Source organism: Myotis yumanensis, unplaced genomic scaffold (genome assembly GCF_028538775.1).
Source record: "Myotis yumanensis isolate MYYU_CA2020_CCGP unplaced genomic scaffold, mMyoYum1.0.hap1 SCAF_3, whole genome shotgun sequence".
Taxonomy (NCBI): Eukaryota; Metazoa; Chordata; class Mammalia; order Chiroptera; family Vespertilionidae; genus Myotis; species Myotis yumanensis.
In genome coordinates, this window is record NW_027223754.1 from 113,453,511 (window position 1) to 113,597,689 (window position 144,179).

Below are 144,179 nucleotides of genomic sequence, written 5' to 3' on the forward strand. Positions count from 1 at the left end.
AAAGAATTCCAGGATTGGGAAGGCCCTCCAGAGTGGCTCGTTTCTTCTTAGAAGGGAACATGGGATCCCAGCCGGCTGCCTCTTTTTTTCATTCAGACTTTAAATGTTTTGTGGTTGAGGTTCCTTGGCACAATACTGCTTTCTACGAATAGGAAACCTGATCACAAGCTGTTTTTCCTTTGCGATGTGCCACCTACATTGTAACATGCTTTAGTGGCTAAATCACAAAGTGATGTGCTTTTCAATTCTGCATGTCACAAGTGGAGCAACTCCTGCCAGCATTTCCCTGAGTAATTCACATTGGTCACATATTCCTCCATTAAATGTAAGATCCTAAAACAGTTAAGAGAAAGACATGTTGCTAATGTATTAGCATCTTGCAGAGTATATACACTGACTTACTGCGTGACACTGAAAACGCTGACTCCTGCTGTCACTGATGACTCATCATTGAGTTACATACATACAATGCCCCAGCGTACAAATACACTTAACAGCTTTGAATCCCGGTTTTTCTCTTCATATTTCTAAATCAGCATCAAGAAATACAAAATCATAAGCAAGGCGAATCCCCATAGGCTATTGCCAAGAGGTTTTGTGTTTATTTTAGCATACACAAGAAATGCTTTGAATTTCTAAAATGTGGAACAGTTCTTTTCATTAAGACTATGTATGTGGTTAGGAGAGGCTGGCCTCATAGTTCTTGTCTTTAAGGAAAGTCTTTCTTCTAGTGGGAGCACTGAAGCTAAACAGTAGTCCATAAATACAACAGAGTACAAGTCTCATTTTTACTGAATAAGGCATTAAGTATAAGGCTTTTCATTTTCTTCTCTTTTCTATTATCTTCTCATATTACCTGTAAGGAAAGGCAGCATCAGAGAAACAAAAATTCCACCATTGAAAATTTATCGTTAAAAAAATTTTTTCCCCCCATTGATTTCAGAGAGGAAGGGAGAGGGAGAGAGAGATAGAAACATCAATGATGAAAGAGAATCATTGATCTGCTGCCTCCTGCACACCCCACACTGGGGTTCGAGCCTGCAACCCAGGCATTTGCCCGGACTGGGAATCGAACCATGACCTCCTGGTTTATAGGTTGATGCTCAACCACTGAGCCACACTGGCCAAGCAAAAATTTATCTTTCTAATTCTTTCCTTCCACTTAATTTTATGAGGTCACTGGTACCACTTCCTGGCTTTTGTCATCTTTTATCTTTTTTTCCTCCCACTTTCCAATAAGGGGTGGACTGATGGTAAATTAAGGAGCTGAGTTTCACCTCTCTGAAAGAGGTCAGGTTGCAGATGCAGCTTAAGGTTTTGGCCATGCTCTGGGAGAACATGGAAGTCTCATGGGCAGTGATCCATACAGGCAAGGTTAGGCCTGGGGTCCATAGAGACAGGGCTGTCATGGAATTGGGCCCCCACTCTTCACAGACCTGAAATGCAGAGCCCCTCTACATGCTAGCACTGGGCTCTGGCACGGAGGGCATCTGCCTGTTTGCTGAAGAACTCCCCCACTTCTCTCAGGTAGTGTTTCTTAAACCTTCTGACTGACATGCATGGTGGGAAACATATTTTACTTCATAATTCATCTTGGTCAGGGTCCACTAGTCAGGGAAAAAGAAACCAGAGAATGTCAACAGAGAGAATTTGGCAAAGGAAACTGATGAGACAGATGTTGGAGGACTGAAATTTTTAAAAAGAAACACTGGAGGAACATGTAAATACTAATTCCAAGAAGCAGCTACTGGGCCTGAGGTCAAAAAGAGGAGGTTCGGTTATCAGAACCCAGGGCTTCCAGGAGTGGTGCCATGGAGCTGGCACCCAGATGTCTGAAGAGGGGCACGGCCTAGCTGACACTGGTGGTCTGGTGGTTCTGGAAGTGCAGTAAAAAGTGGAGACAGGAAATACTGCTACCAGGCTGTGGCGTAGAGACTCTCCCAGATCCACAAGCTAGATCCTGGCCAGAACAGAGATTGCTTCCTGTATACCCTCAGAGACTGTCTGATCGATCCCTCCTATGCTCAGGCATGCTGGTTACCATGCTCTGGACAAGCATGGAAAGAGTTTCCCCATTTTCTAGGGTGGGTTACATGCCAGTATCCCCATCTATCCTGCCTGTTCTATGTAATTCTGTAGCACCTGTCATACAGCCTGGAAGATATCCACTTATCTTGCCCCTGCCCAAGGCATGCTTCTGTTAAAAACCTCTTGATCAGGGCTCAGACAGCGTGGTTCTGTGGTTGGAGGTCAACCTATGAACCAGGAGGTCACGGTTCGATTCTCGGTCAGGGCACATGCCCAGGCTATGGGCCTGATCCCTAATAGGGGGCATCAATGATTCTCTCTCATCATTGATGTTTTTATCCCTCTCTCCCTCTCCCTTCCTCTCTGAAATCAATAAAAATATATTAAAAACAAAATAAAACTCTTGATTGGGGAAATTTTATGAACACAGGCTAAAGAGGACATTGCTGAGGTGATGTTGATAGGCAGAGTACACCAAGAGGGAGCAACCACGTGAGCAAGCTGCTTTCCCTCCTCCAGCCTTGTGCTCTTCCTGTAGGTCCCCTTGCAGCCAGGTGACAATGGAGAAACATGCTTTGCATAGTTCCAGCTCCACCAATACAAAGCAGTAAATAGAGGGTAGGTCTGAAACTGAAAGACAATAGACCAATAACTACTGTGGAGGAAAAGAGGGATTCTATAGAAAGTAACCTCATAGGGTGATCTGATCATAAATTCCTAACTGGGCAGGTCATGGTGGGTAGTCATGTTCCAGGCATATACCTTCTTAGTAAAAGGTTTATCTTTGCCTTAAGCAAGCCTTGTCCACTGTTTCTGTCTTTGAAATAAACTTAACACCCCTCAAGCGAGCCCATAATCTTAATTATCCTGTAATCTGACCCCCCTCGCTTTCTCCCACCTCCATGTAATCTTCTGATCCCCACTTGATTTCAAATGCATAAAAGCAGCTGCAATACTGTTATCCTCTGGAGTATTTGAGATCTTGCTCCTCAGCATATGTTGCCAGTTTGGCTCAAATAAACTCTTACAAACATTCTCTACATTGACACTGCCATACATTACTTTACCAGAACTATGAGCACACACTCTGCATTTAACTTTCTTTTGCTTTGTGTTCTAAGTTACTTTACCCTACTCTATCTTACCCTATCCCATTTTAAATATTAAACAGCTGGGTGGGATCCATCAAATTGATTTCATAAACCACTAAATGTCATTCTAGAACATTTTCAAGGATAGTGGTGACTTTAAGTATTGGAATTCAGTGCCATTTACCTCTAAACCTCCGTCCATACAAAAAAACGACTTAAAGGAATTGCCTCCCAAGGTAGCCATCCACTGAATACATATGGGGGCTCACACTCTTCCACAGGCTTAAAAATATTTCTATTAACAGGCTGAAACAGCATGGATGGAACTGAAGAGCATTATGCTAAGTTAAATAAGCCAGTCAGAGAAAGATAAAAATCACATGATCTCACTCATTTGTGGATTATAATGAACATAAACTGATGAACAAAAACAGATCCAGAGACAGAGAAGCATCAATCAGACCGTCAAACTCAGAGGGAAGGTAGGGGAGGGTGGGGGTAAGGGGGAGAGATCAACCCAAGGACTTGTATGCATGCATATAAGCTTGACCAATGGACACAGACACCAGGGGGATGAGGGCATGAGTGTGTGTGGGGTGGGGGGAATGGAGAGATAAGGACACATATGTAATACCTTAATCAATAAAGAAAAAAAAAAAGAGGCTGCAAATGTCCTGTATTGCACCAGAAGGGGAGAGCTCCCAGAGCCAGGGCCTTCCTTCATTCCACGCTGCCCCCTGGTGATCAGCACCCATCATTGCGAGCGGTGGGACTCCTGAGGGGACAATTTGCATATTAGCCTTTTATTATATAGGATTATAAAGATGTTTTGGGGAATACCCAGAAATCTACATCAGAGGAGCTTGAAATACAGTGAGAAGACAAAAGCCAACGAGTAAACAACACATGAACTTTCATTAAGCAGCATGGTTAGTTGTCAAGTGGGTAACATCAGCAGGAAACACTGAGTACTGAGCAGGGTGATATGGTTGTGAGCAAGAACAATCTGGAAGTTTTCATGTAAAGGCCTGGATTAGTCCTTACAGAATAGGTAGGATTTAGTGTAGATGGTAGCATTCCCAGTGAAGAAAACACCAAGAACAGTAGAACAAGCAAGGAGCACATGGAATGCTCAGTGTAGTGCTGAAACTTAGGCATCAGAACTAGCAAGAAAATCTGAGCACCAACTGGAGCTGAGATATGGGATCTTGGATATGGAGAGGGTGTATAGACTGAACATAGGGAACTAGTCCCACATTTAAGGAGCAGGTCGAAGAGCTGGTGAACAACACAATGAAGTACGCTTTGACAAAGACCAAAGTCATGGACCATTAAGGAGGGTGGTCAACAAAGTTGAATGCTACAGAAGCCCACACAACTAAGCAGTGAGGAAAACCTCTGGCTTTGAACCAGATGTGCTGTCTCTTTACCGAGGGTGGCTCTTGACCATATTGTCTATCTGTGTGGATCAATCTGTTATCACTTTCAGCTCTATCTTTTGGGTTTGCACACTGTGTTTAACTATCATAGGAACTGGTCCAAAGTATCCAGTGATAACAATAAAGTTCATAGTCAGTCCTCATTATTTTCCATCTGTCCAGAGCCATGTGAGGTTTTTAAGGTCTTCCTGCCATGACTGCCCTCCTTCTGCTCACTGCAAAGCAGCTATTTCCTTTCACTGCTGCCATCCATTCTCCTTAAGTGGCTTGTCTAGCTGCACTGATTCGTTGGGATCCCAGTTTCAAAACACAAGGAGGGTGATGTGTCGGGACCTTGCATTGGGAAACTACACTGTAACCGTGGCCAGCTGCCTTGCAAATGCAAGTGACTGGTCACAAGGGAAACCAGATGAGGGATGGATAGATCAGGTGAACCAATCACCCCAACTACAAAACATGTGTTCAGCTGATAGCAGATTAGTATCATCTTCTCCAGGAGTAAAGGAGAATCTATTTAAATGCTTATTATATATACAGAGCTGTCACCAAAGTGTTAGAAGTGACAGGTCTGGGTGTTGCTTCTGTAAGGATGTCATTATTGCTTAATACTCAGATTTTGTTTTGGATTTTATTACTTGAATATTGTCATTTCTTCTGCACAATATAAGCTATGATCACGTAGACTTTGGCTTCTTTTCTTTCTTTTAGACATCAGATTCCAGCTAGTATCAACTGCTTCCTCATTTATACTGAATATGTAGGTAGCTGCTTAATATTTATTTATTTATTTATTTATTTATTTATTTATTTATTTATATTTTTTAAAGAGAGAGAGGAAGGAAGAGCAACATTGATGTGAAAAGTAGAACACTGCTCGGCTGCCTCCTGCATGCACTTTATTGGGGATCAGGCCCCAACCGCAGCATGTGCCCTGACCTGGAATCCAACCATGACCTCCTGGTTCATGGGTCACACTCAATCACTGAGCCACACTGGCTGGGCTGCTTAATATTTATTAACTATTCTGTGGGATGAATCAGATAGAATATATATATATATATATATATATATATATATATATATATATATTGGCCCGAGGAATATTATTTTAATAGCTGGCAGGTATTTTCTTTGCACAGAAAAATACTTTGATAAACAGTTTAGGAATGGGAGGTGGCCCTGAAGCTAGGATTAGGAGACAGAGAAAACTAAAAGTACTGTTAGAGAATGGGAGGAGGATGGGACCAGAAAGATGGTGGAGAGTGGGAAGTTCCAGTTTATATTGAAACTAGAGGCCCAGTGCATTTGTGCACCGGTGGGGTCCCTCAGCCTGGCCTGCAGGGATCGGACCGAAACCGGCTCTCTGACATCCCCTGAGAGGTCCCAGATTGTGAGAGGGTGCAGGCCAGGCTGAGGGACCCCACTGGTGCACAACTGGGGCCGGGGATGGATTGCGGGAGGGCTCCAGGGCGTGTCCGGCCCCATCTTACCCAGTTCTGATCAGCTGGACCCCAGCAGAAAGCTAACCTACTGGTCAGGGCGTCTGCCCCCTGGTGCTCAGTGCATGTCATAGTGACTGGTTGAATGGTAGAACAGTCAGACACTTAGCATATTAGGCTTTTATTATATAGGAAAAGATGGGGTCAATGGATACCAATGCTGTTAGGATACAGAAGATCTTTAAGAGTGGGAATTATAATTTTAGGTTATTTGCGTCCTTCATTTAAAACCTCAGTTGCTCCACAACTTCAGAAGAGTCTGTTATACAAAAAAACAAAGAAAAGGGTTTGATTTCTAAATTGTGTGTCATCAGGAGAGAAGAATTGCAGGAGGTAAGATGTGAGGGAGTCTACCTGTTCAGAGAAAGCATAACTTGGAGCCTGAGAATGTTAAGCCCCAGGGGATGTGTGATCTCGGAGATCACACAGAAGGTGAAAAAGGGACTTGAATCGATCTTAAGGAAACCTCTGTGGACAAGGTGACCTTGACTAGAATGGGATGACATACACATTAGCTTGCTATTTTCAATCATACTTTCTCAAGAGATTTATTACTAGAAAATGACAGGGTCAGTAACCCCACCTCCCTTACCCATTTATTAAATCTCAGGCCTCATTTTCCTCAAAATCTGAAATTAAACCTAAAATAACGCTATAGTTTTTATGAGAGTCTACAGCTCTAATAATAATCTTGGAGATACAATACAAAGAACAGATTGGTGGTTGCTAGAGGTGGGAATAGAGGGTGGCTGAAATGGGTGAAGGGGGTCAAAAGTACAAACTTCAAGTTATAAGGTAAATAAATCCTAGGATGTAAGTACAGCATGGTGACTATAGTTAATATTATCTACTTATATAAAAACCCTGGGTGTAACATCACGGCCAGAAGCGCAACCAACCAGAAGGAAGTCAGTCCTGCAGGGGTTGTCTTGGAAATGGCTGTGCCCTCCCCCAGCTATTTCCTGGAGGGCAAGGTTTCAGGCAGGAACCCGCCCTTGGAACGGAGTGTGGAAGTGAAATGATTTGTAATGGATCTATTATTGAAGCTACCTTTGGAAATACTATATCTATAGATCAGTGGTTCTCAACCTTGGCTGCACATTAGAACCACCTGGGAATCTTTTTAAAATCCTGATTTCTGGGCCTCATCCTCTGGAAATTCTGTTTATTTGTTACTAATATGGTGGCCCCACCCCATAACAAAGAAACAATTTCTGGAGGATGAGGCCCAGAAATCAGGATTTTAAAAAGATTCCCAGGTGATTCTAATGTGCAGCCAAGGTTGAGAACCACTGCTATAGATATTAAAAATATATCTAAACATGAAATTCTTTGTCCAAAAAATTAGCATGTTCAAAAATTAAATGAAGAAAATTTGGATATACTCGATGGAGATTTTCACACATATTTGAGTGATGATTCCATTAATTCCACAGATGATTCTGAAAAGGAAAATTTTTCCCATCGAATTTCTTAATAGTATTACTCCTTCGGGAATGCCGTGTCATAAATTAAAATTGAAAGTGGGTGCAATCATCATGCTATTGAGAAATCTCAATAGTAAATGGGGGTCTCTGTAATGGTACCAGATTTATTATCAAAAGATTATGACCTAACATTATCGAAGCTGAAGTATTAATAGGATCTGCAGAGGGAGAGGTTGTTCTGATTCCAAGAATTAATTTGTCCCCATCTGACACTGGTTTCCCATGATGCCAGCATTTGTGACGACTATTAATAAATCACAAGGACAAATTCTAGACAGAGTAGGCATATTCCTACCTGAACCCGTTTTCGCACATGGTCAGTTATATGTTGCTTTCTCTCGAGTTTGAAGAGCATGTGATGTTACAGTTAAAGTTCTAAATACTTCATGACAAGGGAAATTAGTCAAGCACTCTGAAAGTGTTTTCACTCTTAATGTGGTGTACAGGGAGATATTAGAATAAGTTTAATCACTTTATCAGTCATTGTTTGCATCACTGTTGTTTTTATATCACGTTTTTTTTGTTTTCATATCATGTTTTTGTCGTTTTTATATCATGCCTCTGTTGTTATATCCTTTTGTTACTATTTATTTATTTATAAATTTATATATTGTTTTCATATACATTTTACTAATTTCCTTTCATCTCTCACACTTCTATTATAGAGAAAGGGCAAATAGCAATATTAAAATATCTCCGCTAATTAATTCCCTTTTTAAAAAAATATATTTTATTGATTTTTTACAGATAGGAAGGGAGAGGGAGAGTTAGAAACATTGATGAGAGAGAAACATTGATCAGCTGCCTCCTGCACACTCCCCACTGGGGATGTGCCCGCAACCAAGGTTCATGCCCTTGACCGGAATCGAACCTGGGACCCTTGAGTCCACAGGCCGATGCTCTATCTACTGAGCCAAACCAGTTAGGGCAATTAATTCCCTTTTAATGTGCACGAATTTCATGCACCGGGCTACTAGTCTATATATATATATATATATATATATATATATATATATATATATATATAGTGTCCCAAAATTCACGCAAGATTTGCAATTGAATTGAATTACAAATCTTGCGTGAATTTTGGGACACCGTATATATAAAAGGTTAATATGCTAAGTGTCAGTCCATCTGGTAGCTAGGATGTGCACTTACCACCAGGGGGCAGATGCTCAAGCAGGAGCTGCTGAGCTGCAGTGACTTGGCAGCTGCAGTTCTCAGGTGATGCACAGGAAACCAGAGAGGAGGGAGCCTGATTTCTCTCAGGGCCACACAATTCCACCTTTGGCCATGGGTTATGTTGTTGCTGGGGCACTGCCGGCCCCAAATCTCATTTACTGCACACTTATATTTGTGGTCCACACCCTGTACCACAGCAACTTTGCAGAGTGCTCTCTGGCACTCTGGGATCCCTGGGGGGATGTCGGAGAGTCAGTTTCAGCCAGAGGGACCCTGCTCACTCTGCAGACCCTCTTTGAGTCATGGGGGTGCCACCCCAGGTGCAGCTGGCCAGGGAGAGACCAAGGGAGGTTGGCTTCAGTGCATGTCAGGCCCGTCTTGCCCAGTCCCACCCTGCTGGCCATCTTCTAGTTAATTTCTTTTCTATGTGCACGAATCTGTGCACTGAGTCGCTAGTATTATATATTTGAAAGTTGCTGAGAGTAGATCTTTAAAAAAAATCAACTAACATTTTTGTTTTTTATGTAAATTTACATAGTGAAATGTACACATCTTACCATATGATGAGTTTTGACAAATGCTTATACCTCTGTAACCCAAACTCTAAGTGAGTTAGAGAGCTTTCCCCAAACTACAGAAAATTCCCTCTTAAGTCAAATCCACCGTGGTCTCCAGGTTACCTCTTTCTGACTCTTACCATGATGGATTAAATAACTAATAATTAAAAGTTATTGTTAAATCCAGGCTTTGTTTCATAATGCTTCATCGGCATCAATGCTTTTATTTCTCACAAGCACTGGGAGATGGATATTATTAAGGATTAAAAGGTGAGCAGTGGCCCTCTCTCTGCCACTTGCTGTTGTGTCAGTAAGGAGGGTAGGGGAGCCAAGCCCGGGTTTGAATAAAAGACTCTTTGCTTGAAGAACCAAGATGGCGGCATAGGGAGCGGACCTGTGTGTGCTGCTCTCTCACAGCATCATTGAAACTATCAACTATGAAGTAAACAACCGCCACTCAGAACCATGGGGAAGTTGGCCCAGTGGGAGATCTACAACTGGAGGAAAAGAAAGAAGCGCAGTGAGACTGAGTGGGAGCTACGGAGGCACCAAAACCAGAGGTACTCAGTCACACGCCACGCGGGCTGCAAATGGATTCTCGGTTTTTTAAGAACCCTCGAATCCTCTGGGCTTTCTCGGGGCGGGTCTCTGAGGCCCAGGATCCCACAGGGAGAGGCGGCCACGGCCTTGCAGTGGTCGGAGAGCGAGGGAAGCTCTGACACGCGGCTGCTCGCCGGCACTGAGGGACAAGAGGTCCTGGTGTCCCGGGGAGGCGAGGGGCGCGGAGACACCGCCATCGCTGTTTCCTCCGCGCTGGCGACTCCCTGTGACCCCGCCCTACCCTCAGGGCTGTGCCAGAGGCACAAGAGGGAATGACTGTGCTTTTACCAACTCTCAAATCCACTGAGCTGGTTTGGGCGGGTCTCTGAGGCCCCAGGCCCCAAGGCGAGAGACGGCATGGCCTTCCAGCGGTCAGAAAGCGAGGGAGGCTCTGGCGCTCGGCTGCTCGCCGGCACTGGGGGACACAAAGTCCTGGAGTCCTGGATAGGCAAGGGGCCGCTGAGTCTCCACCCCGGCGACTCCCTGTGACCCCGCCCTATGCAATTTACAATCCCATCTGGGCTGTGCCAGACTCACAAGTAGAAACGCCTTTGCTTCTGCAAACTTTCAAATCCACTGAGCTGGTTCAGGCGGGATCATGAGGCACCAGACCCTACGGGGAGAGGCAGCACGGCCTTGCAGCCATCAGAAAGCGAGGGAGACTCTGTTGCACAGCTGCTCGCCGGCACTGGGGGACACAAAGCCCTGGCAGAGATTCAAGGGGCCGCGGAGACTCAGCCAGTGCTATTTGCTCCGCCATGGCGACTCCTTGAGTCTCAGCCCTAATCAATTTACATCCCCATCCAAGCTGTGCCAGGTGCACAAAAAGACCCACCTGCGCTTTTGCAGCCTATCCCAACAAATTGCAGACTTCAACTGCTCGCAGCCATGGGAGACACACTCAAGAAGCAGACCCAGGAGAACCAGGATGGCAGCATAAGGAAGAGACCTGTGCGTGCTACCTCACACAACAACATCGAAACTACCAAATATCAGACAAACACCTATCATACAGAACCATGGGAAAGTTGGCCCAGTGGAAGCTCTACAACTGGAAGGAGAGAAAGAACATTGAGACTGAGTAGGATGTGACACCAAGTACAGAGCCCAACCCAACAAACTGCAGATTTCAACTCCTCGCATAGAAAGAAGCGCATTGAGACTGAGTAGGATGTGCAGAGGCACCAAGTACAGAGCCCATCCCAGCAGGCTGCAGATTTCAGCTCCTTGCATCTGGGAGGGTCGCAATCGGGGGGCAGAGTCGGGTCCGGGGCCGGCCAGGGCTGGGCCTGACTCGGCTGACACTGTGGAACTGCTGTACCAGCAAGCGCACAAACATGCCCACTGGTCCCAGTCTCTTGTGGGGCGTGGGGGACAGCAGACAGGCAGTCTGTGCACTTGGTGAAGGGCAGGAGTGCTGGATGTTCAACCACCAGGAATGCCTGGAGATTTAGTCAGGTGGGGAGCCGCCGGCAGGGGACAGAGGGCCAAACTTCCTGTTTCCCCGGTAAGGCTGGGATGGCCCCGGTGAGGTAGGGACGACCCCGGTGAGGTTGAAACGGCCCCGGTGTGGTAGGGACGACCCTGGTCGGGTGAAAACGGCCCCGGTGTGGTAGGGACAACCCCGGTCAGGTTGAAACAGCCCCGGTGTGGTAGGGACAACCCCGGTCAGGTTGAAACGGCCCCCGTGAGGTAGGGACGACCCTGGTCAGGTCGAAACAGCCCCGGTGTGGTAGGGACAACCCCGGTCAGGTCGAAACGGCCCCGGTGTGGTAGGGACAACCCCGGTCAGGTTGAAACGACCCCGGTGTGGTAGGGACAACCCCGGACAGGTTGAAACGGCCCCCGTGAGGTAGGGACGACCCCGGTGAGGTTGAAACGGCCCCCGTGAGGTAGGGACGACCCCGGTGAGGTTGAAACGGCCCCCGTGAGGTAGGGACGACCCCGGTGAGGTTGAAACGGCCCCCGTGAGGTAGGAACGACCCCGGTGTGGTAGGGACAACCCCGGTCAGGTCGAAACGGCCCCGGTGTGCAGGGACAACCCCCGTCAGGTCGAAACAGCCCCGGTGTGGTAGGGACAACCCCGGTCAGGTTGAAACGGCCCCCGTGAGGTAGGGACGACCCCGGTGAGGTTGAAACGGCCCCCGTGAGGTAGGGACGACCCCAGTCAGGTTGAAACGACCCCGGTGTGGTAGGGACAACCCCGGACAGGTTGAAACGGCCCCTGTGAGGTAGGGACGACCCCGGTGAGGTTGAAACGGCCCCCGTGAGGTAGGGACGACCCCGGTGAGGTTGAAACGGCCCCCGTGAGGTAGGGACGACCCTGGTCAGGTCGAAACGGCCCCGGTGTGATAGGGACGATCCCGGTCAGGTGGAAACGGCCCCGGTGTGGTAGGGACAACCCGGGTCAGGTTGAAACGGCCCCGGTGTGATAGGGACGACCCCGGTGAGGTTGAAACGGCCCCCATGAGGTAGGGACGACCCCGGTCAGGTCGAAACGGCCCCGGTGTGGTAGGGACAACCCCGGTCAGGTTGAAACGGCCCCCGTGAGGTAGGGACGACCCCGGTGAGGTTGAAACGGCCCCCGTGAGGTAGGGACGACCGCAGTCAGGTCGAAACGGCCCCGGTGTGGTAGGGACAACCCCAGTCAGGTTGAAACAGCCCCGGTGTGGTAGGGACAACCCCGGTCAGGTTGAAACGGCCCCCGTGAGGTAGGGACGACCCTGGTCAGGTCGAAACAGCCCCGGTGTGGTAGGGACAACCCAGGTCAGGTTGAAACGGCCCCCGTGAGGTAGGGACGACCCCGGTGAGGTTGAAACGGCCCCCGTGAGGTAGGGACGACCCCAGTCAGGTCGAAACGGCCCCGGTGTGCAGGGACAACCCCGGTCATGTTGAAACGGCCCCGGTGTGGTAGGGACAACCCCGGTCAGGTCGAAACAGCCACGGTGTGGTAGGGACAACCCTGGTCAGGTTGAAACGGCCCCCGTGAGGTAGGGACGACCCCGGTGAGGTTGAAACGGCCCCCGTGAGGTAGGGACGACCCCAGTCAGGTCGAAACGGCCCCGGTGTGGTAGGGACAACCCCGGTCAGGTTGAAACGGCCCCGGTGTGGTAGGGACAACCCCGGACAGGTTGAAACGGCCCCCGTGAGGTAGGGACGACCCCGGTGAGGTTGAAACGGCCCCCGTGAGGTAGGGACGACCCCGGTGAGGTTGAAACGGCCCCCGTGAGGTAGGGACGACCCCGGTGAGGTTGAAACGGCCCCCGTGAGGTAGGAACGACCCCGGTGTGGTAGGGACAACCCCGGTCAGGTCGAAACGGCCCCGGTGTGCAGGGACAACCCCCGTCAGGTCGAAACAGCCCCGGTGTGGTAGGGACAACCCCGGTCAGGTTGAAACGGCCCCCGTGAGGTAGGGACGACCCCGGTGAGGTTGAAATGGCCCCCGTGAGGTAGGGACGACCCCAGTCAGGTTGAAACGACCCCGGTGTGGTAGGGACAACCCCGGACAGGTTGAAACGGCCCCTGTGAGGTAGGGACGACCCCGGTGAGGTTGAAACGGCCCCCGTGAGGTAGGGACGACCCCAGTAAGGTCGAAACGGCCCCAGTGTGGTAGGGACAACCCCAGTCAGGTTGAAACAGCCCCGGTGTGGTAGGGACAACCCCGGTCAGGTTGAAACAGCCCCCGTGAGGTAGGGACGACCCCGGTGAGGTTGAAACGGCCCCCGTGAGGTAGGGACGACCCTGGTCAGGTCGAAACGGCCCCGGTGTGGTAGGGACAACCCCGGACAGGTTGAAACGGCCCCTGTGAGGTAGGGACGACCCCGGTGAGGTTGAAACGGCCCCCGTGAGGTAGGGACGACCCCGGTGAGGTTGAAACGGCCCCCGTGAGGTAGGGACGACCCTGGTCAGGTCGAAACGGCCCCGGTGTGATAGGGACGATCCCGGTCAGGTGGAAACGGCCCCGGTGTGGTAGGGACAACCCGGGTCAGGTTGAAACGGCCCCGGTGTGATAGGGACGACCCCGGTGAGGTTGAAACGGCCCCCATGAGGTAGGGACGACCCCGGTCAGGTCGAAACGGCCCCGGTGTGGTAGGGACAACCCCGGTCAGGTTGAAACGGCCCCCGTGAGGTAGGGACGACCCCGGTGAGGTTGAAACGGCCCCCGTGAGGTAGGGACGACCGCAGTCAGGTCGAAACGGCCCCGGTGTGGTAGGGACAACCCCAGTCAGGTTGAAACAGCCCCGGTGTGGTAGGGACAACCCCGGTCAGGTTGAAACGGCCCCCGTGAGGTAGGGACGACCCTGGTCAGGTCGAAACAGCCCCGGTGTGGTAGGGACAACCCAGGTCAGGTTGAAACGGCCCCCGTGAGGTAGGGACGACCCCGGTGAGGTTGAAACGGCCCCCGTGAGGTAGGGACGACCCCAGTCAGGTCGAAACGGCCCCGGTGTGCAGGGACAACCCCGGTCATGTTGAAACGGCCCCGGTGTGGTAGGGACAACCCCGGTCAGGTCGAAACAGCCACGGTGTGGTAGGGACAACCCTGGTCAGGTTGAAACGGCCCCCGTGAGGTAGGGACGACCCCGGTGAGGTTGAAACGGCCCCGGTGTGGTAGGGACAACCCCGGTCAGGTTGAAACGGCCCCGGTGTGGTAGGGAGTACCCCGGTGAGGTTGAAACGGCCCCCGTGAGGTAGGGACGACCCCGGTGAGGTTGAAACGGCCCCCGTGAGGTAGGGACGACCCCGGTGAGGTTGAAACGGCCCCCGTGAGGTAGGAACGACCCCGGTGTGGTAGGGACAACCCCGGTCAGGTCGAAACGGCCCCGGTGTGGTAGGGACAACCCCGGTCAGGTCGAAACGGCCCCGGTGTGGTAGGGACAACCCCGGTCAGGTCGAAACGGCCCCGGTGTGGTAGGGACAACCCAGGTCAGGTCGAAACGGCCCCGGTGTGGTAGGGACGACCCCGGTGAGGTTGAAACAGCCCCTGTGAGGTAGGTACGACCCTGGTCAGGTCGAAACGGCCCCGGTGTGGTAGGGACGACCCCGGTCAGGTCGAAACGGTCCCGGTGTCGTAGGGACAACCCCCGTCAGGTCGAAACGGCCCGGTGTGCTAGGGACAACCCCGGTGAGGTTGAAACGGCCCCCGTGAGGTAGGGACGACCCTGGTCAGGTCGAAACGGCCCCGGTGGTAGGGACTACCCCGGTCAGGTCGAAACGGCCCCGGTGTGGTAGGGACAACCCCGGTCAGGTTGAAACGGCCCCGGTGTGGTAGGGACAACCCCGGTCAGGTTGAAACGGCCCCGGTGTGGTAGGGACAACCCCGGTGAGGTTGAAACGGCCCCCGTGAGGTAGGGACGACCCTGGTCAGGTCGAAACGGCCCCGGTGTGGTAGGGACAACCCTGGTCAGGTTGAAATGGCCCCCGCGAGGTAGGGACGACCCCGGTGAGGTTGAAACGGCCCCCGTGAGGTAGGGACGACCCCAGTCAGGTCGAAACGGCCCCGGTGTGGTAGGGACAACCCCAGTCAGGTCGAAACAGCCCCGGTGTGGTAGGGACAACCCCAGTGAGGTTGAAACGGCCCCTGTGAGGTAGGGTCGACCCCGGTGAGGTTGAAACGGCCCCCGTGAGGTAGGGACGACCCCGGTGAGGTTGAAACAGCCCCCGTGAGGTAGGAACGACCCTGGTCTGGTAGGGACAACCCTGGTCAGGTCGAAACGGCCCCGGTGTGGTAGGGACAACCCCGGTCAGGTCGAAACGGCCCCGGTGTGGTAGGGACAACCCCGGTCAGGTTGAAACGGCCCCGGTGTGGTAGGGACGACCCCGGTCAGGCCGAAACGGCCCCGGTGTGGTAGGGACGACCCCGGTCAGGCCGAAACGGCCCCGGTGTGGTAGGGACAACCCCCGTCAGGTCGAAACGGCCCCCGTGTGCTAGGGACGACCCCGGTGAGGTTGAAACGGCCCCCGTGAGGTAGGGACGACCCCGGTCAGGTCGAAACGGCCCCGGTGTGGTACGGACAACCCCGGTGAGGTTGAAACGGCCCCGGTGTGGTAGGGACCACCCCGGTGAGGTTGAAACGGCCTCCGTGAGGTTGGGACGACCCCGGTGAGGTTGAAACGGCCCCCGTGAGGTAGGGACGACCCCGGTGAGGTTGAAACTGCCCCCCGTGAGGTAGGAACGACCCCGGTCTGGTAGGGACAACCCCGGTCAGGTCGAAACGGCCCCGGTGTGGTAGGGACAACCCCGGTCAGGTCGAAACGGCCCCGGTGTGGTAGGGACAACTTCGGTCAGGTCGAAACGGCCCCGGTGTGGTAGGGACAACCCCGGTCAGGTCGAAATGGCCCCGGTGTGGTAGGGACAACCCCGGTCAGGTTGAAACGGCCCCGGTGTGGTAGGGACAACCCTGGTGAGGTTGAAACGGCCCCCGTGAGGTAGGGACGACCCTGGTCAGGTCGAAACCGCCCCGGTGTGGTAGGGACAACCCCGGTCAGGTTGAAACGGCCCCGGTGTGGTAGGGACAACCCCGGTGAGGTTGAAACGGCCCCCGTGAGGTAGGGACGACCCTGGTCAGGTCGAAACGGCCCCGGTGTGGTAGGGACAACCCCGGTCAGGTTGAAACGGCCCCCGTGAGGTAGGGACGACCCCGGTGCGGTTGAAACGGCCCCCGTGAGGTAGCGACAACCCCGGTCAGGTCGAAACGGCGCCGGTGTGGTAGGGACGACCCCGGTCAGGTCGAAACGGCCCCGGTGTGGTAGGGATGACCCCGGTGAGGTTGAAACGGCCCCCGTGAGGTAGGGACGACCCCGGTGAGGTTGAAACAGCCCCCGTGAGGTAGGGACGACTCCGGTGAGGTTGAAACGGCCCCCGTGAGGTAGGGACGGCCCCGGTGAGGTTGAAACCGCTGTGGTGAGGCTCAGACGGCCCTGGTGAGGTTGAGACTACTCCAGTGAGGTTGGGACAAATAAAGGGGACCAGTATGGACTGATGAACAGGGTTAGATACAGAAGCAGAGCAACATTGAACAGAATGTTAAACTACAGTGGGAAGCCTGGGGAGGGTTGGGGGGGGGGATTAAGAGACCAACTGAAGGACTTATATGCTTGCGTATAAGATTAACCAATGGACACAAAACACGGGGCGGGGGGGGCGGGGGGTAAGGGCCGGGGGAATGTCAAGGGGGGGAAAAAAGGAGACATATGTAATACTCTTTGTAATACTTTAAGAAATAAAAATTATTAAAATATTAAAAAAAAAATTAAAAATAAAAGGTGAGCATCAGCCCTGGTTGCTTATCAGCTACCCAGTGTAGCATCAGGATGGGAAGGAGGAAGTGGTAGAAGCTTGGGCTCCTAATTTCAGTTTGTACCACACTGCATTGTGGGGGTTCAGAACAAGTCACCCCAAAATGTGCCTCTGGTATGCAGATTTTGAGCTAAAGGTAACTTTAGCCACTAGCTCAAGAGAAACTTCTGCCCCTCCTTTAACTATCTAGAAGAATTTATAGGCCTTGCCTATAATAAGAGATTACCTTATCACTTTTGACCTATCTATAGGGTAGGGTAACTTTTATTTACTGAACATATGCTTTTCTTATCCTCTTGCAATGACCCTTTGAAACTAGCTCAGGATGTTTTATACATCCATTTTCCCCTTTCTGTCTCTGAACCTCTCCAGCAGGTGGGGTCTCTGATTCTTAGGTATTAAATTTGGTCACTTTCTCTTGCTAATCTTCTCATGTCTTATTAGACCAGTGGAAAGCACCTTGAGGGCAAAGTTTGTTCCTCCCCCACAGCATCTCTGAGGTGGTACCAGGAATCAACAAACAGTATTACAGATCAAAATGCAAGGGAAGCGGCAGGTGTGGCTCAGCATCGAGCCATACATAAAGAGGGCACCTGTGTTACCGTAAAAACATTCAAACTTGTAAAGAATTTTTGTGAGTTTATTTGAGCCAAACTGTCGACAATTGCCGGGAAGAAGTATCTCAATGGATTGGGATAATGCTCCAGAGAATGGCAGTTTTTTCATCTATTTTTATACAATGTAATCAAAGGAGGGGACTTTGGTGGGTTACATGAAATCCATTGGTGTAGAGAGGAGGGAGAAAGCAAAGGGGCGGGGAGGGGAGAACGTCTGGGATTGGCTAAAAAGTAAAATGATAGACACATACTCAGGTGGGTGAGGATAGTTAACAGTCAACAATTAACATGATAACAATGACAATGAAGGAATTTGTAGTATGTCCTGGCGCCCAAGCACATTAGGTTGTGCCCCAAGGGGTCTGGAAAAATGGAAGTTACAAGTTACCCAGAGATTTCAAGGATATGTTATCATAGATGCAAAAAGACAGATAGGCACAGTTAAGGTAAAGGGTGACCTTGTCAGTGAAGATACTGGCCTAGGACGTAACTACCCACCATAACTGCTTTTAGTTAAAGTTTATTTTTTTATTTAAAAAATATTTTTGTTCACTTCAGAGAGGAAGGGAGAGGAGGGAGACAGAAACATCAGTGATGAGAGAGAATCGATTTGCTGCCTCCTGCACATCCCCCACTGGGGATCAAGCCCACAACCTGGGCGTGTGCCCTTGACAGGAATCGACAGGAATCTTCAGTCCACAGGCTGGTGCTCTATCCACTGAGCCAAACCAGCCAGGGCATATTTCAGACTATCCTTTGTGATTACTTTAGGTCTATTTTTGCAAGACCGCCTTGCAGCTTGTCAGGTTAGCATGTGGCCCCTTTGGTCCACACCTGTTTGATTCCCCCTCAGGGCACACACCTGGGTTGCTGGCTGGATCCCTAGTTGGGGGTATGCAGGAGGCAGCCAATTGAAATTTCTCTCTTATTGATGTTTCTATCTCTGTCTCCCTTCTTCTCTCTCTAAAATCAACAACATATTTTTTTTTAAAATGCAAGGGAAACCCATGCTACTTGCAAGTTCTTAAAACTCCTGAATCAGCCTAAAAGCAGTATGTATTACATCTTTCTAAAAGAGTCCCTTCTCTCCCACTGCTCAGAAAATGGCAGGAAGGAGGTGTGAAAGGTTGCAAATGTGATTTCATTCTTGAGAGCCCAGAGGTGGTTCAGACTGCAAAGCGGCGGAAGGGATCAGCCCGCCGGGTGCCCTCCTCTGATGACACAGGTGTCCTCTTAGGATCCAGCCGCATTCACCAGCTCAGCCTCGGAACAGGGCACGCTGCCACCGGGATGGCTGCTGGCAGGGCTCATCAAGCAGCCCTAGAACGCAATTAGTCACCCGTCCTCCTCAATGTCACCGTCTCCCTCTCTCAAACACGCACCTTTGCACCTCGTTTCCACCGCATGCGGCCGAATTCCCAGGCTCCTCCCTGGAGCTGACTCCGAGAACCCCCTCACTGACACCACCGCGCAGCCCGCGCTGTCATGGCAACCGTACGCCGCACCACCGCCTCTTCACGCACGTCGTGAACTAACGGACTCCACAGCGGCGGAGCGGTGGCCGGGGCTCCACCTCCACCCCACCAGACCTGGACCGCATAACCAACAGTCGGCCAGCCTGCGGCACCGGGGTAATGGGTCCAAGAGAGACCGGCGCGAGCGGGAGAGCTGGCAGTGGGGCGCCCAGGGTGACAGCCATACTCCGTCCCCTGTTGCTGGCCCTTGGGCGCCAGCCTTCGCGGCGGGAGCGGGAGAGGCGCGGGTCATTGTGGGGATTGTAGTTCCGTGGCTTCTCGGGCTCATGGTCTTGGATGGGCGCCCTGGACGGGTGACTACAAAGCCCAGCGGCCCCGACGGCTGGGAGAGACCGATAAACCTTAAGCGGACCGTGGGAGTGAATAATCTCTCTTTGTGGTGAGGGGTTCTTGGATGGTCGCGGAACGTGACTCTGTGAACTAGGAAAGGGAAGTGGAGGTGAGACTTGACTTGACTTCCCGCCTGGCCGTGGGGCCCGCCCCGGTTGCCGGGCTTGGCCCTCCCCGGCGGGGCCAGCGCCTTGCGTTGTCTCGGGGAGGAGCCGCCAGCCACCCCGCTGCGGGCCGTGGGCCGGCGGAGCCTCTGACCCCCCAGGGTGCTGCCTCTCGGTGCAGAACCGTATGTATGGCACACGTTTGATGTGAGACCCGAGGAGCTCAATTTTATCAGGCTCTCCTTTCCCTGATAGGTTTATTTCTACATATTTAATTATGTTTATTCTGCAGTAGCCCAGAGGTGTTTGCATATTAAACCCATTGATTGATAATTCATTGATGTTTAAAGGTTAAGTGTAGAGTGGTAAAAGATACCATGCTATTATATCTTAGTACCTGGAGTTTTTACCGTTTTGCATTTTTGAATTTTACTTACTGAGGGTCAGGATTGAAAAGTGAGTTATCCTCCTCCCCCAGGTTGAACAGTGCCTGCACATATTTCGATTCTATTTTGAAGATTAGGTCAACTCTAAAAATCACAGACTTTTTTTTTTTAGCAGTGAGTAGTAATATTTTCTTTGATTAGTCAGTTGTTTTTTAGAATTTCTCAGGAGCATGTTTTTAGGATGAAAAATGCTGTATTCTATTACTACTACTACTACTATTATTATTATTATTATTAATCAATGCTCTGGAGTACACCTTAGTCCCCAGAGTTGGCTTAGGCTTTGGTGGTAAGGAATCTGACACAGACTTAGGCAACCTGCCTTGATGACCCTTAGAATTTTTTCTTTAATAGATAACCATCCTAGAAATTTCGTATTTTATATAGAATGTTGGAAAATTGTTTGTAGTATGGTGTGCTTTTTTTGTGTGTGTTTAAACAATAAAATAATACAAGGCCAGTATCAAATTCCTTTTGTCAATTAAAATGAAGCTAGCCTCTGGAAATTTTACTTAAAGTAGCAATTTAATGGAAAGTAGGTTTGGTAAGACCATTAGAAAAAAAAATCGAAGCCTTCTGTTACATAGTACTAGAAGCCTGGTGCATGAATTTGTGCGGGGGAGGGGGGGGGGGTCCAGCCAGCCCTGCCCCAATGGGGTGGATTGGGGGCTGGGCCTGTCGGGAGGAGGAAACAGCGGGAGGTTGGTTGGCCGGCCCGCCCCCATTGGGACCCAGTTGGAGCCTGGCTGGCTGGGGGGAGGGGCTGTGGGTGATTGGCTGCTGGACCCGCCCCCGAATGGTGTCGGGGAGCTGGCTGGGGGAGGGGACATGGGCTGATCAGGGTAGTGGGGGCTGATCGGGAGTGGGCCAGCAGGGGGAAGGGGCTGCAGGAGGTTGGCTGGCTAGCCCCGCCCTTATTGGGGTGGGGGTGTGTGATCAGGGGCGGGGCTGGCCAGGGGGAGGGGCTGCGGGAGATTGGCCAGCCGGCCCCATCCCTGATCTGGTCAGTTCGCTGGCCGCAGTGGCATTCGTTCTGGTCGTTATGGCATTTCATATATATATATTTTTAGGGATTTGAAGCATTTTATTTATTCATTCAGGATTTATTAAGAATATATTATGTGCTAGGCATTATGCCAGGTGGTGGGAATATAGAGATGATAGAAGATGGTGTGTATCCTGCATGGGGAAGCATCATGTCATCACAATAGTGGGCTGGAGATGGGTACAAGTTGCTATAGGAGGCCAGAGTAGGAATAAATAGTAATATAACACTAACATTTATTGACTACTTACTCTCTAGCCTCTTATAGAATCCTCACATTTTGTGAAGTTGCAACTGTCATTTAGAAGTGAGAAAACAGACTTAGAGATCTTGCCCAAAGTTGTAGGTGATAAAGGTGTGAACCTGGGATTTCAGTCCACATGTGTCTAACTCATCTGAGTCAAGATCTCATCCAGTAGTGCTGTTCTCTGTACACATTTATAGAAAGATCCTGACTCTGTCTAAGGAGATCAGGGTAAGTCTCCAGAATGATGTGACATTTCACTTGTACTAAGAAAGTTGAGTAAACTTTCACTGGAGAGAGGATGAGAAAAGTCATTCTAGGTAAATGGAACAACATGCTTTTGAGATATATTTGAGTGCTTTGTATTTGGGGGAACTCTAGGTCATTCTGATGACTGAATCCCAGAATACATGCAGTGTAGTGGGTGAGGCCAGATCTAAAAGTGCTTGAGTACCATGATAAAGAGTTTAGAATTTTCTTCAACCTGGAGTGACCATTGAAGAATTTCAAGTGGAGTAGTGTTACTGAATTTGTGTTTTAGAAAGAAAACTCCAGCTTCATCGTGGAGAATGAACCTTGGGGAGGATAGATTTAGAGTCGTGGTATGGAAACCAATTTTACTATAGAACAACAATAACAACAACATCCAGTAGAGAAATGAAGAGAATCTGAACTAAGCAGTTGGAGTTATAAAAAGAGATGCATTGTAGAAATAGCTATATATATAAAAGCCTAATATGCAAATTGTCCCCTCTGGAATTTGACCGGGAGACTGGGAGTTCAATCGCTTGCTATGATGTGCGCTGACCACCAGGGGGCAGCGTGGAACGAAGGAAGGCCCCAGCCGGTAGCCAGCAGCCGGGGAAGGGAAGCCCCGGCCGGCAACCGGAAGGCCCCGATGGGCCCTGATTGCTGACCAGGCGTAGGGACCCTACCTGTGCACAAATTTTGTGCACCACCCTCTAGTTCAGTGGTTCTCAACCTTCATAATGCCGCGACCCTTTAATACAATTCCTCATCTTGTGGTGACCCTCAACCGTAAAGTTATTTTCGTTGCTACTTCATATCTAATTTTGCTACTGTTATGAATGGTAATGTAAATATCTGATATGCAGGATGTATTTTCATTGTTACAAATTGAACATAATTAAAGCATAGTGATTAATCACAAAAACAATATGTAATTATATATGTGTTTTCTGATGGTCTTAGGTGACCCCTGTGAAAGGGTCATTCGACCTCCAAAGGGGTCTCGACCCACAGGTTGAGAACCGCTGCTCTGGTTTAAGAGATAAAATTGATCTGACTTAAGAGTCTGGGTGTTGGGGCTAGAACGATTTGGAATTGTAAGACAACTGATTCCTAGTTTTCTGGCTAGAATGACTGACAGGATCATTAAACCATTGGTTGAGGTGAGAAGGAGTAGGTTTTTGTGGAGATGAAAGATAAAGATAAATCAGTTCAGTTTTGACTGTTCAAGGTTCCTGTGGGGTATTCAGGTAAGGATGCATTTGGATCTGGAGTTCAGGAGAGAGCTCAGGGCTAGAGGTTGAGGTTTGCATGCTCGTAGTGAAGTTATAGAAGGGAATGGACCAGTTCACGGAGGAGGAATGTGTAGAAACGAAGAAGGGAGAAGTTTGAATATGGAACTCTTGCAAAGCGGCAGCATTTACGGTGTGTGTGTGTGTGTGTGTGTGTGTGTGTACGTGTGTACGTATGTATGTGTGTGTGTTGGACATTTTTGAGAGGAAGTGGGAGGAAAGCTGACACAGTATACTGAGGTTAGAAGGCAGAGAGGAAGAACCCCAGAGAGCATGCATAACAAATGACATAGGAGAAGGAAAGTAAGCACAGAGTGGGCCAGAGTATCAGGTGCCTTGGAGAGTGCAAGTAAGATTAAAGATAAAATGTGTCCAATGAATTTGGTGGCTTCAAATAATTTCTAAATTTTGCAAAAATTAAGAAAAGGGATCTGAGCATAGGTTACTTGGAAAAAAAAGTTTAAAATTTCGCATAATAATACATATCAAAAGGAAAAGGAAATAGATGAGTCCCCATGTGTCCATAACCTATCTTGAAGAATGAACACATAATCAATTTTGTTTCATCTATAACTCCTGTCCCCCAACTGGATTATTTTATAGCTAAACTCAGATATCATATCCTTTTATCTGTAATTATTTAAATACATATCTTTAAAAGTTAAGGATTACTTAAGAATATGTAACTATAATATCCTACTCAAAAAAATTGACAGTACTTCCTTAATATAATTATCAGGCACACTTTATTTGATTTTGAGAGTACATTTATTACAGCTCGGGACAGTGAAACAGGAAGGGCTTAGAATAGAGGAAGCAACAGGTGAGAGCCAAGGTAGGACTCCTGTTAGCTCACTGAGAAAAGGGGGCCTTGGAGACAGGTTCAGGGGCTTAGCCCAGGATGAGTTGCTGCTGCCTATTGCTCCCCTGGTTGCAAGTCTCCAGGGGACCCTTAAAGTTTAGGAGATCCCTGCTGGAGAGGGAAGAAAGGCGTGGGTGTGCTCCACCCAAACTTTTTATTTTAATGAAGCATGACTACACAGAAAAGAAAGAGATGAGGCAGTAACAAAAAAGGTTTGTAGGTTGTTTTATTTTGTTTAAGATTGATAACATGCTATTAGGGAAAAAAACCATGAAAAGGAAATGCTGGAAGATGAAGGGGATGAAAAAAGAGGAGAGAGCTGATAGAGGTCCCCCAAAATGTAGGAAAGGACAGGATGAGCAGGGTGAAGGAATTAATTTGTTGCATTTTATAAGCACCAACTAAGTGCTAGCTGTGTTCCTAGGCAGAGTGCTGGTGTCACTAGGAGGAGAGTTGCACTGAACAGGAAGAAGAGAGGTGAGAATAGATAGGATAGTTATAGGTTGGGCTGTGAAAGGTGAGCAAGTTCAAAGCTATGGTTTCTAAGAGGTGGGTGGGAATAAAGGTTAATTGGTGAAGGAAGCGATTGGGCTTAGGAAAGGATAATGGTGGGGATTTGGCATAAGCATGGTGGAAAGGGGACTGCGTTAGCACAAGTAAGAATTGTTTCACTGAGCCGAGATTAGAAGTCAGTAATTTTCAATGACAGCAAAACACGAGGTTGTGTGATTGTTTTCTTTAAGATTTAATTGATTGATTTACTAAAGGAGAACTTAACATATCGAATAAACCAGTAGCCTGTTGTGCTATTGAGAAGAGAATCCAGACCAAGAACTTATGATTGGACCATTCCTCAACAATTTTGGATTTATTAATTTAACATCATTATTATCTATTTTGTGTAAATATCATAGTAAAACTAGATAGGCCTTTGCAGATAGTTTGGATGAATAATTTGCACTATTTTCTCAGCATGTGTAATTGTATTCTTTTATAGAGAATATTCTCCAGGGTGCAGTGGAAGGGGTCAAGTAGATCTGTTGTCTAGTTCTGGGACTACAGCTTATTTTCTGTGATCATGGGCAAGTTTCCAAACCTGTACCCATACTCAAAAAGATGTAAATACTTTATATTTCACAAGATTGTTGGGAAGACTAGACAGTTTCATGAAGGTAAACCCTCAGTGCTCAATAACTGAAGATCTTTCTCTTCCCCATCTCCCCCTCCTTATCAACAACATGGCAGGATTGTCATTTCTGTTGGACAAAAGACCACGTTCTAGGACTTTACCTTACTATATAAGTCAGGCAGAACAGGTAGTAGTTACATTACAAAATGATCTATAAAAGGATTTATGAATCATTCTTTTTAGTGAGGCTTCCTTAAACACTATAAAATGTTATTTTATAGTCCATTGATAGTAGTAATGTCTTTGACTTGGTTTATCTTCAAAGAAACAGAGTTCCACTATGTGATTTGAGATCCCAATAGCTCTAAAATTATTCAATTCTCTGACTACATCTCATTTCTGGGCTGATTTATATTATGATTTCACTAATATTTAAGCATCTATTTATAAATTAAAATACATGTATATTTTAATGTACTCAGCATTATTTTATTTTATTTATTTTTTTCCTCTAGTGTTAAATTCCAAGGCAGTGCCTGGACTAAGTGGAAAAGAATGTCGTGATTGATCAGGGACATCTTGGCTGTGGAAGGGGTGATTAGTAGTATCTTTGCTACCTGTTTCTAGCCTCGCTTAGAATATGTGTTACCCTCAAAATAGGTTTCTTCATTAAATCTCTCCTACTCTTGATTACCGTTATAGAATGTCAGATTAATTCTTTTAAATATTACTTTTACTACATCATTCTCTTACTTAACTCTCTAAAGGTCTGTCTCCATTTCCCACTTAGTAAATATACTTCCTTAGTCTAATAATCAAGGTCCTCCACAATTTGTCACCATTTAATGTTCTCATCAACCATACACAAAATCACCTCCCTCACCTATTTCTTTAAAAAAATATTTTTATTGATTTCAGAGAGGAAGGGACTCAGCATTATTTTAAATACTTTCCTGGATAACCATAGTTATATATGGTAGCTCTAGTGAAAGTTTGAAAGGAAACCATCAACAAAATGAAAAGACAACTTACTGAATGGGAGAAGATCCTTTCCAATGATACATCCAATAAAGGGCTAATATCCAAAATTTGTAAAGAACTCATACAGCTCAACCTTCTCCCCCCACAAAAAAAGAGTCTCTTCAGGCAAAGAACCTGAAGACTCTTCTCCAAAAAGGACAGATAGCCAGTAGACATGAGGGGATTCTCAATGTGACTTATCATCAGAGAATTTCAAATTGAGACTGCAGTGAGATACCATCTCACACCGGTCAGAATGGCTATCAGTAAATCAACAAACAAGTGTTGGTGAGGATGTGGAGAGCAGGGAACCCTCATGAACTGTTGGTGGGAATGTAGATTGGTGCAATCACTATGGGAAACAGTATGGAGGGTCCTCAAAAAATTAAAAAGGGAACCTGCCTTGTGACCCAGCAGTTCCACTTCTGGGTATGTATCGAGGAAACAGAAACACTAATTCGGAGGAATATGTGCACTCCTATGTTCTTTGCAGTGTTGTTTACAGTGGCCTGGATATAGAGGTAACCCAAGTGCCCATAGACAAAGGGCTAAAAAAGTGGTGGTGCATATATACAATGAATATTACTTGGCTATAAAAAAGAATGAAATCTTACCATTTGCGATAGCTTGGATGGACTGGGAGTGTATTGTGCTGGGTGGAATGGATCAGTTAGAGAAAGACAAATACCCTATGATTTCACTTATACGTGGAATCTAAAGAACAACATAAGTGAACAAACAATAAATAGACTCATGGATACAGAGAACCGACTGATGGTTGCTGTTGGGGGATTGTTGTGGGGACAGGGTGAAAAAGGTGAAGGGATTGAGAAGTATAAATTGGTAGTTACAAAATAATCATGGGGATGTAAAGTACAGCATAGTGAATATAGTCAATAATATTGTAATAACTATCTGTGGTGCCAGGTGGGTACCGGAAATACCACTTTATAAAGTATATGATTGTCTCATCACTATGCTCTATTCCTGAAATAAATACAAAAGTAATAGTGAATGTAAACTGTAATTAAAAATTTTAAAAAATTATATGATTGGTTTTAAATATAAAACACCTTACATTTTTGGTATAAACTCCAGTTGGGCATAATGCATTATCTTTTATTTATATTACTGGATTTGATTAGCTAAAATTTAAAGATTTTTGTATCTATGTTTCCGAAGGATATTGGTATATCAATTTCTTATAATGTCTGGTTTTGTATCAAGGTAAGGTTGGTTTTAAAGTATGAGTTGGATGTTTTTCCACTTCTTCTTTTTTGAGAGAGTTTGTGTAGAATTGGTTTTATTTTTCCCTTAAATGCTTGGGAGAATTCACTAATGAAGCATTTGGGTCTGGAGTTGTTTTGTGTTTTTTTTTTTTTAGATAGATCTTATATTACAAATTGAATTTATTTGATTGCTATAGGACTACTAGTATTCTGATTAATTACTGTATTTTTTCTTGAGTAAGTTTGGTATGTTGTGACCTTCATAGAATTTGTTAATTTCATTAAGTCCTCTTTTGCCTTTTAATACTGCTGAAGTTTGTAGTAGTAGCCCCTCCTTTATTCTGATTTAGGTAACTTGTTTTCTTTCTCCTTTTCCTGGTCAATGTCACTAGAGCATTATCAATTTTAATGATTTTTCCAAAGAACCAGCTTTTGGCTGTGTTGAAATTTTCTGTTGTTTGTTTCTGTTTTATTGATTTCTGCTCTTAATTATATTATGTTCTTTCGTCTACTCCTTTTGGGTTTTAATTTACTTTTGTTTTCCTAGATTCTTATGAGAAGCTGAAAGCAGGAGTTGGCAAACTACAATTTGGGGCCAAATCCAGCCTGCCACTTGTTTTTGAATTACCCATGTATTTTTTTAATGGTTAAAAAAGTCAAAAGAAGAATACTGTTTTGTGATATGTAAAAATTAAGTGAAATTCAGTAATCAATGTCCATAAATAAAGTTTTATCGCAACACGACCACATTCATTTGTTTACATATTCTCCATAGGTACTTTTGTGCTAGAATGACAGAATTCAGTAGTTGCGACAAAGATTTCTGTTATACTCTCACTAGAGGCCTGGTGCATGAAATCCGTGTGTTCATGGCGGGAGGGGTGTCCCTTAGCCTGGCCATTTCAGTGCCAACTAATGTTGTTTGACTGAAGTGATACGAAACTGTTTTATGTAGCTTTCCGTGCAGTCAAAAGTTAAAACAAACAAGTGAGATCTTCATTCATTACCTCCCCCCTCCCCCCGCCCCACTGGATTTGCAGTACATGTATTTTCTGTGCTCAAATTACAGTCTTAGATCATTTTTCAGACTTTAGTGCAAGTGCAAAGAATATTTTCATATTACAAATTACATTTTACTGTGCAGATGAGACATTTCCTCCTGACTGGGTTGAAAGAGGTTAATCTGCAATGTAATGACATGCAAAAGACAATATCAAAAGAATAGATTCTTTAAATGCCTTCCAAACAATGATTATGCTGAATGAAATGTATGCTTATGATTTGATATCAGTATGTAACAGTATCTATCTGGGTGAAAAGACATCTTCTAACATGAAATACATAAAATTTCATTAAAATCATTATTAATGTATGAACATTTGAATTTGATTTTTTTTTAAACATCCTCATCTGAGAATATGTTTACTGATTTTAGAGAGTAAGAGAAAAAGGGAAACATGGATTGGTTGTCTCCCGTATGTACCCTGACTGGGGATCAAACCCAAAACCTAGGTATGTACCCCCGACTGGGAATTGAATCCACAGCCTTTTGGTGTACAGGCTACACTGCAAACAACTGAGCCATACTGGCCAGGGCTGCATTTGATTTTGATGTTAGGGAACAGTAACTTTGAATCCCAACTAAGTGAAATATTCATCTTCCCCCAAAGAGTTTAATTTTTATTAGAAGACCTGTATTACAAAAAGTTGTGCTCAACTATTATCAATAAAAATTGTGGAAATTTTGTCTCATTGTGTCACTACTTAAATGATGTCCTCAGTATTGCCCGTTAGTCTTTAAAACCTAAAATATTTGTTCTTTGATCCTTTACAAAGTTGCTAACTGCTGCTTTACATCAAGGCATTTTTATTCTGCACAGTTGTGTACCTGCACATAATAGCAGAATTAATGCTTAGTCTCACAGTGAATTTAAAAGAAAATATGTAGAACGGTTTTGTTTCTATTGTATTTATTAATTGCAGGTTGTTTACTGTAAAAAGACCTTCCTGCTTTGTGATAATATTTAACTTGAGGAGAGGCTTTCTACGGTTCTATATTATTGATCTACAGAATATTGGAATTTCTTACCATGTAAAAATAGTGTACAATTAGCTGCAGTGTAATTCTCAAGTAACATGGATGATGCCTTCAGTGAACCTTTGCTTGGCGAAGGGGCAAATATAACGTGCCAAAACCCATAAAGAAAACAGCTTTATTTTCAAGAAAGTACTGTAGTCACTTAAAGAGCCTAGAACTAGATGTGGTTAATTTTGAGGCAGAGTGTTAGAGCCCCTTAAGAATAGATAAGAGACAGAGAGGAAGAGCCAAGCTACCCACACCAAACTCTAATTCCCTCAGGAAGGCATGGAAAAATACTATGATTTTCTCTTCTAAGGTTATTCATTGGTCTACTGTTCCAGGAAATAAGAATAGGGCAATTTGGACTTCTTCCCGGGATGTCATTCTTCTGTATCTCTGTAGTTCCTACTCTTTGTAGTCTTGAGTGGAAAGTATCTGCATGGAAGTCTGGAATGATTCTGGGAGATGTTTGGGAAGCCTGGAAGAAAAGCTGGAATGATGGGCTGGGAAGCTTTGGTGGAAACCAGAGTTTCAGATGATGGTCTTCTAGCATCTTGTAGAATGGAAAAGATTAGTGATAGTTATTTGCACAGACAAAAAAGAAAAAGCGATAGAGAATGGTAGGATCATGGGTGATTACAGTTAAACAAAAAGAGCTCAGGTAGTTTAATTCATAGGATTTTGCTTAGGTTTAAGTTGTATGGCACATTAAATGCACATAAATGATGTGTGGACAACTATAGGCTGTTCTGTTAAAATGTGTTCCTTCAGTATGACATTTTGTTTTTAGGCCAAAAAGTTTTAGTGAGAATTTCTGTGGTTTTAATTGACATAATTGGAAAATATGTGATATTCATACATTTCTACATTTTCAAGAATAGATTGAAAGAAATTAAGCAATACCATTTTTACTATTATTGCAGTTTGTTGTCATTACAAATGAGCAAGGAAAACCAGTACCTGTAACATGAATCAGTAATTCAGAGCTGTGTAATTTCTCATTATTGTCTTTGGTGTTCTTTTCTGAACTCTTTTGTGCTGCCAAAGTTAGAAATTTTGTTCAATATTATAAGATGCATTCAGATAACCTCAAACAAAGAAAAAAACATTTTGACTTTTCATGTAGTTTTAAGCTGATATTTTAAAGAATAATAAAAAATATTTTGAAGTCAGTACTGAAAACTTAATAAAAAGTCATTATATTTAATGTTTAGGTCTCTGAAAGAAGATGAACTTGGCTGAGATTTGTGACAATGCAAAGAAAGGAAGAGAATATGCACTTCTTGGAAATTATGACTCATCAATGGTATATTACCAAGGGGTGATCCAGCAGATTCAGAGACATTGCCAGTCAGTTAGAGACCCAGCTATCAGAGGCAAATGGCAACAGGTAAGGTCACATTATTCAGTGAGTCGGGGCAGCAGTCTATTGTTCTTGAAAGACTAGAGGCCTGGTGCAGGACATTCGTGCACTTAGGGGAGGGGTCCCTCAGCCCGCCTGCGCCCTCTCGCAGTCCTGGAGCTAATGGGGGATGTCTGACTGACAGCTTAAGCTGTGAGCCCAGCTTCTGGCTGAGCGGTGCTCCCTGCTGTGAGAGCACATTGACTACCAGGAGGCAGCTCCGGCATTGAGTGTCTGCTCCCTGGTAGTCAGCGTGCATCATAACAACTGGTTGTTCTGCTGTCAGGCCGAAACCGGCTCTCCAACATTCCCCGAGGTGTCCTGGATTGTGAGAGGGCGTAGGCCAGGCCAAGGGACCCCACTGGTGCATGATTGGGGCCGGGGAGAGATGTGGGAGGTTGGCCAGCGGGGGTGGGGGGGGGTGGGGGGGTGGGGGGTCCGTGGGAGGGCTCCAGGGCGTGTCTGGCCTGTCTTACTCAATCCCAATCAGCTGGACCCCAGCAGCAACTAACCTGCAGGTTAGAGCGTCTGCCCCCTGGTGGTCAGTGCACGTCATAGTGAGGGGTTGAGTAGCCTTAGCATATCATTAGCATATTGCTCTTTGATTAGTTGAATAGCCAACCAGACAATCAGGCACTTAACATATTAGTCTTTTATTATATAGGATTAGAACTTGAGATGTAAATAGTTCTTACTTGTCTGAATACTGAGGTATATTTAAAATGCACTCTGAATAGTTTTCTCTCTTGCCCAGATAATATTTTACATATTTTTTATTATTTCATGAGACATACTTCAAAGATGCTTAATCCTAATTGAACCTATTTTATTTTTTTTTTTAAATTTCATGATCAGTTGCCTAATTGTGAGTACAAATTTTTGAAATAAATTATTGCTACTTGCCCTTTCCCCTTTCAATTCTACATGTAGTTTGACCCATTTCATAAAACTTTTCCTTTAAGAAAGTTTATTCTTTTGAAAGATTCCTTACGAATACAAAGGAGTCAGTAATCTAATAAAAAACACTAATATGTTTGCTGTCTCTTGACTATACAACTTGATTTTATAATAGTACAGTTAATAAAACCTTGAATTATAATTTTCCACTTATTCTTAAAACTTAAAATCCTTTTAAAATTATAAGTACAAAGTCAAGTATTTCTTTGAAGTTTCCATTTTACGTACTAATGCCTTTTAAGTGTTTCTTCTAATTTTTCCACTAGTCAGAAATTGATGTTTTACTAAATTTGTAGGGTAAATTTGGCTTATTTTCTGACTTAAGTGTTACCAGATTATGTTGAGTGAGAACAATATACTTGCTCTATGTCAAGTTGAAAATTTTAGTTGTTTTCCTCTATCCTGCATACTAGCCACAGATAAGAGTGGTTTATTAATCTAGCATGGAAATATTCTTGATACGTTATTAATTGTATTTAATAGTTGCCATTTTTATTCAGATATTTCTATTGTTTCTTTCCATTAGGTTCTGAAGTTTCATTGCTCCAAGTATATCATGTAATTGCATATATGAGCAGTTGAACTTTACCTAGGTTTTTCTTTGATTCTGCATCTCCTTAATATGTTCCTTTCTATATCTATTAAATTGATGATTTAATATAAAGTGATGATTCTCTCTTCCTTCCTCTCTCTCTTCTTGAACAATATTACCTATTATTCAAGGTAAAGTTCAAGGCACATTTCTTATGCTCTACTTTACAGTAAAGTGTGCGTTCTGATTAAAAAAATTAGAATTGTTAAACTGATTATAAATGTAATTTTCAATCAATTATCTATTTGCCTTTGAAAATTAGTTTTGGCTCAGAGTTTCAAAACACAAGAATTTCCATATACTCGGTGCTCGGTGAGATTTTTGAAATACAGGAAAAATCTGGCCTTTGAGCCCAAAATAAACTTTGCCCAGGACTTGAAAGAATTTAACAAGTCCCAAAGAATTCAGATTTTAGATGGAGGAGAATTTAAATAAAAATTAGAAGTGTGTTATTCATATAGTATTTGACAACTTCAGGCTTTCATATGCCCATGACAAGCAGGCATTTCATATTTAGTGAGATTGGGGACAGCAAATGCTGGTCAAAAATTTGGCTGGTAAGTTTTTGGAAGCTAGCTCTGGTCGGGTAGCTCAGTTGGTTAGAGCATCGTCCCAATATGCAAGGCTGCGGGTTTTATCCCTAGTCAGGGCACCTACAAGAATTAACTAATGAATGCATAAATAAGTGGAATAATAAATTGATGATTCTCTCTTTCTCTAAGATTAATAAATAAAAAATTTAAAAACTTTTTTGGAAGTTATTTCTAAGTATATTAAAATGATTTAGCATTAATATTATAGTTCTCTGGGACTGGCTAACTTGTTACTGAATTAGTTGCTTATTTTAAATTATGTTTATGGTCATTACATTCCTTGGTAGAAATAAAGTTCCATTATGAAGGTATATTACTAGTTCCCCTGTGAAAAGGTATTTAATTATATCTTTTTTCAAACTGATTCCTGCCCTTCTATCTATATCACTTTAAATAGTTCTTTGTTTTTGAATATGTTTTTTTTAATGACTCATGTTGCATACTTTGAAAAACATTAAGGAAACTTGCATTCTATAGCAATTTATATAAACTTGAAACAATTTCTGGCATAAAGGCTATATATATGTATTTGTTTATTTATTTAAGGTTCGGCAGGAATTATTGGAAGAATATGAACAAGTTAAAAGTATTGTCAACACTTTGGAAAGTTTTAAAATTGACAAGCCTCCAGATTTCCCTGTGTCCTGTCAAGATGAACCATTTAGAGATCCTGCTGTTTGGCCGCCCCCTGTACCTGCAGAACACAGGTAAACGGGACTTCATGTTCTCTTTAGGTACTTTTGTAGCTAATTAATATTCAGAGTGAAGAGAGTGAAGCTTTATTTGAACAAAGGATGAAAAGTCTCTTGGGGGGCATGTAAATATAATACCTGTGTATACTTTTTACACCTATGGGTTTACAGAGTTTGTATTTGATAAAGAACAGAAGTCGTATATCTTGCTTTTAGAATGTTTTTGCTACTGTACTTATAACAATAGAAATCTAGTCCTAAAATTTTTCAGTTAAATGAAATATTTTAGATTTCATAATAGCAGCATCAAAACTTGGATGGCTTTTTTCCTTTAAAACATTTAAAAAATATATATTTTATTGATTTTTTACAGAGAGGAAGGGAGAGGGATAGAGAGTTAGAAACATCCATAAGAGAGAAACATCCATCAACTGCCTCCTGCACACCCCCTACTTGGGATGTGCCCGCAACCAAGGTACATGCCCCTGACCGGAATCGAACCCGGGACTCTTCAGTCCACAAGCCGATGCTCTAGCCACTGAACCAAACTGGTCAGGGCAAAACATTTTTGCTTTGAAAGACTCTTAATTTTAGATGAAATGATAGACAAATTGGATTTATCTGGTTGGGCTTACAGCCAATTTCTAGAATCTTAGTGTTTACTGTTTCCTAAAGGTTAAAGGTCAGATTCCCTACTGTGGCATATAAAGCTCTTAAGTTTATTTTCCTTATGCCCAGTCTGCGCATCATCTACATAAACCTTTCTCTTCTCATTCTTTCCTGTCATCTTGTCTTTGAACAGTTCTTTAATGAATACCCATAGCCCCATCTAAGCAACTTATATTCATTAAGTCTCAGCTGAACTGTATTTCCTCCTCTCTGTAGCCTTTTTTAATTTGCCCAGGCATGACGGCTTGTCATAGAGTTAGGTTGCATTTTTTGGAATATTCACAAGATTAGAAGCTTTGCAAAGTCAGGACTATGCTTTTTATTTACTCAAAACAAAAATAACAGACTTCCATTGTCAACACAGGATTTGGTACATAGGCATTCAACCAACATTGAATGAATAACTCCATTAATTCCACAAATGAGAAAGTGAGGCCTGAGAGACCCTGACCAGTAAGTTAGGCTAGATTAGGACCTGAGTTTAGGTTGTGAAGTGGTATTGTGGCCAGTGTTGTAAGTAAGTTTCCCTTTGGTCAGTAGCTGTGATCCTGTGTTTAACTTGCTGAAGTTTCCTAAAAGCATTTAAAAAACTGTGAAAAGTGGTTAATTTATTCCTTCAGGTTTTTACCCACTGAGTTATGGGTAGATATATGATTTCCACTATAAAAACATTAGATGATGATCCTGTTCTAAGGTCTACAACAATATAGTGCTTCCCTCAGATGTAACTACCTTCAGGTGTTTTGGATTAAGGTAACCATTACCCCTCATGGGTTATGTGTATATGCATATAGGTTCTTTGGTTAATCTCTCCCTACTTCCACTCCCCCCCCACCCCCCACCTTCCTTCTGAGATTCGTCAATCTGTTCCATTCTTCTATGTCTCTGGATCTATTTTGTTTGTTTGTTTATTTTGTTCATTAGATTCCACAAATGAGTGAGATCATGTAATATTTGTCTTTCTCTGACTAGCATATTTCACTTAGCATAATACTCTTCCAGGTCATGCTGTCTCAAAGGGTAAGAGGTCCTTTTTTTTTTTTTTTTTAACTGCTGCATAGTATTCCATTGTGTAGATGTACCACGGCTTTTTTACCCACACATCTGCTGATGGGCACTTGGGCTGTTTCCAGATCTTAGCTGTTGTAAATAGCGCTGCTATGAACACAGGGGTGCATTTATTCTTTCTAATTGGTGTTTCGGGACCTTAGGATATATTCCTAAAAGTGGGATCACTGGGTCAAATGGCTGTTCCATATTTAATTTTTCGAGGAAAATCCATACTGCTTTTCATAATGGCTTCACCCAGTCTGCATTACCACCAGCAGTGACCTAGGGTTCCCATTTCTCCACATCCTCACCAGCACTTGTCATTTGTTGATTTGTTGATGGTAACCATTCTGACAGGTATGAGGTGATACCTCATTGTTGTTTTAATTTGCATCTCTCAGATGATCAGTGACTTTGAGCATTTTTTCATGTGTCTCTTGGCCATCTGTATGTCCACTTTGGAGAAGTATCTATTTAGGTCCTTTGCCCATTTTTTATTTGGATTGTCTTCCTTTTGTTAAAGATGCTACAAAGAAAGAGAATTACAGGCCAATATCCCTGATTAACATAGATGCTAAAACCCTCAACAAAACATTAGCAAATCTGATCCATTAGCAATATATTAAAAAGATCATACACCATGACCGAGTGGGATTTACTCCAGGGATGCAAGGCTGGTACAATATTCAGAAGTCAATAAATCAGTTAATACATTGTAAGCAAATTGAAAGATAAAAATCACATTATCATATAAAAGAGTTTGGCTTTTTTAGATTCCACATATAAGTGACATCATACAGAATTTGTCTTTCTCTCACTGATCTCACTTAGCATAATGCCCTCAAGGTTTATCCATAGTGCTGCAGATGGCAGGATTTTCTTCTTTCTCATGGCTGAGTAATATTCTATTGTATATGTGTACCGCATCTTCTTTATTCATTCATCTGCTCATGGATGCTTAGGTTGTTTCCATATCTTGGCTATTGTGAATTATGTTGCAGTAAACATGAGCTCTTCAATATCTTTTCATTTCCTTCGGATATAGACCCAAGAGCAAAATTTCTGGATCATATGGTAGTTCTCTCTTTAATTTTTTTGAGGAATTTCCACACTGTTTTCCATAGTAGTAGAACTAGTTTGCATTCCCACCAACAGTGCACTAGGGTTCCCTTTTTTCCACATCCTTGCCAACACTTATCTCCTGTTCTTGATGATAGCCCTTGTAACAAGTGTGAGGTGATATCTCATTGTGGTTTTAATTTACATGTCCCCAATGACTAGTGATATTGAATATCTTTTCATGTATCTCTTCTTTGGAAAAATCTGTTTTTAGTTCCTCTGCCTATTTTTTAGACAGATCATTTTTCTTTTTTAAAAAATGAGTTGTATGAATTTTTATTTATTTTAGTTTTTGTTAATCCTCACCCAAGAATATATTTTCCATTGATTTTTGGAGTAAAAGGGAGGGAGGGAGGGAGAGAGGGAGAGAGAGGAGGAGAGGGAGAAAAAGCATCTATATGAGAGAGACACAGATTGGTTGCCTCCCTCGCACTCCCTAACGGGGTGGGAATTGAACATGCAACCCTGGTACATGCCCTTGAAGGGAATTGAACTCGTGAGCCTTGTGTGCGAGGGTCAGCACTCTCAACACTTAGCTACTTTGGCCAGGGCTGTTTGAATTTTGTATGTATTTTGGACATCAACCTCTTATCTGATACATGGTTTGCAAATATTTTCTCCCATTTGGTAGGTTGTCTTTTCATTTTTTGGGTTTTTTTGCTGTGATGAAGTTTTTTTTAGTTAGATGTAGTCCCATTTGTGGATTTGTACTTTTTTTGCTTTTGCTTTTGGTGTCATAAACAAAAAAACCATTGCCTAGTCAAGGAACTTCTTTTTTTTTTTTTTAACTCTCAGAGGAACATTGCACATGGCAGGCTGGCTCTCAAGCAGTCATGCTTCAGCTTCCTCCGGGGTTTGCTTTTCCTGCAAGTCTGGTGTGCTCTCGGGTACCGCCAACCCAGCGCGGCTCCAAGACTTGCAGGCCAAGGAACTTCTTTACTAGGTTTTCTTCTAGAAGTTTCAAAGTATCAGGTCTTTTGTGTAAATCTTTTAAATCCATTTCAAGTTTATTTTTTGTGAGTGGTTAAGGGGTCCAGTTTTATTTTTCTGCTGGTAATTACTCAGTTTTCTCAGCATCATTTGTTGAAGAGACTGTTCTTTCCTCATTGAATGTTCTTGGCTCATTTGTCAATTAATTAACTACAAACGCAGAAGTTTATTTCCTGGATCTCTATTTTGTTCCAGTAGTCTATGAGTTTACTTTTATGTCAGTACTATACTGTTTTAATTACTATAGCTTTGTAGTATAGTTTGATATCAGGAATATGATGTGAGCCCTCTGGCATTGTTCTTTTTTGTCATGATTGCTTTGGTTATTTAGGGTCTTTTGTGGTACCATACAAATTTTAGGATTTTTTCCTATTTCTGTGAAAAATGCCATTGGAATTTTATAGGGATTGTATTGATTCTGTAGATGGCTTTGGGTAGAATGGACATTTTAACGAATTAATCTTTGATCCAGGAACACAGGATATATTTCTATTTGTTTGTGTTTTTTTTAGTTCCTTTCATTAAAGTTTTGTAGTTTTCATTGTACATATCTTTCACTTCCTGTTTTATTGTTTTGATACTATTGTGAATGAGAAGTTTTCTTTGCTTCTTTTTCAGCTGTTTCATTATTAGTGTATAGAAACACATTGATTTCTGTTTGTTGATTTTATATCCACAACTTTATTGAATTCATTGATTAATTTCAACATTTTTTGGTTTAGTCTTTTCTGTTTTTAAGATCAGCCCTTTCCAGTTTGGCTCAGTGGATAGAGTGTTGGCCTGCAGACTGAAGGGTCCTGGGTTCAATTCTTGTCAAGGGCACATGCCCGGGTTGCGGGTTCAGTCCCCAGTGAGGGGTGTGCAGGAGGCAGCCGATCAATGATTCTCTGTCATCATTGATGTTTCTATCTCTCTCTCCCTCTCCCTTCCTCTCTGAAATCAATAAAAATATATTTTAAAAAATCATATCACCAGTATATAATACTAATTTTTGTTTTTCCTTTTTGATGTGGATGCCTATTAGTTCTTTTTCTTGCCTAATTGCTCAGCTAGGACTTCCAGTACAATCCTATATAATAAAAGGCTAATATGCAAATAGACCGAATGGTGGAATGACTGGTCGTTATGATGTACACTGACCACCAGGGGCAGATGCTCAATGTAGGAGCTGCCCCCTGGTGGTCAGTGCAGCTCAGCCAGAAGCTGGGCTCATAGCTGCCAAGTGCAGCGGTGGTGGCAGAAGCCTCTCCTGCTTCCATGACAGCGCTAAGGATGTCCTAAGCCGTCTGTCAGACATCACTAGAGTGCTTCCAGACTGCGAGAAGGCACAGGCCGGGCTGAGGGACTCCCCTCCCCCCTGCCGAGTGCACGAATTTCATGCACTGGGCCTCTAGTATTGAATAAAAGGTGAGAGAGAGCACCTTTGTGCTGTTCCTGATATTAGAGGAAGAAGCTTTTAGTTTTTCACTGTTGAATATGTTAGCTGTGGGCTTGTCATACATAGTCTTTATTATGTTCTTTCTGTATCCAGTTTGTTGAGGGTTTTTAATCATGAAAGAATGTTGTATTTTATCAACTGCTTTTCCTGCATCTAGTGAGAGGATCATATAATTTGTATCTTTCATACTATTAATGTGGTTGGATACACTTATTGATTTGTATATGTTGAACCACCCTGGCATGCCAGGGATTAATCTCACTTGGTAATTTTTAATACATTGTTGAATTTGGTTTGCTAATATTTTGTTGAGAGTTTTTGCCTCTGTGCTCATTGGGGATATTGGTCTATAGTTTTCTTCTATTGTGGTGTCCTTATCTGGGTTGGTGCCAGGGTAATGCTGGCCTCATAAAATGAGTTTGGAAGTGTTCCCTCTTCTTCGTTTGTTTTTGAAGAGTTTAAGAAGGATTGGTGTTAACTATTCTTCAAGTGTTTGGTAGGATTCACCAGAGCAACCATCTGGTCCTGGGAATAACTTTTAGTATAGGAAATACCTGCTCTGAATTGCTAGAGCATCATGATGTATATCAAAGAGCAGTGGCCACAGATAATAACACTAATATTCATGGCTCAAACTGAATAAAAAGTGTGCGGGCATTTTCCCATTGATGAACACTTACCTGAAACTTCTCTTTTGAGAAATACTAGCCTCGGTATTTCCTTTTTGTTGTATTCTCCCTAAACTGCTCATAATACAGATCTGATTTATGTTTATACTTTTGCTTTAATCTTTACTCCTACTGAAAGTGAAAGATGAATGGACCAGAATATATTTCTCTGAACCTCCATTCTCCATGCTAAATTTTAAAACGTTTTCTTTGTATGTAGCCATTGTGTGTATTTTTTTCCTCTGTGGATCAGAAATCCTTAATAAAAACAAATCTAAGACTAAATATTGCCCAGGGGAAATTTTTTAATTCCCACTTATATCATCAACAACAATAGAAAAGTACCCACCAACTCCACAAGGTTCTCTTAGCGAAGAAATTCTGTTTAATAATACCTTGAGGATTAGCATAGGATAAACTTTATGAATAAAATCTTTATATAAGCAAAACCACATGGTGACATATATGTAAGTCATATGTTAATGAAGTAAAATTTACACAGGTTTGTAGCACAGAATGTGTTCATGGCTGAAAAAATAAGTAAATATTAAGATTGTAAATGTAGGGTTAAAAGTTATGGGAAGTTAGGGTAATATAACATTTTTCTCTGGTAATTTTTTTCTATAGCTCATGTAAAACAAACATAATAAAATTTTCCTTAGGGATAGTGAATAGTGGATATAGTCATTAGGTATCTTGGTTTAATGGGAAGACTCTAACTTGAGTCCATGAGATCTGAGTTTGAAGTCTGCTTCTGACACTTGCTTGTTTAATGATCTTGAACAGGTTATTTAGCCTCTCTAAATATTAGCTTCCCTATCTGTAAAACTGGGATCTCTACCTCATGGATTAATTAAGAGAACTTACTATATAAGACAGTAACTGTCAAGTAATAAGTAATTAAAATGGTCAATTTTGAAACAAAATACCACAATGTTCTTTCAGATAAATAAGCAACTAACAATTAAAAAATGATAGCCTCATTCATAAATTCCTCAAGGAAATTATTCCCCCCCTGAACAATTTACATAAATCTTTAGTTCTCTGAAACATTTTGAATCACTCTGGCAGAGAGGATATGGTGTTTTAAATATCCAAGTCTCATAAAGTTGGTGTTCATTTTCAGGGAAAGAATGATAACTAATAATCAGTCATTTACTGAATGTTTTACAACTATTACCTTATTTAAAACTTCAATGATCCCATGAAGTAGCTAGTGTTATTGTGTATCCATCTTACTATTGCTAATTTATTATTATGAACGCCATTTATAGCTGAGGAAATTGAAGCTTATAGAGTTTGTAATTTTTCCAAAGTTATCTCAACAAGAAAGAGGGACAATCAGGATTTGAACCCAGATCACCTCAAGTTCAGGTCTCTTATTTATATCCACTCTGCTGTGTTACTTTCCTGTACACATCAGTGATGTCTGTTGGTATGTTTTGATATCATCTCTATATTCTGATACATCTACTTGATTAAATTCTTATTAGAGGTGATAGGAAAATAAAGATGCTAAAAATGCTAAACTTAATACATTTTGATACTTTAAATATGATTTAAGAAATTTCTCGATGGGAACATCTGAAATTACAGTGGAAGGCCATAGAAAAATAGAATTGACCTTATTTTGCACAAAATGTTTCCGGGATGCATCTGATGTGTTTGGCATTAGGCACGAATTTGGTAGCGTGGTTCATACCTCTGTCCTTTTCACTTCATAGACTTAACTCAAAACTTCTCCCTTATCCCTGTTGCTGGACACCAAGGTTCTCTGTATACTGTGGGTTCCAGCAGTGCTGTTGGAAGTTATATCTTATGTGTCATGCTTCTGCTGAGTTCAATCATGATCCTGTTTTCAATCACCAGCAGCTGCTTGGATAAATCAAAACAGTTTTTTTTTTTTAAATGAGTTAGATTTATTGTCTTAAACCTGAGGAAATTGAACTACAAAAGTAGGATTATGATGGGAGGTAGTGGCAAAATTAGCATTAAACGCCAAAGAAAGGAAGTCTCCAGGTCATTCTTAGTGTCCTAAGTTAAAAGCTATCTTGTATTCATTAAATTATGTTATATTTTTTATGTTATAATAAGTTTATTGAACATTCTCTTTAATGAGACCATTTAATTTTTTTTATTAAAAAATTTGTTTTTAGAGAAAGAGAGGAAGGGGGAGAGAGACATTGATTTGTAGTTCCACTTATTTATGCATTCATTGGTGGGTTCTTGTATGTGCCCTGACTTAGGATTGAACCTGCAACCTTGGTTTATTGGGAGAATTCTCTAAGCAACTAAGCTACCCAGCCCAGATGAGACAATTTAATTTATTTTATTTTATTTTTTCGTTAATCTTCAGAATATCCTGAGGATATTTTTTTCCTTTGATTATTAGAGAGAGTGGAAAGGAGGGAAGGAGAGAGGGAGAGAGAACGATTGATATGAGTGCGACATCAATTGGTTGCCTCCTGCACACACCCTGATCATGGCTGGGGATTGAACCTGCAACCCAGTTACATGCCCTTGACTTGGAATCGAACCCAAGACCCTTCAGTGTAGGGTTGATGCTCTAACCACTGAGAACACCTGCCAGAGAAGGATGAAAATATTTTAAAATGGTGTCTCCCAGTGAAACCTGAAGCCACAAAATTAAGATGTTCTTATTGGAGCAGTATTTGACATAGTATATATTCAATAAACTATTCTTTACTTAACTTAAAAAATAAATGATACATCTTTTAAAGTTGAATATTTTTGGAGAGATGGCAGAATAGGATACACAAGCCTGTAGTTAATCTTTGGCTTATTCTGTGTGGGTAAACTGGAACTCTGATATGCCTTCTAATGTTACTTCATCTGGAATCAGGGGAAATAGCATAATGTGTTTCTGTGCATATATAGATAGGAAGAATGATTTGTATCAAATTTATCTTATTCTGTAGAATTTTAGCCAAGGGGAAATTCTTACTGCTTATTATTAAAGTTATTGCTTTATGTTCTTAGGATATCCAAATAGGTTAAGTAGCTGCTAGCATTTAAAATGCCAATTTGTGGAGGAAAAAGATCAGTTAAGATCAAGGTCAAGTACCAGTAGACAGTAAACTATCATCTTGTCCTTATAAGTATTTCACCCAGACTCTAGCTCAGTTATTTTCCTGGGATTAGGAGGTAAGAGAGCAAATTTTTCCATCAGTTCCACCACTAATTGAGTGGTCCTCCAAATAAGTTTACTTTTCTGCATCTCATTTTTCTCTTCTGTAATATGTATGTTGTGATGAAATTGTTTTGTAAAATTATTTTGAAGTTTTAGGAAGAAAAATACTATATTATTGATCTATCCAACATATATTTTATGAACATTCATCATATGCTAGATATTATCTCTGGTCCTGTATAAAGTATGGAGGTAACAGTCCTCTCCCTAACCCCCTACGGTCACCCCAAACACACACACACACACACCCCTTGGCTTTAAGAAACCAATAAGAGAAAATAATCCAGACATCCTGGGAAATTTAAGTAGGATGCTGGCACCTATTGTATGTCAAGTATTGTGCTAGTACTATGCTGGGAAGCAGAAACAGACTCTGTCCCTGCCCTCTTAAGCATACAGTCCTACAGTAAAATAGGTGTGAGAGCCAGTACTGAAATAGAATGGACTGGATTTGGTGATTAATTAGATATAGAGAATGAGAGCAAAATTGGAACAGATAATGAAATTTCCAGACCAGGATGTTGAATAAGAATTGGAAATGAGAACCAGAGTTTAAGAGAGATTGAGATTAGTGGTGGTTATTTAGGAATCACCAGCAAGGGAAGGAATTTTAAGAAAGAAAATATTTAAGGTCGTTCTTTGTATGACGGAATACGTTATTTGCTTAATATGATTCACAGGTTGAAATTAAACTCATTTTCTTAACATTCTGAAGTCATATTCTTTTCCAAAATCCTGTTTGCGGAGAAAGGGATGGACTCTATTTTTAGACTCTCGGTAGCATGTAGGTAGCAGTGCTGATGAACTGCAATAACTGACATTTACTGCGTTCTTGACTGTGAACCAGGTACTGTGCTAATAAGCTTTTTACATGGTTTATTTCTTAATCGTCACAACCACCCTCTAAAATAAGTACTATTTTTTTCATCCCTATTTTTTAGAAGACATTGAGGTTTAAAGATTCTAAGCAACTTTATCAAATTCTGTGTGTAGGTCAAATAAGGTAGGATTGATAATGGAAATGGATTTAGCAATATGGAGCTTATTGGTGACCTTGATGAGTATTTTGGATGGAATGGTGGAGAATAACAGAGTGGGTTCAGAGAGTGGAACCAGAGGGATTGAAAACTGAATATATGCAATTCCTCAATTAGTCTTGCTGAAAAGGGGAGCAGAGAAATTGAGTGGTAGTTGGGGAAGACATGGAGTCAAGATTTGTTGTTTTGGAGGGAAAGGATGTTTTTAAGCCGATGAGAATGCTACAGAAGGATGGAGAACATTGAAAATGTGTGGGAGAAAATGGACAGCTATGGAGCAATGTTCTTGAATAGATGGGAGGAGATGGAACCTAGTGGTCCAGTGGAGGGGGGCATGGACAGCTGATTCAGAGTAACGGGAGGGAAGACAGGTTAGTTATATGAGTGTTGATGCAGAGAAGTAGGTAGATATGCAAATGAGCACTTGTGGAAGGTCTCTTCTGATTACTTCAGTGAGGGAGAAAAAGCAAGCAAGATTGTCTGAGAGCGAGGACAGGCGATCAATGCGTCTTATGGTCTAGATTCTGATCTGAAGTATGCCAAGAGTTACTGTTTTATTTATTTTATGTTTTCTCTAGGGAAAGCCTTATTTTATAGGATTCAGTACTCATATGAAATCTTCATTTTGGAATTCTAAGTATTTATTACAATAAGTGCCTAAGTACTTGGTATTTCTGTCATTTTTTTTTATGTTTCAGAAAACACAGCTGAAAGGTAGAAATTTTAATTCATTAGAGGTGAACTATGAACTAAGAAATGGGAACAAGATAGTGGTAAGTCAGAATGAAATCATAACACATCCCTTAAAAATATTTATTGAAAAAAACCTTTGCCTTGTTGCATGTTAGCCACTGTCATTTTCTTTCTTTGTTCATTTGGTGTCTGCTAAAATATACACTGTACATCTATTGCCTTTCACTGCCCCTTTTCCCTTAACAACAGAGAATCCTGGATCTCCATTCATTGCAGTTTTGGGGCTGAATTCTTGAAGATAACTTCCTAGTTTAATAGTGGAATGCCTCTTCTCAAGACGTGTTTAACTTTTGTAACACTTGATAATTTTACCATCTTTCTTCTTTGGAACGTTGCTCTTATGGCTTCTGTGATATTACACTATTTTGTTTTTCTCCTGTTTTTCTTTTTCTGACTGTGGTCTCTTCTGTCTTACCTCCTCCTCGTGTTCCCTAGTCCTCATCCTGCTGCTCTTCCTGTATTCAGTTCAGCTCAAATATTCAGCATCTACTATGTACCAAACACCATGGATGCAAAGAACAGGAAGCTGGTTCCTGCCCTTTAGAGCTCAGGTTCTAGGAAAGCTATTTCCTTTGCCCGGAGCTGGGTTATTAACCAGGCTTTGAGGATCTCATCCTAACTCTGCCCTTTAGTGTCTGTGAACTACCCATTCAACCTTTCCCTCTTTTCCTCTTCCATAAATTGGAGAGCAGAACTACAGTCACCTCATGGGGTTATTTTGAGAAGTAAATGATTGAATACACAAAGTAAAGTGTAAAGAACAGTCTGGCACATAAGACGTGCTCAAGAAATACTTGTAGTTTTTATTATCCGCTCCCCTGCCCCCTCACCCCTACTCCAATTGATATACAGATGGCTAATGCCCTCACCTCATTTAGGTCTTTGTTCACATGTTACCTGGAGAGTTTTACCCTGACTACCTTATTTAAAATATTTCCCCCCTCAGTTGTCATCATTCTATCCCTTTACTCTGCTTTATTTTTCTTTATGGTACTTATTGCTACCTTACATTATATTGCGTTTATTGTTTATTGCCCCCACTATACTGTAAGCTCTGTAAGGTCAGGGCCTTTGAATTTTTCACTGCTATCTCCTCAGCACCAAGAATAGTGCCTAACACAGTGTGGCACTCAATAAATGATTTTTGAGTGAATGAATAAATAAAATGCTTACTTAGATTTATCTGTATGTTTACCAGTTGTTTTGTTCACCATTTCTTGCATTTCACTCTCTCTAGATTCAGTTTCTTCTTTGCCGAGGCATATTCTTTAATAGTTCTTACAAAGGTCTCTATTAGTGGTAAAACCCCAGTTTTAGTCTCAAAATATCTTTTTAAAAAATATATTTTTATTGATTTCAGAGAGGAAGGGAGAGGGGGAGAGAGATAGAAACATCAATGATGAGAGAGACTCATTGATTAGCTGCCTCCTGCACGCCCCTACTGGGGATTGAGCCTGCAACCCAGGCATGTGCCCTGACAGGGAATCGAACCCGGGACTTCGTAGTCCATGGGACGATGCTCAATACACTGAGTCACCACAGCCAGGCCTCAAAATATCTTTATTTTTATGTCATTTTTAAATGACAGTTGAGAATATAGAATACTAGATTGGGAGTTATTTATTCACTGTGCTTTGAAGATATTAGTAATAATATTATTTTGCTTCTGGCTTACATTATCAGTTTAATTGTTGTTTGTCTATAGATAACTTCTTTAATGTCTCTCATTATTTTTATAGTTTTATTTTTTGTCTTTGGTATTAAGTAGTTTCACTATGAATTACCTAAGTGTAGTTTTATTTTTATTTATAGTACTTAAGACTTATATTTCTTTTGCTTTAAATTCTCTTTTAGGCTTTTAACTATTTTAAATATTCATTTTATTATCTGTAACTGATAATTCTACTATCAGAAGTTATTGTAAGTCCTATCTTTTTATTTCTGATGGCTCTTGTTTGTGGTAAAGTTGATAATGTCTCCTCAAGGTTTTAGTTATTCTAATGTGTGCCTTCTTTAGAAGGATGGTACTCCTATGTTTTGTTTTATCCAGGTGCCTTAGAGATGTTACCTGTGTAGGACCACTTTTAGGTAAATTTATTCGCTTAAGGTAATATAACACTGAATCCCAAATCACATGAGAGCAGGCCCTTGGTTATTATTTCTAAGGAAGACTTTTGCTCATTCCACAAATATAGAACAGATAGACTTTCTTGTTTCTGTTTGTATTAGTGTGTGTGTGTCTGTCTGTGTGTGTATGTGTGTGTGTTAAATTCTACCATTTCACTGAGATTATAGCCATTTGAGAATCCTGGCTTTATTATTATTTTTTTTATTAAATCTTTATTGTTCAGATTACATTTGTTCCTTCCCCCCCCCCATAACTCCCCTCCTCCCAGTTCCCGCCCCACCCTCCGCCCTCACTCCCCACCCACTGTCCTCATCCATAGGTGCACGATTTTTGTCCACTCCCACTCCCCTTCCCCCCCCCAATAATAGTCAGTCCATTCCCTTTCTATGTCCCTGATTCATTATAATCACCAGTTCATTCTGTATATCAGATTATTTATTCACTTGATTCTTAGATTCACTTGTTGATAGATGCATGTTTGTTGTTCATAATTTGTATCTTTACCTTTTTCTTCTACTTCCTCTTCTTAAAGGATACCTTTCAGCATTTCATATAATACTGGTTTAGTGGTGATGAACTCCTTTAGCTTTTCCTTATCTGTGAAGCTCTTTATCTGACCTTCAATTCTGAATGATAGCTTTGCTGGATAAAGTAATCTTGGTTGTAGGTTCTTGCTATTCATCACTTTGAATATTTCTTGCCATTCCCTTCTGGCCTGCAAAGTTTCTGTTGAGAAATCAGCTGACAGTCGTATGAGTATTCCCTTGTAGGTAATTGAGTCTCTTTCTCTTACTGCTTTTAAGATTCTCCTCTTTGTCTTTTGCTCTTGGCATTTTAATTATGATGTGTCTTGGTGTGGTCCTCTTTGGATTCCTTTTGTTTAGGGTTCTCTGTGCTTCTTGGACCTGTAAGTCCATTTCTTTCACCAGGTGGGGGAAGTTTTCTGTCATTATTTCTTCAAATAGGTTTTCAATATCTTGCTGTCTCTCATCTTCTGGTACCCCTACAATCCTGATGTTGGTGCGTTTGAAACTGTCCCAGAGGCTCCTTACACTATCTTCGTATTTTCGGATTCTTTTTTCATTTTGCTTTTCCGGTTGGGTGTTTTTTGCTTCTTCGCATTTCAAATCTTTGACTTGATTCTTGCACTCCTCTGGTCTGCTGTTGGGTGTCTGTATAATATTCTTTATTTCAGTCAGTGTATGCTTAATTTCTAGTTGGTTCTTTATCACAACATCGAGGGTCTCATTAGATTTCTTGAGGCTCTCATCAAGTTTATTGGCAGTTTCTAGCAAATTATTGAAAGCCTTCAAAAGTGCGTTTTTTAGCTCTATATCCTCCATTTCTGTCATTTTTTTTGTCTCCGCATTTTTTATGCTTTCTTGGTGCACCCCCTTGTGGTCTTTGTGCGCAGTCTTGTTGTAGTTAAGCCTTAATTGTTGTCGGCAATACTAGGGGTGAATTGAAGTCCAGGCTAACCGGCTATGAGAGTCAGCTGTGTCTGCAGTGGGAGAGCTTCTGTGCTGAATCTCTAAGGCGGTGCTAATCTAGCCTTTGCCTGAGGCTATCTGGCAAATGCCTCGGTGCAGGGCTTGGGCGGGGCGGGTCCCAGGGGATCTACAGGGTGGGCGGAGCGAGCAGTTATGGCTGCTCTCAGTTCCATCCCCAGCGGCTCTGCAACCGCTGCAAACCTCGGAGAGAAAGCTGCCTTCCGCTTCTCCCGTTTGAGTCTGGGTCCCTAGAGACTCACCCGGATCTGGAGCTCAGAGTCTGAAACTCCCTCCCGATTGAAAACAACAACCGCGCCCTCCGCCACCGGCCCGCTCCACATGCACTCCGTACCTTAGTATTTCACCTCCGCACTGCGCCTCCTCTGAGTCTCGGTATGGATTTCTCTTTCCTTCTAGTTGTAGAATCTCTCCTCAGCCAGCCTTCCTGTTGTTCTGGGTGATGTCCGTTCCATCTTTTAGTTGTATTTTTGAAGTGGTTGTTCGAGGCAGCAAACTCCGGCGTTAACCTATGCCGCCATCTTGGTTCCCCCTCCTTCTGTCTGAGAATCCTGGTTTTATGTGGTAGTCTCAATTCACCTTCTTTGACTTAGGAGGAACAAAGGCCTTGTCTCAGGTTTTACTGTGCAGTCATTACATTTCAAGCCCTTAGGTGTCTGAGAATCAGGAACCCCAAAGACTGCCAGTTCCTTTCTTTTATGTATTTATTGGCCATTATCATGTGGCCCTCTTGTAAGATCACCCATGTATGTAAAAGGATATTTGTTGCCTTTTTTTCTAGAATTCCTATATGTTTTATAGTGGGAAGGTTTTCAGCTTATTTTTGTTGTAACCATATACAGTGGGGCCTTGACTTACGAGTGTCCCGACTGATGAGTTTTTCAAGATACGAGCCGTCTCTCGGCCGATTATTTGCTTTGAGTTGCGAGCTAAAATTCGGGTTATGAGCCAGCTTCAGATACCCCACCTCTAGTTGGCGCAGCGAATGTCACAGTGAACGCCACAACATCAGCTCAGCATCACGTGTCTCACTCGTTCACTGTTGATTTGACATATGAGTAATTTGAGTTACGAGCTCTGTCACGGAACGAATTAAACTTGTAAGTCAAGGCCCCACTGTATTTATTATTTTTGTATTTACATTATAAGTTCTTGTGGGTTTTATTCTGCAGGTTATTGTTTTTGAGGACTCTAGTTTATGGGTTAGTTGGGAACTCTGCTTCAGAAAGGCTTTAGTTAAAGGATTATTGTGTGGACAGAAAGGGATGTTCAGTATAATTATTTTAATTTTTTCTTATTTATTGATTTAAGAGAGAGAAAAAGAAAGGGAGGGAGAGAGGGAGGAAAAGAGAAACATCAGTTTGTTATCTTACCCATTTATACATTCACTAGTAGCCCGGTGCACAAAAATTTGTGCACTCGGGGCGGGGGGGCCCTCAGTTATTAAACATTTATCGGCACAACACTGACCACATTGGTGGTGGTGGTGGTCTTGTCAGAATGTGTTATGTTATGCAGATGAAAATCTATTTAAACAGATTTGATGTAGATATTTTCAAAGATGGAAAAATTGTCCCTGTCAACTATTTTAGTTGATTCATATCTTCAGTAATTGTCATCATTGCAAAGTTTTCAGTCCTCATATGGATTGCTGGATATAATAGGTCATGCGCTGTTCCTGTCCTTTGTAGCCTTTGTGACCTTAAGGATTCTAGTTTTCCATTTATATGTTTAAGTACCAACCTTACCGGCTTAAAAATGTAAGCTTTTAACACTGCTCTCTGTGTTCCGTATCCTTCCGATGAAAAGTGGAGTTGGGTTGCAGCACAGGAGAGAAATTCAGGAGGGGAATATTGAAGTAATGACTGCAGTAGGAGAAGAGGGAACCTATTTCCCTGGCCACAGGCGCTGGCGCCCTGGACCACAGGGCTGGCAGCTTCTCCGGGTGGTTGCAGCCTGAGACCTCAGGCAGGTGGCTTGTCCGTCTCCTGTGCTGCAGCCAGCCACAGGTGCTGGCACCTGGACCAAAGGTGGGCGGCTTCTTCTGGCGACTTCTTCTTCTGTGCTTCCAGGGAGGGCAGTCAGTTATGTGTATATGTGTGTGCATGCAAACATAGGCATGTACACGTGTGTATGTGGAAATCTGCTGGGCAAGTCAAAACCATAGAAGAGTTACCCCCTATCTCTTGAGTCTTCCAGAGATATCCCCCACTTTTTTATTCTATTACTATTGGAGACTCAGTATTTGCAGCCAGCAAGCCAGTAACTCTCTCAGTGTCTATTTATGACTTCTTCTTTCCCTGCCTGTCTTCCAACCCCTAATCATATTTACTCCCAATATGCTGTATAGAGAAGGAGTCAGGATGCTGTCTTCCCATGAATAGTACTCAGTAACAAACCAATTGCATTTTAGTTGGGCAATGCCACTACCCACCCTTCAAATCCCTTCCACCATGCATTTCTGTTTCCCTTTTTGTTTGTTGGATTTTTCTGCTGCTCCTTCTCCTCACCCCACCACCCTTGGATCATAATGTAAAATTCTTTTACATTGTCAAGAAATTATTAAAAATACAGGTACTTTGAAAAAAAAAATACAGGTACTTCTCTGATCACCGGTGGGGGACGGGAGCGGGGAGGCAGGGAAGAGGTGGCTGCTGGCCCCCCAAGATCTGCGTGGCAGCACATAGAGGCCAGGACCCAGTCTCAAGGGTTTTACTCACGCAGTTTGAAAGGTGCTCACGATCTACGTGGTGTCCAGGACCCGGTCTCAGGGGGTTTGCATTTTGAAAGGTGCTCGCGATCTACATGGTGGCCAGGACCCCGTCTCATGGGGTTTGCAGTTTGAAAGGTGCTTGCAATCTACTTAGGTGTCAGTGCCGCCTCTTCCCTGCCCCGCACGACTTCTCCGATCACGGCTGGGGTCAGGGTAAAGGCCCCTGCTTCTCTGATCAGGGCTGGGCGGCGGGGCAAAGGCCCCCGATTCTCCGATCATGGCTGGAGGTCGGGCAAAGGCCCCCGCTTCTCCGATCACGGCTGGGGTCAGCATAAAGGCCCCTGCTTCTCTGATCAGGGCTGGGCGGTGGGGCAAAGGCCCCCGATTCTCTGATCATGGCTGGGAGGCAGGGCAAAGGCCCCTGCTTCTCCGATCACGGCTGGTGGTCTGGCAAAGGCCCCTGCTTCTCTGATCACGGCTGGAGTCGGGGTAAAGAACCTGCTTCTCCGATCAGGGCTGGGGGGCGGGGCAAAGGCGCCCTGGTTCATGCCTGCCACCTGGGTTTCCGATCACCATCAGCAGCAGGTGGCTTCTTCCGTCCTTCCCCGTTCACCTCCCAGCATTGCGCCTACATATGCAAATTAACGCCATCTTTGTTGGCGGTTAACCGCCATTTTTCTTGGCAGTTAATTTGCATATTGCCCTGATTAGCCAATGGGAAGTGTAGCGGAGGTACGGTTAATTACCCTTTTTGTCTTTTATTAGATAGGATTAGTTGCTTCTTTTTTTTTTTTTAAATATATTTTATTGATTTTTTACAGAGAAGAAGGGAGAGAGATAGAGAGTTAGAAACATCGATGGGAGAGAAACATCGACCAGCTGCCTCCTGCACATCTCCCACGGGGGATGTGCCCGCAACCCAGGTACATGCCCTTGACCGGAATCGAACCCGGGACCTTTCAGTCCGCAGGCCGACGCTCTATCCACTGAGCCAAACCGGTTTTGGCGGATTGGTTGCTTCTTGTATGTGCCCTGACTGGGGATTGAACCCACAACCTTGGCATATCAGGATGAAGCTCTAATTAACTGAGCTACCTGGCAAGGGCCAAATTTTAAAAATATATGAATAGCTTTTTGGCTAAAATATAAGCTTATTGAATTTTTTGAAAATTAGTAAAATAAGCTCAGAATTTGACTATAAGTTAAACAAAGAACTGTAAGATAAAGTTCAACTTTTAATAACAGTAAAAGCTTTGTAGCCCTTACAATCTAAAGAAATGCCATTGTTCATCTAGTTTTAAGGTCTTCAGAGTTAGGCAGAAAATACATGAAATAGTTTAAGATTTTCAGGTTCAAAGGTTTGGGGCTAGCCCTTTCTGTATCTCTGTCCCTCCTACTGTCTCAATGTGGCTTCTTTAATTCCTTAGTTGTAGGACTTCCATTCAGCTCGATTTTAGAGGGTTCTGAATGATGGTTGTTCTGTAAGTTTAATTGTAATTTAAAAAAAATGTTTTTTTTATTGATTTCAGAAAGGAAGAGAGAGAGAGTGGTAGGAACATCAATGATGAGAGAGAGTCATTGATTGGCTGCCTCCAGCACATGCCCCCTTATTGGGGATCGAGCCCACAACCCCAGGCATGTGCCCTGACCAGGAATCTCCTGGTTCAAGGGTTGACATTCAACCACTGACTCACTCCAGCTGGGCAGTTTTGTTGTGATTTTGTGAGAGAAGGTGAGTAATGTGTTTACCTACATTGCCATCTTGACCAGAATTCCCAACTCAGATTTTCAATGTGGATGTAACAGCCTCATTGGAAGAAATGTCATATAAGACTTCCATAACTAGAGAGGAGAAGTTAATGTCTGGTTTCAAAGCTTCAAAGGACAGGCAGACTCTTCAGTTAGGTCCTAACTGTTAGGAGCTAATGCATCTGGAGACTTTAAGTTGAAGCCAGTGCTCATTTGCCATCCTCACAATCCTGGGGTCCTTAAGAATTACGCTAAATTTATTCTGCCTGTGCTCTATAAATGGAAGAGCAGAGCCTGGGTGGTGACAGCACAGCTGTTTGTAATATGGTTTACTGAATATTTTAAGCCCACTATTGAGACCTACTGCTCAGAAAAAAAAATTCTTTTAAAACATTACTGCTCATTGACAATGTACCTGGTCATTCTAGAGCTCTGATAGAGATGTACTATGGGAGTAATGTAGTTTTCAAGCCTGCCAACACAGCATTCATTCTGTCCATGATCAAGGAGTAGTTTCGACTTTAAAGTCTTATTACTTAAAAAAATAGATTTTGTAAGGCTATAGCTGGCATTGATAATGACTCTTCTTATGGATCTGAGCCTAGTATTTTGAAAACCTTGTGGAAAGGATTCACCATTTTGGATGCATTAAGACTATTTGTGATTCATGAGAACTGGTCAAGGCAACGTTAGCAGGAGTTTGGACGAACTTGTTTCCGACTGTCATGGATGACTTCGAGGGGCTCCAGACTTCAGTGGAGGAGGCGACTGCAGATGTGGAAATAGCAAGAGAACGAGAATTAGAAGTGTGCCTTAAGATGTGAATAAATTGCTGTAATTTCATGCTAAAACTTCAATGGATGGGGAGTTGCTTCTTAAGGATGAGCAAAGAGAGTGGTTTCTTGAGATGGAAACTACTGGTGAAGATGCTGTGAGGATTGTTGAAATGATAACAAAGGATTTGGAATATTACACAAATTTAGTTGATTAAACAGCAGCAGAGCCTGAATGGATTACCTGTGGGTAAAATGCCATCAAACAGCATTGTATGCTACAGGAAAATTGTTCATGAAAGGAAGAGTCAGTCAAAGTGATAAACTTCATTGTCTTATTTTAAGATACCTTCACTCCCACCGCAGCCTTCAGCAACCACCACCTTGATCTGTCAGCAGCCATCAGTATCAAGGGAAGAGCTTCCACCAGCAAAAAGATTATGACTCACTGAAGGCTCAGATAATGGTTGGCATGTTTTAGCAATAAAGTATTTCTTAATTAAGATTTGTTATGTACATAGTTTTTTAGGCATAATGCCATTGTATACTTAATAGACTACCATAAGTATAAACATAACTTTCTTATGCACTGGAAAACCAAAGAAATTCATGTGACTTGCTTAATGGAGGTATTCACATATTGCGGTGGTCTGGAATCAAACCTGCAATATCTCTGAGATATGCCTTCAAGGAATGATAATCAATAAATTAATAAGAAAAAAATCAGACAACCTGATTGAAAAAGAATGGACTAAAGACTAGGATAGGTCCTCTACAAAAGAAGACATTCACATGGCCAGTAAGCATATTGTTGGGAAGGTGCTCATCCATAGTTATTCTGGAAAGGCAAAGTAATACCACAATGTGATACCATTACCATCCCTCCAAAATGGCTAAGATGGAACAGGTGGCACTCAGACATTGTTGATGGAAGTGTAAACTGGCATCACCACTTAGGAAAACTGGCTGTGTATATGAAATCTAATCTTCCATATATCCTCTGATTCAGCAATTCCAGTCCTCGGTACATAACCCCTAAAAATGAATGTTTATGTTTCCCAATATTCATAGAAGCTTTAATAATAACCTCAAACAGAAAACAATTGAAGTGTCTTTTTAAAAAATGTATTTTATTGATTTTTTACAGAGAGGAAGGGAGAGGGATAGAGAATTAGAAACATAGATGAGAGAGAAACATTGATCAGCTGCCTCTTGCACACTCCCTGTATGTGCCCGCAACCAAGGTACATGCCCTTGACCGGAATCGAACCTGGGACCCTTGAGTCTGCAGGCCAACGCTCTTTCACTGAGCCAAACCAGTCAGGGCCAATTGAAGTGTCTTTTAACGGTCGACTAGATAAGTTGTATTATACTATTTATTCAATAGAATACAGCATTGAAGAAAGATCAACTAATACTATTTGCAGGCACATGGATGAATTTCACAGGTAATGTTGAAAGAAAGAAAGCAAACATAGAGTATGTACTATAGAATTACACTTATATGAAACTAGAACAGGAAAACCTAATCTGTGATAATAAGGCCAATATAGTGATTATTTTAGGGGCTGATAATTGACTAAGAGGGGCCATGAAAAGCCTTCTGGGATTTTGGGAAATGTCCCATCTTGATCTACTTGTGGTTACATGGTATATACTTTTATTAAGGTGTGTACTCAATATATGTGCATTTTATTGTATATACGTTATATTTCAATGAAAAATAGAAAAGGAGGTTGGGGGCTGGGTGAAAAAGGGAAGGGATTGAGCAAAACGAACAACTCATAGAAACAGACAACAATATGGTGATTACAAGAGGGAAAGGAGGGTGGAGGGAGGTAGAAGAGGGTAAAGAGGGAATTAATGGTGATGAAAGGAGACTTGACTTAAGGTAGTGAACACACAATACAATATACAGATGATGTAAGAAAAAAATGTTTTTAATTCTATGAAATATCTCCATTTACAGAGGAAGCATTTTTTAAGGCTATAGCTGGCATTGATAGTGACTCTTCTTATGGACCTGAGCCTAGTAAATTGTAGATGATACATAATATGCTTGTATAATAGGCAATTGGTGCCCTGAGAGTAAAAAGTCACCTGGTCTTAGGGTTCTAAATCTAATGCTGACTCCAGGTCTTGATGCTCTTTCTCTGTGAAAGTAGGAATAGTGTTTACAACATTTTTTTAAAATTGATTTTTTAGAGAGGAAGGGAGAAGTGAAGATATTTTTCCTATATATATTTAGAGAGTGGAAGGAAGGGGAGAGGGGGAGAAAGAGAGAGGAGAGAGGAAGAGTGAGAGAAAGAAAAAAACATTGATTGGATTGGTTGCCTCCTGCTTGCTCACCAGGGGCCGGGGATTGAACCTGCAACTAAGGTATGTGCCCTTGATCAGGAATCAAACTCTCAACCCTTTGATCCAAGGCTGATGCTCTACCCACTGAGTTAAACTGGCCAGGCAAGGATCTATTCTTAACATGGCGTAGAATGAAGTCATCTTCACAAAGGTCCATTTAGCTTTGACTTCAGGAATTCTGGTGGGGTGGTGCTATGAGACATCTCTATTTCTGTAGCATAGTCTTCTGGAGATTTGTCAGGTGGTGGTGCAATAGGTTCAACTGAGGCTGGGTCCTCTGACATGCCTGAAACTTTGTAGCAATCCTATAATTTCATTTTTAAGTGCTCAGATGTCTTAATTCGTGTTATAGTATAACTAGAGGCCTGGTGCACGAAATTCGTGCATGGGAGGGGGGTGTGTCCCTCAGCCCAGCCTGCATCCTCTCCAATCTGAGACCCCTTGAGGGATGTCCAACTGCCTGTTTAGGCCCGATGCCGGTGGGCAGTCAGACATCCCTCTCACAATCCAGGACTCCTGGCTCCCAACCACTCACCTGCCTGCCTGCCTGCCTGCCTGATTGCCCCCTAACCACTCCCCTGCCAGCCTGATTGACATCTAACTGCTCCCCTGCCGGCCCAATTGTCCCTAACTGCCCTCCCCTGCCAGCCTGGTCACCCCTAACTGCCCTCCCCTGCTGGCCTGGTCACCCCTAACTGCCCTCCTGCCGGAGGCCAGTCCATCCTTGCTGCTTGACGCAGTCGCTGCAGGAAAGAGGCATCTGCACAGCATGTGTTTCAGTGGACCTGGCGTATGTAGCATACTGTTTTTAATATGTTTGCTCCCTTTAGCGCCATGTGTTTTAACCAAGGTCACCTCTCCGAGAAAGGTTGTTTCCCCAGGTGGGGATCTTTCCCTGAGGTTAGGGAGGGGATACAATCCCTTAATTAAGTGCCAGGCGGGTAATTAAGCTACATGGTCTTTACTCCCTGGAATGGAGATGAGAAACACCTTAACCCTTGTAATAGAAATTGACGGGATTGGAATCGGCTGGTATAAATACGGATGTAATAAGACAATAAACGTCAGATCCTCATCAGTTCCTGACCAGAACTCCGACCAGAACTTTGGCTGGAGATCCTGGCTATAGGTCCTGACTAGGCTGCTGACCAACTGAAGGCTGTCTTCGTGTCATTCCTTCTTCGCCGACTCCGTCCACACCTTTGGGGACCCCTGGACCTGCTGGGATTGGACCCCAGCACCCTCCCCTGCTGGCCCAGTCACCCCAAACTGTCCTCCCTTGCCAGCCTGGTTGCCCCTAACTGCCCTCCCCTGCTAGCCCGGTCACCCCTAACTGCCCTCCCTTGCCAGGCTGGTCGCCCCCAACTGCCCTCCCCTGCAGGCCTGGTCCCCCCACAACTGCCCTTCTCTGCAGGCCTGGTCACCCCTAACTGCCCTACCCTGCTGACCTGGTCCCTCCCAACTACCCTCCCTTGCAGGCCTGGTCACCCCTAACTGCCCTCCCCTGCTGGCCATCTTTGACCACATGGGGGCGGCCATCTTGTGTGTTGGAGTGATGGTCAATTTGCATATTACTATTTTATTAGATAGGATAATATTTCAGTTTTATTAACTCCTCAATAGATAATATGAACAATTAAAATGTATATAAGGTATAAGGAATCAGAATACAGTAGCATCTATACACTCACCACAGTGTTTAAGGTAAAGGACTTTGCTGATATACTTTGAAGTCCCCCTATGGCTCCTCTGCATCCTATTTCTTCCCTCCTATTTCACAGTTGGACACGTCCATGAATTTGGGGTTTATCATTCCCTTCCTTTCTTTATACTTTAATACGTACATTTGTATCCCCAAACAGCGTCCTGTTTTACTTGGAATTACACTGCGTGTTCTTTGAACCTACGTTTGCACTTAATGTGAGGTCCTGAGATTCATGCTTTGTTATTGCGTGTAGCTGTAATCCATGTTTGTGTGAATATTGCATCCCATTATGTGAACATGTAGTAATTTATGTTTCTGTTCTGATACTGGACATTTGGGTTGTTTCCAGGTGCTTGTCATTACAAGCAATGCTAATAAGAACATCTACATATAATGTTGACGTTTAAATGTACAGCTTAAAAAGAGGAAGTATTAGATTTTGGAGGAAATCAGGCTTATGATAGAATAGGACTTATGTCTTCCTATTCCTACAAGGAAATGTCATCAAGTAGGAGGACTAAGCACAGTGTAGACAATCTAGTCTTTTTTCTGCAGATTTATTCTCTATATTTGAAATAGTGCAAGCTGGTACAGTGTCAATCTTTTTTGGCCATTGAGGCAAAGATGATGTTCTGTCACCATACTAAAGTCTCTTTAAAAAGAAACCAGTAAAAGAGGCTTTGAGACTCATATGTTACACAGCCTGGAAGCTGTCACTGAGTCCTTAATCTGAAGCATGACATTGTGCAGTGGTGTGTTCCTGGAGGGGGAAGTACAGAACAGAATCAAGGATGTCCTTTGGGAAGCTGACAGAGTCTGTTATAAATGTAACATCCAGCTGCAGTGAAATGGAACTGAAGACACTGGACACAGGCCCACTTTCTGTGAGACAGGGGACTGGCCACAAATGGCACATGTGGCTTCTTGAGCAGTTTCACTCAGACTGTGTATGAGCCCATGAGAGTATTGAATGGCAGGCAGGTCAGCAGCTGCAAACCCTGGGCATGCAGCCTGTGCACTGGCTTTTAAATAATTTTGACAACACAGCCTCCCGGAGCCTGTGGTGGGTGTACCCTAATAGAGCACGCCGAGGGGGAACATGGTCTGGAGAGGGGGTGGCCATGCTTCAGGATCCACTACCATCACCCCTGAGGGAGAGTGCAGCCATGTGGCCAGGCTTCAGGCTGGCAGTGTGTCTGAAGAGCAGAACCGTAAACAATGAGACTGTTTAACAGGGGTCCAGTTGCTGACAGGGCAAATTTGCCATGTGTTCTGTGTGCAGGAGATGGTTTCCTCATTGTCTGTGGCCAGATCCATGAGTTGGGTTCTGGAAAGGTATTTATACATTTGCAAATATATATAAACTAGAGGCCCGCTGCATGAAATTCATGCACGGGTAGGGTCCCTAGGCCTGACTGGCAATCAGGGCCTATCAGGGCCTTCCTTCCCCCAGCTGCCGGCTGCCAGCCGGGGCCTTCCTTTGTTATGCGCCGCCCCCTGGTGGTCAGCGCATGTCATAGCAAGCGGTCAAACTCCCAGTTGGTCAAATTCCCAAGGGGACAATATACATATTAGCCTTTTATTATATAGGATAATCTGCCCCTCATTAAAACAAACTTCAGTTAGGAAACAGTGGTCACAATGAAATACTAAGAATAGAATAATGGTTCCAGCCTGTTGATTTAGTTGGTTAGAGCATTGTCCCATACACCAAAAAGGTTGTGGGTTCAATTCCTGGTCAGAGCATATATCTAGGTTGCAGGTTTGAGCTCCAGTTGGGGGGCATTTGGGAGGCAACCAATCAGTGTTTCTCACCTCTCTCTCTCTCTCTCTCTCTCTCTCTCTCTCTCTCTGTCTCCCTCTTCTCTCCCTCTCCCCTTCTCTCACTAAAATCAATAAATATATCCCTGGGTGAGAGTTTAAATAAAGAAATAAGTAAAAAATAGAGCAATGTAACATTTTTAGTTTTCTATTTTTTACCAGTCTCATCACATTTTTCTTTTATTGGCAGAACTAGAGGCCTGGTGCATGAATTTGTGCACGGGTGGGATCCAGCCGGCCCTCCCCAATTGGGGCAATTGGATGGGGATGGCTGGGAGGAGGGGCCATCGAACTCCTGGTCGAACTCCCAGTCAAGGGGACAATTTGCTTATTAGCCTTTTATTATATAGGATGCTTACAAGACTAATGTACTAGAACCAATAATATAGAATACCTTAAATTTGAAAATGCCTTATAACCAGTTTATTGTATACCATTTTCCAGTTCCTTCTCTATGGATTTCTTTCACATGATTGTATATTCATCTTTGTCTCTGCCTGGGGTCTAGCACAGCAGAGGCCAATTGCCTCCTCATGGGTGTTCAATATACTATCATTTGACTGAACTCTAGGGCTTCAGCTGTCAGTATGTGGGAACCTCATAGGCAGACACAGTTTCCACCAGCCTCTCTCTCCTTAGCAGGTTCATGTAGTCATCTGATTCCAACAAGTTGAAGATTCTCTGTTAGGTAGATCTGTAAGATATTGTCATTTCTTTTATCTTTTTTTACTCTTTTTTTTTTCTTGCCTGGAGTTTGCTTCCAGGCTTTTCCTGGCTTTTCATCCATTTTCCTGTTTTGCTGAGTTCATTGAGTTATATACACATACAAGTGCCACTTTTTCTGAATCCAGGAAGAGATGCTCCACAATGAGTTAGATGAATTAAAAGCATGAAGTTGGAAAGGGAACAATAATAGATATAGTATATTGGTGAAAAAGGAATACACATCTGAAGGGCTACACCAGTCCAGGCAGAACTGTAGATAGAAAAGGTAGAGAAATAGAGGCAGAGACAATACAAAGAAGAAGAGATTATACACATAATGATAGAGTCCCCACAATGCCAAGGGAGAGTAGTAAATACTGTACTGAGTAATGTCAACATTTTTCTATCTAAAGAAGACATGTTCCACAAATTTGTTTCATATTACAAAATATACCACTTTGTCTGCATTGTTACATTTATATAGCTATCAAAATTCTTTTCTTAAAAAATGAAGTATAGTTGACATTAACTTATATTGGCTTCAGGTATACAACATAATGATTCAGTATTTATATTGCAAAATGATCACGGTAAGTTTCATTAACATCCATCACATTCATATTTATCAAAATTCTTGATTCACATTTGGGGACCTGTATAATCTGAAGGATCCTGTGATTTTTGACCCTCCAAAAGTGTGAATAATACTTTAAAAATATAAATTACTTTGTTTATGAGATTTGATTGTTGAGTCTTGCCGTTTGTAATTTATGAATGAAATGTTGGATTTTCCAATACAGAATCAGAGAAAATCATTTTGTTGTAAAAAATAAATTAGTAGCCCAGCCAGCATATCTCAGTGGTTGAACATTGACTTATGAACCAGGAGGTCATGGTTTGATTCCCAGTCAGGGCACATGCCCAGGTTGTGGGTTCGATGTGGGGGTCATGCAGATAGCAGCCAATCATTGATTCTCTCACATCATTGATGTTTCTGTCTCACTCTCTCCTTTTCTCTCTGAAATCAATAAAAGTATATTTTAAAAAAAATAATAAATTAGTAAACTGCAAATAGGCACATTTTGAATTCTTGTCCTTTCAGCTTTTATTGTGTTGTGTTTTTTTTTTTTTGAAGTTACTTATTCTTGGTTTAGGACAGTAATGAATAAAGTAATGGATTTTCCATTACACTATTAAGATTATTAGATGGGAATAGTCTGTATTGCCATCTGTTGGTGATTGATAGTTACTTTTGACAAAATAATTGCTGCTATATATTTTATTTATATGTATTTAATAATTGTATCAACCAGTGTATTTTAAAGAAAAACATTTTTAGAAACTAACCTAATTGACGTGGCCATGAATTGACAAACAGGAGAAAATTGGAGATTTTGGCCTTCTTAATTTAATAGTTTTATTGACTAAGGTAGTACTGAAATACTTTTGCCTTTGATTAATTTTTATTTTATTTTATTTTTTTTTTGTCAGAGCTCCGCCTCAGATAAGGCGTCCCAATCGAGAAGTAAAACCTCTGAGGAAAGAAATGCCAGGAGCAGGAGCCCGGGGACCTGTAGGTCGAGCACATCCTATATCGAAGAGTGAGAAGCCCTCTACCAGTAGGGATAAGGATTGTAGAGCAAGAGGGAGAGATGACAAGGCAAGGCTATCTCTTTGTAACTTACTCACTTGAAGCCCATGACTTTTGGTGCATAGTATAATTTTTGTTAGTTTTTTCAGAGTACTGTGGTTTTGATAAGAAGAGATTAAAAAAGGTGTAAATTAAAAACCTAAATGGCCTTTGTACTTCAAAGGCTGTTCTGCAATGTCAGTAACCTCAGAGGTATATCACACACACGCACACACACACACACACACACACACACACACAACTATTAAGGAAAATGGGTCTTTTGTAGAAATATTCAAAATAAAGTTTTAAAACTTAAAAAGTATATTTAAATAATTATTCTGAATTAAATTGAAGAATAAGTGAAAGCAATTGAAGGGAACAGACTTACAGGGAAGGAAATGTATATACAGGGTGTAGCAAAAGCAGGTTTACAGTTGCTCATATGGAAAATAATAGAATAATTGATAAATAATAATACAAGAATAAACTGTTTTCTGTACTTATAACTGTGAAGCTACTTTTGCCCTATCCTATATTCACAGAATAAGATGATGGATATAATTTACTACAGCTAAAAATAAAAAAATAAAATTTAACTGCAAATTTGTTTTAAATGAGAAAATTCCCTTTGATTACAGTTCACTGTATACATTTACTTTATCTGGAAAATTGATCAGTGAATAAACATAGTACTGGGTGGAAATTCTGTATTGCCCTTAAAATGAACTTCAGAAAATGGGCTGAAGATAACCTTACAGAGTAAGGACCAAGCCAGGATGACCTGATCTAGCTCTTAGCCTTAATTTTAATAAAAAGACAACAATAAATCTTTAATGATAGTATTGCCCATTTTCTTAAAAAAACAAAACCTTTATTGTTGAGATGTTACAGATGTCCTCCCTTTTCTCTCCCCTAATGCCCCCCTCAACCCAGATTCTGCCCCAACCCAGGCCTTCACCACCCCATTGTCTGTGTGTCCATGGGTAATGCATATATGCATATAAGTTTTTTGGTAATCTCTTCTTGGTCCCCCTCCTTCCTTCCCCCTGAGATTGGTCAGACTGTTCCATATTTCCATGGTTCTATTTTATTCATCAGTTTATTTTATTCATTAGATTCCTTGTTTGTTTATTTTGATTTTTAGATTCAATTGTTGATAGGTATGTATTTATTGCCATTTTATTGTTCATATTTTTTAATATAGTTTTTCTTCTTTAAAAATATTTCGTTTGTTAATACTCACCATTGATTTTTTTTAGAGAGAGTGGAAGGGAGGGGGAGAGATAGAGAAAGAAACATCAATGTGAAAGAGACTGGTTGCCTCCCGCAAGTGCCCCAACAGGGCCGGGAATTGAGCCTGCAACCAAGGTATGTGCCCTTGACCAGAATTGAAACTGTGACCCTTCAGTCCATGGGCTGGCACTCAAACCACTAAGCGAAACCAGCTAGGCCTCTTCTTCTTTTTCTTCTTAAAAAAGACCCTTCAACATTTCATGTAATATTGATTTGGTGGTGATGAACTTCCTTAGCTTTTTCTTGTCTGGGAAGCTCTTTATTTGACATTCAATTATAAATGATAACTTTGCTGGGTAGCGTAAACTTGGTTGTAGGTCCTTGCTTTTCATCACTGAACAGTTCTTGTCACTCCCTCTGGCCTGCAAATTTTCTGTTGAGAAATCAGCTGAAGTCCTATGGGTGCTCCCTTGTAGGTTATTAACTGCTTTTCTCTTGCTGCTTTTAAGATCCTCTCTTTGTCTTTAACCTTTGGCATTTTAATTATGATGTTGTCTTGGTGTGGATCTCTTTGGGTTCATCTTATTTGGGACTTTCTGTGCTTTCTGGACTTGTAAGTCTATATCTTTCACCAGGCATGGGAAGTTTTCTATCATTATTTCTTCAAATAGGTTTTCAATTTCTTGCTCCCTCGCGTATCCTTCTGGCACCCCCATGATGTGAATGTTGGAACTATTGAAGTTGTCCCAGAGGCTGCTTACAGTGTCTTCATATTTTGGGGTTCTTTTTCTTTTTGCTGTTTTGATTGTGTGTGTGTGTGTGTGTGTTTTTTTGCCTCCTCATATTCCAAATTGCTGAAATGATTTTTGGTGTCCCCTACTCTACTGTTGATTCCCTGTAAATTATTCTTCATTTCAGTTATTGTATCCTTCATTTCTGACTGGTCTTTATTCATGTCTTTGATGTTCTCACTAAGTTCCTTGAACATCCTTATAACTATAGTTTTGAACTCTGTATGTGGTAGTTTGCTTGCTTCCATTTCATTTAGTTATTTTTCTGGAGATTTCTTCTGTTCCTTCATTTGTGACATATTTCTTTGTCCCTGAATTTTGGCTACTTCCCTGTGTTTCTTTCTGTGTATTAGGTAGAGTTGCTATATCTCCTGGAATTGGTAGAGTAGCCTTGTATAGCAGGTGTCCTGTAGGGCCCAGTGGCTCAGCCATCCCAGTCACCTGAGCTGGGCCCTCTAGGTGCACCCCTGTGTGGACTGAGTGCACTGTCCTGTTGTAGTTGAGCTTAGATTGCTGTTGGCATCACTGGGAGGATTGACCTCCAGGCAATTGGCTGGGAAGACCAGCTGTGACTACAGTGGAAGAGATGCTGTGCAGGAGACATCCCTATGGAGCAGCTTGCTTCATTGGGGCTTTGGTGCTCACCAAATCCACCCTTAAATGTGTAGCTTGTGAATGTGTAGAATTGTAATCTGGTATGGTCTGAAGCTGTCTGCTAGGTGCACTGGCTCTGGGGGCTCCTGGGAGGTGCAAAGTCAGCCACTGCCTGTGCCCTGCTTGGGGCCAGTCGGCAGGAGCAAAGAGTTATTTGCAGGTGGCTGCTACTTCTATTGGGCTTGGGGGTGCCAAGGAGAGGCCAAGCTGTGAAACTTGGCAAACTGCTGCTAGTGATGGGCATGGGTCACTTATAGAGAGGTATGGGACACACTGAGTCTACTTGCTATTGTTTGAGAGATTTTAGGAAAGTCTGAAGCCTGAGCCAGGACAGGCCATTCATATGGAAAAGCCACTGCAAAGAGCATGGGTGGAGGTGCAAATTGGGTGGGGAAGGCTCTCATGTAATCATCAGGGAGGGGTGAACAGTGTGGGCCAGGTTGATGGAAACTCAGATATGGCACCTGACAGTTGCCAATCCCTCCCATTGACCTATATGCCAGTTCTATGTGGGGAGGAGGTCTCTGCAGAGGAACAATGACCTCTGCCAGCACGTTAAAAAACAAAAAACAAATCTTTGTTGTTGAAAGTATTATATATATCCCCATTTTTCTCCATTGACCCCCTCTAGCTTACCCCTACCCCCACCCCAGGTCTTTACCACCCTATTGTCTGTCCATTGGTTATGTATCTATATATATTAGTTCATTGGTTGATCTCTTCCCACCTTCCCTCTGAGATTCTGCAGTCTATTCTATGTTTCTATATCCCTGGATGTATTTTGTTTATCAGATTATTTTGTTCATTAGATTCCACATATAAGTGAGATAATATGATACTTGTCTTTCTCTGACTGGCTTATTTCACTTAGCATAATACTCTCCAGGTCCCTCCACGCTGCCGCAAAGGGGAAGAGATCCTTCTTTTTTACTGCTGCATAGTATTCCAGGGTATAAATGTACCACAGCTTTTTTTATCCACTCATCTACTGGGCTGTTTCCAGATCTTAGCTGTTTTAAGTTGTGCTGCTATAAATATAGGGGTGCATACATTCTTTCTTATTGGTGTTTTGGGTTTCTTAGGTTATATTCCTAGAAGTGGGATCACTGGGTCAAGTGTCAGTTCCATTTTTAATTTTTTAGGAAACTCCATACTGTTTTCCATAATGGCTGCACCAGTCTGCATTCCCACCAGCAGTGTACTAGGGTTCCCTTTTCTCCACATCCTTGCCAGCACTTGTCATTAGTTGATTTGTTGATGGTAGCTATTCTGACAGGTGTGAGATAATACCTCATGGTTATTTTAATTTGCATCTCTCTGATGATCACTGAGTTTGAACATTTTTTTTTATACCTCTTGGCTATCTATATGTCCACTTTGGAGAATTGTCTATTTAGGCCCTTTGCCCAGTTTTAACTTGGATTGTTTGTCTTCCGATTGTTAAGTTTGTATGAGTTACTTATATATTTTGGATATTAACCCTTTATAAGTTGTATCATTGCCAAATATGTTCTCTCATGCAGTGGATTCCCTTTTCATTTTGTTGATGGTTTCTTTTGCTGTGCAGAAGCTTTTTATTTTGATGCAGTCCCATTTGTTTTGTCCCAGAGTTTTTGGGTTGTTGTGTGTTCATTTTCATTTGTTTCCAGGAAGTTTTTTAAATTTATTTCTTGATCTCTTTGGTAACCCATTCATTGTTTATGCTTAACCATTGAGCTATGCCAGTCAGCTAGGGGAAATGGTGTTAGTTTTTGCCCATTGAATATAATGTTCACTGTAGGTTTGTCATACATGGCCTTTATCATGTTGAGATATGATCCCTCTATTCCCACTTTGCTGAGGGTTTTTATAAAAACTAGGTGTTTGAGTTTGTTGAATGCTTTTTCTGTCTATTGATGGGATCATGTGATTTTTGTCTTTCAATTTGTTTATGTGAAAGTATCATATTTATTGATTTGCAAATATTATATCAGCCTTGTATCCCTGGAATAAATCCCATTTGATCATGGTATATAATCTTTTTAATATATTGCTGGATCCGATTTGCTAATATTTGGTTGAGGATTTTAGCATCTATGTTCATCAGGGATATTGGCCTGTAATTCTCTTTCTTTGTAGTGTCTTTATCTGGCTTTGGAATTAGGATAATGCTGACCTCTTAAAAAGAAGTTGGAAGTGTTCCTTCCTCTTGGAATAATTTGGAATAGTTTGAGGAGGATATGTGTTAGCTCTTTTTGAATATTTGGTAAAACTCCTCTGTGAAGCTCTCCAGACCCGGGCTTTTGTTTGCTGGGAGTTTTTTGATTACTACTTGTATTTCCTCAGTTGTTGGTCTATTCAGGTTTTCTAATTCTTCCTGATTGAGTTTTGGGAGATTGTATTTTTGTAGGAATTTTTCCATTTTATCCACATTGTGCAGCTTGTTGGCATATAGTCATTCATAGTATTTTCTTACAATCCTTTGTATTTCTGTGGTGTCAGTTGTTACTTCTCTGCTTTCATTTTTTTAAAATATATTTTATTGATTTTTTACAGAGAGGAAGGGAGAGGGATAAAGAGTTAGAAACATTGATGAGAGAGAAACATCTATCAGCTGCCTCCTGCACACTCCCTACTAGGGATGTGCCTGCAACCAAGGTACATGCCCTTGACCAGAATCGAATCTGGGACCCTTCAGTCTGCAGGCCGATGCTCTATCCACTGAGCCAAACAGGTCAGGGCCCTGCTTTCATTTTTGATTTTATATATTTGGGTCCTCTCTCTTTGTTTCTTGATGAGTCTGGCTAATGATTCCTCCATCAATCTTATCTTTTCAAAGAACCAGCTCTTGGTTTCATTGATTTTTTGTATTGTATTTTTAGTCTCTATGTTATTTATTTCTTCTCTAATCATTATTTCCTTCCTTCTACTCACTCTTGGCTTTCCTTATTGTTCTCTTTCTAATTCTTTAAGTTGTAGAGTAAATAGTTTATTATTAATTTTTCTTGTTTTTTGAGGTACTGTTTTGAACTTCCCTCTCAGGACTGCTTTTGCTGTGTCCCAGAGATTTTGGGTTGTTGTGTGTTCATTTTCATTTGTTTCCAGGAAGTTTTTTTTATTTATTTCTTGATCTCTTTGGTAACCCATTCATTGTTTAATAACATGCTATTTAGCCTCTATGTGTTTGAATGTTCTTGAGTGTTTTAATGTAGTTGATTTCTAATTTCATGCCATTATGATCTGAGAAGATGCTTGATATGATTTCAATCTTCTTAAACTTGTAGAGACTTGTTTTGTGTCCTAACATGTGATCTCTCTTTGTGAATGACCCATGTGTACTTGAGAAGAATGTATATTCTGCAGCTTTGGAATGATATGTTTTATAAATGTCTGTTAAATCCATCTGATCTAGGGTGTCCTTTAAAGTCACTATTTTCTTGTCAATTTTTTGTCTGGAAGAACTATCCAGTGAAGTTAGTGGGGTGTTAAAATTCCCTACTGTGTTGTTGTTGATCCCTCCCTTAAAGTCCTCTAGAAGTTTTAAAAATATATTTAAGTGCTCCTATATTGGGTGCATATGTGCTTACCAGGGTTATATCCTCTTGTTGGATCAATCCCTTTAGTATTATGTTGTGACCTTTGTTTCTCTTGTGATGGCCTTCATTTTGAAGTCTATTTTGTCGGATATGAGTATTGCTACCCCAGCTTTTATTTCTTTTCCATTTTCATAAAAAATTTTTTTCTGTCCCTTCACTCTCATCCTGTGTGTGTCTTTTGTTCTGAGGTGGGTCTCTTGTAGATAGCATATAATTGGGTTATGTTTTTGTATCCATTCAGCTACACTATGTCTTCTGACTGGAGCATTTAATCCATTTAGATTTGAGGTTATTATGGGTAAGTACTTATTTATCGCCATTTTATTGGTTTGTTTGTTTATTTATTTATTTTATTTATTTATTTTTAATTAAATCTTTATTGTTCAGATTATTACAGTTGGTCCTCTTTTTTCCCCCCATAGCTCCCCTCCACCTGGTTCCCACCCCACACTCTGCCCTTCCCCCTTCACCCACTGTCCTCATCCATAGGTGTACGATTTTTTTCCAGTCTCTTCCCGCACGCCCCACACCTCTTTCCCCCTAAGAATTGTCAGTCCACTCCCTTTCTATGCCCCTGATTCTATTATATTCACCGGTTTATTCTGTTCATCAGATTATTTATTCACTTGATTTTTAGATTCACTTGTTGATAGATATGTATTTGTTGTTCATAATTTTTATCTTTACCTTTTTCTTCTTCTTCTTCCTCTTCTTAAAGGATACCTTTCAGCATTTCATATAATACAGGTATGGTGGTGATGAACTCCTTTAGCTTTTTTTTTTGTCTGTGAAGCTCTTTATCTGACCTTTAATTCTACGTGATAGTTTTGCTGGGTAGAGTAATCTTGGTTGTAGGTTCTTGCTATTCATCACTTTGAATATTTCTTGCCACTCCCTTCTGGCCTGCATGGTTTCTGTTGAGAAATCAGCTGACAGTTGTATGGGTACTCCCTTGTAGGTAACTAACTGTTTTTCTCTTGCTGCTTTTAAGATTCTCTCTTTGTCTTTTGCTCTTGGCATTTTAATTATGATGTATCTTGGTGTGGTCCTCTTTAGATTCCTTTTGTTTGGGGTTCTCTGCACTTCCTGGACTTGTAAGTCTATTTCTTCCACCAGGTAGGGGAAGTTTTCTGTCATTATTTCTTCAAATAGGTTTTCAGTATCTTGCTCTCTCTCTTCTTCTGGCACCCCCATAATTCGGATGTTGGTACGCTTGAAGTTGTCCCAGAGGCTCCTTACACTATCTTCATATTTTTGGATTCTTTTTTCTTTTTGTTTTTCCGGTTGGGTGTTTTTTTCTTCTTCATATTTCAAATCGTTGAGTTGACTCTTGCGATCCTCTAGTCTGCTGTTGGATCTCTGTATAATATTCTTTATTTCAGTCAGTGTATGCTTAATATCTAGTTGGTCCTTTTTCATATCCTTGAGGGTCTCACTAGATTTAACGAGGGTCTCACCAAATTTATCGGCGGTTTCTATAAAATTCTTGAAAAACCTTATAACCATGGTTTTGAACTCTATATCCAGTAGTTTGCCTTCCTCCATTTCTGTCATTTGTGACCTGTTTCTTTGTCTCCACATTTTGGCTGCTTCCCTGTGTTGATAGAGTGGCTTTCTGTGCTAGGTGTCCTATAGGGCCCAGTGGCTCAGCCTCCCCAATTATCTGAGGTGGACACTCTTGGTGCACCCCTTTGTGGGCTTTGTGCACAGTCTTGTTGTAGTTAAGCCTTGATTGTAGTTGGTATCACTGGGAGGAATTGACCTCCATGCCAATTGGCTGTGAGAATCAGCTGTGTCTATGGTGGGAGAACTTCTGTGCTGGAGACACCCTTATGGGGCAAGACTTGCTTCAGTGGGGCTTTGGTGCTCACTGAGTCTGCCCCCTGAGTGTGCCCCTTATGGATCTGAGGAGTTGTAATCTGGATGGTCCACTCTGAGCACTGGGTACACTGGCTCTTGGATCTCTAAGGAGGTGCTAATTTAGCCTCTGCCTGAGGCTACCCAGCAGGAGCTATGGAGAGATCTGCAGACTCCTCTTCTTTGTTTGGGGTTTGGAGGTGCCCAGATGAGGCCCAGCTATGAAGCAATCCAATCTGCTGTGGGGCCTGGGGCCTTGGGCCTTCTTTTGGATGTTCTGGGTCTCTCTGACCCAGCTGCAGTTTGTTAGGTAATTTTAGATTGCAAAGGGCCAGGCCACTCATATGCAAAAGCCTCTGAGCACAGCTTGGGTGGGGCGGAGTCTCAGGGAATCAACAGGGTGGAGCAAACAGCTATGATAGATCCTCAGCCCTGCCCTAAGAGGCCCCGGGTCTCAGTGTCCTGCGGTAATCGCTGCAAGCACCTCTGAGAGAAAGCCGCCCACAAGTTTCGCCTGATGCCAGACAGTCCAGTTTTCCCCCGTATGAGTCTGGGTCCCCAGAGATTCACCCAGAACTGGAGTTCAGTTCAGTCTGGAGCTTGTGTCTCCCTCCCAATTGGAAAAGACAACCACGTCCTCAGTTGCCAGCCCTTTCTGTGTGCACACCTTTGTACCTCTGCACTTTACTTCCACACCTCCTCTGAGTCTCAGTGTGCTTTTCTCTTTCATTTTAGTTGTAGAATTTCCACTCATCCAGCCTTCCAGTGGTTCTGGGTGATGTCTGTTTTGTCTTTTAGTTGTATTTTTGAAGTGGTTGTGCGAGGCAGCAATTTCAGGTGTTTACCTATGCCGCCATCTTGGTTTCTTATTTATCGCCATTTTAATTCTATTTACCTATGTTTCTCTCTCTCTTTGTCTCTCTCTTCTCATTATAGCAGTCCCTTTAGCTTTTCTTGCAGTGTTGGTTAGGTGGTTATAAACTCCTTTAGCCTTTTTTGTCTGGGAAGCTCTTTATTTCACCATCTATTTTCAATGATTGCCTTGGTGGATATAGTAATCTTGGTTCCAGACCCTTGCTTTTCATTACCTTGAATACTTCATGCCATTCCATTCTGGCCTGTAGAGTTTCTAATGAGAAATTATCTGACAGCCTTATGGGAGTTCCTTTGAAGGTAATAAATTGCTTTTCTTTTGCTCCTTTAAGAGTCTCTCTTTGTCTTTAATTTTTGGCATTTTAATTATGATGTGTCTTGGCATGAGGAAACCTGTTTGCCTTCTTTTTCCTTGGGACTCTCTGTGCCTCCTGTACTTGTGTGACTTTTTCTTTCACCTAGTTAGGGAAGTGTTCTGCCATTATTTCTTTAAACACATTTCCTACCCCTTGCTCACTTTCTTCTCCTTAAGGCACACCTATTACACGAATATTGTTACATTTCATGTTGTTCCACAGCTCCTTTAAGCTGTCTTCCTGTTTTTTAATTGTTTTTTTTTTCTTTTTGGTTCTCTGATTGAGTGATTTTTTTTCTACCCTGTTTTCTAATTCACTTATCTGATCCTTGACTTTCCCTAATCTGCTGTGTATTCCTTCCAGTGTGTTCTTTATTAGGGCTCTGTCATTTTTCATAGTTACTATATATTTTTTCATGCTTTTGAGCATCTTTACCATCATGATTCTGAACTTTATGTCTGATAAATTTATTATCTTCATTTCATTTAGCTCTTCTGGAGAATTCTCTTGTTCTTTCATTTGGGGGTTGGTTTTTATGTCTCCCCATTTGGCTTCCTGTTTGAGTTTGTGACTATGTATTAGGTAGATCTGCTACGCCTCCCAATCTCTAGTGCAAGACAATGTCAAATGCTGTTTCTGATTAATTAGATTAGACAAATACTCTTAAGTCTCCAGAGACCATCCTCTGACTGCAGACTGATTGTATTCAGCCTTGAGTTAGCCTCAGGCTATGTCCACATGTGGGGGGGGGGAGATTTTCTAACAGGGTGGGTCAGTTGTTTCTGCCTGGAGGTTGGTTGTTATTTTCAGTCTCTTAATGGGCCTTAGAAACACCACAGGGTGCAGCAAGTAGTTTTCCAATAGGGTGGGGCAACTGCCTTCTACCCAGGCAAAAAAACATTTCTCCCGGTATGTCCCTGGATCTTTTCATGTTACTGCCCCAGTGAGAGAGTGAGTCTGAGTAAGCCCGTGCACTGCCTCTTTAAGAGGGACTGCCTGAGACTCTGTCAGCCTCCATGTCACTCAGCCACACTCCCTGCTGGTTGTTATTGTCCGAAGTTATGGGAATTCTCTTCCTGGCCCTGGAACCCTGGACTGATGGGTTTGGTGTGGAACTGGGACCCCTTTGCTGTTCATGGGAGGCCTCCTCAGCCAATATATTTCTCCCGATTAAAAACACGCCACATGTGGGTATCAGTGGGTATCAGACCAGCTCGTTCTGTGCCTCTACCCCTCTTACCAGTCTTGATGTGCTTTCTTCTTTACTTCTCTATTTGTAGAACTTACAGTCAGCCAAATTTCTGGTGGTTCTGATGGTTGTTCTGTACTTTAGTTGTAATTTTGATGTGATTTGGGAGGATGCAAGTACTGCCATCTCACTTCTAACATGCATTTTTTTAATTTAAAAAGGATAGTCTATGAGATATTAGTTGTCAGAAGGAATGTTTTTCTATTGTTACCAAAAATAATTTAATTCATTCAACTCTGATTCTTGAGTATTTTTAAGACTTTGTCTTTATGGTTAATTAACTCTTAGTGAAATGAGCTGTGCTTTTATGATCTTATGATTAAAGCTGTGTATGTTTTTAAATGGAATTAAAATTAAAGTTTGATAAATTATATTCAGAGACTTAATTTAAAGTTATCAAACTTACAGGACTTCATTTCATTAAATTACATATAACAAACATCCATTTTTGAATACTTTCCTTCTCATGACTAAGTCTAGGGATGTGTGAAATGGAGGGGTGTTGTAGACTCGATTGGAGTATTCTTTAAGAGCTGTTGTTTGGTGATTATACACATACTGACTTTAAAACTTTTTATTATTATTAAAGGAAAGTGCACAAATTATAAGGAAAGTGCATAAATTATAAGGGTACTATTTGATGAATGGTCATCCAACCATTAGTATACTGGGAAATTTAATAATAGCTTTTCCAAAAAATTAAAAATAAGGTGTGTATGTGTATATACACACAAATACATATTCACACACAAGTGTATTATAAATTTGACTGATACCAAGGATGTGCAGCATGTAATTTACAAATAATAAAACGTAGAATACTCTTTATTGTAAGTGTTATAAAGTCAGTGGACTCTCAGAGAGTGCCTTTGCTCAATTCTTGTATCTATAGCCAGCTTGTGGCTACAATGGAAAGATGAATAGGAATGTAGTTTGATATGAATTCTGGTTGATAATTTGTTTTTGTTAATGAGTAAGATGGAAGTAAAACAATAGAAACATTTTGGAACTTCACTCATATTTCAACAATTTTGATGAATCAGATAATTTTCAAATACTGGAAAAATAATTCCTTAATTTTTTGTGCTATTTACAGTGTAACAACTATAGAAATGAGACACTTTTAAGTTCTTCTGTGTTATTAACATTTTCCTCAATTACTTTCTTGAGACTAGACAGTTAACAAGAAATCAAACCCTGATTTGTAGCGTTTTCTGTTTTCTATGGTATAAATACTTCCACTGTGACTCATTTCAGGCTACCCACCTGATGTCACTGAACTTGATAGAGATGAGATGGGCAGAAGCCTACCATTCTGTAGTGTTTCCACCATAATGATGCAATAGATCAAAGTAACCTCACATACATAGGTAATCATTAAATAATGAGAAGTGAAGAGTTTTGACTATTTATTACCTTTGTATTTATTTATTTATTTAATTGATTTCAGAGAGGAAGGAAGAGGGAGGGAGGGAGAGAGAGAGAGAGAGAGAGAGAGAAACATCAATGATGAGAGAGAATCATTGATCGGCTGCCTCCTCCATGCCCCCCAACTGGGGATTGAACCCGCAACCCGGGCATGTGCCTTGACCAGAATCAAACCTAGGACCCTTCAGTCTGCAGGCCGACGCTCTAGCCACTGAGCAAAACTAGCTAGGGCTATTACCTTTGTTTTTAATATTATTTATTCCAAGTTGGTGTAATTCAATTTTTATTAAATTCACAGCTGGCTCACAAAATTCCTGAAAATTTAATAATAGTTCTTATAAACCAGTAAGAATCAGCTTGAGCACAGCAATGCATGTAACCCACTGTAACTATTGTGTAATCTATGTAACTGTCATTCAGAGATCAAGAACAGAGCACTTAGCTCCTCAGAAACCATATTCATGGTCTTTTCGGATCCCCGCCACTTTCCTCTCCAAAGTAATCACTATTTTGCCACTTCTTTCCAAAGGTAACCACTATTCTGATTTCTGATACCATAAATTAGTTGTGCCTATTTTGAAACTTGGTGTACAGTTCAGTTAAGTATTTCTTTTTGGTATGGCTTTTTGCTCAACATATGTTGATGATTCTTCCATGTTGTTGCATGTATCTGAAATTTGTTTATTTTCATTAATATGCAGTATGATGCCACAGTTAAATTTGTTTCACTGTTAGTGGATATTTGGATTGCTTTTAGTTTGGAACTATTATTAGTAATGTTGCTTTGGATAGTTTTATACTTCTCCTTTGGTGTGTATGTGTGAGCATTTCTAGTGAGCATATATGTACAAGTGCAATAGGTGGCTCATAGGATATGTATATGTTAAACTTCGGTAGATAACACCAGATAGTTTTCCAAAATGTCCTTACAAATTTACACTCATATTTGCAGAGTATGAAACTTCTAGTTTCTCTACATCCTCACCAGTATTTGATAATGTCTGTCTCTCATGGGTGTAATCAAATCTCATGGGTGTAATCATATCTCATGTGATTTTACCAGCATATTAACTGATAACCTATGAGTTGAATGTTCTTTTATGATTATTGGTCATTTGTATTTTCAGTGACTCGCTTTTAAGAAATACTTTGTTCTGTCCTTTGGATATTAAATCACTCCACAAATTCTTTCTGATGACAGCTAATTTATAGTGTTGGTTTTTGCTTTACTTGTTTTTTTTTGTAACCTTATTGTATTAGATTACAGTAATAGTTACTTGCTGTTTTGTCCCTAATTATTTTACTTATTTATGTATTGTGTTCCCTAACATGGATGTGTGCCTTATGAGCTCAGGGGTTTTTGTCTGTCTGGGTCATAGTTCTTCCACAGTACTTAGAATAGTGCCTGGCACATAGAAAGCATTTGTAAATATTGCTGAAAGACCACATATATTGATAAGTATGCAGAATGCTATGAATTAATTATTTCAGCATAAATGTATTTTGTATTAACACTTCAGTGCAGGGCACAACACTGAAATTAGGAAGCACCATTCTGCATTTATCAACCTGTTGTGGTTTTTTGTAAAATAATGAAGTATCAGAGTGGGATGCAGTTTAGAGATCTTGTCTGGCTTTTCCTGTGTGTGCTTCTCACGCTGGGGTAGGAGTAGCTCACAGTGTGCAGCAGGAGGTCATTGTGTCCCAGGTGGTTAAAAGCACTGATTCTGGAGACAGACTGCCTAGGATCTAGCTGTGTGTCCTGGAGCAATTTACTTATCCTCTCTGAACCTTAGTTTTCTCAGCTATGAGATGGAAATAATAAGAATACCTGCCTCAGAGTACCTGCCTTTAAGATAGTTATGTCAGGTGTTGAGAATAATGCCTGGCACAGAGTAGGCAGTGTACAAGTGTTAGCTATGTGGGGAACTAACTCAGACATGATACGAATACAGATCACTTCTTAAAAAAAAATAAGTGAATTTTTCAAGAAATTTTGCACGTGCTTTGGGCTATTGAATTCAAAAAACAGATGAATAAGTGGATGCAGTGGCTTTATGGAAAGAACCAAAGGTCAGCTATAATTAAGGCTATACATTGCTAGTTAGTAATAAAAACCACTGTGGGACACAGTTTTTATTACTAACTAGCCTGAAATTCTGATGTTGGGTAACACTACACAACAAAAGAGATGACTTTTGTTGGACAGAACTCATTGTTAGAAAATACTTTCTTTTGCTGATCTGAAATTTACTTCATCTGTTGCTTTATATTGGCCTGGTTCTTTCCTTTGGAGGAATCTATATACAGTGGGGCCTTGACTTACGAGTTTAATTTGTTCCATGATGGAGCTCGTAACTCAAATTACTCGTATGTCAAATCAATTTTCACCATTACAATGAATTGAAATGCCATTAATCCGTTCCGGACACCCCAAAAACACCGCAATTGTTTTGTTAAATGTTTTTAAATAAGAAAAATGTATTTAAAAATAACGAATATTGTATAAAAACACAATACTGAACAATAGAATGTAGTGCAATAAACTTGTTTTATTAAGTTTAATGTACAGCATTTACCTTGGAGATCAAACGACTTAGAGATGCTGATGGAGTTGGAGGAGAAAGGCTGAACTGAATAACTGAATAACTGAATCTTATTTGCTGACTTTTTCCCTTCTTGCCACACTTTCATCATCGGGAGTTTTCGATAAAAACCTGTCCAATGAGATCTGTTTCATCCTCCCTTTCAGAATATTTCTGAAATGAGTTAGGCAAGTGTCATTAAATAGCTCCATCGCACGCCCAGTTGCAATTTTTTCTGGGTGTTTCTTTTGAATAAAGTCTGAAAGTTTCTCCCACATTCCCAACATTTCCTTTATCTCACTTATAGAGATAACCTCCTCCTCCTCTGTGTCATCTGTTTCCTGCAAAACCTCCGTGTGCTGCTGCGTCTGTAGCTCCTTTAGCTCCTGCGTTGTCAGTTCCTCGGAGTGCTCCTCGATGAGCTCATTGATGTCACCTTCCTTTATATCCGCGCTCGCTGCCTCACCATGTCTGACAACGGAGTGAATGCCGGTCCTCTTTTTAAAAATTTCGAACCAGCCCCGACTGGCTTTAAACGGCTCGCTCGATGCCTCGTCCATTGAAGTGCCTGGGGTCTGCTGCAGCAAATCAGCGTAAATAGCTCGGGCCTTTTCGCAGATTATAGCCTTCCTCACAGTATCTCCTGCGAGCTGCTTCTCCGTTAACCACACCGTTAGCAGCTTCTCCATATTTTCATGGATAGATGTCCGCTGTTTAGAAATTATTTTAACGCCCTTGGCTGGAGTTGTAGCCTGTATTGACTCCTTCTGCTTCAGTATGGTGCAGATCGTAGAAGTGCTACGCTCGTACTGCTTCGCCAAGTCGATTACACGCACACCTTGGTCATGTTTTTCGATAATTTCTTTCTTTAATTCAATGCACATCATCCGCTTCTTCTTCTCAGCACTGTCCTTCGCACTTATTTCTTAAGATCCATGGTTGAAAAAACGAAGTTTTGCAAAATATCTGCAAGCACAAATGCGAGCACAACACTGATGCTTCAACTAAGAGCTAACCGCTTAAAGTGAACGAGTGAGACACGTGATGCTGGGCTGATGTTGTGGCGTTCACTGTGATGTTTGCTGCACCAACTAGCAGTGGGGTATCTGAAGCTGGGTCGTAACCCGAATTTTAGCTCGCAACTCAAAGTAAAAAATCGGCTGAGAGACGGCTCGTATCTCGAAAAACTCGTTAGTCGGGACACTCGTAAGTCAAGGCCCCACTGTATATAAAAGCCAAGCGACCAGAACACTGGAATGACCGGAACAACTGGTTGTTTTGACATGCAATGTGGCCCCAATCGGCCCCCTCTGCCCCCTCTGATCAGAGGCAGGGCTGGCCAACCTCCTGCAGCCCCTCCTCCCCTGGCCAGCCAGGCCCCTATTGGCGCCCCCACCCCTATCAGCGGCAGGGTCGGCCAGACACCACCCATGCACGAATTCATGCACCAGGCCTCTAGTATAGAATAAGTAGAGGAAAATAGGTTAGTTGGTTGTTTTGCTTCATTAGCATTTTCTTCTTCAGCTTAAATGTTTCTGGTATCTTTGGTCCTTCTGCATATGACATGGCTTTGAACCTTTTATCATTCTCCATCCTTCTCTGGGTATAATTTGCTTGTCAATATTTCTTTAAAGTGCAAGATTTGAGCTAGTAACTGGCACATTGCACTTCATCTACCAATGAAAGCACACAATAAAAGGCACACAATAAAATGCAAAAACTACTCACATTTTAGGCCAGCTGTGTCATTGACTCTATAATATATTGTGTTTCTTGTTAACTTTAGTGTCATTTTTCTCAAACGGAATGATGAAAATACTAATGGATGATCCTTAACAAATCTTTCTTGACACAAGTAACTTAGATAAAATTACTAAAAAGAATCTAAAGTATTTTGCTTAGTGGTTGTGTCACTGTTTGATTCCTGGTCAGGGCACATGCCTGGTTTGTGAGCTCGATCCCCAGTGTGGGGAGTGCAGGAGGCAGCCAATCAATGATACTCTCTCATCATTGATGTTTCTCTTTCTTCCTCTCTGAAATCAATAAAAATAAATAAATAAAATAAATAAAATATTTTGCTTTAATGAGAAGAAAGTACACTAGTCTTCATGCTAAATATCAAATTCTTGCCAATGTAGACTTTATTTTCAATTAATGTGAAAACCTAAACAAATAATTCTAAGATCATTTCAGTGACATTGCAATTAGTATTGTTAGTATAAACTGTACAGGTAATATCTTGAGTGAGGTTAGCTTTATTGCCTGAAAAGTGTTTCGTTTATGTATTGTGGTTACTCTAGCTGGTTAACTGCAATCTTGGTTACTTATATTTGAAATCCCTGTTCTAATTTATCCATTTGTTATGATGGATAACTGTCACCCATTGTGTTGATTTCCCAATGTAAGCAAATTAATTATTTATTTTCAGTTTTCCTAAATTTGTTTATTTAAATAACCTCACCATTTTGGTTTGAAAAAGTCCTTTGAATCTTCTTTGGACTTAATTTGTATTCATGTCTCATCTCTACCTCTGAGGAACTTCGGATTCTAGGGCCAGTCTGTAGACTGGCTTATTCCTTCATCTCCTCTTCTGTGGATGGAGTGGCAGGCCTTGAGTACAGAAACAGGCTTTTATTTATTCACTTCTACTTTTCCTCCCACCCATCTTTCTACATAGCAGCCAGAGGGTCATGTGAAAATGTAAAGCAAAACAAACAAACAAACAAACAAAAAATGTAAAGCAGATCCTGTCATTCCCTTGCTCATCATGTTTCAAAAATTTCCTCCTGCACTCAGAGTAAATCCACACCCCTTCCCTGGGCCTATGGGGGCCCAAGTGAGCTGTCTCTGCCTGTCTTTCCAACCTATTCCTTTTAGCCACACTGATCACTCAGCGTTTAATAGCACTTCAGCTTATAATTCTATGTGATTTGCTTTTGTTTACTTATTACTTGTTTCTCCCATTAGATAGCTGCTTGATGAGAGCAGATAAGGTGTTTTCATTCACTGATTTAAAACTTGGTGATCAATAAAACGTGCTGGGCATAGATGCTCACATATTTATTGTTCTTAAAATCCAATGATTCCTCTTACTTTCAGGCAAGTGTCCAGCTGTTCTTTTCCTGTGGCAGTGTTTACAAGTCCTCCCTACCCCACTTGATTATTTATATCAAAATGGCTTTGTGCTAACATTTTTTAAATACTTACTTTTGGTTAGTCTCAAATAATAGTGCCATATGAAGGCTGGTTAAGTCCCAGGTATATTAGTTTCTGTTACATTCTTTAGGTTATTTATTTCTAGAAAGCTTTAAAGTGATTACAGAGTGTTCCCACTGATTAGTTTGAATATCACCTTATAGCCTTGGCCTATGTGTATCATAAAATACGATACTAGGCTGAGATTATTTTGAATTTGTTGATGTTTTATTTGTTGTATAGGTAAGCCAGAAAATTCTTCTTTAAATAATGTCAATATTGGTGTCTGTCAGCTGAAATAGAAGAATCTTTCTGAAAATTTAGTTTAATACTGTAGCCATGATTCTACCCAGAAACAGTAAATTATTCATTTTTTTGGTCAAGTCACTATAGTACTGTTTGGTGATTTACCAGATGGTATAACGAATTAGAACATTTACCAAAGGGAACCATTTAGTCCCCTCTCAACTATGGTTTATCTCTGATGAAGTATCTATGGTAGAAGAGGTTCATCCTATTCTCTCTCCATATTGAGTTTGTAAAATTAACTCATTTTATTTTTTACCATTTTCCCTTTTATTTTTGTATTAGACAGTAACAATGAGGCTGAAGCTCTGTGGAGGTACTTGGCTCTGTATACTGAAGCAGTTCCAGTGGCTGAACTGTCTCTGGCAAAGTTTCTTTAAAAAAATTATTGTTATTGCTTTTTAGAGAGAGAGGAATGAAGAGGGAGAGAGAGAGAGAGAAATATCAATGTGAGAGCCTCCTGCATACCCTTACATGGGGATCAAGCCAAAACCCTGGCATGTGCCCTGGCCAGGAATTGGACTGGCAACCTTTTGGTGCAAAGAACGATGCCCAACCAATGGAGCCACACCAGCCAGGGCTGAGCATGTTTCATTTAAAGTTCTTCACAGTTCAGTCAATCTTGGCAGAACCCATAGAAACTATAGTATATAATACTTTTTTAAAGCCGCCATATTATTAGATAAAGAATTTGGGTAGGTATATTGCTTTAATGGTCTTAATACTAATTTTAAAAGGTTCTTTTATCATTGTCATTACAGTGACTTTATGATGTGGCCCAAGGACTTTACTAGGAAGAAATTGAATCCTGAGGGAGTACTTACAGCAACAGGGAAAAAGAAGCTTTGTGAGATGAAATTCAGACCCAGTTCTTTTGGCCATACACAGCCCTCGCTTAAGCTTTAAGCTGGCTCAGCCAGGCATGAAGTGGTCTGATGCTGTGGATAAGGCATGGGTTTGAGGAGTCAGGAAGACCTGACATTTAAGAATTGTGAACTTGATTAAGTTACTTAATCTTTTTGAGTCCAAGATAATCTGTAAAAATAAAGATAGTAATACCTACCTTATAGTTGTATTAAATGAGGTAATATATATGAGATTACTTGCTATACAGTAGGTTTTCAGTAAACTTCCTTCCTCTGCATTAGCATTCTCAATATTTTCTGGTGGAAATCTCCGCAGCCACTAATTCAGGGGTATTTTGCAAGGATCATTTTAGTCTTACTTACCTGCAGCTCTCCCTGCAAAAATGTAAATTTGAAGAAATGTATAGTAAAGCAGGCCAGTTCATCTGTTTCTGATGAATTAAAAAGGAGAGGATGGCATTTGGGTAATAAGAAAACACTATCTTAAAATAACCAAAAATTATTTTTAAATGATTGTTACACTTTTTATAGCTTAATAATGCCAGTTAAAATTATTTTGTTATTGACCAGTACTTTTTTTATACCTGTCTCCAGGGAAGAAAAAATATGCAAGATGGTGTGAGTGATGGTGAAATTCCAAAATTTGATGCTGCTGGATATGATAAGGATCTGGTAGAAGCCCTTGAGAGAGATATTGTGTCCAGGAATCTTAGCATTCATTGGTTAGTGTCTTCAGTTCTTGAATTAAAGTAGCAGAGAAGACAAGTTATAGGGTTGGCTTGGTGTGAGTCTTCTCTTTTAACTTTTAATCTTCTGTTTATGACTTCATCCATAATATGACTGTATGGAATTGACAGGACAGTCCTTGTTTCAAAATATAACCAAGACACTTTAACATTTTAATTTAATGACATAACTGACAGAGATTGTTAATTGAATAACATGTTCTAATTAATAACTGGAATGTTATCTGATCACTGATCAAATTTTATGCAATTAGAATTAGAATAATGTTCTTAAGAATCTATATACACTGAGTGGCCAGATTATTATGACCACCTGACATTTGTAGGCACATTAGCCGTACACTGCATCTTATGGGATATGGAAGCCGAAGGCCCGTTCGAACACCTTTGCTGTCTGCAGTTACCAAGATAAAACGTCTCCAATTCGCGCAGGAACACAAGGATTGGACAGTCGAGCATTGGAAAAAGTCATGTGGTTCAATGAATCACGTTTCCAGTTGCATCATGCAGATGGCAGAGTGAGAATTTGGTGGAAACAGCATGAAAACATGCACCCCACATGCATGAGTACAACCCTTCAAGCTGGTGGGGGCAGTGTTATGGTTCGGGGCATGTTTTCCTGGCATGATTTGGGCCCTTTAATTCGTGTGGAACAACGTCTGAATAGCACAACATACCTAAGTATCGTTGCTGATCAGGTTCATCCTATCATGTTGATGGTGTATCCCAATGGAGATGGCTTCTTCCAACAAGACAATGCTCCATGCCACGGTGCTCGTATTGTGCAGGAGTGGTTTCAAGAACATGAGGGAGACTTTACCTTGCTTAGGTGGCCCCCACAAGCACCAGATCTCAATCCAATTGAGCATTTGTGGGGTGAAGTTAAAAGAGCTATCAGGCAGCTGGTTCCACAACCATCAAATCTCACAGAACTGGACAGTGCTATTCATCAGGCATGGTGTCAGATTCCTCACATCACTTTTCAACATCTCGTGGAGTCAATGCCAAGAAGAATCGCCGCAGTATTGAAGGCAAAAGGTGGCCCAATGAAGTACTGATGGGGTGATCATAATAATCTGGCCACTCACGTTCAAATATATCCCACGTTCAAAGGCTGTTAAATTGCGTTATTTACCCATATCTTCAGAAAAAAAATCACTTCTTTCGTGGTAAACAACCTGCTTCCCTATTTATAATGGTATGGCCCTCTAGCAACTTCAGCGCAAAATTATAGCTAATTTGCCTACAAATGTCAGGTGGTCATAATAATCTGGCCACTCAGTGTATATAAAAGACTAAGTGACCAAACGACTGTACAACCGGTCAACTGACCACTAGGGGACAGACATTTAATGCAAGAGCTGCCTCCTGGTGGTCAGTGCGCTCCCACAGCCAACCTTCCATGGCCAGCCGGCCAACCTCCCGTGGCCCCTCCCCCTGGCTGGCCCGCCCCGATGGCCCCCATTGAGCCTGCCAGCCAATTTCCCACAGCTCCTCCCGGCCGGCTGCCCAACCTCCCACAGCCCCTCCCCCCAGCCAACCTCCTGCGGCCCCTATCGGCCCGATCACCAGCCAGGCTGAGGAACCCCACCCATGCACAAATTCATGCACCGGGCCTCTAGTAATTTCATAAGTAAAAAAAAAGAATTAGTATTGATCATCAATCAAAGCCATCTTTGAATTAACATGAAACTTTGATGTTCTTACAAAGGGATGACATAGCAGATCTGGAAGAAGCTAAGAAGTTGCTAAGGGAAGCTGTTGTTCTTCCCATGTGGATGCCTGACTTCTTCAAAGGGATTAGAAGGCCCTGGAAGGTGAGAATTTATTAAAATAACAGGTATGAAAATGCTGCTTGCATGATAATGAAAGACAGCATTGTAGTTTCTATATGTGTTTATTAACTCAGTTTGTAAAGGTTGGGGGAAGTTTGTATTTTTCCCAAATTCCTGGATTTGAATTTGTAATTGAGTTCTGCAATCTCTGCATGACAGGAGAAGGGCTTGGAGTATGGAAACTATAGTCTTTAATTATGTCACTTTACTCAGGGTTGCTCAGCTAGAGATTAGTTTTAAGAATTTTCTAGATGTCTATTTCTGTAAATAAGTTAACAAACAAAGTAAACAGTAATCATAATAGTCTTTTATAATAAAAGTTTGATTGTATAAATACCTTTCTAAAAGTTGACATATTTCTCACTAATTATTTTGATCACTTCATCTCAGACATAATCAGAATGTGTGTTTCTTTTATTATTATTATTATTTTTAATCCTCACCCAGGGATTTTTTTCCACTGACTTTTTAGAGAGAGGGGAGGGGAGGGAGGAAGGGGGGGAGAGAGAGAGAGAGAGAGAGAGAGAGAGAGAGAGAGAGAGAGAGAGAAACATCGATGTGAGAGAGATACATTGATTGGTTGCCTCCCGGATGTGGCCCAACCAGGGCCAGGGATTGATCCTGCAACCAATGTATGTGCTCTTGACCCAGAATCAAACCCATGACCCTTTGGTCCACAGGCCATCCCTCTAACCACTGAGTCAAACCAGCCAGGGTTGTGTGTTTCCTTTCAGCTTGCCCTCTTCTTTAGAATGTATAGCCTGCCTAGAACTAGTTCCTCCTAAGTCTAGTGTTTTCCTGTTAACATATTGAAAAACCCTTCCAACAGCTGCTGTCTGAAACATAGGTCTTAACATAGGCAGAGCCTTTCTTTATTCTTACAGGTAGAGTGCAGTAAAAGAGTAGTCTTTCTTTTCCCTCCTGAATTAGCTGAGAAGGTCTGTTTCTTTTCTCAATCCTTGCTCCTGTTTGTTTACACAAGTAGCTGGAGCACCATGGCATTTCCATTGCTTCTCACAACTTAAAGACTTCAATAACTGTTACAGATTTACCTAATTTGGGGAACATATTACCACACATTTTCCCTTTATTATAACTTCTAAAACAATATTTAAAAGAGAGAATAAGGTTTTAAAATAGGTATTTAAAGGAGTTTTAAAGTAGCTGTAACCTACATGAGGAGACCTGTAAGTTTTCAGCAGGAGGGCGATTTGCAAATGTGAAAGATCACCGTGGCAGCAGTATGGAAGATAGATTGGAGGTGGCATAGATTGCATACAGATGAGGAGTCTGGTCAGGAGGCTATTGCAGTAGTCTAGCCAAATGATGAGGACCTGCATTAAGGCATCTATTATTTGGCTAAATGAACAAATGGGTGGGTTTATGAGAGATGTTTAAGAGGTATGTGATAACATTATGGCTGATAGTTTATAGGAACAAGAGAGAGGGACAAGTTTTATGACGTGCCAATTTCAGGCTTGACTTGAAGGAGTATGCCGTTACTTCTGACACCCACTACCCAAATTGGTCCAAACTTTAGAAGTTAAGGGCAGTTTTCCATAAGACTGCCCTACTTAAGATGCTGCTGCAAACTTGGGGGTCCTCAGGTCACCCTCACTTCTGACCAGCTGGCTATAAATTTGGGGCTTCTCACTACCCCTTCAGGTTCAGTAATTCTCTAGAAAGACTCACAGAACTTAGGAAAGCATTTTACTTAAGATTACAGTTTTATTATAGCAAAAGGAAGTAATTCAGAGTTAGCCAAGGGAAGAAATACAGAGGGTGAGATCTGGGATTCTGCTGAAAGTAAAGCTTCTGTGTTCTCTCCCTGTGGAATTAGGATGCCTTACCCTCGCAGCATGTTGATGTGTGACAATGCATAGAGTGTTTCCAATAGGGAAGCTCACCCAGATTCAGTGTCCAGTTTTTATTGGGGTTTCATTACATGGTCATGATTGATTGAATCATTGTCCATATGTCTCAATCTCCAGTCCCACCTTCCTCTCTCCAGTGTCCCAACCCTCTAAACCCTCTAATCACATGGTTGGTTTTTATAGCAAGCCCAGCCCCCATCCTGAGTCATCTCATTAGCATAAACAATATAGGGGCCCTCCATGAGCCACCTCATTAGCATAAAATTTTAGGGTTCAACATGAACAAAGATAACTCCTGTCAGTTGGGAAATTCCAAGGATTTAGAGTCTTCCTCCCAGGAACTGGGGTAAAAGGCCAACTAAATTATTTATTATACTAGAGGCCCGGTGCACAAAAATTTGTGCACTCAGGGGGGTCCCTCAGCTCGGCCTATGCCCTCTCGCAGTCTGGGACCCCTCGGGGGATATCCATCTGCTGGCTTAGGCCCGCTCCCCAGGGGATCAGGCCTAAGCTGGCAGTCAGACATCCCGCTGGCAGCCCAGGAGCCCTGGGGAGATGTCCACTTGCCAGCGGGGAGCAGGCCTAAGCTGCAGTCGGACATCCTTAGCGCTGCTGAGGAGGCGGGAGAGGCTCCCGCCATCACTGCTGTGCTGGCAGTCATCAGCCTGGCTTGTGGCTGAGCAGAGCTCCCCCTGTGGGAGCATACTGACCACCAGGGGGCAGCTCTTGCATTGAGCGTCTGCCCACTGGTGGTCAGTGTGTGTCATAGTGACCAGTGATTCCCAGTCCTTCTGCTGTTAGGGTCAATTTGCATATTACCCTTTTATTATATGCCTGGTGCATGGGTGGGGGCTGGCTGGTTTGCCCTGAAGGGTGTCCTAGATTAGGGTGGAGATCCCGCTGGGGTGCCTGGCCAGCCTGTGTGTGGGGCTGAGGGCTGTTTGCAGGCTGGTCAAGCCCCCCAGCAGGCACCCTCACCCCTTGAGGATGTGGCCAGCCTGGGTGAGGGGCTGATGGCTGTTTGCAGGCTGGCCACAGCCCCTTCAGGGTGGGGGTCCCCCCTGGGGTGCCTGGCCAGCCTGGATGAGGGGCTGATGGCTTTTTTCAGGCTGGTCAAGCCCCCCAGCAGGGACCCTCACCCCATGAGGGTGTGGCCAGCCTGGGTGAGGGGCTGATGGCTGTTTGCAGGCTGGCCACAGCCCCTTCAGGGTGGGGGTCCCCCCTGGGGTGCCTGGCCAGCCTGGGTGAGGGGCTGATGGCTGTTTTCAGGCTGGCCAAGACCCTCAGCAGGGACCCTCACCCCATGAGGGTGTGGCCAGCCTGGGTGAGGGGCTGATGGCTGTTTTCAGGCTGGCCACAGCCCCTTCAGGGTGGGGGTCCCCACTGGGCTGCCTGGCCAGCCTGGGTGAGGGGCTGATGGCTATTTGCAGGCTGGCCACAACCCCTTCAGGGTGGGGGTCCCCGCTGGGGTGCCTGGCCATCCTGGATGAGTGGTTGATGTCTGTTTGCAGGCTGGCCACAGCCCCCAGCCACCCAAGCTCCCAGTGGAGGCTGGCTGGAAGCAGGTATCTGGGATTTATTTATCTTCTATAATTGAAACTTTGTTGCCTTTTATGGAGGCCACAGCCGGCCAGGGCAGGCGGGAAGCTTGGCTTCCTCCATCGCCGGGGCAGCCAAGCCTCCTGCTTGCTCCAGCTCCGTGGCTGCCAGCTGCCATCTTGGTTGGGTTAATTTGCATATAGTCGCTCTGATTGGCTGGTGGGCGTGGTTTGGGGTGTAGCGAAGGTATGGTCAATTTGCATGTTTCTCTTTTATTAGATTAGATTAGTGGCCTGGTGCACGAAATTTGTGCACATTAAAAGGGAATTCGAGGAAATATTTTAATATTGCTATTTGCCCTTTCTCTGTAATAGAAGTGTCAGAGATGAAAGAAAATTAGTAAAATGTATATGAAATCTCCGTCCTGTCAGAGTCTGGGGCGCGCCACAGGACCCAGAGTTAAGTCCCCATCCACCTGCACGCACTTCGAAATCACAGGAGACCCAGACCCAGCTGGCCTCACTCCCATTGGATGAGACCCAGACCTGGCCTGCCCCACCCCCGTCAAGCCCCTCCGGGCAGGGGGTGCAGCCTCAGGTCCCCCATAAAGCCCTGCTGGGCAGGGGGCACAGCCTGAGGTCCCCCACCCTGGCCAGGTGCCATGCAGCCTCAGGTCCCTGCTGTTTCGTCATTATGTGACGGAGTCCTGACCAGTTTGCATATTATCCTATTATTAGATAGATAGGGTACAATGAACTGATATTGGAAATTGAGAAAAGGAACAGATTTAAACAGGAACAAAATATGTCTAAGTAAATGCTCAGCAGGTAATTAGAAATAGAGGTCTGGAGCTTAAAATAGAGTGAGTTAAAATTGTAAGATATAAATGGTCGTTTATAATATGCATGTGGTTGAAATTGTTCAAGGAGTTTATAAAAGAACACAAAAGATTTAGAATTGCTTTAGGAATGTAAAGTGCAGGGCGAAGAGGAGATCTGAACACACTGAAAATAGTCATGATGAAGAAGTATCAGGAAAGAGCAGTGTCCTAGAACCAACCCAGAAAAGATGGGTTTCAGGAAGGGAGGAATGAATACCAAGTATCAGCAACATCGAGGTCAGAGAGAAAGAACATGTGAGTTGAAAAGTGACTGGTAGATTAGTAAATAGGTATTTTTAGTGAAGTAGTGGAGGCAGAAGCAAGATAGTAGCTCATGAAGAAGCAATAGTAAGCTTAAGCCATTTCTTTAAGAAGGCTAGCTGAGAGGGAAGGAGAGGTATACAGTAGCTAGAGGATTTGAAGAGTTAAGCAAAGGATTATTTAAAAATGGGACAGATTTAAATATGTTTATATACTAAGGCAGTGGTTCTCAACCTTCTGGCCCTTTAAATACAGTTCCTCATGTTGTGACCCAACCATAAAATTATTTTTGTTGCTACTTCATAACTGTAATGTTGCTACTGTTATGAATCATAATGTAAATATCTGATATGCAGGATGGTCTTAGGTGACCCCTGTGAAAGGGTCATTCGACCGCCAAAGGGGTCTCGACCCACAGGTTGAGAACCGCTGTACTAAGGGGAAAGAGCCAATAGAGAAGGAAATACAGGAAATAGATGAGGTAATCAAAAGAGTAATGTCATGATGAGTTCAGAAGTATAAATATTGTACCACATCTAATGTTAGAAAAGGGAGGGGCCATTAGAAAGAGAAGTATGAACTTGGCTATCGCTATGCCTATACCTTTAGTTGTTTTGGTAGTTTTCAAAATACCAGTCTCATGCACAGTTAAAGGCTCCTTGCAAAGCACAAAGTTTTTAAAAAAAAACTAGTGTTTTAAATCCTGGTGATCCCTGGTTGTTCTGGGTATCAAGATTCTACAGCTAGTTTCTGAATGTAGTTATGAAACTTTGATGAACATATAGCTTTCAAAGTTGATATCCCTAGCTTATTAAACTAAATTAACAAATAGATCAGAATTCCTTTTGAGATCACCAACTATTATGCAAAAGAAACGTGGTGTTAACTATGATCTGAGCTTCCATTAAAAATGGATAGTGAAGTAAGTGTTAAGAATCTATTAGTCTTCAAGACTAGAGAATTAGTGTTCTCAAATAATCTTTACTCCTCGTTGATTTATTTTTATAGAATGCCTTTCTGCTTATTTATTTTCCAAAATGAGGAATAACTACAATTTCACTTTTGGTCCATGTTTAGTAGCTCTTTTTATTAGTAATAGTATTTTTTGTAAACTATTATCTAGCACATTAAACTGATAAAACGTTAGCTAATTTGATTATGTTTGAATTACTACTAGATTTTAGTTACTGTATTAATTGAGAATGGATTCTTCTTTTTGATTAAAAGCTGTATATTATAATGTGTTGTGGAAGATAGGCTTCTTATCTTATTTTTTTGCTTACACAGAGCAGTTACTCTTGAGTGGTATTTCAGACTATTTTTAGGTGGTATTTAAGGCATATTTATCTTCTGCCAGGCTTAGGAAAGTTGGGTAGGTTCTTTCTGAATGTATAAGAACATTCCTTGTTGTCTAGGCCCTTTGTTAACCCATCTCTGAGTATCTCTGATTTGAGACATTTTGTGAAATCTTCTTCATTTTTTTCTATCTATAAAATGATATGGGAAAATTTCCCTCTACTTAATAGTTGATATTTTATAAGAAAGTATTTTAATCTGATAAATCATTTACATCTTTCAAAATTTCAGGGTGTGCTGATGGTTGGACCCCCAGGCACTGGTAAGACCATGCTAGCTAAAGCTGTTGCCACTGAATGTGGCACAACATTCTTCAATGTTTCCTCCTCTACACTGACATCCAAGTATAGAGGTGAATCTGAGAAATTAGTCCGTCTGTTGTTTGAAATGGTGAGTGATAATATATTTGGATTTCAAAGTACTTTTGGTATAAGCAATGGTATCCCTATAAGTCTAGATCCACTCATCTATGGCAGGTGTCGCTGTAGTTTAATAAGTAGTTCTTGGCAGACTAATAAGATAGGGTGCGGTGGGGTTTCTGGAATTGTCAGTGTGTCTGTCTTTGATGTATCTTCCTCCCTAAGATAAAAGAAGGCTCTTTGGCATCCTATCCAGCGAGAGTAGAAGAGACTTTGGAAATGTGTGTGGTGTGACTGACATTTCTGGATCTCTAATGAGATGGTTGAGCAGAAGTGTATTTTAATATATATTTTAAAAATGAGTTAGATATTGATCTATCATTAAAGTTGGTTTCTTTTCATAAGGGGTTTGCAATAGTTACTTAAGAATGCTTATTTGAGGAAAGAGATTGATGACTTGTCTTTTGAAAATGTTTTGTATTATGGAAAGTTTCAAACAGAATAGTAGAAAGAATAGGACTATAAATCCCCATTTATTTGTCACCGGACTTAGCCAACCATATAACTTACCTTTTATTTTTAGAAATTTACTTTTTTTATATGCATGATTGATTTAACCTCTGTCAATAACCAAATGGTGGCATTAAAGCAGTGAGAAACTTCTCTTTTTTAACCATGATATTGGGAGGAAATGGCACTATTTTTAAATATTCAGATTGTTTTATGAGATAATCAAATGATTCCTTTAACATATTTTCACAAAGGCTAGATTTTACGCCCCCACTACGATCTTCATTGATGAGATAGATTCTATCTGCAGTCGAAGAGGGACCTCTGATGAGCACGAAGCAAGTCGCAGAGTCAAGTCTGAGCTACTCATTCAGATGGATGGTAATTGATGTTTAATTACTGTCTCAAAACTTACACTTCTTTTTTGAGCTTTGTGTAGATCAATACTTTGGAAATTCTCAGTGAATGGACTCAAAGGCAGCCTGCGTTTATTTATAATCATCTGTTCATCCACTTATTTATTCATTTGTTCATGCATTCAAAAAGCACTTACTGTATACTTGTTATGAAATGTGCACCATTTTAGGTTGTGAGGGTAAAAAGAAAAGGAATGCCATGGCCTTTAAATAATTTATTACTTAGAGCAAAGGTTCTAGAGAAGTGGTTTGGGGTCCCAGGGCTCTTTCAGATCCTTTTAAAAGGGCTGCAAAGACTAAACTATTTTTATAATAATATTAAGACATTATTTACCTTTTTCACTTTCATTCTCTTACAAGTATACAGTAAAGTTTTTCAGAGGCTATAAGACAAGTAAGATATAATAAATAGATGGAAAGCAGAAGCAGGTGTGAGAATCTAGCTATTCTCTATGGAGTCGCACATTAAAGAGATTTGCAAAAATGTATTCTTCTTCTAATATTTTTTATTTGGAAAATCATTGTTATTTTTCATAATAATATGTTATTTACATTAACAAATAATGGATTCATTGTCACTTTAAAGTGAATTAATACTTTTAAAAATTCTCAGTTTTAATTTCTGATGATAAATATTGATAGCTGTACTCCACAAACACACAAGAGATCTTTGGAGTTAAATAATTTTTAAGGGTATATAAAGATCCTGAGACCAAAAAGTTTGAGAACCACTGATCTAGATGGGAAGCAGGCAACTGAACAGACAATTACAATACATTATAATTTCTGTGGTAAATAAACTCTGGGCGTAGTGAAAACATAGCAGGAGAGGTGCCACCAAGACTAAGGGAGTCATGGAAGGGAATAGCCAAGTTGGGCTTTGAAGCATTAGTATAAGTAATTCAGACAAAGAAGAAAAGGCACTGGGGAGCCATTGAAGGAAGAGAGTGACAAGCCCTGAGCTGCTTTTATTATTATTATTTTTAAATCTTTATTGTTGAGAGTATCACAGATGTCTCACTCCCCGCCCCCATTACCCCCTTCCACCTGGTTCCTGCCTTGTCCCAGGCCTTCACCAAACCCTGCTGTCTACCCACCATAACTGCTTTTAGTTAAAGTTTTAATTTCAGACGAACCTATGTGGTTACTTTAGATCTTTGAGTTTGCAATACTGCCCTGCAGGCCTTCCCTGAGCTTGTCAGGTTAGCATGTGGCCCCTTTTTTGTCCACAAACATTTCATGTAATACTGGTATGGTAGTTTTGAACTCATTTAGCTTTTTTGCTTTGTTTGTAAAGCTCTTTATCTGACCCTGAATGCTGAATGAGAGCTTTGCTGGGTAGAGTAATCTTCATTGTAGGTCCTTAGTATTCATCACTTTGAATATTTCTTACCACTCCCTTCTGGCCTTCAACGTTTCTGTTGAGAGAAATCAGCTGACAGTCATGTGGGTGCTCCCTTTCAGGTAACTAACTGCTTTTTTCTTGCTGCTTTTAAGATTTTCTCTTTGTCTTTAACCCTTGGCATCTTAATTATGATGTGTGTTGGTATGGGCCTCTTTGGATTCCTCTTGTTTTGGACTCTCTGTGCTTCCTGGACTTGTAAGTCTATTTCTTCCATCAGGTAGGGGAAGTTTTCTGTGATTATTTCTTCATATAGGTTTTCAATATTTTGCTCTCTCTCTTCTCCTTCTGGCACCCCTGTAATGTGAATGTTGGTAAACTTGAAGTTATCCCAGAGGCTCCTTACATTGTCTTCATATATATTTATTTTTCTTTTTGCTCTTCTGATTGGGTATTTTTTGCTTCCTCATATTCCAAATTGTTGATTTGATTCTTGAAATCCTCTACTCTGCTGTTGAATCCTTGTAAATTATTTTTTATTTCAGTTGGTGTATGCTTAATTTTTGACTAATCCTTTTTCATGTCTTTGACATTTTCACTAAGTTACTTGAAATTTTCATGAAGATCCTTGAGTAACCTTATAACCATGGTTTTGAACTCTGTATCAAGTAGTTTGCTTGCTTCCATTTCTTTCATTTGTTACATGTTTCTTTGACTCCAGATTTGGCTGCTTCCCTATGTTTCTTTCTGTGTATTAGGTAGAGCTGCTATGTCTCCTGGAATTGGTAGAGTAGCCTTGTGTAGCAGTCCTGTAGGGCCCAGTGGCTCAGCCTCCCCAGTCACCTGCACTAGGCATTCTAGGTATGCCCCTGTGTGGGCTGTGTGCACAATCTTGTAGTTGAGCTTTGATTGTTTTTGGCATCACTGGAAGGAGTTGACCTCCAAGCCAATTGGCTGTGAGGAACAGCTGCGACTACAGTTGGAGAGCTGCTGTGAAGGGAACACCCCTATGGAGCAGGACTTGCTTCAGTGGGGCTTTGGTGCTCACTGAGTCTGTCCATTGAATGTATTGCTTATGGATGTGTAGAGTTGTAATCGGCAGTGGTCTGAAGCTTTCCACTGGGTGCACTGGCTCTAGGGCCTCCAGGGAGGTGCAAAGTAAGCCACTGCCTGGGGCCACCTGGTAGAAGCTACAGAGAGATCTGCAGATAGCTGCTATTTGTTCTTTGGATTGGGCTTGGAGTTGCCCATGTGAGGCCCAGCTGTGAAGCAAGGCAGGTTGATGCTAGTGCCTGGTTTTGGGCCTTTTATTGACAGATTTGGGGCACACTGTCACTAGCTGCAGCTTGTTTGAGAGATTTTAACAAAGTCTGAAACCTGAGCCAGAATAGGCCATTCATATGGAACTATTGCTGCAAACAGCTTGGGTAGGGCTGAAAATTGGATAGGGCAGGGTCTCAGGAAACCCCCAGGAAGGAGCAAAGTGTTGCTCCAGGCTGATGGAGACTCAGATATGGCTGCTAGTCATCCCTGCAACAACGGAGGTCCTAGCTCAGGAACAATGACTTTTTGAGCATCCCCGTCTGAGAGTAAGTCACCCCCAAGTTCCTGCCCCGATGCTAGACAATCCAGTTCCTCCCTGTATGTCCCTGGGTCCTCCCAAAGCTGCCCAGTGCTGGGAGTCCGAGTAAGTTTGTGTGCCGGCCCTTAAATGGAACACCTGGGTCTCCATCAGCCTCTGTGCCTCTCAGCCACAATCCCTGCTGTTTTTTATAGCCATAGTTGCTGGAACTTCTCTTCCCAGCTCTGGAACAATGGGCTAGGGGTCTGGTGTGGGGCTGGGACCTCTTGTTCCACATGGGAAGCCTCCACAGAGGTGATCTCCCTCCTGATTAAAAAAAATGGCACATGTGGGTGTCATACCAGCTTGTTCTGCCCCTCCACCTCTCCTATCAGGCTCAGTGTGCTTTTTACTTTACTTCTCTAGTTGTAGGACTTCCATTCAGCCAGCTTTCAGACAGTTCTAAATGATGGTTATTCTGTATTTTAGTTGTGGGAGGTGACATTTATTGAACACTTACAATGAGTATTGTATACAGTGCCAGTCACTGTAAGATAAATAAAATAAATGTACTACAAGTCCCTTTCCTCAAAGATTTTGCCATTTTAATTTCTGCTGAGATGTAAGAGAAAGAAGTGAATGTGTTATATTTTGGGAGAATGGATATAGAGGAAAACATTATATGTTTTAAAAATATCACTGAATAAGGATTTAGTCATCTGAATTTCATTTAGGGGTATTTATAACTCTTTCTGATTATTAGTTGGACAACCTGAATCTTTGTGATAATGATTCAAATAGTAGTTTAGTCATATTCATCTGGGTTCCTTTAAATCCACTACTTTGTTATACTAGGCTAGAAACTCTGATAAAGTTTGTGAGTTGTTGATATATTTATTTTTTCACTGCATATTTTCCAGTGTTTTCATTGTATAACCTGAGGTTTTTTGTTCTAAAATTTTAATTCTGGAAAAAGTAGACTCTCTATATGTTTGGTTTGCTATAAAAAGAAATGGTATTTTCAGTAGTGACTGATTATTAGGTTTATTCTTAAATTTCTTGTTTTTTTCTGAATTACTTAGAAGTGTGAAGGACAAAACTATTCCAATATAAACTGCCTTTCAAAATTATTGCATGCTAGTATATTAAGTACTAAATATGAATCCCATTCTGTTCTTTCTTTTTTAAAATTTTTTTTATTTTTTAAATATATTTTTATTGATTTTTTACAGAGAGGAAGGGAGAAGGATAGAGAGTTAGAAACATTGATGAGAGAGAAACATCGATCAGCTGCCTCCTGCACACACCCCCACTAGAGATGTGCCCGCAACCAAGGTACATGCCCTTGACCAGAATTGAACTTAGGATTCTTCAGTCCTCAGGCCAACGCTCTATCCACTGAGCCAAACCAGCTAGGGCTCTACCACTTTTTAATTCAATAACATTGGACAAATTATTTCACCTCTTGTAATATGTTACCTCATCAGGGGGGAAACCTATTAATAATAGTACTTACAAATAAGGATGTGCTAAAGATTGAATTCTATAATACATATAATGTGCACAGTCCAGAGCCTGACACATAGCCTCTCCTTTCTTGAAAAATATCAAATAAATTAGACTAACAACTAAAATAAAATATTTGAAGTGAGAGATCCAAGATGGCAGCAAAGTAGGTAGAAGTTACACTTACCTCCTCCCAGGACCAAATCAAAATTATAACTAAATTATAGAACAATAAACCTGAATAACCAACTGAAGACTAGCTGAACAGAAGTCTTATAACTACAGATCTACATAAGAAACCGTACTGAGACTTTTAGGAAAGGTAGAGATTCAAAATGGGCTGACTCTGAACTCATGTGCAGTTGAGAATATGAAGGGCTATCTCAGCTGCGTAAGTTCCCCCTGAGGAGTGAGAGCTCTTAACCCTATGCCTGGCTCTCCAGCCCAGGGCACAAGTGCCGGGAAGAAGAGCCTACATAACATCTGGCTGTGAAAATTAGTGGGGATTCTGTCCAGCAGAGTGAGGTGGTAGGCTGCTAGAAACCCAGATACCCTCATCATCAGGCACTCACACTGGGCTCCGGCAGAGGAATGGCAGCTCAGAGTAGACTGAAGTCATACAGGGAGAGATTGGATTCTGTGGTTTTGGGGAGAACGCTGGAGGGACAGCTGCCAGCATTCCTGTGTTGAATCCCTCTCCCATGCTGCTCACAGATGCCATCATTCCTGGGTTGAGTACTTCCCTCCATAATGCCTCAGCCTGGGGGAATGCACTAGCCCCAAACTCCTGACTCCCTGTTGTCCCACCCTGCCAAACTGCCCCAACCTGCAGGGCACGCTTCGTGGGTACACCGCACCAAATCCTGCAAAGGAATGAGAGGATAGGAGACGCGAAGAAATGGAGGCAAGACAAAGTTCTGATCAAGCCTCAGTTTTATGAAGTCGTTAAGGATGAAACAGGCTTTGGAATGTCGCAGCTTATCAGCGGAGATGTAGCTTGCTTTGTGCTTAGGGTGAGGGTATGTTATTTAACTCCAGGCTAAATCACAAGGTTAACTTTTAACTCCAGGCCAAACCGGGAGTTGGCTTGGAGGAGCCAGAAACCTATTGTTGTAAGCTGGAGATGTATATGTGATTTATAATGGCTCCCAACACCAAACTCCCACTCTGTAGGAATCAGCTAGCTGGGGCCAGCCTGGGCTTGAGTTGCAGATTTCTTGGAAGGTTCTTCAGGACGTTTAGGTAGACTTGGGGTGTCAGAGACATTTTGCACAGGGAGAGTCTTGAGTGTAGTGACTTTAGAGCAAGGGCCAATTTTTACATGTGTTTGGCTGGCAACACCCATCATTCCCCCTTCCCCCCCGGCCGCCCCCCCCCTTCCCCCGCCAGCATCAGCCTGAGTAGAAGCACTAGCCCCATTCTCCTAAGTCAGTTTGGCCATACCCTGCCAAGCCTGCATCAAGCAAGGGCATTCGGCTAGCTGTGACTAGCTTGCACCTGCATTGTACTCTTTTTTTTTGGAAGGTTATCAAGGAGGTAGCCCAGACTAGTCACAGTATCTCACATTGACCTGCACCAGAGCCCATCTCAAGAGGTCCCAGAACCAACACACATGGTGGCTGACTTGAGACCAAACCAGAGCATGACCTGATTTAATTCCATAAGTGGCACACCTAAAGGGAGATCTTGGCAGGGACGAGACATGCTGAGGCAATTCCACTTTGTGAGCCAGCCTCCACACAGCAGCTTGTACACTGTGGTTGGGGCAGTCCTCACAGTCAGCGAGCCTCTGGGCCAATGGATGGCCAACAGCAATCACAACTAAACTACATCAGATGAGCTTATATATCCCACACAAGGGACATTCCTGGAGCACCTAGCTCAGTTGATTGAGGAGACTGTACCACTGAGCCCCACAGGGCATCTACTACATAAGGCTACCTTACCAAGATTGAGAAATAGCAATCTATCTAATTCCCAGAAACAAATACAAAGAGTCATTTAAAAGGGGAAACAAATGAAAGAACAATAGCAATCCCCAGAAAAAGAAATAAATTAAGTGGAAGCGGGCAATGTACCAGATATAAAGTTCAAAATTATGGTTAAAAGGATGCTCTTCAAGAAAGAGATAGCAAATATGGAAAAGGACACAGAAACCTTAAAAGAGAACTAGTCAGAAATGAAGAATACACTAGAAGGAATCAACAGCAGACTAGATGAATCAGAGTATCAAATCAGCAATTTGGAAGACAAGATGAAACCAAAGAGACCCACACCAAGACACATCATAATTAAAATGTCAAAGGTTAAAGACAAAAAATCTTAAAAGCAACATGAGAAAGACAATTATCTGCAAGGGAGCTCCCATAAGACTGTCAGGAAGTAATGAAAAGCAAGGACCTACAACCAGACAACTCTACCCAGCAAGTCTATCATTTAATATTGAAGGAGAAATAATGAGCTTCTAGACAAGAAAAAGCTGAAGGCATTTATTACCACCAAACAAGTATTACAAAGAAATGTTAAAGGCACTTCTTTAAGAAGAAGAAAAAGAAGAAAAAAAGAGGAACATAAGTGTGTATAATAAAATGACAATAAATATGTACCTATCAGTAATCACTTTAAGTATAAATGGATTAAGTGCTCCAGTCAAAAGACACAAAGTAGCTGAATGGGTAAAGAAACAAAATTCATGTATATACTGTCTACTAGAGACCCACCTCAGATTGAAAGACACATGTAGACTGAAAATAAAAGGATGGAAAAAGATATTTCATGCACATGGGAATAAAAGGCTAGGGCATCAGTTCTTATAGCAGACAAAATAGACTTTAAAACAAAGGCTATAATAAGATACAAAGCAGGACATTATAAAGGGATCTATGCAAAAAGAAGATATAACCCGCCCTAACCGGTTTGGCTCAGTGGATAGAGCAGCCGTGGCAAACTACGGCCCGCGAGCCGGATCTGGCCCGTTTGAAATGAATAAAACTAAAAAAAAAAGACTGTACCCTTTTATGTAATGATGTTTACTTTGAATTTATATTAGTTCACACAAACACTCCATCCATGCTTTTGTTCCGGCCCTCTGGTCCAGTTTAAGAACCCATTGTGGCCCTCGAGTCAAAAAGTTTGCCCACCCCTGGGATAGAGCATTGGCCTGCATACTGAAGGGTCCCAGGTTCGATTCTGGTCAAGGGTATGTACCTTGGTTGTGGGCACATCCCCACTATGGGGTGTGCAAGAGGCAGTGATAGATGTTTCTCTCTCATCGATGTTTCTAACTACTCTATCCCTCTCCCTTCCTCTCTGTAAAAAAATCAATAAAATATATCTACACTAATAAAAGAGAAACATGGTAATTGGCGTACAACTGCTACCCTTCCCATTGGCTAATCACGGGCAATATGCAAATTAGCTGTCAGCAAAGATGGCGGTTAACCGCCAACCAAGATGGCGGCTAATTTGCATATTGCCGGCAGGATGGGGCAGCGCCATCGTGCCTGCCCCTCCGCCATCCAGGCCTGCTATCTGTGACCTGGATGGCGGGCGACCCAACCCAGGGCTGGCGGGGCGTGACCTCAGCTGTCCCCTACTGGCCAAGACCCCAACCGGCTCTCCCACCAGCAGACCTGGGCTGGCCTGGCGGCTTCGGCTTCAGCCCGCTGTCACGCCCCCCAGACCCGCTGCTGCCAGCAGACCAAGGCTGGGAGGCAGAGGCCCCCAACCCGCTCCCCCCGGCAGACTAGGGCTGGGGAGGCGGCTGCTGCAATCGCCCGCACTCACGCCCCAACCTGTCTGATTGCCCCGACCCGCTCCCGCTGGCAGACCAGGACTGGCGGGTAACCCTGGACCCGCATTCCCGCGGGCAGACCCAGGCTGGCGGGTTGGGGGCGTGAGTGCAGGCGATCACCCCAAAACTGCTCCCGCTGGCAGACCGGGGCTGGCGGATTGCCCTGGACCCGCATTCCCCTGTGTGCACCTGCCCGTGGGATCACAGCCGAGATCACGAGCAGGAAAGGGCGGCCTGCAGCCAGCCCCTGTGTGCACCTGCCCCGTGGGATGCAGCCATGATCAAGAGCATGAAAGGGCGGCCTGCAGCCAGCCCCTGTGTGCACCTGCCCATGGGATCGCAGCCGCGATCATGGAGCAGGAAAGGGTGGTCTGCAGGCAGTCCCTGTGTGCACCTGCCCGTGGGATGCAGCCACGATCACGGAGCAGGAAAGGGCGGCCGGCAGCCAGCCCCTGTGTGCACCTGCTCATGGGATTGCAGCCGCGATCACGGAGCAGGAAAGGGCGGCCGGCAGCCAGCCCCTGTGTGCACCAGCTCATGGGATCGAAGCTGCGATCACGGAGCAGGAAAGGGCGGTCTGCAGGCAGCCCCTGTGTGCACCTGCCCGTGGGATCACAGCTGCGATCACGGAGCAGGAAAGGGCGGTCTGCAGCCAGCCCCTGTGTGCACCTGCCCTTGGGATCACAGCCGCGATCACGAGCAGGAAAGGGCAGTCTGCAGGCAGCCCCTGTGTGCACCTGCCCTTGGGATCACAGCCGCGATCACGAGCAGGAAAGGGCGGTCTGCAGCCAGCCCCCCTGTGTGCCTTTCCCTAGGTAGCCCTGGGGATCCCACAGTAGGGAAGGGCGCCCCACCCTGGCCACAGCTCAGGGGAGAGTACAACATGCAGTGGAGGCCAGGAGCCTGAGTGATCAACAGAGAGGGGTGCCTGCTTGAAGCCTTCAGGGTGTGGCTGGTGGTAGGCCTCCAGCAGGCGCGCGGGCACACACACACACACACACACACACACACACACACAGCGCCTACTCTGAGCTTCCAATGTGGTTGGGAGCAGACCACCAGTGGACACACACACCCGGCAACTGCTCGGAGCCTATGTGGCGGGGCTGGGGGCAGGCCCCCAGCAGGCCCCCAGCAGACACACACACACACACACACACACACACACATACACGGGGACGGCTGCACCGAGCCTCTGCTGCCAGACTGTGGCCATCAGTAGGACATCCACTGAGGGCTCCCAGACTGAGGGGCAGGCTTGGCTGAGGGAACCCCATCCCCCAGTGCACGAATTTCGTGCACCGGGCCTCTAGTTTAAAAATAAAGAAGATAGAACCCTTGTAAACATTTATGCATCCAAATAGGAACACCTGAATATATAAAAGAAATCTTGTTGGACATAAATGGAGAAGTCAATAGTAATGCAGTCATTGTAGGGGATTTTGATGTCAATGGATAGATCTTCCAGACAGAAAGTCAATAAGGAAGTAGCAGCCTTAAATGACACACTAGACAAGATTGATTTAATTGATGTTTTCAAGAGCATTTAACCCCAAAGTAGCAGAATATACATTCTTAACATGTATCATTATTAGGATAAACCACATTAGGACAGAAAACAAGTCTCAATAAAGTTAAGAAGATTGAAATCATATCAAGATCTTCTCTGACCACAATGGTATGAAACTAGAAATTATTTACAAGAAAATAACTGAAAAGCATTAAAACACATGGAGTCTAAATAACATCTTCCCAAATTATGAATGGCTAAACAGTGAGATCAAGGAAGAAACCAAAAGATACCTTGAGACCAATGGAAATGAGAATACAACAACCCCAAATCCACAATGAAAATCAGTCCTAAGAGGTAAATTCATAGCATTTCAGACCTATCTCAAGAAACAAGAAAAATCTCAAATAAACAATTTACTAGTAATCTTACATTTAGGGGAACTAGAAAAAGAACAACAAACAAAGCCCAAAGTGAGTAGAAGGAAGGAAATAATAAAGATCAGAATGGAAATAAATGAAACAGTCTAAAAAAAATACAAAAGATCAATGAAACCAACAGCTGCTCGTTTGAAAAGATAAACAAGATTGATAAACCTTTAAGCAGATTCATTAAGGAAAAGAAAGAGAAAGGACCCCCCCCCCCCAAAAAAGATTATAAATGAAAGATAAAAAGTAACAACTGATAACAGAAGTACAAAGGGTTATAAGAAAGTCTTATAACAACTACATGCTAACTAATTGGACAATCCGGAAGAAATGGATAAATTCCTAGAAATATAAAATCTTCCAAGACTGAATCAAGAAGAAATAGAAAAATCTAATCAGACCAACAAAATCAAAGCAATAATTAAAAAAACAACAAAAAACAAACTTCAGAACAAACAAAAGCCCTGGACTGGATGGCTTCACAGGTGAATTTTACCTAAAATTCAAAGAAGTAACACCTATCCATCTCAAACTATTCCATAAAATTCAAGAGGAAGGAAGACTTCCAAGCTCATCTTACAAGGCCAGCATTTATAGTAATTCCAAAACCAGATAACGATACTACAAAGAAAGGAAATTATAGGCTAACTAGAGGCCTGGTGCATGAAATTCGTACACCGGGGGGGGGGGGGGGGGCTGTCCCTCAGCCCATCTTGCACCCTCTCCAATCTGGGACCCCTCGGGGGATATCCGATTGCCGGTTTAGGCCCGATCCCTGTGGGACATCCCTCTCACAATCTGGGACTGCTGGCTCCCAACCGCTCGCCTGCCTGCCTGCCTGATTGCCCCTAACCACTTCTGCCTGCCAGCGTGATCACCCCCTAACGACTCCCCTGCCGGCCTGATTGACGCCTACCTGCTCCCCTGCCAGCCTGATTGTCCCCAACTGCCCTTCCTGCAGGCCTGGTTCCCCCCAACTGCCCTCCCCTGCCAACCTGGTCACCCCCAACTGCCCTTCCCTACCAGCCTGGTCACCTCTAACTGCCCTCCCCTGCTGGCCTGGTCCCCCCCAGCTGCCCTCCCCTGCAGGCCCAGTCACCCCCAACTGCCCTCCCCTGCCAGCCCAGTCACCCCCAACTGCTCTCCCCTGCTGGCCTGTTTGCTCCCAACTGCCCTCCCCTGCCAACCATTTGTGACGACATGGGCGTGGCCATCTTGTGACCACATGGGGTTGGCCATCTTGTGCGAGGGTGTGATGATCAATTTGCATATTACCTCTTTATTACATAGGACTTTATTATATAGGATATCCCTGATAACAGATGCAAAAGTTCTCAATAAAATATTAGCAAATTAAATTCAGCAATGCATTATAAAGATTATACACCATGATCAAGTGGGATTTCTTCCTGAGATGCAAGGTTGGTACAGTATTTGCAAATCAATTAATGTGATATACGTAAACAAAATGAAGGATACAATAATATGAACACATCAGTAGATGCAGAAAAGCATTTGACAAAACCCAGCATCCATTTATGATAAAAACTTTCAGCAAATAGAGGGAACATATGAGGGGACCAAGGGAGCATACTTCAATATGCTAAAGACCATATATGACAAACTGACAGCTAACATACTCAATGGAGAAAACTAAAAGTGTTTCTCTTAAGATCAGGAACAAGACAGAGATGTTCACTGTTTCCACTCTTATTCAACATAGTTCTATAAGTCCGAGCTACAGCAATCAGATAAGAAGTAAAAGAAATCCAAATTGGCTAGAAAGAAGTAAAACTGTCATTTGCAGATGGCATGATATTGCATACAGAGAACCCTAAATATTCCACCAAGGAACAACTAAAAATGATAACTGAATTCAATGAAGTAGCAGGATACAAAATAAGTATTTAGAAATTGGTTGCATTTTTATACACAAATAATGAAATATCAAAAAGGGAACTAAAAATAATCTATTTGCAATTGCATAAAAAAAAAGAATATCTAGGAATAAATTTAATCAAGGACATAAAAGACCTGTACTCGGAAAATTGTAAGACACTGAAGAAAGAAATTTAAGAAGATACGAGTAAGTGGAAGCATGTACCATGTTCATGGATTGGAAGAATTAACATCACCAAAGGAATCTATAGATTGAATGCAATTCCTATCAAAATACCAATGGAATTTTTCACAGAACTAGAACAAATAATCCAAAAATTTATATGGAACCATGAAAGATTTTGAATAGGCATAGCAATGTTGAGAAAAAAGAACAAAATTGGAGGTATCATACTACCAGATACCAAACTATACTACAAACTGTACTCCTATGGTAATCAAAACAGCATGATACTGGCATAAAAACAGACACATAAATCAATGATACAGAATAGAGAGCCTAGAAATAAACCCACACGTAGATGGTCAATTAATCTATATATATAAAAGCCTAAGTGACTGTTACAACCAGACGACCGGCCGGTAGCTATGATGCACACTGACCACGAGGGGGGCAGACACTCAGTGCAGGAGCCCCCCCTGGTGGTCAGTGTGCTTCCACAGCCAACCTCCCATGGCCAGCCAACCTCCCGCAGTCCTTTCCCCTGGCCGGCTGGCCCCAATCAGCCCCGATTGCTGGCCAGGCTGAGGGGCCCCAACCATGCACAACAGACAAGAACATACAGTGAGATAAAAACCGTCTATTCAATAAATGGTGTTGGGAAAATTGGACAGATACATGCAAAAAAAATGAAACTAGACCACCTTCTTACACCCTATATGAGAACAAGTTCAAAATGGATTAAAGACTTAAATGTGAGAACTTACAAAACTCCTAGAAGAAAACATAGGCAGTACATTCTCTGATATTTCTCTTAGCAATATTTTTTTCTGATATATCTTTTTGGGCAAGGGAAACAAGAGGAAAAAAAGTTATGAGAGTTCATCAAAATAAAAAGTTTTGCACAGCAAAAAAAACTATCATCAAAAGGAAAATACAGCCTATTGAGTGGGAGAAGATATTTGCCAGTGATACATCTGATAAGGGGTTAAGTATCCAAAATTTATAAGGAACTCATACAACTAAACACCAAAAAAGCCCAAACAATCAAATTAAAAAATGGGCAGAAGACCTGAATAGACACTTTTCCAAAGAGGACATAGAGATGGCCAATAGACATATGAAAGGATGCTCAAAATCATTAATCATCAGAGAATTGCAAGTTAAAACCACAGAGAGATACCCCCTCAGACCTACCACGCACACCTTTCAGAATGGCTACCCTATATAATAAAAGCCTAATATGCAAATTGACCAAACGGCAGAATGACCGGTTACTATGACGTGCACTGACTACCAGGGGCAGCTCCTGCATTGAGCTTCCCCCTGGTGGTCAGTGCACTCCCACAGGGGGAGCATGCTTAGCCAGAAGCTGGCCTTATAGCTGATGAGCGCAGTGGTGGTGGTGGCAGCCTCTCCCGCCTCTGCTGTAGGCAGGCGGTAAGGAGCAAGGGGTCCCAGGCTGCGAGCGGGATGTCTGACTGCTGGCTTAGGCCCAATCCCCGGGGGTTTAGGCCTAAGCTGGCAAGCAGACATCCTCCAAGGGGTCCCAGACTTTGAGAGGGTGCAGGCTGGGCTGAGGGTCCCCCTCCTCCAGTGCATGAATCTCATGCACCAGACCTCTAGTCATTAATAAATCAACAACAAAAAAATGCTGGCGAGGATGTGGAGAAAAGGGAACCCTAGTGCACTGTTGGTGGGAATGCAGATTGGTACAGCCACTATGGAAAACAGTATGGAGGCTCTTCCAAAAATTAAAAATGCACCTGCCTTATGACCCAGCAATTCCATTCTGGGTATATATTTATAGAAATCCCAGACAGTAATTTGAAAAGTTATGTTAACCCCTATAGTCATTGCAGCATTATTTATAATAGCAGAGATATGGAAGCAACTCAAGTGCCCATCAACAGATGATTATATAAAAAGTGGTGGTATAAATGTTTATATGTGTATACACACACATATACATACATACATACACACAATGAAATATTACTTGGGCATAAAAAGAATGAAATTTTACCATTTGCGACCACATGGATGGACGCAGAGGGTATTATGCTAAGTGAAATAAGTCAGACAGAGCAAGACAAATATCAGATTATTTTATTTATCTGTGGAAATTAAAGAGCAAAATAAACGAATAAAAGTAGAAACAGCCTCATAGATTTAGAGATCAGACTAATGGTTGCCAGAGGAGAGGGAGGTTGGGGGTGCTAGGTGAAAGATGTGCAAATTGGTATTCACAAAATAGTCCAGGGTATGTGAAATACAGCATAGGGAATATGGTCAATAATCTATATATATAAAAGCCTAAGTGACCATCCAATCATCTGACCAGTAGCTATGACACACAATGACCACCAGGGGGCAGACGCTCCGACTGGTAGCTATGATGTGCACTGACCACCAGGGGGCAGACTTGGCAGCTGCGGTTCTCAGGTGACGTACCCGGAACCAGAGAGGAGGGAGTCCGATTCCAGGGTGCATCACCTGAGAAGTGCCCTCTTGCAATCCGGAACCCCTTGGGGGATGTCGGAGAGCCGGTTTTGGTCCAGTCCCCACAGGCCAGGCCGAGGGACCCCACCAGTGCACGAATCTGTGCACCGGGCCTCTAGTATTGTAATAACTATATACAGTGCCAGGTGGGTACTTGAAATATCAGGGGGAATCACTTTGTAAATGATTGCCTAACCACTATGCTGTACACCTTAAGCTAATATAAAATTATATTGAATGTAAACTGTAATTGAAAAGTAACATTTAAGAAAATAACAATTTTTGAGGAACTTCATGGTTTAAAAAATCAGAGGGATAAAACAGAAGAATCTTTCATGCCTTTTCTTTTGAGAGGAATATACTTTATTTTCTTACAGGGAAAAAAAGGTTTTTCTTGTTGGATTAGAATCCTATAATAGATGATGTGGACTCTTCAGTTTCCTTTTTTATAGTTATCTGTTGAAGTGCCTCGTCTGCCACCATCCAGAAGTCAGAAGGACTGTTATTTTTATCATTGAGCCTATCACCAGCCTGTGACTGATGCTTGGAGTGTTAGTTGAATGAAAAAATAATGGACTTTTTCCTCTTACTGTATGTAGGTGTTGGAGGAGCTTTAGAGAATGATGATCCTTCCAAAATGGTTATGGTATTAGCTGCTACTAATTTCCCATGGGATATTGATGAAGCTTTGCGAAGAAGATTAGAGAAGAGGATTTATATACCTCTCCCAACAGGTACAATGTATTCCCTTTACAGTGTTTCAATTTTTTTCCCTGTTATCTTTTTTTCCTCTTGTCTTTATTCCATTGACATTCTGCTAAAAGAAGTTTTTAGCATTACAAAACCTATTTGCAGTACATTTCAGAGCAGCTCTTACACTTAGAGCAGAATTCATGTTAATAAATTGGGTAGGACATCTTAGTTTTTACTTTTAAACTTGAAGAGTCTTCATTAAACTTTAAGTGTTTAAAAATAAAGTTTCCTTGAGATATTCTGCTTTAGAAAAATACCATTTTATCCTATTGATGAACATTGAAATTTTCTTAAGGGTTTTTTTTTTAGATTTATATATTCAGTGAAATGTATAAATCTTTAGTGTAAATTTGATGAGTTTTGCCAAGTGAATATTCTTGTTTAATTATTATCCTACTCAAGATATAGGATATTTCTTTTATCCCAGAAAGTTTCTCTGTGCCTCCTACCAATTAATCCAAACCCCTTTTACTTTCCTGATTTTTATCACCATAGATTAGTTTTACATATTATTAAACTCCATATAAATGGAATCATGACATATGTACTTGTGTATGTGGTTACTACTCAACATAATGTTTTTGAGATTTATCCATGTGGTTACATGTATCAGTAGTTTATCTGTGATATTATTATACTGAAATTTTTTATTCTCTTTTTGATGGACATTTGAGTTATTTTGACTATTATGAATGAAGCTATAAATATTATCATACAAATATTTTTATGTACGAATGTTTTTATTTCTTTTGGGTAATGTAGATAAGAAAGGAATAGGTGGATCATAGTGTAGGTATATGTTTGATTTTGTAGCACCCAGACTGTTTTCCTTAGTGGTTGTACCATTTTATACTTCCATCATCAATAAATGAGATTCCAGTACTTCCACATCTTTGTCAACATTTAGTATTGTTGGTATTTTAATTTTAGTCATTTTAGTTAAGTGTGAAATGTCATTTTATTATGGTTTTAGTTTGCATTTCTCTGGTGACTAATGATGTAGAGCACCTTTCTGTGTGCCTGTCGGTCATTGGTATATCTTTTGTACAATGACTTTTCAAATATTTTGTACAGTTTTTAATTGGTTTATTTGTTATCTTATTCATACAGTGTAGTTCTTGATCATGTAGATGCATTGTTAATATTTTCTTCCACTTTGTGGTTTCCCTTCCAATTTTCTTTATGGTGTCTTCAATAAGCAGAAGTTTTAATTTTTATTAAGTCTTCTTGTCAAATTTTTCTTTTTGGATAGTGCTTTTTGTGTCTTAAGAGTCTTTGCTTACCCCAAGGGTCAAAGGTTTTCTTCTTCATGATGTCTAGGGTCAGAAATGGGAAGGTTCAGTAGCTAAAGATGACCCACATCTGGAGCCTGGGATCATCTGGAATGCTGTTACCCACATGCCTGGTGGTTGAGGCCTAGGGCCTCAGCTGGAGTACCTCCATGTTACCTGTAGACAGACAGATTTCATACATGGTAGCTCAGGGGTCCAGGTGTGATTATTACACTGGAAAAGTTGCAAGGTGCATTATTAGGACCTAGCCTTGAGGTCATGAATTGCCACTTCTGCCTTACTCTGGGTGGAAGTATTTATAAGCCCAGCCATTTTCAGGAGGAAGGGAATTAGACTGCCTTTGGGTGGGAGGAGCATGTGTGGGATAAAAGAAACTCTTGCAGTCATCTTGTTAAATTCAGCCTTCCATGATCAACTGAAGGCAAGAAGTCAAGTAACAGGACAGGTGGAGCTTGGCCTGACACTAAATCTCCTCTTAGTTCTTACATCTAAAAATGGCAGTGTCCACCTGGTCAGCCTAATGGTCTTCTTTCTCCAGCCCCCTCTAATTCTATTTTCTTAGATTAACCTCCTTAACCATCAAGGCATCATCGTCTCATGGACTCTCAGTAACTCTCATCTCTTTTTCTTTTTTTAGGTTTTTGTTTTGTTTTGTTTTGGGGTGTGTGTGTGTGTGTGTGTGTGTGTGTTTGCTTGTTTCTACTGCAAGTTCACACTTTCTTTCTCTGTTTCTGTCACTTGCCTTTGGTAAGTGCTCTGTTGTACTTTTCCTACTGACCTTTTTTCACTCTGTTACATGTGTTTTGCTTTCTACTTCCACATCATTATTTATGATGCTCCCATTTCCTAGATTGTTCATGTTCTTCCCTTCCATTTAAATTTTATTATTTCTCAAAGTTGACATTAAAGCATTTAATTCCGAGGTCTTCTTTGCCCTGGCCTATCTCTCTACGTGGACTCTACATCCCTGGGTGTTTCATCTACATGATCTGTCTCACAGTTTATCCTTCATAAAAGGGATCTGGGTTTTCTCGATTTCCCTCTGCTCCTATTTGGTGGTGATAGGACAACGAACATTTACTGAGTGCTGACTGTGGGCAAGGCTTCCAGTGTATTAGCTTATCTAACTCTCACAACAGTCTTATGAGGTAGATTCTATTCTTATCTTTATTTTACTTATGAGGAGACTGAGTCACTGAGAGGTTAAATATCTTGCTCAGGGCAGCAGAACAGGGGTATGAGCACAGTCTAGCCCCAGCATACACACACTAATTATCCACTTCACTGAACTGCCTAGTGTGTTTAAAGAGAATTGTTATCACATATTTATTTATACTTAGAATGTGTGTTAACTTGGCTCTGTAGCCATGGCAGGTCTTTATACTATTATTAACACATTAACCCCTCGTTAAATCCTTTTAAAAGGTCATTGATTCAGTTTTATGGAGCTGATAAATCCCACTTAGAACCTTCTAACAAATCACTGATACAACCAGTATTAAAAGTTAATCTTCCCTAAATCATAGTTATCAGGGAAAAGGAGGACACTTCCAACTAAGCGTCAGACCACCAGGCCCTCACTTAGGAACAGGTTCCTTTAAGTTGACTGTGTAGACCTTCCTTTTTGGGGGATAATACATTTCATTCTATTTGGTGTTTAAGTTCTTAGGGCAGTCACAGTAAAACATTTGCTTTAGAAACACCGTGGTGGTCTGCTAATGGGACTAAAGGAGCAAAGCGAGATTTGTTCACTAACACTCATCTGCTCCATGTGGGGCACTGTGAAATCAGTTCCTCTGTTAAATTCAGAGTTCATTATGGGGCCATCAGGAGCACAGCCGCATTCTGTAGCAGGGGACCCAGGAGCTTCCTCCCCTTCTCTCTTTCTTCCCACACTCCTGCTGACCACCTGAGTGGAGGAGTTGTTTGGCCCTACACCACTTGCAGTGTACCCTGGTGAACTGCAAGGTGGGCTTACTGGCTAGGAATGGCCAAGGATTGGGAGCTCCCAAGGTTAAGGAATTCTAGAAATAAAGGTTTTTCTAGTCACATCCTTTTTTTGTGTGACAATCCCAGATAATACTTGGTTGCTTCTTTTTCCACTGTGGTTGCTCTTTGCTTTGCTCTGTGTGTGCACGTGTGTGTGTATGTGTGTGTGAACACTATTACACAGATACAGAAACATAGATTAAAATACTCAATTATCCTGGCTAGGTGGCTCATTTGGTTGGAGTGTCATCCTGTACACCAAAAGGTGGCAGGTTTGATTCCTGGTCAGGGCACTTACTTAGGTTGTGGGTTCCATCCCTGGTTGGGGCATGTACAGGAGGCAATCGATTGATGTTTCTCTCTTTTTCTCCTTCCCTTTCCGCCTCCCTCTCTCGTTCCTCTCTTGAAACATATCCTTGGGTGAGGGTTAAAAAATTTCCTGATAAGTGTGATAATTGCAGGGATAACTCTGTCCTTAGGAGATAAGTACTGAAGAATTTAAGATGAAGTGTTGTGATACCTACAGCTAGCTCTCAATTCTAAAACGGGCAGGGAGGAGAGGAGAAGAGAAGGGAATGATAATGGCAGTATGTTGACAATTGGTGAATCTAGATGAAAGGTAAGTAGGTGTTCATTGAGTTTTGTACTTGTAGATTTAAAATTTTTCAAAATAAAAGTGGGGGAAAATTAAATTTCATTTTTATATATCAGGAAATAATAAAGAGTTAGATCCAACTATGCATTATTTTACTGTGCTGTATTAAGCAGATTTGCTACTAAAACAGATGATAAAACTGTAAGCATGGTTGTTTTTTAAAATATTGTTTAAATTGATTTGTTTGAGTTTAGACATTTTAATCATACTGGCATAGCAAATGTCTGTGGGCTGGCTCTCCAAGTGAAACATTTGTGCTAATTGTTGTGTTCCAGAAAAATAAAATTGGATTTTTACAGAACTATTGACTAGAGTTGCAGAACTCCTTTCCTGTATCATACTAAAGAGTGAGCAAAGTAATTTATAGAAGTTATACTTTATGCAGTCTAATTTCATAAAACTTAGGCCAAATATTTTTGTTTTTTACTGAAAGCATTTCTGGTGCTTGAATACTGATGTTTTTATTTTACATAAAAGGATCTCAGACCCATTGTTCTCATAGCAGGTATCATTTTTTTTCAAATTTTAGTTATTTCAACCAAAGCACATAGGAAGTTAAATTCCAGGAGTCATGCAAAGAATTGATAATACTTGTAGACTCAGTTACTAACTCTGTTTTTGCTCCTGAACATTAATATGTGATTTCTCATCAAAATGATATAGAAAAACATCTAACAATAACAAAAAATCTTCTAACAGCAAAAGGAAGAACTGAGCTTCTAAAGATCAATCTTCGTGAGGTTGAATTGGATCCTGATATTCAGCTGGAAGATATAGCGGAGAAGATAGAGGGCTATTCTGGTGCTGATATAACTAATGTTTGCAGGTATTTTTTAAATGATCTGTGACCTTAGAGATTAGTTATATATTTGGCAGGAGGACTGGTCTCAAAGATAGTATAGTTATTAGCCCGTGACATGAAAGCAGCCACCCATTTTCTTGAAATGATCTCCCGATTTTTCTTGTTTTTTTTTTTTTTCTCTCTACATACTTTCATTGTTCATTGTTAGATGAATAACTACATAGCAATATGGTCACCTTTTCTATCCTGTGATTTTTTAAAAGAAATTATTGTGTCTAGCACATTTTAAGGTTAATTTAGCCCTAAATTGGAGCCTAGTTGCATCAACGTGTAAAATAACAACTCTTAGTTTTGGTTGACATTATTTTAATATTTGCAGATGAATAAACTTGACCAGTTTAAGCTGTGAAAGATACATATATATTAAAATTTTCCTTTCAATTTAGTGAGATCATAATTTTTAGATAAACTACCACACTCAACAAAGAGGATTTTCTTTTCTTATTTTCCTAACGGTACTTAAGTTGACATCAGTGGCCTTTCTTTAAAACCACAACATCTATGTTTATGACTTTTTCTACCATTATTTTTCCTGTGTGCATCTAAGTTTAGTGGCACACAGTAAACTCACAATAGTTTATATTATCACTGTAGTAAAGTATATAAGAATCTGAAGTTTTGGTTGGCTTGGTATCCTAATAGCTTTCTCATGAGCACTAATTGTCCATTTTCTCTAAACCTTCATAGTGATTTACAAGTCTTCAGAGTGGAGCTGAAAATAGGACCTGGAGAAGTTAGATTTGTTATTCTTTTAGTTGCCTACAAATTCTCTGTGTAGGGAATTCCATATCCACTATATGCAAATACATTCATGTTCTAGAGAGAGAGGTTCCTGGCTTTACCTCCTCTAATTAGATTATAAACAAATTGGTATAGATTTGAATTATACTAATACTGAGCCATATGTTTATTTCTAAGTGTACAATTCAGTATTTTAAAATTTTACTTCAGTTTTCTAAACTTTTTGGTAGTTTTTGTGGAACAAGTGGGGAAAATAATAATCAGTATTATCTGAGTCCAATATGGACTTTTAGGGTTCATGAACAATACATTTTATGTTTAAGTCCTTTCCATTCTGTTTTAACCTTTCGTGAACTCCCAGGGTGTCTCTGAGGTAGAAAATTCCACACAGCATCATAAAATCATATGACATGATCTTTTGAATGTTTTCCCTTAACTTTGTTACAGCTGAAAGTGTTTGTAGCATTTGCAACAATAAGTATTCACTGACTCTGGTACATTTCTAGGGATGCATCCTTAATGGCAATGAGACGGCGCATCAATGGCTTAAGTCCAGAAGAGATCCGTGCACTTTCTAAGGAGGAGCTTCAGATGCCTGTTACCAAAGGAGACTTTGAATTGGCTCTTAAAAAAATTGCCAAATCTGTCTCTGCTGCAGACTTGGAGAAGTATGAAAAATGGATGGTTGAATTTGGATCTGCTTGAATTTCTATCAGCTCTTCCATTTCTGGTATTTTTGTTTATAAAATGTGAAGAAATTTCTTCATATAGGTTTGGAATTTTTCATTGGAGAGATTTTCACTTAAAGGCAAATAACCTAGAACCACAGAGTATAAATGTTGTTGAAAAATGAGAAAAGCTTACATAAAGAGCCTGATGTATTAATATTGCACCCTAAAGCAGGGTGTCAGGACGGCAGAGGAAAGGGATCGGTGTGCTATTGTGGAAACTTGTTTACAAAAGATTTAGAAGGACCTCTGTTCCTCACTTGCATTTGTTGTCATCTTAAAAAATATGGTTTCATCAATTTTTAGAGAGAGAGAAAGGGAGAGGGATAGAGAGACAGAGATATTGATGAGAGAGAAACATTATTGGTCACCTACCACCTGCACACCCCCTACTGGGGATCGAGCCTGCAACCTGGGCATGTGCCCTGACCGGGAATAGAACTGTGACCTATTGGTTTTTAGGTTGATACTCAACCATTGAGTCACACCAGCTGGGCAGTCGTCTTTTTTTGTGTGTGTGTTTTTCTATTCTTTTCTCTAAACATGAGGGACCTACATATGTTGACTTTCAACATTAACACTGAGTGTGTGTCAGATTCATTATTTGTTGTTAAGAATGATAGTTTTGGATTAGATAGTGAATTTGCTAGTTAAACCTCTAGAATTCAGCTACTTACTGTTGGAGTCTATCATATGGTTTGAACTTTTACCCTTCCTTTCCCCACCATTTTTTTCTATTAGCTGCTTAGTCATTTGTTGAGCTCTGGGCAAGAATATCCGAATGCTTTGTGGTTTTTGAGTCATTTTGCCAGGTTGTTTCTCTGGTCTTTAGTACTTTTTGCTGGTACTTCTCATATTTCATATTGAAAGAATGGGAAGAATATTATGATACGATGTACTTCTTCATTCTAGACCTCTCAGTTTTCACTTTTCTTTCAATGTGGTCAAACAGGTAACCTCCTTATTTTTTTCAGCTCCAACACTGTTTGATTTTTGTTGAATTTGACTTCTGTATTCTGAACAAGTCCACTCTCTTGAGTTAATGCAAAACAAACAAAACAAAATCTATAATTTTCCAGACAGCTTAATAAAATAACCTCATGTATAATGAATGATGTTCATTTGAAAAATTTGAAATTGTTCTTTGTCAAGGTTAAGAACTTGTACACATGGTAAGAAGATTGAGATGAAAACCTGTCATGCTCATTCAGTTTAGCAGGAATTAGACAGAAAGAGGCCAGAAAAAGTAGATGGGCATATATCTAGTCACCAGTAGAGGGAGTTTTCTGGTATTAAAAATTGAAATTAAAATTGTTTAAAATTGCATTTATCCTATTTTGATTGGGCAATCTATGCTTTGATGGTCAAGCTTTTAAGATTTGTATTTGTTGATATCCTGAATTCTCAATTTTGGAGAGCACCTACTGGTTTAAAATTAAAAATAATATAACTCTTTAGACACTTTAAAAAAGCCTTAGTATCTTGAATTTTTTTCCCTACTAAGAGCTATTTAATCTTCAGATAAGTCTGACACTGAACTCCAGTGTTCATATAATGCTGTAAGTTATCCCCCTTTCCTCTGAGGCATAGATTATAGGAGCTAAAATGATAAATCTATTAAGATTCTAAGATTTTAAAATCATGATTTTATTTTAATTGAATTCATTCATCTTAAAAATTGAGATGAGAGAAGTTTCCTTTTATTCTTTTTTCTGCCCAGTTTTTATTTTATTTTAAACCATTCTTATTTTTCAATTACAGTTGACATGCAATATTATACTAGTTTCGTGTGTACACTCCAGTGATTAGACATTATATGACTTACTAAGTGATCATCCTGATAAATCTTGTACCCATCTGACACCATACATAGTAATTAGAATATTATTGACTTTATTCCCCATGTTGTACATAACTATTCTGTAATTACCAATCTGTATTCTTAATCCCTTCACCTTTTTCACCCATCTCTTAACCCCCTTCCCATTTGGTGACCATCAATTTGTTTTCTGTATCTGTGAGTCTGTTTCTGTTCTGCTTGTTTGTTTACTTTGTTTTTTAGATTTGATTATTGATAGATAAGTATTTATTGCCATTTTATTGTTCACATTTCTGGTCTTTTTCTCTTTCTCCTTCTTCTTCAAACCCTTTAAAATTTCATGTAATATGGTTTGGTGGTGGTGAACTTTAGCTTTTTCTTGGGAAGCTCTTTATATGTCCTTCAATTCTAATTGACAACTTTGCTAGGTAGAGTGTTCTTGGTTGTAGGTCCTTGCTTTTTATCACTTTGAATATTTCTTACCACTCCCTTTTGGCCTGAAATGTTTCTGTTGGTAAATCAGTTGACAGTCTTATGGGAGCTCCCTTCTAGGTAACTAACTGTTTTTCTCTTGCTGCTTTTAAGTTCTCTCTTTGTCTTTATCCTTTGACATTTTAATTATGATGTTGTCTTGGTGTGGGTCTCTTTGGATTCATCTTGCTTGGAACTCTCTGTGCTTCCTGGACTTGTAAGTCTATTTCCTTCACCAGGTTAGAAAAGTTTTCTGTCATTAATAGGTTTTCAATTTCTTTCTCTTTTTCCTTCTAGCACCCCCATAATGTGAGTGTTGGTATGCTTGAAGTTGTCCTAAAGGCTCTTTACACTATCCACATATTTTTGGAATCTTTTTTCTTTTTTTTATTATGATTGGATGGGTTTTTTTTTTTGCTTCCTTATATTCCAAATTGTTGATTTGATTCTCAGAATCCTCTACTCTACTGTTGAATCCCTATAAATTATTCTTTATTTCAGTTAGTGTATCCTTGATTTCTGACTGGTTCTTTATTATGGTTTCTATGTCCTTTTGCATGCTATTGAATTTCTCACTAAGTTTATCTACTTTCCCCTAAGTTCATTGAGCATCCTTAAAACCAGTGTTTTGAACTCTGCATCTAGTAGATTGCTAGTCCCCATTTTGTTTAGTTCTTTTTCTGGAGTTTGTTCTGTTATTTAATTTGGGACATGTTTCTTTCGTTTTTGATTAAAGAAATAATCCCATTAAGATCTTGCAAACTATTGCCATCCAGTAACATTTTTTTCCTGATATCCTAGGGCCAATCATTAAAGCATTATTGTTTTGATTGTTAGAACTTGTTTGTATACTTTAGTGGATTAGTTGCAGCATTTTCTAGGTTTTGTGTTACTTGTCTTGGCATGCATTTCATTTTTTAAAAAATTCTTCATGGGTAATGATATGGTGATTGTGATTTAAATAAATTATTAGTTAGGCAGTGTTTGGAAACTCAGGCTTCCCGGAAACTTACCTTTTCCAAGTTAAGTGAATCAGGTGTGCTTTGTTATTTCCTTTGTTTCTCATTTTGCTCCATCAGTGGGTGGTGAATACTCTGTATATTTTCAACCCCTTGAACCACCCTGAGGAAACCCCGCAGGTGTTCTATCTGGCCTTGGCAGTACATTGTATGTACACCATCTTTATTGCCAGAGTGTTGCCTTACTCAGAATGAGAGCATTGTTGTGTTTTGCTGTGTTATCAAATCAGAAAGGTTTGGTTCCTCTAATTCATCCAAAAGCATGAGTATTTTGGGTTTTGCAACACTACCTTGTTAGGACTCAGTTCAGCAGTTCTGTCTTGCAGACAACTGTTCAGATAGTTGTTGCGTTCAGCAGATTTGCTTTGGGTGCTTACTGTGTACAAGAATCTGGTTAGGGGCTCTGTGCTTACATTGTTGAACCAGGCAGCATAGATTGGATTGGGCACTTTCCATAACTACACAGTGTAGTTTTTGGCTCCAACTCATGAAACTAATTCACATCATAAATGGAGACGCACAGTCGTCTGGGTGTGCTTTGGAAAGATAATAAGTAAAATATTTTCTCTCTTTAAATCTGTTTTAAAGTTAGAACTGATATCCATTTATTAGATCTATAATTTATAGATCTGGCTATATTTATTAATCATTTTTGTCATTTCCTAAGCTACATGTTTATTGTAAACATGCACACATGTAACTATGGTAGACACATAAACATGTTATGTGTTGTTTGTAAACATTTGATCTCATAATTTTTTCATTTTTTGAAGAAATTAATATTGATGAAATACACCAAACAAGTAGCTCTTTAATGTAGACTGAAACCTTCTAGTAATGCAAGTAAACAATAGATAATGATATCACAGACTTCATCTTCTGGTCAGTGGCATTATAGGCATTGCAGAGTAACCAGACCCACCTGGGAGTGGAATCCGTCTCTAGAAATACCAGGACCGCTTGGTAGAGGACACACATGTGGTCTAGCTGCATAATTAAGGGCTTTTTCTGAGCTCCCGAGATTGCAGTTTTATGCTGCAATATTTGACTGTAAAAAATAGAGGGTGGCACTGGCCGGGTGGCTCAGTTGGTTGGAGCCTTGTTCTGTACACCAAAAATGTTGCAGATTGGATTCCTGGTCAAGGAACATATCTGGTTGCAGGTTTGATCCCTGGTCAAGGCTCATTTTGGGGACAACCGATTGATTTTTCTTTCTCACATCGATGTTTCTCTCTTTCCCTCTCTCTCTCTCTCTCTTCCCCACCTCCTCTATCTCTAAAATCAATTAAAAAAAAAAAAAACAACCCATATTTTTGGGTGAGGATTAAAAAAAGAGTAGGCTAAAATCACTAATTACTCAAAAAGTGAACAGGCAAGTGTGTGGTGAATCTACTATGAACAAACATACAGATACCTCAGGAAAAATGTGTGTACAGATCAAATGTACAATGTAATTGTCACTCTTCCACTTTGCTACATCTAGCCTGACTGTTGAATATGTAATTATTGATAGTCTTTAAGTTTGGAGCAGCTAGAGCTTGTTTGACTTTCTTCCTAGGAAAGAAAGTCAACACTGTGTACACTGTTGAGTTTATAGTGAGTCAAAACAGGAACCAGTTGACATGGTTATGTTTCACTCCCCCTCAACCCTAACTTGAGATGCAGTAAAGGACTTAGGCAGGCATTTCTTATTGTGTGGGCACTGGCTCCTTCAGTATTGTCTTGATTATTGAATCTTTTTTGTGTAATAGTAAATTTCCACTCTCTCTTTGATCTTATTGATGATAAATACCTTAGGATATATCCCGTATGACAGGCATAAAGCATTAAGGATATTTGCTGGCCTTTTCCAAGAAATGGCTACAATACTTGTATGAGGAGACAATAGTAATTATTTTAATATTTTTGTATCTTTTGTTCCTTAACTTTTTGATTGTGTAATATTTTTTGGATACCACTTAATTTGTGATGTACATAATATTTATGTAAATCTCAGAATCTGTCACAATAGCAAAGAAGTAGGAATTACAGTTGGAGGGAGTGTTAAGAGATAAAAGTCAACTCCACATGTTTTATTCTCATCTCCACTAATTATTTTTTCAGAAAAAGCTAAAAACTCTGTCATAATGACTATATTTACTTATTTATACTTTTAATTAGATTTTTCATACTTATTTAATTGTTGGGACATTTGCTTTTAATATTATTTCTTAATGTGGAAACTGTACAAATATTTAAAAAATAAAATTCCTAAGATAATAGATGTTTTTAAACATTCACAAATTAACAATAATTCTTTGAATTTTTATTAGGTTTTTAGGTTTTGGACAATTCTTTAAACATTTCTAAATTTCCAGGTGACTCACTAATAAAACAAAAAATATTAAGGTAATGTCATAAAATTTATTAATTTTATTTTACCTTTCTCATTAATTGACCTTATTTTATATATGTATATAAATAACCTGGATACTGTTCTGTCACCAGCAGTGTGTAGGTTTTTGTTCATTTGGAAATTTGGCACAACATATAGGAAATTAATAGAGGTTTTCCTCCAATAAAAGGGTTCTCATTTGATTTTATGTTCAAAACTATAAAATGCACTTTTGTTTTACAACGTCTGTTGGAAAACCTGAGTCTTTGCACATGTTATTTCCAGAGTTTACCTCAGTTAGACAGGCTTACTTGGTTTTAGGTGGGAAGGAAGGGAAATTATTTAAATTCAGTTCATCCCTCTTGCCCTTTCCCATTAACTCTTCTTCTTCTTCTTTTTTTTTTTTTTTTTTACCCTGAATCTGTTATTTAAAATATTTGTCTTTCTTTCTTTGGCAAAGCCACATATTCCAAATTAAGCTTCTGTGAGATGTCTGAATTATTCTTCCCATCTTTGTCATGGGCAGCTTCATCACACATCCTCCCAGTTTCTCACAACTTCCTAAGTACCAGCTAATGTGCACCATTAAAAGTCTGGGAACCGAACTCTAAGAACCTAAGTACTTCATGAACACACATGGGGATGGACACACATGTTCAGCAACAGAGCTGCCTTCAGTGCTCATGGTGTGGACAGTGTCCAGCGAGATCACTTCACTACGTGTTATGATGATTTGTAATTGTTTTCCTGAGATTTTTGTTTCAGTGTTTGTCTCTCAGTATTTGGAACTTAATTTAAAGAAAAGGATGTTTCTGAATTGTATTTATTATATGTGATTTTCCTTACATGTTGTGCTGCTATTTTGCTAGTTGTGTGACCTTAGTTGTGTTTGTTCACAGGTTGTAATTTGTTAATAAATTTATAGAGTGTTGCTTGTTGTTTTCTTTGTGGTTCATATTTGATGTACAATCACTGGCCCACTTAACTATCACCAGTGTGAGTAATAAATCCCTCCCTAGTAAGCAATGACTTTCCCCAAATATTAATTCTTATAAAATCACATATTATAAATCTGACATTTTGTGTTTGCCATAGATTATACGAATAATTTTAAGGTCAATGCAGGTAAGATGAGTGCCTTTTCAACTATTCTAACTGATTTAATAAATACACTTGTGTTATTTGTGTAAAACATTTGCAAACTGGATGTCCATATGGTGAATTTTCCAGATGACTCTGTCTGATCTTGTGAGTCCCCCAAATTGTTTTTTTAAATTCACAGACTTTTTTGGGGACAGTTTTGGATTTACAGAAAAATTCAACAGTGAAGAGAGTCCTCAAATATTTCCTCCCTCCACCCCTCCAGTTTCTCTTTTTATCACAAATTCCCTTTTTGGTACAAATGTACCATATTGATACATGATTATTACTAAAGTTCATAGTTCACATTAAGGTTCACTCTGAGTTGTACAGTTTAATGGGCTTTGACCAAAGCACAATGCTGTGTGTCCACCATTATAGTATTGCACAAAACAGTTTCACTGTCCTAAAATCCTCTGTGCTCCCCTGTTCATTTCCTCCCTCCCCCTAACCTCAGACAACCACTGATCTTTACTTACTGTCTCTATAGTTTGCCTTCTTCACTTAGCAATATGCATTTTAGGTTCTTTCACGTCTTTTTGCAGCTTGATAGTCCATTTCTTTTTTACCATGGAAAATATTCCATCATAAGGGTGTGCCAATTTGTTTATTTGTTCACCTACCGAAGGCCATCTTGGTTGTCTTCAAGTTTTAGCTATCAGGAATAAAACCACGACATTCATGTGCAGGTTTTTGTGTGGACCTGTTCATTTCAGTAAATACCCAGGAACGCAGTTGCTGGATGTATGGTAAGAGTATGTACAATTTTATAAGAAAATGCCACACGGTCTTCCAAAGTGGCTGCACCTTTTCCATTCCCAGCAGCAATGAGTGAGAGTTCCTGCTGCTCCAATCCTCCCCAGCATTGGGTGCTATTGGTGCTCTGATGTTCCGTTCTGCTAGATGTGCAGTGGCATCTCATTGCCATTTTAATTTCCAGTTCTCTAATGATCTAATGTTGAGCATCTTTTCATTTCCTTATCTATTTTTAATTGTTTTTTTATTGAAACCCCGCTAAAATGTAGCATACTTTCCCCCTGACTTGTAAAATAGACAATTTGAACTTAACCCTTTCTTTCTGATTGAGAGTAACCCCCATGATATGCCACCCTCAGCAGCTAGTGGAGGGTAGCAGAGCTTTTCTGTCTGTCACTAAATGGTCTTTGAGTTTTGGTGTTTGCTTTTGTAGTATGTTTACTCTTCTATTTCCAGGCTATTGACCTTTATTTCTCTTCCAGTTTCCTACCTCCGGTCTTCAGTGAACTTCGTGAAAATAGTTGTTAGAATTATGGGTGAGTTAGGAGTACAACTGTTTGGGGATGAGGAGTGGTATGGTGATTTATTGTTTGAGCATTGGTGCTTTGTATCATTTCTCTAGGCTGTCTATGGCCTTGTTAGCTTTATTTTTAGTTTCCAGAAGTATTGCAGGTAGACCAAGTATGAAGTAGAAATTTATGCATAAACATGTTGTCATGTAGTTTTATAATATTTATTGCTGGAAGGGACCTAGCAGCAATTTCATGGCCCTACCTTTTTTTTTTTTTTTCCTTGCCATGACCATTAATGAAGACTTGATCTTTTTAAGGCATAAAGGAAAAGAATTAGGTACAAAATTAATTAGGGACAAAAAAGGAAACCTTCCCACTCTTCCTTTAGTCCTTTCTCCTTTCTCCAGAGCATATGGCCAGTGCTTCTTAGTACTGTGATATGGTCCCTGGCTCCTGCGGCAGAGCATACTTGAGTGTTGAATATTTGCCCAAAGAATCCAGGTATTTAGTTGGAAACTGTAAGATAAGAGCTTTGCCTGGCCAGCTTCAGCTGTACCTGGTCCAGACAGACTCAGGGATTCACCTGGGATCTCGCAGCCTCTTGTTCACAGCCATCATGCCCACAATTCCAGGACAAGCGAGAATGGGGATCCAGGAGCACACATGTTCAGTACCTGCTTCCTGGTTTCTTTATGATCAGAAAAGGGTGATGGTCAACTCTTCCCTAATTTTAATTTTCTAAGATCCTCTCAGGATCTTTCATGTAAGTTTTGAGAGGTTCAGCACATTGAGACCTGACATTGGGAGCAAATAACTTGGTTCAGTCCCCTCATCTCATAGGTGAAGGAACTGAACCCAGGAAGATATTAAGGCATGTGTTCAAGATCACATTCTGAACTGGGCTACAGGACTTATACATCTATTTCTGATCTTGAAGAATGCTGCAGATAAGGAGTAAGGAAAGTGAGCCAGGCAGCAAAATGCTTGTTAAGGAGCTTTAAGCCTCTGAAACATGATACAGATTATTTACCCAAGTTGATGATAGTTAAGAATAGGAAATATAAGATAAATTGACATCATAGGCCCTAGCTTGTTTGGCTTAGTGGATAGAGCATCGGCCTGCGTACTGAAGGGTCCCAGGTTTGATTCCAGTCAAGGGCACATGCCCGGGTTGTGGGCTGGATCCCCAGTAGGGTTGCGTGCAGGAGGCAGCCAATCAATGTTTCTTATCATTGATATTTCTATCTCTCCCTCTCCCATCCTCTCTGAAATCAATAGAAATAAATATTTTAAATAAATAAATTGACATCATAGGATTGGAATTAACATTTATAATGTTTGCTTTGGGCTAGATACTTTTATTAAATCCATATCTTAGCTCTAAGATCTATTTACGATTGTTTGCTTTTTGCAGAGGAGGAAACTAAGACTTACAGAGTGACTTGCTCTTGTAATTTGACTCTTAAGAAGTGGAAGAAGGAATGGAACCTAGGTCAGTTTCATTCCAGAGCCCATTGCTTTGTATTCCAGCATTGCTTTCAACAATGTTAAGTGCAAAAGTACTCGATTTTTTAAATGATTATGTTATACTCACTCATTTTTTGGAGGTTATTAATCACTCTTTACTTTCCCTTTCCTGAAATGCTTTTAAAAAAACAACAACAAACAAAAACAGGAATCTTTTAGCAGATGACTATAATATATCTGGTTACAGTATTTATGCTTATAATGATAGGGGGAAAAGTGTTTCTTGTGAGATTAAAATGAAGTTGGGAATATTGCTGCCATTTGCTGTGTTTGAGTGTAAGTACACACCTACTAATTTCCATGGCAGGCTTTATGAAATGAGCCAATCATTCTGAGAGTTTCCACCACCAACTTAAGTGACATAAAGCTCTAAGTTCTTTTTACTAGTGAGCTTCCTTACAGTCTCTGCACACTGGTGACAGGTCCAGAGCTGTGTATATTGTTACTGTCAATTACTAGGAGAGCAGCCCTAGTATTATTCTTAGCTCTGGGTTCAATGTCTGTATTTGGTGCACTACCCCTGAGCTGAGTATAGTTTACAGTGTCAAAATGCTTTCAATTAGCACATCTTAAATTACCTTCTTTAAACAAATAACTAATCATGGGATGACTCCTGTATTCCATAACATAAATCCTAAACTATAAGTGGTTATTATGAAATTAGACTTGGGTGAATCAAGCTTCATTTGGTATTTGCAAAATACCTTAAGCTATTTTTCAAACATCTTGAAATATATTTAAGTAACATTTTTCAAACATATTTTATCAAGCATATTTTCTCTAATTTTTAAACCCTTGTGTATTTTTAAAAAATATATTCTTTATTGATTTCAGAGAAGAAGAGAGAGGGAGAGAGAGATGAGAGAGAATCAGTGATGAGAGAGTATCATTGATTGGCTGACTCCTGCATGTCCCACATAGGATGGAACCTGCACCCGGGCATGTGCCCTTGACTGGAATTGAACCCGGGACCCTTCAGTCTGCAGGCCAATGCTGTATCCACTGAGCAAAACTGGCGAGGGCAACCCTTGTGTATTTTAAGGAAAATTTAATCCATATGTTTCTGATTCATTTGCACTTAACTTGTCAAAGTTAATTTTTAAGAACAATTTGGTTTCCAAGAAGCCTTAGGAGGAGCCCTTCTCATGAGTTTTGCCAGCCTTTAAAAGCCTTTTTCCCAATCAGAACTTTTTTCCCTAAAGATAAATGTGGATGAAATGTTTTATTTCAGTTTACAATGCAGAGCCCATATTTCAAAAGCTAATCTAGTTCTGAATGTATTATAATAAGTTGTTATGCATTTACTATAAGAACAAGCTTCATTTGTTTTTTTTGTTTTTTTTAATGGGAAGAGCTTATAATAAATGTGCTCTCTTGAAAACAGTGCACCTACATGCTATACTTTTTCCCCAAATTCACAGCACAGGTGACAAATGTGGGTTGATCAAACATACCAAATTAAGGTAACTACTTATTGGGAATCTGTCACGTGTGTGGAATATGTTTACATATCTTTGTACACATTGAGGTATAGATATATACACGCATAAAAATGTTTAAATTCTCAGAGGTTATCCTTTTTGTTTTTACCTATACTTATAAATTCTAACAAGACATTACTGTAGTCTGGATTTAACTTAATAAATTATTGTGAAATGACTATAATTGTCCTCATCTCTCTTCAGAAATGTTTTTCCCCTGAGATTTAGTTCAATAGGTTTCTGTTGCTTTGCAGTAGGTTTTGAGAACAGCTTTTTAAAATTTTAATTGAACAGGTTGATTGTATGAAATCTTCTTAGAAAAAGTAAGGTCATTGCAATGAAGGTAAAAGGAAATATGCTGACAACTAATTTAACAGAATGTCACACACAACAGAGACTCTGGAAAAGATTTGCAGACACATAGCAACAAAAGAATGTTGTGTGCTCAAGGCAGCTAGAAACTGCATTTGGAAATATTCACATTAGAAGAACATGAATATTTTTCTTGGATGCTCATTAGGGAGTTGTGTGAAATACAGACTTGCTAATCACAAGAAATAACCTCTTCAGTTCCTATTCATTTTTTCTTTGAATTTTTTGAGTGTGGAATTATTAACACTCCGGTGTGGGGTGAATTTCCCGCCAAAATATAAACTGGCGCGGGCAATTATTTAGGTTTCCCGCGCAAAATCAGGGATTTTTATGATACCTATTACCCCAATGGGTATGAAACGGTTCGCATACGCAGGTAGGTATCTTTGTGAACGGCAAACAAACAAATATTTGGTAATACGCAGTTACAATCGGCCCGAGTTTACACGTTTCCCGCACTCCACCGCAAATCTATATGAACCGAGTTAAGACGGCTCCCGCGGAGTACGCGCAATTCACGCGAGCCGACTTAACTCGTTTCCCCCACTCCAAGTGTTAAGCAATGGAAACATTTTTTCTTTACTTTTCAAGGTATACCAATTTTTTATATATTTTGTTAATGCTATAAACTCAGTATTTTAGAAAGAGCTTTTATGCTGGACAAATTCCTTTTAAAAATTAGCAGCTAGCAGATCTCCCTCTTCGTCCCCTCAGGCATGTTATCTTTACCTGTCTTTGTCTCTTAACCTGCAAGAGCCCTTCTTTTGCCTCTGTAACTTGTTTTCTGAGCCCATTCCTTCTACAGCTCACTTCTTCTACCTCTGTGACTTTCTAAATAAATTTTCTCCTATAGTTTGAGTCTTGGTTCTGAATTCTTTCCTAGCCAGAACTCAAGTACCGAGGTTGCTGAACAGAGGTCTGGTCTGACTCCACAGCCTAAACCTGGTGCCGTTCTTGCCGCCACCAACAGTTGCATTTTAAGAAGGATGGTAAATCAGCAGAAAGTGTAGATTAACTGATTTATGATCATATACTTTTTTATAATCCCAGTCTTCAAATTCCAATGATATTGAATTTGAGGTGATTATGAAGTTTATATAATAAATATTAGAATATTGGAAGTTATGCCATAAATATTGTGTTTGAAATAGTGGGGAAATCAGGGTGCACATAAATTCTGTGCACATTTTTTCCTGACCAACAGTCAATTATCTTCCAAATGGAAAAATAATTACCTAATGGTAACTACAGAAGAAAACTGTGAATAGTAGTAAGACAATTTTTAGCATTTTTTAAAACCAGGATGAACATTTCAGTAATAAACGTATCATGGTTAAATTGAGTAAACTCCCTAGCAAGGGCAAAGCATTCTAATAAGGGACAGTGTCATTTAGTCTGCCTGTGACAGTAGATGACTGTAACAAACTGGATTAAGCATTTGAAATTTTGTTTCCACCTTGGAAATACCTACTCTTCAAGTGTATTTTATTAAGTAGGGGTGCAGAAGTAGCAAATTTAGTTAATACCTTTTAAAATATATATTTTAGAGCACTTTACACTTTGTGTGACCACAGGCCTAAAAAATAATGTAAATAAAAATAGTCATCACTTCTTAGAAAACAATTAAAATTAACAACTAAATTTTTCTTTACTTAAACTAAATAGAAAAACCTCTTCTATGAGGAGACTTTAAACCTTTTACTTTGTGCTTTTCATATAATTATTTTACAAAGAAATTATGCTCACAAAATTATTAAGGTCATTTTTAAAAAGCAGTGTTTATAGAAATCAAGTCAGTGCTTCTCTTAACGTCTGTCTCCCAAAAGCCCTTGGTCTGAAAGTCTCTCATGGCTCATAGGGCAACTGTGCTGGTCGTTGTGTGCAACCTGGGACAGTGCTCCACAAACATCTGTAACGATTCCTCTCCATCAATAAAATGTTTGTGAGTTTTACACCGTTACCATATTGATAGTTTACAGAATATTTATGATTTATATGACTATCTGTATGTAATATATTAAAATATTTACAAAATTAGAAAATTTAAAGACTGGCAATATGAAAACACTGAAAAATTTAATTGGTGCAAAATGCCCTAGAAAATTATGGATACTATTTGTATTGAGATTAAATATGCTTTTAAACCTTGGGCTAACTAGGTGTTGTGGTTTCGTTTATTTCAGTGCTTAGTTGTAATGACTATTGTGGATGAAAAAGTTACTTCATAAAGGTCTGTAGATCCAAGTGGAAGAAAGAAATCATTGGTGCAATTATAATTCATTTTTAACCATTCCCACTAATTCTACAGAAGGTTTTATTTAACTTTGTTATATTTGCATCTTCCCTGATGTCCGTCAGTTCTTACAGATTAACTGGAAGGTGCATTTTATATGAAGTTTCAAAATTCACTGAACCTCTTCATTTGGAAGATTTTAAACACATTGGAAAATGGTTTCAAGTTTAAGTTGCACATATTAGAGTTTTTAGTGAGAGACTCATTCTTGGCAACAAAATGAGGGAACGATGGAAACGACGCCTCAGCCCAGGGTCTGAGGCCTGCCCTCCGCCTGCCTCCCTGAGCTTCCTGTGCCTGAGCTCCAGTCCTCAATCCGCCCTGATTGGTCCCTGGTTCTGCTGAGTCTGGAGGTGCTGGTCTTGAATGACGCAGAACTAGTTGAGTCCTCTTGTGAGTTTTCATTTCTCCTCAGTCTTAAGATCCTGGCTTTTAGAGGTGATAGGAATATGTCACTGTCTGTTTCTTCCTCTTCAGTGTTCAGTGACTCCTGTGCCAGTGTCCACAACACTGTCTCCAGCTTATGTTCCGAACGTCTCCTGGGGAGGTACTGGGTTGTGTCGTCCTGGCATTGGGCGGGACATCCAGACGGCATCAGCCACTGAAGGTGGTACCGCGGCTGCTTGCCGGCATCTCGTTCATGGAGCAGGAGGACTGGCGTTCCACTTAGATGAGTGGAACTGTTAAGGGAGGACCAGCAGTGGAACAGAGACCCTCAGCTATTAACAGGTGTGAGAGTCCACCTGGAAGGGGATATTGTGTGACTGACTGGGGAGGATGGTCATGAACCACAGTGTTTGGTCCTAGTTGCACTGTGTGTACTCTGATCAAAGCTTTGTTCCTGCTCTTTGGCTCGAGATCTGTTAGCTATTTAAACAAGGGGTCTGTTTGTTGGGTCATAAGAGGTGTTAGGGTTTTGTGAGAACTTTTGTCCCGAAGTCAAAAACATGGATTCTATCTCCAGCTCTACCACTTCCAAGCTGACTGACTTTGAGCAAGTTACTTATCCTCTCTATACCTCAGTTATCTCATCTTAAAAAGGACGGGCTAATAATAGTGCCTTCTTTACAGAACTGTTGGGAAGGTGAAATGAGATACTGAGTTGGAAGTGCTCTTCACTTTCTGGCTCCACAGTAATGCTCAGTAAACGGTAGCGGCAGTGGGTGCTAGAGCTGGCGCCAGTGGGCGTTCCCACAGCTGGGTCTTGAACACTCAGGAGTGTTTCCAGGCTTTGAACTGCAGATAGCTTGAAATTGGCCATGGTGGGAGTATGTACACCTGGAATCAGCACACACTGCACATCAAGGCTTCCTCCTTGAGAGCCAGTTTATCAACTCATCACAGGTAAGCTATTTTAATCTTGTGTGGGGTTTTCTCTTTATTTCTGCCAAAACAACAACAACAACAACAAACCCAGCTTTGGATGCCTATCCTGGCTCCTTGTCAGTCCCTCTGGAATTAGTAGACGGGTAACATCCCTAACCCCTACCAGGCACTGTGAACAGGAGCAGTTTGATTTGCAGTGACCCGTTTTTGACTCAAGGGGTTTTGGATCTGCCAAAATTAGGGACAAGCTTCTCTTTTATTATATTGCAATGTGGCAAATCTTCGGACCCTGGAACTAGACCAAAGTGTCTGTACACTTTAGTCCATGGCAAGTACAATCTGAGCTGTATCTAGGCAGTAACCACAGCTTTCAGCCTTTTGCCAAAGGGGAAGCTCTTCAATCACCCAGAAGGTTCTGAACCTCACAACTGGCATGGCTTTCCTGGCAGTCATGGAGACACGTGCCCACAAAAGTGTACCAAGTGCTGCAAGAGCTGAGCGGCTGTTGTCCCAGCAGAGGTAGGAGAGGCAGGAGGAGGAGGGGATTCTGTTCTCACTTTTTTTAGTACCTTCCCTGAACCAAAGAAATGGAGCTTAGTGGTGGCACCCAATTAGAATTTTCTTGCGTCATTTAGCACACTAAGGATCAAATGTCTCTCTACTTACAATAGAAACAAAAAAGCAAAGCTCTTTAAAGAGGGAATTTACAAACGGCACACTGTCTTTTCTTATTGTAGAAATGTGCACATCTAAAGAGGGTCACACAGCTTTGTGTACCTGCCTAAGGAAGCACAGACCAGGGTTATTTATAGTCCCATTTGCTTTTCACAAGAAAGAGAAAGCAGTGCATGATATTAGGATCCCCAGTTCCATAAAGGAGAGGCTCCAAGGTTTTCTGGGTAAGGACGTTTTCTGTGTAACCCATGGAGGGCTGTGTGGGAAGGGGCTCTGGAAGCACTGGCCAGGACTTACTTTTCCATCGATTCTAATTTTAATCTTATATGAACATTCATTTATGGGGGCCTGTCATTGAATCCTTTATAAAGCCAGTTTAAGTTATTCACTGCTCAGCAAGCAGATTCTAGGCCTCGCCCCTGCCTTGAGGACCTTGTCCTGGTAGAGAGAGCCCTGGAACAAGCCACCATAGGTTTACAGTGGTGAGTACGTGAAACACAGAGTTTATTCTTGTGTTACTATTTATTAATTATTGTATTACTAGAGGCTCGGTGCACAAAATTTGTGCACTGTGTGGGGGGAGGGTCCCTCAGCCCAGCCTGCACCCTCTCCAATCTGGGACCCCTCAGGGGATGTCTGACTGCTGGTTTAGGCCCGATCCCATGGGCCTAAACCAGCAGTGGGACATCCCTCTCACAATCCGGGACTGCTGGCTCCCAACTGCTTCTTCCTGCCTGCCTGATTGCCCCTAACCACTCCCTTGCCAGCCCGATCGCCCCCAACTGCCCTCCCCTGCCGGCCATCTTGTGGTGGCCATCTTGAGACCACATGGGGGTGGCCATCTTGTGACGACATGGGGGCGGCCACCTTCTGCAAGGGCGTGATGGTCAATTTGCATATTACCTCTTTTTCATATAGGATCTCCCATACGGACAACTGTAAACCTACTTTTGCTCACTGGTAGCAGTGAGTATGTGGCTGAGAAGAGGAGGAAAGGACAAAGGACTTCACAGGGAGGTGATGTCAGCCATATTCTGAGGCTTGAGGAGGAGCTTACCAGGTGGCAAAGAGGGAAACTAGTTCAGGTAGAGGTAGCAGTCACCGCTGTCCTGGTGACTTGTATTAGAGTTGTGGTTGCCTTTTCTTGGAGCGAGTTCTTTTACAGCTGTTTCTTCCCCAGCTGGGAGCCCTGTGAGGGCAGAGAGCACTCTCTTCCTTGCCTCCTCCATAGGGCTTTGCATCCTGTAGGTGCTCACAGCCCAGTGGGCAGTGAGACTGAGTCACACAAGGTCTCCTTTCTTCTTTGTGACCCTGTAAGCAAAGCTGATCTGAAGAACACTAACGTGAGGACACGGATCCGCTGCTGGATGATGGCCAAGCTTGTGTCTGAAATCAGCTCTGAAGCAGGAAGCCTGGAGCAAAGGTGGATGTTTGGTCTGTGGCCCTGGTCTAAAGCAAGCATGTCAAACTCATGGCTTGTGGGCCGCATGTGGCCCACAACGGATGTTTTTGTGGCCTAGCCAATATAACGGTATGTAAGAAATGTTTTAATAAAAATTTTGTAACTTAATTTTTACAATATCCTGTTATACATAATTATTAATAACAAACCACAACATTTGCTAATGACTGATTACTGTAATTGTGTTGTATTCATTTTCCTTATGCACTTTACATGCAGGCACACCATTTCTCTCCACTAATACTAGGAGCGAATATTTTAGCAGCTGATTGCCACGTCATTAGTCTTGTACTGACTTGTTTGGTGTGCACAACAGGAAATATTTTGCTTTCGGAGAACAAGAAAAATAGGTTTATTTGCATTACGCTTATTAAATTGTGCAGTTATTTAGTGTCTGGTAAGTTAATGTTCAAGAAAAAAATATTAATTTTTATTAAAATGTTCTATTATTTTATGTTAATGATTACTCATTTATTTCAGCCCTTTTTATTCAGCATGTCTCTATTGAAAAAAAAATCACGTTTCTATGAAAATTGAAGCTTTTGTTTTTTTTGTGGCCCACATAAACTTAAACCTTGTTTATTTGGCCTGTGTTAGCCTTTGAGTTTGACATGCTTGGTCTAAATAAATGTAAAACCTCACTCCCTTTCCCTTTTTTGTACCTTAAAGCTACCTCATTGTGATGACTGGTTATGGTGCAGTCGATAAAGTGCATTGCCTAATTTCTCAGGAGAGATGTGGCTGCTGGGACTCATGGTGTCATTTCCACACGGGCTGGTGGCACAGCTCAGCCATCGCAGGGTCTCTGCAGTGTAAGAAACCCCCTCTGTCTTCCAGGTCCGCCTGCGGTCTGTTAGCCCTCCTACAGTGGTCTACAGGATCGCATTTTTCCATGTATGACCAAGCCTACTTCATAAATCAAAGATGCCTTTCCATTTGCAGTTGAATATTAAGTTTACGCATTTCAGATTGAAATTTGTACCACCTATTTTGAATTACACTTAATAGTAATTTCCTTCAGCTATTACCCTCAGGCTATAGAAAAATGAAAAAATAGATCTGAGCTCTTTATTTTGATTATGTTCACAGACTGTAAATCTAATTCCTGATTTTTTTGTCTTAAAGTAGCATACATATACATCAGTCTGAACAAAGACTGATAAGTAGGGACAGGTTTGCCTTATAACCATGTTCATACTAACTTACTTATCCTGTCAGTTCCCTTGGAAAATTCACCTGTTTTTCTGTCCTAATTTGCTGCACCAAGTTGATATGTGGCACCTAATGGTGAGGGAAATTGTGTTCAGATTAGGTAATGCTTTAAGACAGATCTATTTCAGAGCTAAAAAGGACCTTACAGATCACATAACCCAGTATTTCTCATCTTGAGCTAGAGAATCCATGTGTTCCGTAAGGAATTTTTAAATGCTGTGTTTTCATTTAGACAAACAACTGTGTGTGTGTGCTCACACTCGCGCGGGCGGGCAGTCTGGCCCAGGGGGATGACCTCTGTGAATGGAGAACTATGAGGTTTCAAAGGTCACATGACTTGGCTCCTGGCATAGGATCAATGTTTCCTGTGGTCAGGGTGCAGCCTGGGGTCTCTAGATTACAAGTCCAGGATCCCTCTTCATCACCTTGGACTCCAATTAGATATATGGTGTATTGAGGGCATGACCATACTGGCAGTGTTATGTCAGCTCCAGATTCCCACGGGAGGCAGCTGGTGCCACGTATTTGAGTAGTTGTATATTTCTGGTGTTCTTGGTACTACCTGAATTACAAGGCTGCTGTCACCAGGAGCTTTCACTCTTAAGAGCACACATTAGCCAAGCCATCCTTGTCATTCTCTGAGTGTTTATCATATACAGAGAGTGGTGGATTAGTCAGCTTTCTCGAGGTAAGACTGTGTAATGAAATAACCTCATCATTTCAGTGCATTGAAATAGCAAAGATATATTTGTTATGTACACGTCATATGTAGGTCTGCTTTAACTGTGATTCTGTTCCCTGCACTGTCTCATTTTGAGATTCCTGATACCTTCAGTAGCCCCTGTTCTCATGGCATAAGAAAAAGAGCAGGAGGGGTCAGGAGCATTCAATGATCCTTAACACTCCCCTTCACAGGTTGCACATATCATTTCTTTTTTGTTCCATTGGCCAAAAGAAGTCATATGGCCAAACCCATTGTCAGTGCAACTGGGCAATATTCTTCTCTCTGCAAGATGTCACATGGCAGTGGGTAGAGATGTAGAATCCTCTCCCAGGGAGGGTTAAGTAATTGGGAACAGTAATACACTCTACCACAGTGGCCTCCATCCATGCAATTGTGTATCTCACAGGCACTCATCACTCTGGCTGACTGGACTGTTGGGTTTGGCTTTCTGTTTTTAATTTTCTTTTTTTTCCTTACTTAGGAGTTTTAGAATTGGAAGGCTGGAAAACTTTAGGGCTGGGTGGACTTTTAGAGATCTTGCTTTTCTAGTAGAGGCACAAACCTAGCGAGGTGATTTGCCCAAGGTCACAGGATGGAACCCCACAACATCCACATGTGAAATTATTAGAGCAGAATTGCTGCTTTGCTCATCGTAAAAGAAAATTTTTCTTGTTAGTAAAGTTATACGCCTTCTAGGAGACAGAAATAAAGCAGAATCTGAGTACTCAGTCTTTGAAGTAAAGCCAGCTCAGTTTTCTATCAGTTTATTTCCAGCCACATTTGTGTTAGAGACAAGTTAATCATGCCAATCTAATTTGTGTGACCCCTCTTCTACGAGAGGAGCGCACAGGCAAGCAAGCACCTTTGGGTGACCGGCTGCACAGTTCTTAGTTGTCAGACTTCACATTCTACAATCTCTTTCATCTGTGACCACAGCAATTTAAATATTTGTTTGCATTTGGCAGTGTCTGAGACAACATTGGTCACACAAGTAGGGGATTTCTCGTAGAGCTGCCAGCATGGTTGAGGTTAGGTGGCATGTATGGGTGGTGCCATAGAGGAGAAAAAGCACCCCCTCCCTGGACACAATTGGCCTATGGCAATGAAAGGAGAGGAAAGGAGGAAAGAACACACCTAAAAGGAGTTGATTGAAAACTGCTTTGCATCTGGAGATGAGGCAAGATCATTTGGACTAAATTTTGAACAGGCCTCTTTCTGGTTTTTTAATTTTATTTATTTAATTATTTAATTATTTATTTATTTATTTTCCACTTCCTCTCACCTCCTAAAACACATTCCTGCACATCAAGTGCCCAGTTCCCTTAGGTTTTCTGAAATGTCACACTTTAATATCCCACTAAGCCTCCATATTGCATCCACCAGCTCAGAGTGACCATTCCCTGAGTGATAGGGTTAGGAGAGCAATCTGATTAAACTTTATCACACATGCAGACACTGGGGCACTTCGAGGATCCTACTTCTTCAGCTTGCTTTCCCCAATCTTTCTTCTCTCTTTGGCCGCAATTTCTTATTAACCTAAGATACAAGATTTATATCCATAAAGTTTCTAGGTAATCAGCTAGGGTGATTAGCAGGACACATAGGGAGCTTTTAAGAATACACATGCCTAAACCCCTCCCTTGAGATCCATTATTTGGAGTGATCAAGGTGTCTGATGATTCAATAAGCTTCCTTGATCATTAGAATCCAACCATCTAGTTCTTTGCCTCCTGGTAAATAACACTGGTGTAGGAAAACCTGCTTTCCTCCTATCGTGTGCCGTTTTAACTTAGTGATACTCCCTACAACCAGGTTGAGTTGATTTTTTATTTTTAGAAATTTTAGGTATCTCTTCTCTTAGAAGAGCTGAACAAATATTCTTTTTTATACTTATATGTTTTATTTTTTAAATACATTTTTATTGTTGATAGTATTGCAGATGTCTCCCATTTCTCTCCCTTCCCCCACCTCCTCCCAGCCCTTACCACCCCCCTCCCTCCCATCACGTCTTCACTACCCTTTGCCTGTGTCCATGGGTTATGCATATCTCTCTATATAAAAGCCTAATATGCTAAATGTCCCTCCAACCTTTTGACCCTTTGACCAGTCGCTATGACATGCACTGAGCACCAGGGGGCAGATGCTCTGACTGGTAGGTTAGCTTGCTGCTGGGGTCTGGCCGATCAGGACTGGGTGATATGGGCCGGACTCGCCCTGGAGCCCTCCTACCATCCCTCCCTGCCCTGATCCTGCACCTGTAAATACATAAGTTCTTTGGTTTATCTCTTGTCATCCCCCCAACCTCACATCAAGGTATATCAGTCTGTTCCATGCCACCCTGCTTTGGGTCTTATTTTGTTGGTCAATTCATTTTGTTCATTAGATTCCACAAATAAGTGAGATCATGTGATATTTGTGTTTCTCAGTTTGGCATATTTCATGTAGCATATTTTCCAGGTTCATCAATGCTGTCCAAAAGGGATAGGGATCCCTCTTTTTTACAGGTGCATAGTATTCCTTAGTATAAATGCCCCACAGCTTTTTTTTTATTGTTTAAAGTATTACATACAGTATTACATATATCTCCTTTTTTCCCCATTGGTCTCCTGCCAGCCACCCCCACCTCCCAGCACATGCCCTCACACCCCTAGTGTCTGTGTCCATTGGTTATGCTTACATGCATGCATACAAGTTCTTTGGTTGATCTCTTACCCCTACCCACACCATTCTCTGCCTTCCCTCTGAAATTTGATGGTCTGTTCCATCTTCTATGTCTCTGGTTCTATTTTTGTTCATCAGTTTATGTTGTTTATCAAATTTCACAAATGAGTGAGATCATGTGATATCTATCTTTCTCCAACTGGCTTATTTCGCTTAGCATGATGCTCTCCATGTCCATCCATGCAGTTGCAAATGGTAAGAATTCCTTCTTTTTTACTGCAGCGTAGTATTCCATTGTGTAGCTATACCACAGTTTTTTAATCCACTTATCTGCTGATGGGCACTTAGGCTGTTTCCAAGTCTTAGCTATTATAAAATTGTGCTGCTATGAACATAGGGGTGTATATCTCCTTTCTGATTGGTGTTTCTGATTTCTTGAGATATATTTTTAGAAGTGAAATTACTGGGTCGAATGGGGGTTCCATTTTCAACTTTTTGAGGAAACTCCATACTGTTTTCCAAAATGGCTGCACCAGTCTGCAGTCCCACCAGCAGTGCACAAGGGTTCCTTTTTCTCCACATCCTCCCCAGCAGGATGTTGTTTGTCAATTTGTATCTGCTCTGATCTTTATAATTTTCTTCCTTCTACTTTCTTTGTGCTTTTCTTGCTGTTCTCTTTCTAATTCATTTAGTTGTAGGGTTAGATAGTTTATTAGTTCTTTTTCTTGTTTCTTTAGGTAGGCCTGTAGTGCTATGAACTTCCCTCTCAGGACTGCTTTCACTGTGTCCTATATGTTTTGGGTGGTTGTGTGTTCCTTTTTATTTGTTTTCAGGAGGTTTTTAATTTCTTGCTTGATCTCATTGGTAACCCATTCATTTTTTAATAACATGCTACTTAGCCTCCATGTATTTGAGTGTTTTTGAGTTTTTTTAATAGTGGCTGATTTCTAAATTCATGCCTTTGTGATCCAAGAAGATTTTTGGTATTATATTGATCTTCTTGAATTTGTATAAATTTGTTTTGTGCCCTAACATGGGTCTATATTTGAGAATGTTCCATGTGCACTTGAGAAGAATGTATATTCTGTTGCTTTGGGGTGAATTGTTCTGTAAATATTGGTTATATCAATCCAATCTAGAGTGTCATTTAAGGCCTCTGTTTCCTTGTTGATTTTTTTGTCTGGAAGATCTATCTAGTGATGTCAGTGGGGTGTTAAAGTCCCCTAATATGACTGTACTTGTATTACTGGCCATCTCTCCCTTAAAGTCCATCAAGAGTTTTTTTATGTACCTGGGTGCTCCTATATTGGGTGCATATATGTTTACAAGGGTTATATTTTCTTGTTGAATCATTTCCTTTAGTATTATGAAGTGACCTTCTTTGTCTCTTGTTATGACCTTTGTTTTTCAGTCTATTTTGTACGATGTGAGTATTCCTACCACAGCTTTTTTCCCCTTTCCATTTGCATGGAATATATTTTTCCATCCCTTCTCAATCTGTGTGTATCTTTTGTTCTGAAGTGGGTCTCTTGTAGACAGCCTATAGTATATGGGTCATGTGTTCTTATCCATTCAGTGATGATATGTCGCTATGTCTTTTGACTGGAGCATTTAATCCATTTACATTTAAGGTTATTATTAATAGGCATTTATTTATTGCCATTTTTATTTTCTTTATGCCTATGATTCTTTCTCTCTCCTATTCTTCTTCTTAAAGCAGTCACTTTAACAGTTTTTGCATTGCTGGTTTGGAGGCAATGTACTCCTTTAACCTCTTTTTGACTGGAAAGCTTTTTATTTCATCTTTAATTTTAAATGATATTCTCACTGGATATAGTAGTCTTGAATTTAGGCCCTTGCTTTTCATTACTTTGAGTACTTCATGCCACTCCCTTCTGGCCTAAAGTGTTCTATTGAGAAGTCAGCTGACATTCTAATGGGAACCCCTTTGTAGGTAATTTTCTATCTCTCTCTTGTTGCCTTTAAGATTCCTTCTTTGTCTTCAACATTTGCCATTTAAATTATAATGTGTCTAGGTGTGGGTTTCTTTGGGTTTATCTTGATTGGGACTCTGTGCCTTGTGAACTTGTGTGATATTTTCCTTCACTAGGCTGGGGAAGTTTTCTGTCATTATTTCTTTAAATAGGTTCTCTGTTCCTTGCTCACCCTCTTCCCCTTCTGGTATTCCTATAATGCAGATGTTGTTATGTTTCAAATTGTCCCAGAGCTCCCTTAAGCTATCATCTTACTTTTAAATTCTTTTTTCTATTTGCTTCTCTAATTTGGTATTTATTTCTACCTTGTCTTACAAATCAGTGATTTGATCCTCTGCTTCATCCAGTCTACTTTTAATACTTTCCGATATGTTTTTGATGTCAGATATATCATTCTTCTTTTCTTTCTGGTTCTTGTTCATGGCCTCTATTTCCCTTTCCATGCTGCTGTAATTTGCACTAAGTTCCTTAAGCATCATTATAACCATTTCTTTGAACTCTGTATCTGATAAGTTGCTTGCCTCCATCTCATTTAGTTCTTTTTCTGGAGATTCCTTCTTTTCTCTACCTTGGGGTTTTTTTCTGTGTCTCCCCATTTTGGATGTCTCTTTGAATGTGCTTCTATGTATTATATAGAACTGCTATGCCTCCTAGTCTTTGTGGGATGGCCTTATGTAGAAAGTGTCTTGAGGGGTTCAGTGGTGCAGTCTCTTTGTTCACCTGAGCTGCATGCTCTAGAAATGCCCATTATGTGCGTTGTTTGGGCTCACCTGTTGTAACTGGGACTTGATTGTTGATTTCCTATTTGTTAGAGGGATTTCCCCTCTGACTTGCTGCCATTGAGTTTCAACCCCAATGTTGTTGTGCCAGCTATTATACAGATGCTTTGGGTCTGCTCTTTGTGGGGCTTACTATATTTTGCTCTGATGTTGTTGAATCTGGTCCCTTGGTGTGTCTATCTATCCTGGGCTTCCTGAGAGCTTCTCTAGTGCAGGTGAATGTGAGTCACTGTCCCTTTCTGGCCCTGGACAACTTGATTGAGGTCGGAAGGGCTGAATCCCTTAGTAGTTCAGTAGTCAGGGACTCCTTAGCCCAGAGGCTGGGTTTGCCTTGAGTCTCACACCTTGATTGACCCTGTTATGGGCTGTACTCCCTTCCCCTACAGAGCTGGTCCCACCGGTGTTAGCTATGGACTCCTGGGGTCCTGCTAGCTTTTGCCTCACTGAGCAGTCTGGGATGGTGTCTACAGTGGGGATCCAAACTGCTGTTTCTGAACAAATAATCTTAGACTATTCTCCATGCCCAAATTTCTAGCTCATAAATCCAGCCACAAACAGGGATTGGAAGCACTGTAGTCCTTGGAAATTCTTGGCTTAAAGGAGAGCAAACCCCACCTCTAAAGCCAATCTTATTAGATGGCACTATTTCCCTCATAGCTGTTCTTCCTTTATTTAAAGACCTCTCTTTAGCCAGTCCTCACCCACAAAGATTTTTTTTTTTGCTGTATGAGAAAGTTATTTTAATTGTTGTGAATATCTTATTATTCCTATTTAATGACCATACAGCACAATCATGGCCCTGCATTTTATTCAAATGTACTAGATTTACTTTGCTATAACTAATTTATTTGATGCTGAAACTGACCTCTGTGTATGTGTTGCTCTGATACCATACACATCTACTAAAAGATTAATAAAGCAGAGTGGGACATTTGTAATATTTCATTTGTGTTTGACTGACAGTTTGACACCATTGCAACAAGATCCAGGTGTAAACATCAGTCTTGAATTTACTGGCATGGCTACAGCCAGACAGCTCAATATTCTCATCTTACATGTTGAATTTCAAAACAATTGAAATCACCCCAACCTTCTACCAACATAGAGGTGTGTGTGTGTGTGTGTGTGTGTGTGTGTGTTGCATGGGAATGCACAGGTGTCTGTCTGTCTGCCTTGGGGATGGAAGAAGGATCTTTGCCAAGACATTTGGCAGCATCTGCCATGATGCCTTGATGGACAAAGTAGAAAAATGTAACCTGGTTAGTTGTCATGTGGGTCCTTGGCTGGTCAAATGACCACAGCAGAGGGTATTAGCAAACCTATGCTGGATTGGAAAGAAGCCTTTAATATCACACTATCGGGCCTTGTACTTGACTCTGTTCTCCAGGAGTTTTAATAGAAGGTGAAGATAAAGAAAACAGATTTCTAATCGGCCTGAACCAATATGCTCAATTAATATTTGACAAAGGAGGCAAGAACATACAATGGAGCCAAGATAGTCTCTTCAATAAATGGTGTTGGGAAAATTGGACAGATACATGCAAGAAAATGAAACTAGACCACCAACTTACACCATACACAAAAATAAACTCAAAATGGATAAAGGACTTAAATGTACGACAGGAAACCATAAAAATTCTAGAAGAATCCAAAGGCAACAAAATCTCAGACATATGCCGAAGCAATTTCTTCACTGATACAGCTCCTAGGGCACTTGAAACTAAAGAGAAACTGAACAAATGGGACTACATCAAAATAAAAAGCTTCTGCACAGCAAAAGAAACCATCAACAAAACAACAAGAAAACCCACTGCTTGGGAAAACATATTTGCCAATGTCATATCTGATAAGGGCCTAATCTCCAAAATTTATAGGGAACTCATACAACTTAACAAAAGGAAGATAAACAATCCAATCAAAAAATGGGCAAAGGACCTAAATAGACACCTTTCAAAAGAGGACATTCAGAAAGCCAAGAGACATATGAAAATATGCTCAAAGTCACTAATCATCCGAGAGATGCAAATCAAAACAACAATGAGGTACCATCTCACACCTGTCAGACTGGCTATCATCAACAAATCAACAAATGACAAGTGCTGGAGAGGATGTGGAGAAAAAGGAACACTCGTGCACTGCTGGTGGGAATGCAGACTGGTGCAGCCACTATGGAAGACAGTATGGAGTTTCCTCAAAAAACTAAGAATGGAACTCCCATTTGACCCTGTGATCCCACTTCTAGAAATATATCCCAAGAAACCAGAAACACCAATCAGAAAGGATATATGCACCCATATGTTCATAGCAGCATAATTCACCATAGCTAAGATCTGGAAACAGCCTAAGTGCCCATCAGTAGATGAATGGATTAGAAAATCGTGGTACATCTACACGGTGGAATACTATGCTGCTGTAAAAAAGAAGGAACTCTTACCATTTGCATCAGCATGGATGGAACTGGAGAGCATTATGCTAAGTGAAATAAGCCAGTCAATGAAGGAAAAATACCACATGATCTCACTCATTCATGGATAATAAAGACCATTATAAACTTACGAACAATAATAGATACAGGGGCAGAGCTGCCTCAAACAGATTGTCAAACTGCAGCGGGAAGGCCGGGGAGGGTTGGGGGGCAGGAGGGAGGTAGGTAAGAGATCAACTGAAGGACTTGTATGCATGCATATAAGCATAACCAATGGACATAAGACACTGGGGGATAGGGGAGGCCAGGGGATTGTCAAGAACGGAGAAAAAAAAAGGACACATATGTAATACCCTTTGTAATACTTTAAGCAATAAAAAATAAATAAATAAATAAAAAAAGAAAGAAAACAGATTTCTAGATGACTCAAAGCCAAGGAGGACAAGTTATATTTAAGTTTATTGAAACAACATTCAAAAGAGCTCAGTAGTGGGGGAGGGGGGTAGCCAGGGAGGGGTTGATGGGGGGGGGGGGGGGGAAGGAGACATATGTAATACTTTAAACAAACAAACAAACAAACACACAAAAAGCTGTGTAGGTGGAAAGAAGAGCTAGAATGAACAAAATGAAATGTAAAGAAGTGAACTGAAGTCAGAACAGATATAAAGTCCTGCACATAGGACCAGTGCCTGGTGAACAAGTTAGGTAATCCTAATGTAATACTCACTGCATGACATAGGCCTCTAATTTGTGCTGCCTGAATGGTTCAGTTTCTCAGTAGTTTCATGTGGTTCCTAGAGGAAGGTCAGTCAGTGGACCTGGGATGTCTTGAGGGGGTCATAGTCATTTAAAACTGGTGAGAAAACCTTGGAACCCTTAATCCCCCAGTAATCTCACCCAGTAATCTCCCATCCACAGCACTGGGGGCCTCTCCGGAGTTGAGGACTTAGCACTGCATTAAGTTAGGTTATGCATCTGTCTTGGTGCCTTTATTGTAAACTCCAGAGTAAGGACCATGTTTTACTCCTTTCTGAGTTCACAGGGCCAAGTGCCTGACAGACACAAAATGAGGAGTCCCCACAGGCAGGGACTTTTGTCTGCTTGTTTTGTTTTATTCATTCATGGGACTTAAAACAGTGCTTGGCATATGGTAGGTCTCAATACACATTTAATGAAAGAGTAAATGACACACATAGATGCTCAGTGAACAGTAGCCATTTGTTCTCTAGGTGGCTGTGGCACATCCCATCTGTAAGTCACTACTTGGCTATTTTAAAGCAGGAACTTCACATTCTTTTCCGTTTGCTTCTCACTTCATTCCATTCCCACCTCTGATGTCATTTTGGGCTTATTCAAAAAAGCCCAGATAGGACAAAACACTTTGATGATTCTTTGAAAAGATGTACTCCAGATGCAATGAGTTCATCACCCTTTGGTGGGAAGTTAAGTGCTTGGGTTGAACTCAGGTGGTCCTGGGTTCAGATTCTACTGTGGCAGATATTCATGAGATTCACGACTTTGGGAAAATATCCTATTATCTTGAAGCCTTGTTTTTCTCAGTTTAAAAATATAGATAAAACATTCCAAAGGGTGGATGCAGTATGTATAACACAAATTACCATCTGAATAAATGCCGAATTATTATTTTTAGTTCACCAAGGCTTTAGCTCAAATAAATGCCATGTAGAGAGGGAGAAAATGCTCCAGGAAAAATCAAGGCAAAAGAAATTAGAAATTGCTAAAGTCTTGCCTTCAAAACTTGCTTCTTTGGTATGTCAAAGCACTTGCTCCTGTTAGAGATGTAAGCTCTTCAGAAAGGGAAATAGAGGCCCTGCATTGCTGAGGGAGCTCTGGTCTCCATGGTAACAGCACATTAGATTCTGATGTGGGCACACCTGGTATTCTCAGGTTGCTCCACCATATGGCACCTCATATATTTCATCAAGAAAAAAAGCCTACCTTGACCTCCCTCTACTTGCACAGGCACCCCTCCCCCACAACACACACATACCCTCTCTGTCTAATCCACAGCCACTGAAGCACACAAGCCCTGTAAATGCCATTGGAAACAGTTTTAAAAGCCATTCAATCAAACAAAGGGCCAGAACAGTTATTCTTGCTTCGAAGAGGTGCCCAGAGGGAGGTACCTGACAAATACATTTGCTTTTTCTATGAGACTGATGCAGAACCAGGTGGTTCCCAACCCCCACTCCAGGCTTGCTAATAAAGCAGCCCCATTCATAACCCTGCCCAGAGCAGAATCACATCCTTGGCCATGACTCATCTCATGACACCGTTTGTAAGAGTGGCCTCTCCAACTTCCCCTACATAGAAATGCCCATTAAGTGCTCTGCTTTGAACTAGTTTAAAAGGAAAAAAGAAAGATTTCCTGGTAGGATTAAAAAAAGTGCAGACAGCCTGTAGTTGCCATGTGACACAACCAAAGAATTATGGCTGCTTAGCGATTTCCTGCTCTGCTTCAGAAACAGATGTTTAAAAACTTCATGTCAAAAGAGATGTCAGAAATTGGGGATAAAAGTCACTGTTCTTTGCAGCATATCAAAGTCTTCCTTTCAATGGGCATCTTATTGATTTGGTGTCTTCACACCGCATTCTCTGGAAAGCCCATTTAAATTCACCAGCCGCTGCTCCCGCCTGCCTGCATGCAGTCAGCATGCCTTGTGCATGCTAGGCTTCATAAAGGGCCTTTGAAGACAATGTCTTAAAAAGCCACAGTTAAGAAATGTTAGAATTTAGGTTCTAGAAATGTTGGCTTACGTACGGTGCTCATGGTGTGTGTTTTCTTAAGTACCTTGGTTAGATAGCCCACTGAGCAATAAATAATAATGAGCAAATGTATCTGTCCAACATGGGAAGAGAGCTATCCCCTGTGCAGTTGTAGTTTATGCTGTAAAACTGGCTCAGTGTGCAGGGCTTCAATCTATGGGAAAGGCATTATGCTTAAGTCAATAAAAAAGTTCTCTTCCATGTCAATGCAACCTTTTGGCAAACTCCCTGCTCTGTCTCTCAGCAGCTTCTTCACCCAGTTGATAATGAAGGAACTTTGAGATTGCCTGTTACCCCAAAAGGAACCGTAGGTCTTTTGGAACATTCCTGACCTCTCTTAAACATGCCAGATATAGTCAGACTTCCAGTTCCAGCCAAGATGAGGTAGCCCCTTTCCTCCAAGCTCTTCCCTCTTAAAATGAAAAGACCCATGGATGTAACGCAACAAACACCCTGAAGAGATTCTGAAAGGCAGAAAGAAGAAAGCAGATTCCAAGGGCCCTCAGCTGGAGGAACAACACAGTGCAGTTCCCCTGGGTTTCGTTATTGCCTCTATATATTCCAGACAGGGCTCTACATGGATCGCCAACCTGGAATTGCCAGCAGGCACAGACCCCAAAAAATCTTCAACAAAAGCCTGCTCCCTACAGCCAAAAAGACTGAGAAAGGGGTGATCTAACAGCAGAAATATTTTTGGCAATACCCTACTCCAGTTGAAGACCAGTAGAAAAACCACACCTCCATCCCTGGAACTGATCCCATCCCACAACCCTTGCTCTGTAGCAGCCAGAGAGAGCACTCCAATTCCCCTGCTCAGTAGAGCTCAGCCTAATCTTCCCTTACCGACTTGGTAGAGGCAGGTGGTGCTCTAATTCCCCCACTGGGTGCTGTCTGTGGGCCAAGTAGGTAGTTGATCTCCCATCCTCTGTGCAGTGGAAGAAGGCAATGCTTCAATTTTCCTGTTGGTAGTGTCAGTGGAGTCCAGTAGCTAGTTGAGCCACACACTTAACTGGGATCAAAACGGTAGAATGGAGTGGGAGGCAGGGCTAACTAGCATGCTGGTTCCTCTCCTACCTTTCCCTGATGCCAGCAGGGCCCAGAACGGGGCTGATCCTCTGCACCAGCCCTGCAGCAACAAAGTAGTGTGAGTCAGCCTTCCACTTCCCTACTGAGGACACTGAGCTCACACTCACCTGTGGAGGCAATGAGGCAGTGGGAGGTTGTTCCTACTTTTGCTGGGAAGGTATCAGTGGGATTGAACCACACATATTTAATATATATAAAAGCCTAAGAGAATGTTCGACCATTCGACCTGTAGCTATGATATGCATTGACCATCAGGGGGCAGACACTCAATGCACAGACATGGAAACATGGAACAGACTGATGAACCTCAGAGGGAAGGAGGAGGGCGGGAGGGTGGGAAGAGATTAACCAAAGATCTTATATGCATACTGGGGTCCCTTGGCCTGGCCTGCAGGGATCAGGCCAAATCCGTGCACCAGGCCTCTGACACCCCCGAGGGGTCCCATATTGTGAGAGGGCACAGGCCAGGCTGAGGGACTCCACTAGTGCACAAATCCGTGCACCGGGCCTCTAGTGTGTGTGTATGTGTGTGTGTGTGTGTGTGTGTGTGTGTGTGTGTACTCAAGAAGCTGAGTGAAACCTAACTTGGATAAACCCAAAGGGTGTGAAATTCATGCCAAGACATACCATAATTAAACTTGTAAAAGCTAAAAAGACACCTCCCACCTGCCCCCCCGCCCCCCCCCAAAAAAAGAGATCTTGAAAGAAGCCAGAGGGAAATAACACATTGTTTATAGGGAAACACCAATTTAAATAATAGTAGATTTCTTATCTGAAACCATGGAGGCCATAGGGGCATGGCATAATATTTTTCAAGTTTTCAAAGAACAGATCTGTCAACCACCAAATTTATATCCAGCAAAAATATCTTTCAAGAATAAAGGGGAAATAAAGACATTCTCAGACAAAGCAAAACTAAGAGATTTTGTTGCTAATAAACCTACCCTTTTGGCATGACTAAAAAAAGTTCTCTATACATAAAGGAAATAATAGAAGAAGGCTTCTTGGAATTTCAAAACAGAAAAAAAGAACATCAGGATGGGTAAAATAGGGGCAAATAGATATCCTACTTCTCATGAGTTTCTTAAAACATTTTTGATGGTTGAAGCAAAAGTTATATAGTGTTCAATATATGAGGAAGACATACTTAAGAAAATTATATTTTAAAAATCTAAAAGTGTGCATTCTGGAGC

General features: G+C 41.3%; 1 protein-coding gene and 1 pseudogene across 2 annotated transcripts; one reads left to right on the forward strand and one right to left on the reverse strand.

Moving 5' to 3' along the window:
• Positions 1–19,354: 19,354 nt before the first annotated feature.
• Positions 19,355–120,056, forward strand: KATNAL1 (katanin catalytic subunit A1 like 1). Of its 2 annotated transcripts, none has more exons than XM_070409393.1 (11): positions 19,355–19,428; positions 30,577–30,752; positions 33,453–33,613; positions 61,485–61,653; positions 81,189–81,316; positions 83,052–83,157; positions 89,317–89,475; positions 90,209–90,335; positions 105,671–105,805; positions 110,460–110,586; positions 111,870–120,056. In XM_070409393.1, the coding sequence occupies exons 2-11, from the start codon at positions 30,591–30,593 to the stop codon at positions 112,066–112,068; spliced, it is 1,473 nt and encodes a 490-aa protein (XP_070265494.1). In that variant the 5' UTR covers positions 19,355–19,428; positions 30,577–30,590; the 3' UTR covers positions 112,069–120,056. The 2 variants fall into 2 exon arrangements, with proteins under 2 accessions (XP_070265494.1, XP_070265493.1); XM_070409392.1 differs by lacking the exon at positions 19,355–19,428 and adding an exon at positions 19,686–19,771.
• On the reverse strand, positions 37,151–37,361 carry LOC139007851 (small Cajal body-specific RNA 13; annotated as a pseudogene).
• Positions 120,057–144,179: the final 24,123 nt, after the last annotated feature.

Bases quoted from the DNA above. Each gene is read 5' to 3' on its own strand.
- KATNAL1 (XM_070409393.1), top strand. From the start codon at position 30,591: ATGAACTTGGCTGAGATTTGTGACAATGCAAAGAAAGGAAGAGAATAT. The intron at 81,317-83,051 runs GTTAGTGTCTTC...GTTCTTACAAAG, and splicing joins AGGAATCTTAGCATTCATTG to GGATGACATAGCAGATCTGG. The intron at 89,476-90,208 runs GTGAGTGATAAT...ATTTTCACAAAG, and splicing joins TCCGTCTGTTGTTTGAAATG to GCTAGATTTTACGCCCCCAC.